The 144,179-nt window shown below is 40.9% G+C and overlaps 1 protein-coding gene and 2 pseudogenes across 6 annotated transcripts; all 3 read left to right on the top strand.

Annotated features, from left to right (window-relative positions):
* Positions 1-28,343: 28,343 nt before the first annotated feature.
* Positions 28,344-117,466, top strand: TAB3 (TGF-beta activated kinase 1 (MAP3K7) binding protein 3). Of its 6 annotated transcripts, XM_045876097.3 has the most exons (11): positions 28,348-28,608; positions 58,896-58,997; positions 64,310-64,386; positions 64,624-64,738; positions 86,906-87,097; positions 91,594-93,055; positions 93,923-94,083; positions 100,428-100,521; positions 103,238-103,321; positions 109,094-109,195; positions 113,276-117,466. In XM_045876097.3, the coding sequence occupies exons 5-11, from the start codon at positions 86,996-86,998 to the stop codon at positions 113,422-113,424; spliced, it is 2,154 nt and encodes a 717-aa protein (XP_045732053.1). In that variant the 5' UTR covers positions 28,348-28,608; positions 58,896-58,997; positions 64,310-64,386; positions 64,624-64,738; positions 86,906-86,995; the 3' UTR covers positions 113,425-117,466. The 6 variants fall into 6 exon arrangements, 4 of the variants coding, with proteins under 4 accessions (XP_064429967.1, XP_045732053.1, XP_045732057.1 ...); XM_064573897.1 differs by lacking the exon at positions 109,094-109,195 and having other exon boundaries at positions 28,345-28,608; XM_045876101.3 differs by lacking the exon at positions 58,896-58,997.
* Positions 61,146-62,804, top strand: LOC123845347 (B-cell CLL/lymphoma 7 protein family member C-like; annotated as a pseudogene).
* A 12,291-nt stretch (positions 117,467-129,757) lies between the features above and the next one.
* Positions 129,758-140,541, top strand: LOC123843541 (small ribosomal subunit protein eS6-like; annotated as a pseudogene).
* Positions 140,542-144,179: the final 3,638 nt, after the last annotated feature.

Here is a 144,179-nt window from a genome sequence, read left to right as displayed (position 1 = left end):
ACAAAAGCTGCCACCTTCCCCCACTCAGGTTCATGCTCATTCTTGTCCCCTTTCTCCCCCTGCTTTATTTTGGAACTCCCAACCTGTGTGTGCCTTTGGCTGACACACGTTCCTGGTTCTGTCTGTTGGCTTCTTCAACTTTGACTACTCCTTAATTTTCAGCTCATTTTCACTTGGTTTCCCTTTCAGGCTTCCATCCCTCAGATACAGTAATGCAGGCTTTGGTCCATTTCCTGGCCTATACCCTGCTACCCTCTGGTCTCTATCCCAGTCATGCGTGTAAAAGGCACCTAACTCCGGGGCACTTGGGTGGCTCAGTGGGTTAAGCCTCTGACTCTTGATTTCGGCTCAAGTCATGATCTCAGGGTCCTGAGATCGAGCCCCATGTCAGGCTCTGCCCTGGGCATGGAGCCTTCTTAAGATTCTCTTTCTTCCTCTCTCCCTCTGCCCCTTCACCCCCATTCTCTCGCTCTCTCCCTTCCTCTCTTAAAAAAGCAAACTAAAAAAAGGCACCCAACTCCATCTTCGGCCTACCCAGGGGTGATCCCCGCTTGGTCTCCATTAGCTGGGGAGTAAGAAAAAAAATTAAATAATCAGGTAAGATAGATATTATCATCCTAATTTTACAGATGAAGAAACTGAGTCCCAAACTGAATTTGGGTAAGTGCTCAAAAGCTAGTATATTGTGCACATAGGTGTCTTAGATATTGTTAAGGTACATTATTTAAAACTTAAGAAATAAGGGGGAAAATTAAGTTGTGTTAGGGAGCAAGAATTCCTGTCCCTTTCAAGGGTCCTTCTAGCTGGACTAAGAATCAAACTGGGGGCGCCTGGGTGGCTCAGTCAGTTAAGTGACTTCGGCTCAAGTCATGATCCCAGGGTCCTGGGACTGAACCCCACGTCGGGCTCCATGCTCAGCGGGGAGTCTGCTTCTCCCTCTCCCTCTCCCCTGCTCGTGCTCTCTCTCTCAAATACACAAAATGTTTTTTAAATATTTTATTTTTATTTATTTATCTGAGCGAGAGAGAGAGAGCACGAGCAGGGGGAGGGGCAGAGGGAGAAACAAGACTCCCCTCTGAGCAGGGAGCCTGATGCGGGGCTCGATCCCAGGACCCTGAGATCATGACCTGAGCCAAAGGCAGATGTTCAACCAACTGAGCCACCCAGGCGCCCAATAAATAAATAAAATCTTAAAAAAAAAAAAAGAAACTGACATAAGACAGATTAACAAAAGAAAATCAAATTTACTAGTATATGTTCAGGGAATCCAACAAACATAGAAATTCCAAAGACAGTCAGGCAAAATAAGGTATATATGTCATCCTAAACTAAGAAAGGGATAGGGGTCTGGGACTTCAGAGGAAAGAAATGCACTTCACAGGGCAATAAGAAGAGCAGATGTTTGGTAATTAGAGGTTTGTCCTACCATACAGATGGGTCACTCAGATAAAGTTTGTCTGATAATAACCCTTATTCGGGGAAAAAATCCCCAATTTAGATTCTTCTATGTGGTTAAGAGAGGAGCAAGTTTCTCTTGAGCTCACAAGGTCTCGATGGCCTTCAGCTCAGAATAATCTTCATGATAAAGTGGCCCATCTTGGGGTGGCCTGCCCTCGGCCCCTACAGTTGTATGTCCTTTCAAAGTCATCTTGGGATGTTGACAGAATACTCAAGGATTATTTAATTATCTAGGGGATATAGATCTGTGTGTAACTGCCATTTACTATTAATTAAGGGCTCAGACTCTGAAGTTCTATGGTAATTCTTCTGTCCAATAGAAAATAGAGCCCCAAAGTTAGTTTCATTGCCCTTTGGACATCAATCAGTTGTCTCTAACTTAGCAAATTTAAACTGCCTTTCCTAGTGGACTATAAATATGCCAGTCCTCAAAATGCTCTTTGAACCAGCATTACCATCTTACTGATCCCCTCATTAATGAGTTGAATAAAATCTTTGACATACATCCATTCTATATTTGTATGAGCACTATTGTTTTTAGCTTTTGAAAATCACTCTTTGATACTACGATGTTTGACTTCAAAGTCCTTGGTCTTTTCAGATACTAGATGACCTTTCAAGATGGGCATGCTGATATTGGAACAGGGATAAAGTTGTCACCCCCTGAGGTTAATTTTCTCTAGAACTGAGATAGCATATGCTACTTATCTCTCCTCATGTCAAAGACAGGGCCCCATCTTGGGCCAATTGTTTGAGAAGAGCTTTCCTCTTGCAGAGACTTCTGGTAAAAAGGATAGCTTGGGTACAGTGACCATGAGATCTATCTCAAAAATTGTTTCTGAAATTTTTGCAATCTTCAAATACAGCCCATGTCATTGAAGCAGAGGCTTAAATTCCTCTTTGAGGGTTCTTTTGCATTTGGAAGTCTCTGGGGGTACCTAAAAGTAAAGCCAAAATCCTATTCCAGAATGGACTTTGAGGAGTGGGGGGAGGGGCAGAGGGAGAGAATCTTCAAGCAGATTCCCCACTGAGTGTGGAGCCAAACGCAGGGACGATAAATCTCATAACCATAACGATAAATCTCATAAGATCACGACCTGAGCTGAAACCAAAAGTTGGATGTTTAACCAACTGAGCCACCCAGGTGCCCCTAAATTATTTTAAGTAAGGATAACAGCTGAAGAAATAGTGGACTATGCCACCCCAAAATATGCCTCTGGCATAAGAACTACTTTGAAGTGGCATATTTTTGAGAAAAAGTAGACATGAAGAAGCTCTAAAATCAAAAGTAGAATACAGCCTTTTGTGAGAAAAATTTACATTTAGAGGTTAATCTCCATTTGCAAGCATGTCTCGCTCTCAGTACCAGGAAGGGAAGGATGACTTCAAATTGCAAGAAACTTATCAATGGAGAAGGCAAGGACTTAAATCTATATAACAATTTGTGTTTTTCCAATAGCCTTCCATACCAGGCCTCCCCCAACCACCAACATCTTTCTTTTGTCTTTAGCTGACATTTCTATTTAAGGTGATATCTTGGGCCATTTCAGAGAGTTTTAGTCAGTTTTCCTGGCCTCTCCCATGTATACAGGAGATATACATGTTATTAAACTTCTGTTTTTCTCCTGTTAATGTGTCTTTTATTGCAGGTGGTATCTCAGCCAAGAGGGAAAATTACTCCCCCTACCTTACATGGGTATTCAAGGTGGGTAGTTACTGAAAGTATGCCTAAGGAGGGTTCTAGGATTCTGGAAATATTCTCTTTTTTGATCTGGATACTACTTACGCATATGTGTACACTTGCTGAAATTTTGTAGAGCACTTAAGATTTGTACATTACATATATGTTGTATTTTAATTAGAAGTTTACAGGTCATGAAATAAAATCTTTAAAAAAAAAAAAAAAGGGTGCCTGGGTGGCTCAGTCGGTTAAGCGGCTGCCTTCGGCTCAGGTCATGATCCTGGAGTCCCGGGATCGAGTCCCGCATCAGGCTCCCTGCTCAGCAAGGAGTCTGCTTCTCCCTCTGACCCTCCTTTCTCTCATGCTCTCTGTCTCTCATTCTCTCTCTCTCAAATAATAAATAAAATCTTAAAAAAAAAAGAAGTTTACAGGTCATGGGGAGTAAGGAGTGCACTTGTCATGATGAGCCCCGGGTGATGTATGGAATTATTGAATCAATATACTGTACACATGAAATTAATAGAATACTGTATGTCAACTATGCTGAAATTAAAATGAAAAAAGGTTTACATTGTTATTCCACTTTCCTTTTGCCCTAGGGACACTTCTCTTCAGTGAACTCAGGGTTTAGGAAAAACTCTAGGTTGGGAAGTGTCTTGTGTATCACTTCTGCCCAGGGTGACCAACTTATCCCAGTTGGCCTGGGACTTTTCTGGGTTGTTTGTTTGTTTTTAAGTAGGCTGCACTGCCAGCATGGAGCCCCATGCGGGGCTTGAACTCATGACCCTGAGATCAACACCTGAGCCGAGATGAAGAGTTGGACACCTAACCGACTGAGCCTCCCAAGCACCCCCTTCCCTGGTTTTTGTACTGAAAGTTCAGTTGGTCACCCTGTTTCTGTCTATAAATATAATAGAATTTGGGGAAGGAATTATTAACTAAACTAAACTAAAAAGAATGGACTTTCTGGAATGGGAGGAAGAAGACCGTACATTATAATCTCCATAAATTATACAATGCTTATTGTTTACTCTTCATCACAATCAATGAAAGATCTCTGGAAAATCAAAGACACACTATTATCACTTTGAAAAGTCTGAATCTACATTAACCTAAAAGCATGAGTCACACATGCACACACACAGAACCATCTGAACCTAGATCCAGAGGGAGCCATTCAACTGAAGTTTACTTTTAAAAAAGGTCAAGTTATTCTCCCTGAAGTTCCTGTAGACAAGTGATTTTAGAGATAGAGGCCCCTTGAGATCTAAAGGAAATGCTATTATAATATAAATAAACCTCATGCAAGCCAGCTGTGACATTTGATACCAGAGAGACTATGACCGAAAATACACAGCACCACTCTGGCTTTTCTCAAACAGAAAGGGAATTGTCAGAGACAACTATAACTTGCAAGGACAAAACCCAAAACATGTTAATTTTTATTTATAGGATGAAGGCTGAAGATGCTGGAGGGTGGATGGTAGGGGTGGGCTGCAGGATAGCTACCCAACAGAAATACTGAATTCAATCTTGGCTGGACATGTCCAAAATGGGAAGCCAGAGAAGAGAAGACCCAGTTTAAACGAACTTCTCAGTCAATAAGTCCCTTAAACAAAATGTTGCTCCTTTAATGTCTTCTATTACATAGTGATTAAATGGGCTCCCACGCAGCTCTGATTAAAAACACTTAATGTTCCCTCCAAAATTGCTTTGGGGAGAGCAATCTCATGTCAGGGAAATGAATTCAAAAGGACTTCCCTACAAGGGCTGAGGGAAATTTGCACCTTCAATCCACAATTTGGAAAATATCAGGCTTTAGATTACTTTTGGAAGTTTACAAATTAAATTCAAAAAGCCTGATACTGAGTGAGGTGATCTTTACACAGTCCACATACACATTTAGTCTTTAAAACTACCTTTTTTTTTTTTAAAGGTAATCTCTACACCCAATGTGGGGCTCAAACTCACGACCCCGAGATCAAGAGTCATGCTCTACTGACTGAGCAAGCCAGGTGGCTCTAGAACTATCCTTTTAATAATTACCAATATTCTTCAGTAGAATGTACTTGTCTACCAGAGTAAACTATTTGAATAGTGTGTTTTATTTTTTTATTATTATTATTTTTAAAGATTTAATTTATTTATTTGACAGAGAGATAGCGAGAGCAGGAACACAAGCAGAGGGATGGGAGAGGGAGAAGCAGGCTTCCCGCCGAGCAAGGAGCCCAATGTGGGGCTCGATCCCAGGACCCTGGGATCAAGACCGCAGCCAAAGGCAGACACCCAACCAACTGAGCCACCCAGGTGCCCCGAGGCAGTATTTTGAACTTTTGCCTTCACGACTTTTGGACACACTATGTATTTAAACTCCGCACATGCACAGCTTTACTATTCAGCTACAGCCCTCAAAGGGACCCCTGTGCAGGTTTTTGGATCTTTTCTCTCTAGTCCCCTCACCCTCCAGTACTTCACCCAGCATACTCATCTCCCTTCACTGGACAATCTTTCTGGACTTCATCGGTGAAAGGGAGCAGAATTTGCCATCCCAAAATAAGCCTCTTTGGCAGGTTGATTATTTCGGGCTGATTATTTTTGAGAGGCTTCAGACATGAGAAATCTCTAAAAACAGAGAAGTTGCCCTTTTGTTTTTTTTGTTTTGTTTTTAAAAGATACTATTTTGAAGTAATCTCTACACCCAACATGAGGCTATCAAACTCACCACCCCTCTATCCACAGTCACATGTTCCACCGATCAGGAGTCACATGTTCGACTGACAGAACCAGCCAGGGGCCCCCAGAAGTCACCCTTTTGTAAGAGACATTTACATTTATAAGGGAAATCTCCATCTGTCAGGGTGTCTCCCTCTCTGGATGGGGGAGGAGGGGAGAATGACTCTAAATCTCTAGAAACATATCAATGAAGAAGGCAAGGACTTAAAATCTGTAGAACAACCATAACCTTGTTTATTGTGCTTTTCTGGTAACCTCCCATAATGGACTCCGTGCCCCAACATGCCCCAACATCTTTTCTTTCTTTCTTTTTTTTTTTTTTTTAAAGATTTTATTTATTTATTTGAGACAGAGAGAATGAGAGACAGAGAGCATGAGAGGGAGGAGGGTCAGAGGGAGAAGCAGACTCCCCGCCGAGCAGGGAGCCAGACGCGGGACTCGATCCTGGGACTCCAGGATCATGACCTGAGCTGAAGGCAGTCGCTTAACCAACTGAGCCACCCAGGCGCCCCAACATCTTTTCTTTTTTAAGTAAACTCTCCCTGGTTAAGCGACTGCCTTCGGCTCAGGTCATGATCCTGGAGTCCCGGGATCGAGTCCCACATTGGGCTCCCTGCTTGGCGGGGAGTCTGCTTCTCCCTCTGCCCCTCCCCCCTCTCATGTGCTTGCTCTCTCTCATTCTCTCTCTCTCAAATAAATAAATAAAATCTTAAAAAAAAAAAAAAAGAGGGCACCTGGGTAGCTCAGTTGGTTAAGTAAACTCTCCCCCCAACGTGGGGCTTGAACTCATGACCCCAAGATCAAAAGTCACATGCTTTACCAACTAAGCCAGCCAGGAATCCCATCTTCTTTTGTCTTCAGCTAGAGACAGTATTTAAGGTGGTAGCTTAGGTCATTTGGGGGAGTTACTCAGTTTTCCTGGGTCTCTCCCATGTATACAGGAGATATACATGTTACTAAACTTCTCTTTTTCTCCCATTAATCTGTCTTTTCTTTTGGGGGGGGCAGGGGCTTCTCAGCCAAGAACATAGAAGGAATGGAGGTAAAAGTATTTTTCCTCACCTACATGGGCAATGACGTACATTAGGACAGTTTGCTTGGCCGTGTGTCCTCTTGGAAAGAGACGCCTCTCAGCCTTTTCCACATGTGACTCTAATTCTTCCCTCTAAACGGATTCTCTGGCAAAAGCCGTAGCTTAACACAACTGTGGGGAGCACCATTCACATACATGATCCAAGGGGAGCCAGTCAACTAGAGTTGCGTGATGTCTAGGCCCTGTCGTTCTCTCCGGTCCTATTTCTGTTCTCGTGTAAAAAGGATTGGTCACTTGGGGCGCCTGGGTGGCTCAGTTGGTTAAGCGACTGCCTTCGGCTCAGGTCATGATCCTGCAGTCCCTGGATCGAGTCCCGCATCAGGCTCCCTGCTCGGCGGGGTGCCTGCTTCTCCCTCTGACCCTCCCCCCTCTCATGTGCTCTCTCTCTCATTCTCTCTGTCTCAAATAAATAAAATCTTTAAAAAAAAAAAAAAAAAGGATTGGTCACTCGTTCACATTGCCCTTCAAGCCACAGTTTCTATGCCTTTTTTGACTGTTTACCCCATCAGTAGTAAGATTTTCGATCACAATCTCCAATATATATACATAACCTTTATTTATGAAATATATACATGTGTCAACACATACACGAATTTCATTAAGTTTAAAATACAAACTAAATATGTACAGAACTTCTCTCTCTCCCTCTCCCTCTGCCCCTACCCCCTCTCTAAAATAAATAAATCTGGGGCGCCTGGGTGGCTCAGTTGGTTAAGCGGCTGCCTTCGGCTCAGGTCATGATCCTGGAGTCCGGGGATCGAGTCCCGGGATCGAGTCCCGCATCGGGCTCCCTGCTCGGCAGGGAGTCTGCTTCTCCCTCTGACCCTCCTCCCTCTCATGCTCTCTGTCTCTCATTCTCTCTGTCTCAAATAAAAATAAATAAATAAATTAAATAAAATAAATAAATCTTTTTTAAAAAAATGCATACAGGTTAAAAGTGAAAGCATGGGAAACTATATACTGTACTAACACTAATCAAAATAAAGCTGGAGTGGTTATATTAATATCAAATTCAAATTAGATTTCAGAGCAAAAAATAATACCAGGGATAAAGAGGATCATTTCCTAATGATAAAGCAGTCAATTCATCATAGTATATAAATCATAAATGTTTATGAACTTATTAACACTACTTTAAAATACCTGAAGCAGGGGCACCTGCGTGGTTCAGTCGGTTGAGCAGCCAACTCTTGATTTCCGCTCAGGTCATGGTCTCAGAGTCGTGGGATGGATCCCCGTGTCCGGCTCCACTCAGCACAAGTCTGCTCAGGATTGTCTCTCTCCCTCTGCCCCTCCATCCACTCCTGCTCTCTCCATCTCTAAAATAAATAAATGAATAAATCTTAAAAAGAAAATAAAATACCTGAAGCAAAAACTGATAGAACTGAAAAGTAGAGAGTACCATAATTAGTCAGATATTTGAATATCCCCCTCTCAATAATTAATAGAACAAGTAAACAGAAAATCAGTAGGTATATGGAGAGGGAAGCACTTATCAATTCACATGACCCAATTAACATCTATTCAATATTCCACCAAGAGCAGAATACGCAATCTTTTCAAATATACGTGGAATATCTACCAAGATAAATCAGTGTGGGCCAGAAAGCAAGTCTCAATAAATTAAAAAGGATTCAAATTATGCAAAGTGTGTTATAGGACCACAATGGGAATTAAATTAGAAATCAAACAGAAAGATCTCTGGAAAATTCCCAAATGACACAACTTTAATTCATGGACAAAGCAGAAATCTAGAAAAATTAGAAGGTATTTTTAACTGTATGAAAATGAAATATGACATATTACAATCTGCAAGATGCACCTAAAACAGTGCTTAGAGGGAAAATTATAGCACTAAAAACCTACATCACAGAAGAAAAGTCTGAATTCAATGACCTGTTTCCAGGATTAGCTGGGAAGTTAGAGGACTATACAAGCCATGTATAGAGATTCTCTGGAATGGATGCTTTTTTGAGATTCTTATTCTTGGCCTCTTTCAGGAACTGATAATGACAAATAGGCCACATCCCTTCTTATTCTCACTGCCCCCTCAGCTAGAAAGAAGCTCCCCATCTCCACTTCCGTCACCTTAGAAGACTGAGCGGAAACTGGATTCAGGCTCAGGAAAAAGAACACAGGAAAGGCCCTTGAGGCCAGTTTCTAGTCTAGGCAAAACCAGTGCTCACCCAACATTAGTGATGTAATTTGCCTCACCTGGGTCAAGATGTCCACACAGAGGCATGGGGGCCAAAGCACCACGGAGTGTATATTAGCCTGCTTGGGCTGCCACAAAAAAATTCGATAGGCTAGGTGAATTAAACAGCAGAAATTTATTTGCTCACAATTTTGGTGATAAGTCCAAGATCAAGGTGCCAGCCAATTCAGTTCCTGGTGAGAGCGCTCTTGTTGGACTGCAGATGGCCAAATTCTATGTCCTCACATGGCCCTTCCTCGGGGCACGTGCATAGAGACCAAAAGGGATCTCTCTTCTTGCCCTGATAAAGCCACTAATCCCATCATGCGGCCCTACTCTCAGGACCTCATCTAACCCAACCTCCTCTCAAAAGCCTCTCCAAATATAGGGCTTCAACATATAAATGGGGGGAGGGCACAAATCTTCAGTCCATAGTAGAGTTCCTACTAAAATAGCTCTCCCAGAAATCTGTAATATGACAAGTTGCTTGTGGAGAATTCTGGGACTTTGGTTCCAGTCATCATTATCTCCTCCTTGAAGACCCAGCAAATATTATGCATTGTTTTGGACACTAGAAAAGAAGCCAATGAAACAAAAGCAGGACTTCTTATCCAAGGTGACCTTGAAGCTGGGGCTCTTCCAATCATCAGCTGTGGGACTTCGGACAGTTTCTATCTTGGAAGCTCAATTTCTACATTTGTAAAATGAGAAGAGTAATAGAAACCACTCTCAAATTTGTTGTGAGACTAGAAGACTACATGAAGAACACTTGAAAATATTTATTTCAATATTATGTTGCCAATCATTTGGGTCAGTGTCTTCTCAGCTATTATCCCCCACCAGAGAGACACATCTGAGACACTGTATCACAGAATCCTGTTCCCACGGGACACGATTTGTGCCCCTCCTCCTCTCTCCTGGTGTGAATATTTAGAGACATCAAATTGAGGTTAAATATCTTCTCACCCAGTCTGAATGCTTTCATGAATTTTAATAGTCTGAATTATATAATCCCACCATGCCTTCTCCTTGTAAGGGATCAAAAAGATCCAATTCTACTCCAATGACTTTGGTTAAAGGTTTCCCAATGTATTTTAGGATGATGAAAAAAAAAATCCATTAATTTATTAACCCAATAAATATTTATTGAGTGTCCATCAAGTACTGGTCTAGGTACCAGCCATATAGCAGTGAACAAAATACATCAAAGTCCCTTACATTTCACAGCAGTATAAATAACTATAATGATATAAACTTCTCAAAGTCTCTTGACTTTGTTCTGGAACTTCTGTTTAGAATAGTCGTCGTCTCCATTCTCAGATAAAATTGGGATTTAATTTGTATTTTGACAGTGCAAACTAACGAAGCTATCTTTAGTGCTAGAGATGGAGGAATCTGGAGTAGATGTATTACATGAAATGAACATCAAGAAAATGACACATAGAGAAAATGAACATGCTGAGAAGAGAAAGAAAAATCTCTTTGTGACAATCATTCATTTTTCATTCTCTGTAAAGGTTTATTTTACATTATAAGAAGGGAGGAAACGTCATGAAGTATTTAGACTATATTACAAGCTACAGATCCACATTCAATGTATCTAAAAGAGAATAAAAGAATTGCAGAAGTAACTTAATCTGACAACCCTATTGAAAAATTCTAACAGTACATGGGTTTTCCCACCTTGAGTTTCTAAAGTCACTGTGTAGCTGTTTTACGAGACTTTGAAAGTCAAGTTTTTGACAGGGCCCAGAAAAATCAGCCTTACTGCTAGTTTTAACATCATCTTTGAGCACTTATATCCATCATATCAAAACTAGCAAAAGTTTAGCTGCAACTTTTGGGGGTGGGGGAGCTGGGGCTGTCTGGGTTTCCTTTTTCATAGTGAGTCCTAGGACACTGCACGATATGGCTATCTGAGGGAGCCAGTTTTCTATTTCACTGGCCCCATGCCTCCTACAAGTTGCTGACTCACTTTATGGAGTGGAATTAAGAACCTGTCTGAATCAATAGGCATTTGTGGCAGAGTGCGCTAGTTGCCCCAACATCCATTTTCGCTTTCTTCTAAGGAAATAGAAATTTCAGCTAGGCACAGCATTAACAAAGGTCAGCCAGATCTTGGAAAGCAGCTCACAGGCTGCAGAAGAATAGCACTGGGGTAAATAAGAAACATTTATAATGTTGAACAGTGTCTGCTCCATCTTGCTGCTTTTAGCAACACCCTACAGAGGGATGGACCCAACCAGAGGTAGTCAGACGTGGGGGGCGGGGGGGGGGGGGTGTGTGTAAATCGCCACCACTAGCTGCCCATCTGCGGAACTAGGGCAGCTGCAGGAGGGCACGCAGGGGTGCAGGGCACGGGACAGAGTCTTGGGCAGTTGCACATCTCGGTCAGATTCCTGGCGTCTGTGATCCCTTCAACCCCTAGGCCCTGCTGCTTCCTGCCTCCTTCCTCCGGAGGAGTTCATGGCCAAGATGGACTCTTACTGCCCTGAGGCTGACCCCCGGGGATGGTTTCCGCTATATGTAATTGACAAGTAGCAAACAGACCAGAAGCTTATTAAATGTTAGAGAGAATCTGAAAACCAAAGAAACCGAAAGGCAGGTTTGCAAATGCCTGTGATGATGAGATCCTGCACGGGAAAGGAAAAATAGTTTTCCCTTTATCCTTTGAGGTTCTTGGCTGAGACCCCCCTCCCCCATAATAAAACCCAGATTAATAGGAGAAAGACAAACAAGTTCAATGACATACATACCTCCTGTATACATGGCAGAGACCCAGGAAAAGTGAGTAACTCCCCGAAACGGCTCCAGCCACCACTTTAAATACCGGCTTCAGCAAAAGACAAAATATGTTGGGGGTGGGGAGTCTGTTTTGGGAGGCTACCGGGCCAGGCACGGTAAACAAGGGTGTAATTGTTATGCAGATTTAAATCCCTGCCTTCTCCCTCCCCGGCAGTTTCTAGAGATTTAGAGTCAACTACCTCTTCCTGGAACCCGGAGGGAACCACCCTTACAAATGCAGATTCCCCTAAGACCTGTAAATGTCTCTCACAGAAGTGCAACTTCTACTCCGTGTTCAGAGCTTCTCCCGAGTCTGCAGTTTCTTAAAAATAACCAGCCCCAAATAATCCTTACGCCGCAGAGGCGTGTTTTGGGGTGGCAAATTCCGCTCCCCTCCACCTTCAGGCCATGTTGAGGCCCCCAAACTGCTCAGCAAAGAAAGGACGGTGAAAGCGGACCCATCCCCAAGAGAGGTCCAGGGCGAATGTGGCCATAAACAATCAATGGAAATGAACCTTCTGGAGGGCCAGAGAGGACAATGGACAAGGGTTTTCTTTAAGGAAGCAGAGCTAAGGGCTATCAGATGGGCTAACTAAGGAATTTGATCCAGTTCGGGGACAAGGAGCTTTTGCATTTCCAAGCCAGTGGGACTCCATAATCGCCAGGAAGTGACCGAGGGTTGTCCCCTTGGTCTGGAATTTCCAGCACCGTGTCCGCGATCACCCCACTCCTACTCTACCGTGAGGTTGTGGAGGGCGCGCATCACTTGTCTTTTTTACAGATTGCAGGGTCACAAGAAGATACATTTGAACCTCACAGAGGGGATATCACACATCCCTCAGAGATCCTGAACTTTGAAATGCATGCAAGTGTAGGGAAGGAAAAATCATTCTCTCTCTACTCCTCGGTTCTTGGCTGAGACCCCCGCTATAATAAAGGAGAGATTAATGGGAGAAAAACAAACAGAAGTTTAATAACATGTATACCTCCTGCACACATGGGAGAGACCCAGGGAGACTGAGTAACTCCCTGAAATGGCCCAAGCCACCCCCTTAAATACCTTCAGATAAAGATAAAAGACGTTGGGGGAGAGGGGATGCCATTTATGGGAGGTGACAGGGAAAACACAGTAAACGAGGGTAAGGTTGTTAGGCAGATTGAAGTCTTTACCTTCTCCATTGATAAGAGTTTCGGTTTTATTTTATATTCCTAAAGATTTTTTCTTTATTTGAGAGAGAGAGAGAGAACGAGCAGAGGGAGAGGTGGAGGGAGAAGCAGGCTCCCCATTGAGCAGGGAGCCCGACACGGGGCTCGATCCCAGGACCCTGGGATCATGACCTGAGTCAAATGAAACACTTAAACATCTGAGCCACTGAGGAACCAAAGAGTTTCTGGTTTTAGTCATCCTCCTCATCCTGGGACAGAAGGAACCATCCTCACAGAGATTTCTTATAAAGGTAAATTTCACTCTCTCTTTTTTCAAAGATTTTATTTGAGAGAGAGCGCGCGCACAAGCTGGGGGGGGGGGCGGTGCAGAGGGAGAGGAAGAAGCAGGCTCTCACTGAGTAGGGAGCCAGATGCAGGGCTCCATCCCAGGACCCTGGGATCACAACCTGAGCCAAAGGCAGACACTTAACCCACTGAGCCGCCCAGGCGCCCCTAAAGGTAAATGTCTCTTACAAAAGGGTAACCTCTACTAGGTTTCAGAGCTTCTCCTGTTATCTGCAGTTTCTTAAAAATAACTAGCTCTCAAGATGATCAATGTGACAAAGAGGCTTATTTTAGGGTGGCATAATCTGCTCCCCTTCGGTAGCAATGGGATTATACTGGGGAGTTCTCTCCCTTAGCAATGGGTATGTTCTGGTGTGTGGGAAGAAGGGTACACAGATGTTTGTGTGTCCAGAAAATCAGAACAACAGGGGCCAAGAGTTCCCGCCCCAAATCTACTTGCCCCTTGTATCATAATAGAATTTTGAGCTGAGTATGTAGCCCCCTAAAATAAGAACTTCATTTCCCAGTCTTCCTTGTAATTAGATGTGGTCATGAAACTAAGTTCTGGCCAATGGGATGTGAGATGGCATGCAGTATGCAACTTTCAGGTGATGCCCTTAAAGGGAAGGCACATGTCTACCCGTCTCCTGCTTCCCGTTAGTTGGAGTATGGAGGTGGTAGAGAGCCCTCTGGGGTCAGGAGGCTGTGGCAGCATTCTGTAGATGGCAGAACAAGATAGAAGGAGTCTGGTTTCTTGGTACTATAAAGCACCATACTAGCCTAGACTTTGACAGAAGAGATTTTATTTATCTGTTACACACAGCCAAACTTATTAACTTATTAATACGCAACTATGTATCATAATCTAGTTCTAGAAACCCAGAATGGAGTATTTTTCAGCTTTGTGTCAGAATGATAACTTTTGTAGCTTCAAGCAATATGAAATGTAAAATGTGACAAAGAATTAATAACTTTACCATGTTAAGAAGGCCATTCAAATTTGTGAGAAAGATGCTTAAACCCTATAGTTAAGAGAATGAACATTTGACTGATACTTGAGGAAATATATATGGTAAAGGAAGATCACTTAGAAAATGTTGACCCTATATAGACATCAAACGAGTGAAAAATTAAACTAACCTAGAGATTTCATGTTGCACCTAGTAATTATATTAGCTAGTGCTTATTGAGGACTTATTTCACACTTGGCACTATGCTAAGTGTTTTAGGTCATTTCATCTTCACAACATTTTATATATGAAGAACTCAGACTTGAAGAGTTTAAGCAACTTAGGAAATGTTTAGAGCAGGATTTCAAACCCAGGCATGTCTGATTTTAGTCAGTACTTCAACTACTCAACAATATTGCCAAAACAACATTTATAATGATGACAACATACAATGCTGGAGACTAATAAGGTTGTTCACTCATTCATTACTGCCCGGTTTGCTCTCAGATACCTCACTGCCCTTCTCTTGCTCTATACTGTATCATAGGAAACCAAATTTCCCAGGTTCCTTTATTCTCTGACTTCTGGGTAGTTTTGCCCAGTGGACGATATCTGCAGAAGATTAGAGAGCAAGAAAAACAAAGTACTTTTCTCCCTCTCTCTTTCTGCTTCTTGTAGCATCTCTTCCATGGATTCAGCTTTGCTAGAACAAACCTCCCTTGATGGCTCAAACTACTACTGGACAGTTCTGGCCACGCCTACCTAGCTGTGGTTCTAGTTCTCTTCAGATGGCCTTGGTTTCTGAGCTTTGGTAACACTATCTTATATCCAAGTGTCCCTCCATCCCTAGGGGTGACGGCATCTTTCTGCTCTTGCCAACCTTTGAGTTAATTCACCATTGGCTTTTCAGCTTCTCCATTATTTATAAAGTCAATCTCCTGTTTTATTTTCCCTCTGTCAAACGTACTAGAGTGGTTTTTGTGGGTTTTTGCTGGAACCTGACTTAATTACAGACAAACACCCCTTTTGGGAATAAGAGCAATCTTCTTTTCTTTTTTTTTTTTTAAGATTTTATTTATTTGTCAGACAGAGAGAGAAAACACAAGCAGGAGGGGCAGCGGGCAGAGGGAGAAGCAGGCTCCCCACTGAGCAAGGAGCCCAATGCGGGGCTCAATCCCAGGACCCCAGGATCATGACCTGAGCTGAAGGCAGACGCTTAACTGACTGAGCCACCCAGGTGTCCTGGGCAGCAAATATTTTTGAACAATAATAAAATCTACTACAATAATAAAGACTATGAAGAAATATGGAAAATGTTTAATATAATAAGCAAAATCTACAAAAAGGTTTTACATACACTCTTGTGGTGGAGTCTGCTAGTTGTCCGCCACAATCCATTCCTTGGGCATATGGAGTTAGATGTAATCATATGATTAAGTTCTAATCAATGATGCTTCCTGCCTGGAAATAGCAGCAGATCCCACAGGTTATGGGCTCAATCCCACAGGACTACCCCTTCCACCCTTGAGACACCAGTCACAGGTCCAGCTTGTCATCTGAGCTTCTGTCCAACCACCTAGAGATCAGAGGCTCCCATCATCCCCTTCTCAGGCTCAATTAATTTGCTAGAGCAGCTCACAGAATTTAGGAAAACAGTTTACTTACTGTATTTACCAGGTTTTTATAAAAGGCTATAACTCAGAAACAGCCAGATGGAAGATATGTGTAGGGCACAGTATGGGGGAAGAAGCATAGAGCTTCTATGCCCTCTCTGGAAGGTAAGCCACATGGCACCTCCACATGTTCACCAACCCAGAAGCTCTCTAAGTCCTGTCCTTTCGGGTCTTTATGGAGGGTTCATTAAATAGGCATGGTTGATTAGATCATTGGCCATTGGTGATTAATTCAACCTCCAGCCCCTCTCCCCTCCCCAGAGGTTTGTGGGTGGGACTGAAAGTTCCAACCCTTTAATTACAAGGTTGGTTCCCTGGGCAACCAGCTCCTATCCTTAGGGGTTTTCCAAAAGTTACCTTGTTGACACAAACTCAGGTGTGGTTGAAAGGAGCTTGTTATAAATAACAAAAGGCACTTTCATAGCTCTTAAGACTTGGGAATTCCAAGGGTTTTAGGATCTTTATACCAGGAATGGGCACACAGACCAAATATGTATTTTTTATCACAAATCACAATATAACAAGGATCTACTCTCGTGCACCCTGATTTATCATCTCCCAGCTATTCCCTCCCATACCTCTGGACTCATGATGGTGGGTCAGAAGATTACAGAATGAGAGATGCGTGGGTGGCTCAGTCAGTTAAGCATCTGCCTTCAGCTCAGGTCATGTTCCCAGGGTCCTGGGATCAAGCCCCGCATCCGGCTCCCTGCTCAGCGGGGAGCCTGCTTCTCCCTTTCCCTCTGCCTGCTGCTCCCCCTGCTTGTACACTCTCTCTTTCTCTCTCTCTCTCTCTGACAAATAAATAAATAAAATCTTAAAAAAAAAAAAAAAAGATTACAGAATGAAAAGTTTAAGAAGAATTCTTGTGACATCACTTCTCTATGATTGGGAGGATGAGATTTGAGAATAAACAAATGACCTTTTTAGATACCAAAAGAAGTTTTAAAAAACTATACATAATTTCTCCCTGGTAAAATTGAAATAATGATAAACTTTAATTTTGAATATTTATTATTTCATTTATAATAACTGAACACATATTTACTCATTTTCATTATGAGTTTTACACATGACCTCTTTGGGGACACTCTCCCCAGACAATTGTCTCCTTCTTGTAACTTTTCCCAGAGTCCACTATGCCAAACACTTCCTCTAGACCATAGTTCTAGAACATCAAAGATATAAACTATAGGTTCATTTGCTTCATTCTATTATGCTTATTTGTTTATGTGACATTTTTCTCAAATAGACTAGAAATACCTTGAAGCCAAGGACTTTGTCTTATTCATCTCTGTATTCTCAGAATCTGACTCAATAAATGTATGTTGAACAATGAATGAATTCCTAAGACATGAGTAAATGGCACTTGCTATTTCTGGCAGATAGGTTATTACATTTGGGAAGAGAGGATCAAAGTCCCATATTGACTGGTCCAGTTACTTATTACCTTGGGCAATTCTCTTAACTTCAATTTTCATCTGTCAAATGTTTCTTTGTACTAGTCCATCTGTGCTACCCAAGTCCACCTGCCCCCAAATGTGCCACTTCGGCATATTGATTATTTTGAATTAAAGTTACTTAAGGGGCGCCTATCCGGCTCAGTCAGTAGAGCATGTGACTCTCAGTCTCGGGGTCCTGAGTTCGAGCCCCTTGTTGGTGTACAGATTACCTAAATTTTTTTTTTTTTTTACTGTATGAATTAAAGTTACTTGAGAAACAGCCAGAGCAAGAAGAACACCCTGACTTTTGTTGTCAGACAGCAGAAAGTAAATTTCTCATGTGAAAGTTCCCCTCCCTGTAACAGGAGGTAAAGCGACATCCTTATCACCAGATCTAGGGAATTCAGAGCCAAGAAGGCTGTCTAAACAAACTTGGTTTCTTTCACTAATTTTCCACCCCAGCCCAAACCTGTTGAAGATTCCTTATTAATTGAAACTCCAAGAGAGACTATAGACTCTGAGAAACAAACTAGGGTTTTAGAGGGGAGGGAGTTGGGGGGATGGGTTAGCTCGGTGATGGGTATTAAAGAGGCCACGTTCTGCATGGAGCACTGGGTGTTATACGCAAACAATGAATCGTGGATCACTGCATCGAAAACTGGTGATGTACTGTATGGTGACTAACAGAACATAATAAAATAAAATTAAAAAAAAAAAACTCCCAAACATAAGTTTTCTTTGTCCCATCAATTTCTCCCAAATTGATAGTTTCTTTGTTTAAAAAGCATAAAAACTGGGGCATCTGGCTGGCTCAGTTAGAAGATTGTGTGACTTGATCTCAGGGTCGTGAGTTCGAGCCCCACCTCGGGTGTAGCAATTACTTAAATAAATAAACCTTAAAAAAAAAGTATGAAAGCTGCCTACCTTGGTCATTCTTTTGAGGTCTCAATTTTATTATTGGTCCTCCACGGACACATAATTAAACTTCATTTTTTTTCTCCTATTAACTCTGTGTTATGTCAATTTAATTCTTAGGCCAGCTAGAAGAAGCTTGAGGAGTAGAATAAAATTATTCCTCCCCTACACATGTTTACTATGAAAAGGAAATTCTGTGGTTCAGAAAGACCTCAAGACCATCCAGGAAAGAAAGTGACTAAAACAGAAGCCATTGTTTATGTCTTGATGGGGCACCTGGGTGGCCCAGTGGGTTAAGCATCTGCCTTGGGCTCAGGTTGTGATCCCAGGGTCCTGGGATGGAGACCCATGTCAGGCTCTCTGCTCAGTGGGGAGTCTGCTTCTCACTCTCCCTCTGCCTTCTACTCCCCCTACTTGTGCTCTCTCTCTTAAGTAAATAAATAAAATCTTTAAAAAATGGGGTGCCTGGGTGACTTAGTTGTTAAGCATCTGCCTTCGGCTCAGGTCATAGTCCCAGGGTCCTGGGATTGAGCCCCACATCGGGCTCCCTGCTCGGTGGGAAGCCTGCTTCTCCCTCTCCAACTCTCCCTGCTTGTGTTCCATCTCTTGCTATGTCTTTATCAAATAAATAAATAAATAAATAAATAAATAAATAAATAAATAAATCTTAAAAAAAAACTGCTTTATATGTCTTGAGGGGTTGGCCCTGTCTTCCCAAGAGCAAAGAAGATTCTCAGTTACCATATTCTGTAAACTGTACTAATCCCTAAATCATTAACATTTGCTGAGGAGGGGTTTAAATCTTGCCTCTGTCCAAACTCACTGTGCCACCTTAGTTCTCCAGGTTTGTTTCCTTTTGTAGAATTACATTTTAACTTAACAGATGCTTCTAGAGCACTTATGTCTTCAGAAGTTATACGCTGAAAGCATTAAGATAGGATTCATTTTATTAATACAGAATATAAATATTTTTGGTTAATTTGCCTTCCCCATCTCAGTCATGGTTTTGAGTGTTCCAACTATTTATTTCTTATTCATTCATGGTGTATCAGCTTAGAATCTTTTGTTTGCAAGCAACAGAAAATCTACCTTAAACAGGCTTATGCAGAAAAGAAAATGTATTAGTTCATGTAACTGAATAGTATAGGAGATAGGGCTGGCTTTTTTTTTTTCTAATTTTTAAAATTATTTTGAAGATTTTATTTATTTATTTAGAGCAAGCAAGCATGAGCAGGGGGAGAGGCAGAGGTAGAGGGAGAGAGAGAATCTCAAGCCAACTCCACACTGAGCACAGAGTCTGATACCATGACTCTGAGTTCACGACCTAAGCCAAAATCAAGAGTTGGATTCTCAACCGAGTGAGCCACCCAGGTGCCCCATCAAGACATATAAGGAGTTCAAATGATATCCCCAAGCCTATTTCAACTTTTTTTTCTCTCTCTCGTTCTTCATCTCTCAATTCATTTCCTTTGGGTTGTTACTATTCTTTTTTTTTTTTTTTTTGAAGATTTTATTTATTTATTTGACAGAGAGAGAGAGAGAACACAGGCAGGGGGAGGGGCAGGGGGAGAAGCAGGTTCCCCACTGAGCAAGAAGTCTGATGCGGGGCTCGATCCCAGGACTCTGGGATCATGACCTGAGCCGAAGGCAGACCCTTAACTACTGAGCCACCCAAGAGCTCCAGGTTGTTACCATTCTTTAGATGAGTTCCCTCTATAGTCATGAGATGCTATTGTAACTCCAGATCTTCCATCCTCTAGAACATCCATCTTCCCTGGATGTCTCACAAAAGTCTTATTGCATCGGAGTTTTTCCTGCCTGAGTCACGTGACCACCCCTGAACCAATTACTGTGGCTTAAGTATTATGAGGCTTGGGGTGCCTGGGTGGCTCAGTCATTAAGCATCTGCCTTCGGCTCAGGTCATGATCCCAGGGTCCTGGAATCGAGCCCCGCATCGGGCTCCCTGCTCAGCCGGAAACCTGCTTCTCCCTCTCCCACTTCCCCTGCTTGTGTTCCCTCTCTCGCTGTCTCTCTCTGTCAAATAAATAAATAAAATCTTTAAAAAAAAAAGAGAGATTTGAGATGAATAACTGAGTGCAGGAAGTTTATTGAGAAATTCTCTTGGGAAATACACCAGTAAGGAAGGAAAACAAAATGGGATAGAGGGAAACACTGACCCATGACGACAATGCAATTAAGACTTCAGGCTATCTCACATGGAGCTCTGAAGCTGGAATGGTCCTTCAGAGTGTCCCAAATTAATTAAAGGATTCCAAGTCTTTGTATTTCCACCTCAGCCCATCACTGGCTGTGGGTCACCCGCTGGGAAAGTGCATAACCTTTGTGAGGCAGATTCCTGAAGCAAAGGCAATTCCCAGTGAGTTTTAGATGTCACCTGTCAGGAATCAATAGCCCCAGTAACTTGGGGATAGGTGCACTGCTCTGAACAGGGGATCTCAGTGGATTACCGCAGTATCCACTACAAATGCTCCCTACCATTGCTGTAATCTTAGTAAGGTCACTCCATAAGAACTACCTAATTCACCTACCCACTCATTCTCTTCTACCTGCTTAGCCGTAAATGGTGCTTACCTCTCCTGTCTTCCCCCGGCACTGTTACCCAACCACTGTATCTGTGCAAATCTACATTGCTGGCTCATTACAGAGAGATTTTTATTTATTTACTTATTTTAAACATTTTTTTAAAGATTTTATTTATTCATTTATTTGACACAGAGAGAGATAGAGAGCACAAGCAGGGGGAATGTCAGGCAGAGGGAGAGGGAGAAGCAGGCTCCCCGCTGAGCAGGGAGCCCGACACAGGGCTCGATCTCAGGACCCTGAGATCATGACTTGAGTCAAAGGCAGACACTTAGCCAACTGAGCCACCCAGGCGCCCCTAAACTCTTTTTTTTAACTAATCTCTCTGCCCAACATAAGGCTCAAACGCACAATCCCTGAGATGAAAAGTTGCATGCTCTACTGACTGAGCCAGCCAGGCAGGCCCAGAGAAGAGATTTTTAAAATAAATCTATTTATGATTCTCTCAACTTGAGAGTTGAGGAAGGTGGGCAACTGGCAGTCTGTACATTACAATTCCCTCAGAGCATTGTTGAGCTTATGTAGCATTAAGGAAAGATACAATGAGAGTTACAGTGAATTTATTTAGAAGTAGATATTGAGCATGTGTTCTATTTGAAATGTACTATTTTGGGGAAAAGGGATTAGAGATTACTTTGTACTGGTCAAGAGAACTGGAACCCTGAATGTTTTTATTCCAATTATTAATTAACCTTTGACTTTAAACAGAAAAAGACATTGAATCAATTTTGATTAAGCTATATTAAGAGAGATAGGTTTCCACTCCTGAGATGACAGCCTTGGTAGAGATGAACCAGCGGGGAGGTGACCACTGGATGGGGGCGCTGGTGGTTAGGAATGAGGACTAGCAAGGAAAGGGAGGGATGTGAAAGGGTTGATCCTGGTCAGCAGCTGGAGTTGCTGAGATTGGTGTACTGTATCCATCCAGTTCAGGTGATGGCCTGAGACCAATCCTATTTCTCTGGCTTGTTCTAAAAAGAGTGCTGGTGAGTATAGATGAGTCATGTTCCAGAAAGAGCACTATCCCATTATCCATCACCAGATCACAACTCCCAAGTCAGAGAATGCTGAAACATGAGACAATGAGTGTGCCCTGCCCTGGAAGGCGGGGTGAAAGGGTGCTGGTGCTGGGCAACTGGCGTCTTTACCTTCTTGGTCCTTTGCACTTAATTCATAATTTTATTTTTCTTCTTTAAACGTCTTGGTATAAGAGGGCTAAATCCCATTGTTCCTTGTGGTTATGATAAGGACGATTAGAATCGGCTGCCTTTACTTCTTCCAGCAAGCTCAGAAGGCACTTTGACACACTCATTATTTAGGGTACTGGCCAGTACGGGGACAAGTGCTAAATGAAGGTTAGGAGGGAAGCAAAATAGGAGGTAGAACACAGGGAACAATTTAGGTTATGAGGAACCTCTTTCCCACTGAGAATCACCAAATCACAAGGTAAAAATCAATCAAGGAGTCTACACAGAAGTGAACATTAACATAATTTAAAGAGAGTATTTTAGTAGAAAGAGTACACTTGTCTGAAAGTGATTCTGAGAAATTATGATGCTGGTTTGCAGGCAAAAAGCTAACTAGAACCAGAGACCTGCCTTTCTCCCAGAGGGAGGGGGTGCAATCCAGCCTAGCCTCCAATGGGACCTCCTCCTCTCACAAGAGGGCTATAATATCCCATCAGCTTCAAGGTCCCCGAAAATGCCTATCAACAGCAGGTATCCCAAATCCAGATTACCTGGCACCAAGCAAGCCAAGTACTCCATCACCAACAAGGTTCCTCATAGGCTTGCTCCATAAGAAGGGATCCTGCCAATGGAAGCCAGGCTCACTCTTCAGGTCCAACAAGGGCTCCCTCTTGCTAAGGCTCAATTAGCTGCTACTGGCCCAACCCACCACCTGCAGAAACCAACACTGAGCCACAGTAAGGCACCATTTCTCAAGGAGACCAGCCAATCACTTGGGCAAAATGATTACTTTGGATCTCTTCCACATGGGGTGGGTGTGACTGTGGGGCAGCAATTCATTCTTTTCAGGACTGATTCATACTCTAGTTGTGAGTTTGCCTTTCCTATCCACAGGTCCCCCCGCAGGACTACCATTCAAGAGTTTACAAAATGGTCATTCATTGACATGGTATCCCATACAGTGTTGACTAAAACCAACAGACTGTGTTACTGCAAAGGAGCTGCACGTGACCATGAGAACTAGTGGTCTCATTATATGCTTTGTCACTTAGAAGCAGACAGCCTAATGAAATTGGCCCATTAAAGGCCCACTAACTTTTTAGCTCTTGGTATATATGCTGCCAAAGTAAGCACAACTTTTTTTTTTTTTTTTTAAAGATTTTATTTATTTATTTGACAGAGAGACACAGCGAGAGAGGGAACAGAAGCAGCGGGAGTGGGAGAGGGAGAAGCAGGCTTCCCGCGGAGCAGGGAGCCCGATGCGGGGCTTGATCCCAGGACCCTGGGATCAGGACCTGAGCCGAAGGCAGACGCTTAACGACTGAGCCACGCAGGCGCCCCTAAGCACAACTTTTTAGCTTTTAGACCATACCGTGTGGAATTGGGGTGACTTGGTGAGAGGGGGCCTTGTTAGTCCCATGAAGAGCCACTATTCTTGTGACCATGAGTAACCCTGGGTGAGATCAGAAGAAGAGCAGCCCAGCTGAGGCCAATCTAAGTTGCTGACCTACAGGGGTACCTGGCTGACTCAGTCGGTGGAATGTGCAACTCTTGATCTCTGGGTTGTAAATTCAAGGCCCACGTTGGGTGTAGAGATTACCAAAAAAGAAAAAGTAAATAAAAATTTAAAAATCCTTAAATTGGGGCACCTGGGTGGCTCTGTCGGTTGAGCGTCTGCCTTCGGTTCAGGTCATGATCCCAGGGTCCTGGGATGAGTCCTGCATCGGGCTCCCTGCTCAGCAGGGAGCCTGCTTCTCCCTTTTGCTCTCTCTCTGTCAAATAAATAAAAATATTTTAAATAAAATCTTTAAAAAAAAATCCTTAGGGGCGCCTGGGTGGCTCAGTCCTTAAGCATCTGCCTTCAGCTCAGGTCATGATCCCAGGGTCATGAACCTGGGATGGAGCCTGCTTCTTCCTCTCCCACTCCCCCTGCTTGTGTTCCCTCTCTCACAGTCTCTCTCTCTCTCTGTCAAATAAATAAATAAAATCTTTAAAAAATTCTTAAATTGCTGACCTACTGTATAACGAACAAATAAAATGGTTATTAGTTTAGACTATTATGTTTCGGAATGCTCTGTTACGTGGCAATAGATTATTGAAACAAATGAGGCCAAAAATATCTGAAATGTACATAGATGGATCTGATGCAGCTGAAGAAAATACATGCTAAGTTCTATCACATTCCAAAGAGAGCTTTAGGCCCTTCCCTAAAGGCTCACCACGAGGCAGCAAAACTGGGTCTAGAACTATAACCTAAACACTTCCTTCAGCTGAAATAAGAGAAGGCTAAAAGGGAGATTTTGATTAGTTATTATCTCTCAGGGATTATTGTTATTACTGATTTTCTCTTCCACTGGCGAAGGCAAAGCCAAAGTGAGGGGACCTCTGAGAGCTGAGTTAGGGGTGTCATAAAGATGCATCACACTCCAGGGGTGCCTGGGTGGCTCAGATGGTTAAGCGTCTGCCTTCAGCTCAGGTCATGATCCCGGGGGGTCCTGGGATCGAGCCCCACATCAGGCTCCTGGCTCAACGGGGAGCCTGCTTCTCCCTCTCCCTCTGCCTCTCTCCCTGCTCATGCTCTCTCTCTCCCTCTCTGTATCTCTGTGTCTCAAGTGAATAAATAAAATCTTAAAAAAAAAAAAAAGATGTATCACACTCCAGCTGCTTGATGAACTGTAGCTACCTGAGAATTTTAGGGGAGACAGAGAATTTTACTTTTTTTTTTTTTTTAAAGATTTTATTTATTTGTTTGTCAGAGAGAGAGAGAGCACAAGCAGGGGGAGCCCCAGGCACAAGGAGAGGAAGAAGCAGGCTTCCTGCTGAGCAGGGAACCCGATGTGGGGCTCCATTCTAGGACCCTGGGATCAGGACCTGAGCCGAAGGCAGACACTTAACTGACAGCCACCCAGGTGCCCCCGGAGCAGAGAATTTTAGGGAGAGCTGGCCACACATATCCTTGGAGTTTGGAGACCAGAATCAGCATAGACAGTGCTGCCTGCCTTTTGCCAGAAGAATTCTGAAGACAGGAAGTTTGCTGGAGCAGCAATGACAGGACAGCCTATCTGTTACTCAGCATAGCAAGGATATGTGTGTTTCCTATGGATCGAGTGATGGTCACAGAAAGCAAAAAAGCTTGAGCCTCTTGCTTGTGCCCTGCCAAAGGCCCTGCCAATGGGTGAGGGGATCCTGGCAGTAAGAAGCTGTGGGTATTCCACAAGGGCAGTCTGTATCCAAGAATTATGCCATGAGGAGGGTCTTGAAGAATCACGCTCACCTCATAGAGAGCCAGCATTTGGATGCCAGTCACACAGAAGACATGGACAACCAAGAGAGGGCTTTCAGCAACATCAGAAAGTAAAAGAGACCAGGGGTTGAGGAGAAGCCTGACAGAGGAAAGAGCATCATATGTGTCCTAGGATGTGTTAACAAATCTTCCCAGTGGGAGCCTAAGAAGAACCTCCAAAAGCAACCAGCAGAGAAAGCCAATTTTAGGTATCTGCTGTGTCCAGAGAGGACAAAACCATCTTAAGACTGTAACCTGTGAAGCAGGAAATTATCTACCTCCATTCCCACCCTCTTCATCCTTGGAGGAGAAGAAACTGTGGTCAGAAAAATGGGGAAGGAGAAATGGGAGTGTAAGGAACAGAAAGAGGATCATACTCGCTTCTTTGACTTTAAGCCCCTTACTTGTGGCGGAACCCAACTGGGAGAGAGGACAAGAAGTTAACTATAAATCGGGGCACCTGGGCAGCTCAGTCGTTAAGCATCTGCCTTCAGCTCAGGTCATGATCCCAGGGTCCTGGGATTCGAGCCCCGCGTTGGGCTCCCTGCTCAGGGGGAAGCCTGCTTCTTCCTCTCCCACTCCCCCTGCTTGTGTTCCCTCTCTCACTGTCTCTCTTTCTGTCAAATAAATAAATAAAATCTTAAAAAAAAAAAGAAATAACTATAAATCAAGTTCTGAGTTTTGATTATTTTATCAGGCTGCAGGTTCCCCACCACCACCTCCCAACAAGCCACCCTTTTCTCTAAAGTCATGGAATTTTTAGCTAGGTACGAGACTGCTGAGAATAAGAATACATTTCTCAGTCTCCATTGCAGGTAAATACGTTAATGTGAATAAGTTCTGGCTAACAGGTTATGAATATAAAGGATGTTAACAACTTCTGGGTTGTACCCTTAAAGGAAATGGGTACATCTTCCCCTTCCTGATGACTGGAATGTGCTGTGCTACTGAGCCATTCTGGACCAAATATGCTAGGACAGTACTCTTGGGATGGTGGAGGAAGAAGACAAACTCCAGCTCACTCTGTGGAGCAGAGCTGCTGTTATTAGTCCACTTTTGCCATCGAATAAGGGAAAGTCTCAGGGGCATACTACAATGCACATTTATTTCTCACTCATGGCTTTGGGAGTGGGCTGGGGCAGCTCTGTTTGGTATGAAACGCTGAACTCAAAACAGGTTGTTCTTTTTTTAACCAGTGTTTTAACATAACAGTGCCCGCTGTGTGGGGTGGGTGACAGGAGTGGAAGGCCCCTTTCTGACCACATCCAGCTTCTAAAATGAGTGGCTCTCCACAGGGGAGCTGCTCTGCTGGTGGATGTGGGTCAAGTTCAGCTCCACTCTAGTGTCTCTTTCTCATTCCCAGGTCAGAGGGAGATTGTAGCTCTCAGGACAGTGCACGTTTCTTCCCATAGCAGCAGGTGGATCCAGTTTGCAGTTTTTCCCACACTTGCAGACACAGCATCTTGAGCCCTGATCCATCAGAGACGGCAGCGCCAGTAGGGGCTGTTCCCTCCTCAGAGGTCTGAGTTTCAGCTCCACACAGCTCCTCTTCCAGATCTCTAAATTTTCATAATCCCAGCCTCTTCCCTTGGTCTCCCTAGCTCCGCCCATGGTAGCTGCTACGCCTCTAGAGCACAGTCGCTATCTCTGCCACATACTGAGTTCTCTTCTTGCATTTTCAGTTATCTAATTATCATTTCTTTGTACTAAATTCTGTTACAATAATCGGGTGGTTTGTTTCCCGACATTCCCCTGATTCAATGGACTAAATCCTATGCCTGAGACTGCCCTCAAGATTTTTCTCTTTGACATATTTCATGATAGCCTGCTCCCAGTACCTGCTACTCCTCTCTGCACTTAGTTTCGTCATAGAATTTACTCTGCTCAACGGTCGTCATTATTTTTTTCTCATTCATCGCCATCCCAGGCCAATAGCTACCTGAGCACAGAGTACACGTCCCTTTCCTCAGTACTGGCACACAGGAAACTATGAACAACACATGTTTGAATGAATGAATAAATTCATTTCATTTTCCCAGGGAGGAAAATAAAACAGGAACGGAAGCAGATAATAGTATGCGATTTGGAAGGCTCACGTAGCGCCAAAATGAAAGAGAAAGTTAGATGGTGATGTGAGAAACAGGAGGGCTGTGGCTCCCAGCAGCGAGCCCAGCTCCGAGCAGCCAGCGAGCTCTCAGTAAAAAACGCGAATCGACAACAGGATGAAAGGGCAGCTGAGACTTCGCAAAGAATACTCGGTGACCGGGAGCGCAGGGAAAAGCAAAGGGCTGGAGGACTCCCGGGGACGCCAAATTAGCCGTTCGGGCTCTAGAGGGATGACCCAAGCCTTAGGGGACGCCCCTCTTTTCTCAACCAGTTCTGCCCAACCCTTTCCCGGGTTTCAGTTCTGGTTCCTCCGCCCACCCCTCCGCCCCGCGCCTCTAGAAGGAAACAGGTAAAACACGGAGAACTGGGTCTTACTTCAGGAGCCGTTCTGGGCATGCGTCGATCCCCGCCACCGCGCAGGCGCAGTAACTTCCGCTGTAACTGGTACCGCCCATTTTCGCTTAGCGGGAGCGTTTGCTCTCAGGCCAGCTCAGGCTGCCCTAATTGACCACTTTTCCTGTCGGCCCCCGCCTTCTAGTTACTGTGGGGGGGTGTGTGTTGGGGAGGGCGGGAGAGGGGAAGTCTCGCGACATCGCCTTCGGTAGTCTCCGGCGGCGCCATCTTTGTGCCTGGCGAGCGACGGCGCCCGACAGGAGTCCTGAAAGCCCACGGTTCGCTTGCCAAGCTCTAGCCGAGACCGGATCCAGGAAATACGAGGCGGGCCTCGGTGGGAGGGACGCACTGAAGGAGGAGGGAGGAAAGGAAAGGGGGCGGCGGCGGCGGCAGCGGCGGTAGCGGCGGCGGCAGAGGCAGCAGCAGCAGCAGCAGCAGCCGCGGCAGTAGCGGCGGCGGCGGCGGCGGCTCCGGCTCCTCTCACCGGATCCGGTCCCCGCGCGGCGCGCACCCGAGGGGGGTCGGGCGGGGAAGCGGCGCCGGCCCGGACCCCCCCGTGGGAGCAAGCGGCGGGCGTGAAGGCAAGGCAGCGGCAGCGGCAGACAGGGAGGAGCGGCTGCCGGGTGAGTGTCCCCGAGGAGGGCCCGGCACCTGCCCGATCCTGGGCGTCGGGGGTGGCCCTGGGGTCGTCTCGGTGACCCAGCGCCCGGGCGGTGGGCGTGCGTGCTACTGCGGGGGTCCTGGGGGCTCGGCTCGGCCTGGGGTTGCGGCGGACACTAGGAACTGCGGGGCTGCCGGAGGTCTGCGCAGGGCCTGACGCGCCCGCCCCAGACGCCCCGGGAGGCCGAGGAGAGAGGGAGTGGCCGGGGGCCTCGGTTGGCCCTCGCCCCTCAAACGGGGGGGATGATGTCTTCCTCGCCGCACCCTAAACATTGCGGAGACTGAACCTCGGTGGACGGGCTTCGAGCCCCCCAGCAAGGCGTTTGGGGGTGAGGACTAATCAGCATCAAGGTTGGGTCTGTGCAGGGTGTTGAGAGATGGGGAAGGTTAGTAGTAATAGTAATTGTTCTATACGGGGTTTGTAAATTGGTGGCAGGTGTGGAGTAAGGCGAAAACATTGTCTCCGTTCTTTTAACAAAGATCACACAAGCAGTCCTCTGAGGTCCAGTGACAGATTAGAGTTATTCCCAGTTGGAGTTGTGTAGTTTAGTACTGTCTGCCAGCTCATTAAAGTGCATAAAAACAGGATTTGGGGGGATGGGAGGGGAGGACACGGTGGGTTATAAAGTAGGCTGCATATAAAGTTGAAAGTTCATAGGGTTGATAAAAAGCATTTTTGTCCTTAGTGAAACGTAATTTATTTAAATTGCTTAAGGACATTTGTCACCTTTGGTCCAGACAGGGCTTGTCAATTCCATGTGTTCTTCAGTGACGTTTGTCAATCCGACAGTAATTTCGGCATCTGATGTATTTATTTCTGGTTTGTAAAAGAACAAGAATGAATGGGAAAGAAGAACAATTTGACAAACGTAGCTTCTTTTGCTCACTTTTTCATTTTGAAAGAATGAGGGGATTTATTTTTTTCTTTGCCTTGTAAATGTTTTCCAGTCGTATATCAAAACATTTGTAAGAAGGAAGAAATATTTCGATTAAGAAAAGGTTTTTGAGATAAGAGTTTAGTTTTTCACGGTGTTTCAAAAGGCATGATCACCCATGGTAAATTTTGTGATGGTGTCAAGAGTGCAAGCAAATACATATACATATTTTAAAGCATTGTGTCATATGAAGTTTTTCAACTTTAGGGGGCCCCCCCCCCGTTTGCCTGTGACTGGTTTAATCAAAGGAAAGATTTTAGTGAAGATAAATATATGACTTTCATCTTTACATTGGACAGGACTTGTGTTCTGTCACTCTGAATTTTCTTCTACGTGTGGATTCGACAATTGTACAGATTTTTCATTAGCAAATTCTGTACAGTTTGTGTTGGAGCAAAGGGAGCTAACGTTGAGTATGTTCAGGCACTGGTTTTGGTGGGTTATGTACCTTTCCATTTAATCCTCATAGTTACCCTGTGCAGGTAGTTTTATTCCTGCTGTACAGATAACCACACTAACCTCCAGTATTCTTAAGTAATTTTCCTGAGGAAGTTATATAGCTGGCAAATTGCAGAGCTAGAACTCAAACTCATGTGTGTCTGATTTTAGAATATGTGCTTTTTCTACTATACTCTGCATGAGTGTGTGTGCTGATAAAAATTTCATGAAAATGGAAATTTTTGTTACAAAGAAACCTTTCAGTTCTTTTGGTAATCTTGAAAGATTTCAGTGTTCTTGGTTGAAGATAATCTTAAGGTTTTTTGTTTTTTTTTTCTTTCTTTCTCATGTGTTCATTTTCTAGCCAGAGGTAACATTTTAACAGAAGTCTGCTGATTAGTAAGGATTCCTAGTAGCCTGTAGTGACCTATGTGAAATTCAGATGTTTTCAGTAACTTTGGCTGCAGTTTCAGCATGTCCAGGGTAATTCAAAGATCAAATATTTTGTTTATTTTGGTCCTGAATAGTTTTTCAAATTATATTACTAAAATAAAATGCCAGCTATTTCTAGGGGTCTTAATTTGCTTTATCGTAGCTAAGAGGTATACACACCCATACCCACCCACCTACTTTCTCCAGCAAGTGGAGTACTTGATAACAGACACTGTTTTTCTTCTTTTTAATTTAGTACAGAGGTTTTGGATCCATTTTGTCGTTTGCAGAAAATACGGCAGCTATTCTGGGATCCAGCATAATCTTCTGTGGGGCTAGGAAGTGAAAGATCTTCCAGGTTCCCAGGCAGTATCGGATATGTCAGTGAAACAGCAGGAACATCTTGCCAGTGCATGGCTGATAGTCACTTTTGTCCCCTAATGGTCTCTGCTCTTGCATCTTTGATGTGCTGCTGAGCGTGCCTCCTGGCCATTATCTCTGCTCAGGAGAGAGTTCAACTGGAAGAGTAGCAGCTTAAATAGGGGGAAAAAACGGATGCTAAGTGTCTGGCACTCATCCTCCAGCTGGTCATTTGGTTAGGTTTACCTGTTGAATTAATTATCCCTGGCTGGGAGTTCTGGAAATGTTATTATGGACTTTGGGATTTACTGCACCGTCTTTTAAGATGTAAATTGTTTGGGGTCCCTCGGTTAAGTAGTAGCCCTGTCTTTTGGAAACATGGGCATTAGAGGCTGGAGGTAAAAGATGTCCTGTGCTCCTCAGGATGCATTTGTGTATGTGTATGAGTTTGGAGCTTTGCTTGAAATACTAACTTGGAGTCCTGACAGGCAGTGTTTGGTCTCAGTGAGCAAGTTCTTCATTATAATTATACTCCCAAGAAAGAGTTAAATACCCTTCCTTATTTGTGAAGGTAATTACTCATGATACTTGGGCTATTGGGGTGAAAAAATTGACAAATGATAATGTAACTGAGTGCTCACTTTGTAAATAAAAAAGCCTTTCTGAAATGGTTTATATTGCCACTGTATAAAGAAAAGGCACCAGGAATTTATCTCACATGTATTTAGATGTATGTTTTCATATCTTCCACATAATAAACCTCAATATATTACCATGGCTACAAATACTCATTTGTTTAAAAGTGAAATGAACCTGAGGAAATACTGGAAACTGTCAAGATGAATTAATCCTAAATATTTAAGAAGAGTTAGTATAGTTTAATTCGTTGGCAGTTCTATTAACTTATTTGTCTGGCCCTCCACCATCCCACTTCCTGCTTCAAATTTCCTTAGGTTCCTTCCTCTCTTTCTCCTACTAGTTGTTCCTGCTAGTACCTGGAGCCCTTACTTCCCTTAGTTCTAACTGACACTGAAGTCTTTGGCAGAGTGGATGCTGATGAGGAGGGGAACAAAACTCCTAAGTCCATTCCCGTTCTCCCAAGTCCCTGTGCTCTAGGAGATCAAGAAGGATCCGGACAAGACCTCTTAACCCACTCCTTTCATTATTGAAAAGGAGAGTGAGAGTAGCCAGAGTGAGAGAGGCAGTGTCAAGATCCTTGCCACGGTTTCTTTTTCTTTTCCTCCCCTTTCCTAAGCATTCAGGAGGAAAGTTTGTAAAAGCTCATCTGCTCCAGGAGCCGACCCTGCGCCCTTGTCCTCTTCTGCAGCCCACCCTGACCCCCACACTTTTCCCTTGCTCTTTCAGCTGCCATCCCGCCCTTCATCCTTCTTTCCCAAGTAGGTCTTGTCTTCCTTATCCCAGGATCGCCTCCCACTGCAGCTCTGCCTTTTTGTCCTTTTAACTCTGAAGCCTCATGCAGTGCCAACTGCCGTCTTTCCTGCCTTTTCTCCTGCTCTGCCTCGATCATGGAAGCCTAGGCCTGTGGTCCTAGGGGAGGAAACAGTTATACTCCAGGACTGAGTGGGGCAGGGATACTTGGTTTTATTCTAAGTTGATTGCTAAATGAGTTTTCCCATAGAAACGTTGCCCATGCAGGTTTGGTATTTTATTATACTTCTGTAACCTTATGGGTGTTTTAGCTTTTGTGGATTCGTTTGGATTCCTGCCACATAGACCTTTGTTTGCTGGGAAGGCAAGTTCTGAGATTCAAATAGATGATTTAAAAAAATCCGCGTGTGCTCCAGAAGTTGTTGGGGGTTGCATGCTTTTTGTTAATTACTCAGTGGGATGGTATGGAACACACCTTTTATTTAGCTGTCCAAAATTAGATATGTGGATCAGGTGGCTCTTCTGGGAGACAAACTGATAGCCTTTTTAGATCGTCAGTGAAGAATTTCTGAATTTAGGCAGATGTTTTGAAATGTAGTTGTTCAGTCCATCCCAGGTTAATATTTGTCCTTAAAGCAGTTGTTACAGTGTTGTGGAAAAAACAGAGTTTTGCTTTGTCATAAAAAGAATATCTTGTTCCCACTATTTCTTGTTGCTGTTTTGAAACTTTTCAAGGGTATTTGAACTCTACCAGTTATTTTATCCTAGTTTACCTAATGGTAAACAGAGACAATGTGTTTGTTTTATGTTGAAGATTTTAAATAAAGTTTTATTAGTCTGTTGTTGAAGCTGCATGCCTTTACCACTGTAGTGTTCAAACAAGTGAGGGATTTCAAGCAAAATACATTTTAAATTTGTTCTCTGTAAATGTGCTCAGTCTTTGCTTGGTGGAAAGAGATTCCTAATAAAAGGCAAGATGGGTCTCTCTATTTTTTTTTTTTTTTGGTCTCCAAACCACTCTTGTTTTAAAAGTGGAGTAAGCACCCTTTATTTATTTTAAGAGTTTGCCAAATTATTTAATAACACACAGAGTGCAGTGGTTAAAAACATTTCTCAGGGAAAAATTCTTAAATGTTCAAATCTTACTTTTGACACTAGCTCTGTGATCTTGGGCAAGTTGCTTAATCACTGACCTGTTTCCTCATTTTTGAAATTGGGGTAGTGTAATACTTACCTCACAGGATTTTTGTGAGGATTAAATGAGCCAGAGGATGTATAGTATATTTTTAGAACATAACTAGTGATGGTAAATACTCAAGAAGAGTTAGTTTTTTTTATTACGTTGTCATCAATATTGTTACTGCTGCTGTTACTACATTCTGAGATGACACCCCTTCTGTTCTGGGTGTGTGTGTGAGTGAGAGAGAACTGTGAGTGAGAGATAACATTTATTCGGTAGTAATTTTTCATGCAAAGCTTATGGGGGGCCAGGGAGAGCAGTATATTAACTGTTGGATATATCCGAAATTGGCTGTAGTGCAGGAAATGCATAAAATATTAAGCTAATTTTTTTCCAGTAACACCATTCCTATTATGTTAAGTATAAGAAACTGTGCCACTTTGGTATATGAGCAAAACTGGATTATGTAACTGCGGTGTCTTTTATTAAAATTTGTTTAATTATCTTGGCGTCTATAAGGCCAAAATCTGTGTAGAGGGAGCCTCAGTTTTTATTTATTTTTTTAAAGATTTTATTTATTTATTTGACAGAGAAAGAGAGCACAAGCAGGGGGAGCAGCAGAGAGAGAGGGAGAAGCAGACTCCCCGCTGAGCAGGGAGCCCGATGTGGGGCTCGATCCCAGGACCCCGGGATCATGACCTGAGCCGAAGGCAGCCGCTTAACCAACTGAGCCACCCAGGCGCCCTGAGCCTCAGTTTTTAAATGGTCCATTTATAAGACTTTCTTTTTGGTATTCACCACCATTTCCCATAGAAATAATGTCACATATGGCCTTTAGATTCCCAGACCAGTCCCACATATCTGAATTTGAAGACTGATAGTGCTATATAAACTAACTTGTATGTGTAACAGTGTCTCAACAAGAATATGCACTGAGTGCCTCAGGTAGCAAGATGATGAACACAATCTTGAAGGTGGGATGGGGAGTCACATTCCTTCACGATCCTAGCAAGGACTCCCAAGTCTTGGGCAGAGGGCTTGTTTCTCTAAGTGGGTGCTGAGGACAGGGTGAGTAGTGGGACCTGGTCTCTAGAAAGCAGAAGTTTTTTCCTGGTGTGGCTCCTCAGAAGGCTGTTTAGTATGGTGGTTGCCCTCAAATCTCTGTTCTATCACTTACAGAACTTATCTGTAAAACATAGATATTAGTACTGTACTGTCTACCTTATAGGTTCTTGGGAGGGTTCAATGTGTTTATATATATATAAAGCGCTTAAAACAGCAGCTAGCCCATAGGCAAGTGCATAAGTAACATTATACACGTATTTATTATTGTTACTGTTTTAGGACTATAGAATACCCCCCTCTCTCTGGGATGCCTGGGTGGCTCATTCGGTTAAGCCCCGTTGGCAGCCTTGCAACGGGCTCCCTGCTCAGTGGGAAGTCTGCTTGTCCCTCTCCCTCTGCTTCTCCCCACTGTTCATGCTCTCTCTCTCTCCCCCTCTCAAATAAATAAAATCTTAAAAAAAAGAGAGTCCTGTGATAGTGGAAAGAATGGGGATGGCATGGAGAGTAGTAAAGCATTTTTATATTAAAAATACGTTTCACAGGACTAAACGGGTTGTTTTATGTACTGAACACTTTTGATGGAGTTAGCTTCAGAATGACAAGTCATTTTTCCTTTTAAAAATGTTAAAGTTGGGGCACCTGGGTGGCTCAGTCGGTTAAGTGTCTGCCTTCAGCTCAAGTCATGATCCCAGGGTCCTGGGATCGAGCTCCATGTCGGGCTCCCTGCTCAGCTGTGAGCTGCTTCTCCCTCTCCGTCTGCCCCTCCTCCCTGCTCATGCTCTCTCTCTTTCTCAAATAAATAAGTAAAACCTTAAAAAAATAAATAAAAATGTTAAAGTTATATAGAAAGCATACTTTCTTCATATTAGATGTAGAAGCTACCTGGAATGATTTGGAGAAATTATTTTTTTGGACTTACTGATTTAATAAGAAATTAGTATTAAGTTAGTACTATAATTTTATTGTCACTAACTGAGCTTTTTTTTTTTTTTTTTTTTTACTACGTACTGATTTCAGGTTGTGGTCATGATTGGTTTTTTGGGTCTTTTTCAGGGGTACCATATGCTATAGGTGCTATTGACATTCTGAATTACCATACATGCTTTAAGTTTGATGTCAGAGTCGTCATTTAGTGTAAACAGAAAGTTATCTGTTAGGTTGTACATCATGAACTTTACTTTTAGAAAGTCTTATCTGATGTGGGACTCGAGGATCATGACCTGAGCCGAAGGCAGTCGCTTAACCAACTGAGCCACCCAGGCGTCCCCAACCTTTTTTTTTTAAATGTTTTATTTATTTATTTGTCAGAGAGAGAGAGCACAAGCAGAGAGAGCTGCAGGCAGAGGCAGAAGCAGGCTCCCCGCTGAGCAGGGAGCCCGATGCAGGGCTCCATCCCAGGACCCTGGGATCATGACCTGAGCCGAAGGCAGTCGCTTAACCGACTGAGCCATCCAGGCGCCCCCCCAATCAAACTTTTTTGCTCTCCTGTCCCTTAACAAATTTTGAAAAATAAGTACTCCTTCATACTTAAAAAAAGAATTTATTAAAAGTGTATAAAATATGCAGAAAGCATACATCAGTAGTAAACAGCTCAGTGAATTTTCACCAACTGAGCACATTTTTATACCAGCACCTAGATCAAGAAAGTGAACATTACCAGTCACTTAGAAGCCCTTTTGTGTGCCCTTCTGATCATTTACTACCCTACCCACCCCCCACCATTTTCCTGACTTTTTTTTTTTTTAATAACTGGAAATTTGTACCTCTTCATCTCCTTCACCATTTTCCTGATATTTAACATCACATGGTTTTGTCTACTTTTGTATTTTATGTAAATGGAGTCCTCTTGTATTCTTGGGCGACATTATGAATGTGAGATTTATTTATATATTGTGTATAGTTGTAGACTGTTTCTTCTCATTAGGGTATATTCCTTTGTGTGGCTATATCACTATTATTTTGTTGTTGATAGATACGTAGGTAGGTCTCAGTTTTTGGAGAATGTCTTTGTGACCTTGGAGTAGGCTAAGATTTCTTTTTTTTTTTTTTTTTTAAAGATTTTATTTATTTGACAGAGAGAGACACAGCGAGAGAGGGAACACAAGCAGGGGGAGTGGGAGAGGGAGAAGCAGGCTTCCCGCTGAGCAGGGAGCCTGATGCGGGGCTCCATCCCAGGACCCCAGGATCGTGACCTGAGCTGAAGGCAGACACTTAACGACTGAGCCACCCAGGTGCCACTAGGCTAAGATTTCTTAAACAAGACTTTTTCAATGATAAGTATTTCTTTAGGAATTGCCACTGGAGAAAGAAGAGAGAATTGGTTTATTTTAATATGGACATCTGAAACATTTTTTTTCAGTGTTAATAAATAGTAAAATCTTTTACTCTAAATCTCAGGGAAAGTGTCAGTATTTACAACTAAATTTTCTAGGTGACTGAGGTTTGTGTTTTTATAACTATTTTGGACTGAATTCCTTCAAGAATGTGTCATGTACTTCATTGACTATTTTGACTTGCTGATTTGTAGAAGTTCTTTGTTATGTGCTAGAAATGAGCCCTTGCTGGTTGCATGAGCATGTTTTTTCATTTTTGATGTGTCTTTTGATAAACCAAAATTCTTTAATGTCATCTGATTTAGAAATATTTTCCTTTGTATTTAAATTAGATACCAGGTTCCGTTTAAAATATCCTTCCCTATCCCAGGGTCTTGAAGATATTCTCTTTCATCTTCCAGAAGCTATATTATTTTGGCTTTTTTTTTAAGATTTTATTTATTTAATAGAGAGAGAGACAGCAAGACAGGGGACACAAGCAGGGGGAGTGGGAGAAGGAGAAGCAGGCTTCCCACGGAGCAGGGAGCCCGATGCGGGGCTCGATCCCAGGACCCTGGGATCATGACCTGAGCTGAAGGCAGACGCTTAACCGGCTGAGCCACCCAGGCAGCCCTATTTTGGCTTTCATGTATAGGTCTAGCATGTACCTGAAATTGATTTTTGTGTATTGTGTGAGAAAGGGGAAAATATCATTTTCTACATGGCTAGTTAATTGTCCCAGCACGGTCTTTTTCCTACTTTTGTCAGGAATCAAATATTCCTATGTTTGTGGTTCTGTTTCACAGCTGTCTATTCTGTTCCATTGTTCACTGCACTGATACCACACTGTGTTCTTCACTAAAACTTTATCATAAGTCTTGATGATCAGTAGAACAGGTTCTTCCACCTGCTTGTCTTTTCAGAGCATCTTGGGTATTCTTGGGTCTTTGCACATGTATAATGCGTTTTTATCATCATGTCACTTTCCACACATCACATCATGTCACTTTCCACACATCACATATACACACACAAAAAATCTGTTGGGATTTTGATTGGATTTCTGTGAAATCTATAGAGCAATTTAGAATTGACATCTTTATCATTTTATTTTCTAATTCATGATCATGATCTCTGTTTATTTAGGTCCTCTTTAATTTCTCTCAATAATGTTTATAATTTTCCTCAGGAGAGACGTTTGCAACATTTAAGATTTTTATTCCTAGATACTTGATATTTTTTGATATTGTAGTTTTTGAAGAGATCATTTTGTTGCTTATCAAAATACAATTGACTTTTATATTGACCTTATATATAACAATTGTGCTAAATGCTTATTACCTTTAGTAATTTATCTTCAGTCTTTTTGTTTCTTCCTTTCGAATTGCTGTACTTTTGTTTCTTAGTGCTGACTAGTATTAAGATTATATTATTGAATAGAAGTGGAAATACAGTGCACCATTGTCTTCCTTTTTGCAAACGGGAAACTTTCAATATTTCTTCATTAAATATGTATTTGCTTTAATTTTTTTCCCAGTTACCCTCTCAAATTAAAGTTTTTAATCTGTTCTTAGTTTGCTAAGGGCTTATCTCATGAGTGATACCGGATTTTTATCAAATATTTATTGTTAAAAAGGAATTATGATTTTGCTCCTTAAATCAGGTTATATCTATTGATTTCCTAATGCTAAATCAACTTTGCATTCCAGGAATAAATCCAGTTAGTTCCAGTTAGTATCACATTTTCCTTAGGAATTTTGGATCTTTGTTCTTGAGTGAGATTGGCATCTAATTGTTTCCTTGCAGTGCCCTTGTCAGGTTTTGGTGGCCTTGTAAAGTGAGTTAAGGAATATACCTGCTCTTTCTATTCTCTGGAAGAGAGTGTGTTAAGATTGGTTTTATTTCTTCTTTAAAGGTATGATAGAACTGAGCCCTGAAGCCATTTAGGCCTAGAGTTTTCTTTGCAGGAAAGCTTTTAATTACAGATTTAAGTTTTAAAGTAGTAGTAGTATATTTCAGGTTTCTTTCTTTTTTTTTTTTTTTTTTCTTTTTCTTTTTTAAAGATTTTATTTATTTGACAGAGAGAGACACAGCGAGAGAGGAAATACAAGCAGGGGGAGTGGGAGAGGGAGAATCAGGCTTTCTGTGGAGCAGGGAGCCTGATGTGGGGCTCGATCCCAGGACCCTGGGATCATGACCTGAGCCGAAGGCAGAGCTTAACGACTGAGCTACCCAGGCACCCCTCTTTTTTTTTTATTGAGGTACAAACATTGTAACATATAACATTGTATCAGGCCTACAACACAATGATTCCATATTTGTATGTATTGCAAAATGATCACCACAATAGGTCTAGCTAACATCTGTCACCATACATAGTTATTACCCCAATTTTTTTTTCTCTGGATGAAGACTTTTAAGATTTACTGTCTTAACAACTTTCAAGTGTGCACTACTGTATTATTAACTGTAGTCACCGTGATGTACATTACATCCCAGGACTTACTTATTTTATAACTGGAAGTTGGTACCGTTTGACCTCTTTCATCCATTTTGCCCAGCCTCACTTGCTGCCTCTGGCAGCCACTAATCTAATCTGTTCTCTGTATCTATGAGCTTGCTTTCTTTTTTTTTTCTTGAAGATTCTACATATAAGTGAGATCATACAGTATTTGTCTTTCTTTTTTATTATAAATAGTGCTGCAATGAATATGGGAGTTAGTGTTTTTGGGGTTTTTGGGTAAATACCCAGAAGTGGAATTGCTGGATCACATGGTAGTTCTATTTTTAACCTGTTGAGAGACCTCCATAGTGTTTTCCATGGAGGTGGCTCCATTTGCATTCCTACCAAGAGTGGACAAGGGTTCCCTCTTCTCCACATCCTCACCAGCACTTGTTATTTTTTGTTTTTTTGATATTAACCATTCTGACAGGTGTGAGATAATACTGGTGTGGGTTTTTTTTCACTTTTTTTTTTTTTTAAAGTAAGCTCTACACCCAATGTGGGGGCTCGAACTCATGACCCTGAGATCAGGAGTTGCATGCTCTACCAACTGAGCTAACCTGGAGCCTCTCATTGTGCTTTTTTCTTTTTTAAGATTTTATTTATTTATTTGATAGAGTGTGTGCACGAGGGCACATACAGGAGGAGAGGGAGAGGGAGAAGCAGGCTCCCCGCTTAGCAGGGAGCCTGACGTGGGGCTTGATCCCAGGACCCTGAGATCATGACCTGAGCCGGAGGCAGATGCCTAACTGCCTGAGCACCCAGGTGCTCCCTCGTGCTTTTGATTTACATTTCCATGATCATTAATGATGTTGAGCATCTTTTCATGTAGCTATTGGCCTTCTTCATGCCTTGTTTAGAGAAATGACTATTCAGAACTTCTGCCCATTTATAAATTGGGTTGTTTGGGTTTTTTTGGCTATTGAGTTGTATGAGTTCTTTATATATTTTGGATATTAACTACTTACCAGAGATATGATTTGCAGATATTTTTTCCCATTCGGTAGGTTGCCTTTTCATTTTTGTTGATGATTTCTTTCGCTGTGCAGAGCCTTTTAGTTTGATGTAGTCCCACTTGTTTGTTTTGCTTTTTGTTGCCTTTGCTTTTGGAGTCAGATGGAGAAAAATCTTCAAGACTGATGTCAAGCTTATTATAGCCCGTGTTCTCTTCTAGGAGTTTTATGGTTTCACGTCTTAAATGTTCAAGTGTTTAATCCATTTTGAGTTAATTTTTGGGTATGGGGTAAGATCGTGATCCAGTTTCATCTTTTCCAAGTAGCTGTCCAATTTTCCTGACAGACTTTATTGAAGAGACTCTTCTTTCCCCACTGTATGTTTTTGGCTCCTTTGTCATAATTGATTGTATATGCTTGAATGTATTTCTGGGCTTTCTGTTCTGTTCTCTTGGTCTGTGTGTTTGTTTCTATGCCAATACCATACTCTTTTGATGACTATAGCTTTGTAAGATAGCTTGAAATCAGCGAGTATGATGCCTCCAGCCTTGTTCTTTTTTTCTCAAGATTGCTTTGACCATTTTTGGGGTCTTTTGGAGGTCAATCCTACACATTTTAGTATTGTTTGTTCAAAATACCAAACTGCCATTGGTATTTTTTTTTTTAAGATTTTATTTATTTATTTGTCAGAGAGAGAGAGAGCACAAGCAGGAAGCCAGGGAGAAGCAGCCTCCCCGCCGAGCAGGGAGCCCGACGTGGGACTCGATCCCAGGACCCTGGGATCATGACCTGAGCTGAAGGCGGATGCCTAACCTACTGAGCCACCCAAGCGCCCCTGCCATTGGTATTTTGATAGGGATTACATTGACTCTGTGGATTGCTTTGGATGATTAGGGACATTTTAACAGTATTAGTTCTTGCAATCCACGAGCACAGAATATCTAGCTATTTATTTGTATCCTCAATTTCTTTCATCACTGTCTTACAATTTTCAGTGCAGACAAATCTTTCACCTCTTTGGTTAAATTTTTTCCTATTTTATTCTTTTTTTTCTTTAATTTTTATTTATTTATTTATTTGACAGAGAGACATAGCAAAAGCAGGAACACAAGCAGGGGAAATGGGAGAGGGAGAAGCAGGCTTCCCGCCGAGCAGGGAGCCTGATGCAGGGCTCCATCCCAGGACCCTGGGATCATGACCTGAGCTGAAGGCAGACGCTTAATGACTGAGCCACCCAGGCGCCCCACCTATTTTATTCTTTTTGCTATAATTGTAAATGGGATTGTTTTCTTATTTCTCTGATAGTTTATTAGTTAATAGAAATGCAACAGATTTCCGTGTTTTGATTTTGTTTTCTGCAACTACTGAATTCATTTATTAGCTCTTAACAGTTTTTTGGTGGAGTCTTTAGGGTTTTCTCTACATAATATCATGTCATCTGCAAATAGTAACCGTTTTATTTTTCCCTTACCAGTTTGAATGCTTCCTTCTTTTTCTTGCCTAATTGGTCTTCTAAGATTTCCAATACTATGTTGAATCAAAGTGGTGAGAGTGGGCATCCTTGTCTTGTTCCTGATCTTAGAGGGAAAGCTTTCAGCTTTTTACTGTTGGAGTATGATGTTATATGAGAGCTTGTTATATATGGCCTTTATTATACTGAGGTATGTTCCCTCTGTATCCACTTTGTTCAGATGTTTTATCATAAAAAGGTGTCAAATTTTTTTGCATCTATTGAGATGATCATAGGATTTTTATTCTTTATTTTGTTAATGTGGTGTGTAACATTGATTTGCATGCTTGTATCCCCGGAGTAAATCTCACTTGATTCTGGTATATGATCCTTTTAATGTATTGTTGAACTTGGTTTGTTAATATTTTGCTCAGCATTTTGCATCTAAGTTCATCAATGATACTGGCCTATAATTTTCTTTGATTGTGGTGCCCTTGTCTAGTTTTGGTATCAGAGAATGCTGGCCTTGTAAAATGAGTTTGGAAGTGTTCCCTTCTCTTCCATTTTTTTGGAAGAGTTTGAGAATGATTGGTATTCTTCTTTGAATGTTTGGTAGAATTCACTAGTGTCACCGTCTGTCCTGGTGTTTTGCTCATTGGGAGGTATTTGATTATTGACGGAATCTTCTTACTAGTATTTATTTATTCATTTTTATTATTTTATTTATTTGTCAGAGAGAGAGCGTGTGCGCATAAGCAGGGGAAGCTGCAGGCAGAGGGAGAAGCAGGCTCCCTGTTGAGCAAGGAGCCCGATGTGGGACTCAATCCCAGGACCCTGGGATCATGACCCAAGCCGAAGGCAGCCGCTTAACTAACTAAGCCACCCAGTCATCCCACTAGTAATTGTTCTGTTCACTTACTCTATTCTGCCATAATTCAGTCTTGGAAGGTTGTATGTTTCTAGGAATTTATCCATTTCTTCCAGGTTTTTCACTTTGTTTGCATATAATTGTTTATTGTGGTTTCTTATGATCCTTTGTATTTATGTGGTATCTGTTGTATCCTCTTTGATTTCTCTTTTTATGTATTTGAGCCCTCTTTTTTTCTTGTTGAGTCTAGCTAAAGGTTTTCAATTTTGTTATTTTTTCAAAGAACTAGCTCTTAGTTTTACTGATCTTTTCTGTTGTCTTTTTCATCTTTATTTCACTTATTTCTGCTCTGTTCTTTGTTATTTCCTTCATTCTGCTAACTCTGGGCTTCCCCGCCTGCCTCCCCTGCCCCCCAGTTCTTTGAGGTGTAATGTTAAGTTGTTTGAGATCTTTCTTATCTTTTGATATAGGTATTTGTTGCTTTGAACTTTTCTGTTAGAACTGCTTTTGCTGCATTGCATAAATCTTGGCATATTGTATTTACGTTTTCATTTGACTCAAGGTATTTCTTTAAAGTTTTAATTTAAATTCCAGTTAGTTAATCTACAGTGTAATATTAGTTTCAGGTGTACAATATAGTGATTCAGCACTTCCATACATCACTTGATGCTCGTCATAAGTGCACTTCTCAATCACCTTCACCTGTTTCACCCCTCCCGCCCCCCCCCCCCCCCACCAACCATCAGTTTGTTCCCTGTAGTTAAGTGTCTGTTTCTTGGTTTGCCTCTCTCTCTCTCTCTGTTTTTTCCTTTGCTCATTTGTTTTCTTAAATTCCACATGAGTGAAATCATACCGTATTTGTCTTTCTCTGACTTGTTTCACTTAGCATAATATTCTCTAGCTTCATCTACATCATTGCATATGGCAATATTTCATTCTTTTTAATGGCTGAGTAATATTTCATTATATATTCCAGGAACCTCCATACTGTTTTCCACAGTGTCTGCACGAGTTTGCATTCCCACCAACAGTGCAAGACTGTTGCCCTTTCTTTTCTTTTTTTTTTTAAAGATTTTATTTATTTATTTATTTGAGAGAGAGAGAGAGAGAGAGAGAGAGAAACAACATAAGAGGGTCAGAGGGAGAAGCAGACTTCCCGCTGAGCCGGAAGCCCAATGTGGGACTCGATCCCAGGACTCCGGGATCATGACCTGAGCCAAAGGCAGTCGCTTAACCAACTGAGCCACCCAGGCACCCTGTTGCCCTTTCTTTACAGCCTCACCAACACCTGTTGTTTCCTATGTTGTTGATCTTAGCTATTTTGACAGGTATGAGGTGATAGCTCATTGTAGTTTTGATTTGCATTTCCCAGATGGTAAGTGATGTTGAGCATCTTTTCATGTGTCTCTTGGCCATCTGGATGTCTTCTTTGGAGAACTGTCTATTCATGTCTTCTGCCCATATTTTAACAGGATTATTAATCTTTTGGGGGTTGAGTTTGATAAGTTCTTTATATATTTTGGATACTAACCCTTTATCAGAGGTCATTTGCAAGTATCTTCTCCCCATTTCATAGGTCGCCTTTTTTTTTTTTTTTAAAGATTTTATTTATTTATTTGACAGAGAGCGCCGAGAGAGGGAACACAAGCAGGGGGAGTGGGAGAAGGAGAAACAGGCTTCCCGCAGAGCAGGGAGCCTGATGTGGGGCATGATCCCAGGACCCTGGGATCATGACCTGAGCCGAAGGTAGATGCTTAACGAACTGAGCCACCCAGGCGCCCCACCATAGGTCGCCTTTTTTTGTTGTTGATTGTTTCCTTTTCTGTGAATAAGCTTTTTATTTTCATGTAGTCCCAGTAGTTTATTTCTGCTTTTGTTTCCCTTGCCTCCAGCGACATACCTATAAAGAAGTTGCTATGGCCTGTATCAAAGAAGTTACTGCCTGTGTTCTCTTCTAGGATTTTTATGGTTTCAGGTCTTACATTTAGGCCTTTCATCCATTTTGAATTTATTTGTGTGTATGGTGTAAGAAAGTGGTCCAGTTTCCTTCTTTTGCATGTTGCCGTCCAATTTTCCCAACACCGTTTATTGAAAAGATGGTCTTTTTCCCATGGGATATTCTTTCTTGCTTTGTCGAAGTTTAATTGACCATGTAATTGGGAGTTCATTTCTGGGTTTTCTTTGCTCTCCCGTGGATCTGTGTGTCTATTTTTGTGCCAGTATCATACTGTTTTGATTGCTGTAGCTTTGTAACATAACTTGAAGTCTGGAATTATGGTGTCTTCAGCTTTGCTTTTCTTTTTCAAGATTGTTTTGGCTATTTGAGGTCCTTCATGGTTCTATACAAATTTTAGGATTGTTCTAGTCTGTGAAAAAACCTGTTGGTACTTTTTTGGTAGGGATTGCATTAAATGTGTAGATTACTGTCTCAATGTATTTTTTTATTTCTCTTTTTGATTTGTCAACCCATTAGTTATTTAGTAGCATGTTGTTTAATCTCCATGTATTTGTGAATTTTCTATTTTTCTTCTTGTAATTGGTTTTAGTTTCATACTATTGTAGTTAGGAAAAAATGCAAAATATGGCTTTATTTTTTCTTATGACCATTTGGTAAATCCTATATTTATAAAAATTTGTTTCATATGAAGTTTCAAATGTATTGGCATTACAGTTTCACTTTTTTGTCATTTAATGTGTGCGGATTCCTTAGTGATAGTCTTCCCTTTTATTCCTTTTTTAAATAGCTTTGAGTGTACAATTTAGTGGTTTTTAATACATTCACAGAGTTGTCCACCATCATCATAATCAACTTTACAACATTTTCATCACTCCAAAAAGAAATCCTGCTCCTATTAGCAGTCACTCCCCATTATCTCCCAACCCCTTCCCCTCTTCATTAGCCCTAAGTAATCACAAGTCTTTTTTTCCCCTTATAGATTTGTTTATTCTGAAATTTTCATATAGAGTCATATGATATTTGGTCTTTTGTGAATGGCTTCTTTCACTTACTGTAATGTTAAGACTTACCTATATTGTAACATTTATTTTATATTTTTATTGCCAGAAAATACTATATTTTATGGATATATCACTTTATTTTTTTATTCATCAGTTGATGGACATTTGGGGTGATTTTTACTTTCTGGCTATCATGAATAATGGTGCCATAAACATTCATATACAAGTTTTCATGCAAATGTATATTTTCATTTCTCTTGGGCCTTTTTCATTCATTACTGGGTATATGTATCTCCCCCCCCTCCCCCCTTTTAAAAATAATTTCCATGGCACCTGGGTGGCTCAGTCAGTTAAGCATCTGCCTTCAGCTCAGGTCATGATCTCGGGGTCCTGGGATCGAGCCCCATGCTCAGGGGGGAGTCTGCATCTCCCTCTGTCCGCCGCCCCCCCCCCCCCCGCCCACCGCTCATGCTTGTGTGCTCTCTCTCAAATAAATAAAATCTTTAAAAAAAAATTTCTGTGGTGGTTTAGCAATTAGAGTAATTTTTCTAAAAAACCATTTTAGGTGTTTTTCTATCTTGTTAATATCTGCTTTTATGTTCATTATTTCCTTTTACTTTATTTAGAGTTTACTTTGCTTTTCTTATTCTAACTTCTTAACAGGGGTAGTTAGGTATAAATTTGCAACCTTATTTCCTTCCTAACACATGGATTTAAAACTATCATTTCAAGGGAGACAAACCATGAGAGACTCTGGACTCTGGGAAACAAACTGAGGGTTACAGAAGGGAGGGGGATGGGGGATGGGGTAACCGGGAGATGGGTATTAAGGAGGGCATGTGTTGTGATGAGCACTGGGTGTTATGTGCAACTAATGAATTGTTGAACCTTACATCAAAAACTAGTGATGTACTATATGCTAACTGAACATAATAAAACTTGAAAAACAAAACAAAAAATTATCATTTCACTTTCAAGTATTGCTTTACCTGAATCCCGTAATTTTGGGGGGGTAATATTTTCATTATTTCACATTTTCTAATTTCCATTGTTATGTCTTCTTTGATCCGTTGGTTATTTAAAATTGTATTTTTTAAGTTCTAGTAATAGAATTTTCTAAGTATGCGTATTTTGTAATTGGTTTCTGTCTTAATCACATTTTCCTTAGAGAACTTCCTTTGAGTGACTTTAAAATTTTTTCAGATTTACTTTAGGGTCAACCTGTTGTCATTTTTCTGCAGTGTAAGTGCTTGACAAATATATATTCTGTAGCTCTTGGATTCAGTGTTCTATGTGTGCCCATTGGTGAAGTTTGTTAATTGTTTTGTATCTGTATCATTACAGATTTTTTGTCTTCTTATTCTTTTAACTACTGAGATTTTTTTTAAAGATGTTATTTATATGACAAAGAGTGAGAGAGAACAAGCAGGGGGAGATGGATAGGGAGCAGCAGGCTTCCTGCTGAGCAGAGAGCCCAACATGGGCTTCATCCCAGGACCCTGGGATCATGATCTGAGCTGAAGGCAGATGCTCAACCAACTGAGCCACCCATGCGCCCAGAGAGAGATCTTTAAATCTGCCACTGTGATACTGACCTATGTCTGTTTCTCCTAGTAATTCTATCCATTTTACCTATGTATATAACTTGAGGCCATGTTACCAATCACATACAAATTTAATTATGTTGTTCTGGTGAATTAAACACTTTGTTTTTGAAGTGACTTAAGTCTAGTGATAATTTCGCATGATGTAATTTTCTATCCTTTTAGTTTTTTTTTTTTTTTTAAGAGATTTATCCATTTTACAGAGAGAGAGAGAGAGTGCACACACAAGCAGGGGGAGTGGGCAGAGGGAGAAGCAGGCTTCCTGCAGAGCAGGGAGCCCAACGCGGGGCTCAATCCCACCTGGGATCATGACCTGAGCTGAAGGCAGTTGCTTAACCAACTGAGCCACCCAGGCGCCCCTGTTTTTTTTTTTTTTAATCCAATTTTATAATCTTTAATTTTTTGGAGAACATTTAATTGATTCACATTTAATATGATTACTGGTATTTTGGGATTACTTCCAGCATCACATTTCTGTTTCACCTGTTAGATATTTTCTTTGTTTCTTCCTTTATTTTGATTATTTTTTATATCAGTTTTTCCATTATTGGTTCACATACCACATATTCACTTTAATACTTTTTGTGATTATCCCAGCACTCACAGCATGTATATTTCACTTATCAAAGTCTAGTGTTAAGTGATACTTTTACTTTCCTCTTGGTTGAAGCAAGAATATTAAAACTCCTTAGTTCCATTTAACTACGTCCTGACATACATGCTGTTGTCCTGTAATTTCATATTCTGTATATATTTTTTTATAAAAGTTATACACATTTAGTATATATAACTTAATGAGGTCAGAGGTAAGTTTCTGTATGTATCTTAAACTCCCCAAGACATTATTTTATACAGTGTTTTGTTAGGTTTTAAACTGCTTACTTAAACTTTCATGGTTCTTCATTCTTTTCTGCATCTCTGACCTTCCAATTTGGATCAGTTTTCTTTTGCTTTGTGATTTTTTGGGTTTGCTGGAAGTTAATTCTGTTGTTATTTGTCTGAAAATATATTTCATTTCCATTCTTTTTTTTTTTTAAGATTTTATTTATTTATTTGACAGAGAGAGACACAGCGAGAGAGGGAACACAAGCAGGGGGAGTGGGAGAGGGAGAAGCAGGCTTCCCACAGAGCGGGGAGCCCGATGTGGGGCTCGATCCCAGGACCCTGGGATCATGACCTGAGCAGAAGGCAGACGCTTAACGACTGAGCCACCCAGGTGCCCCTCATTTCCATTCTTGATGGATATTTTCTCTGCAGTGGAATACTAGGCAGTTGTTTTTCTTTCTGCTTCCTAGAGATTGTTTTAGCTTCCATGTTTGTTGCAAATTAAGCTATCTTTGTGTTGCTTCTTTGAAAGTAATCGCCTCCCCCACCCCCCATGCATTTGAGTTTTTCTTTGTTGATTGTGAGTTTGGAATTCATTGATAATTTTTTTTTTAAGATTTTATTTATTTGAGAGAGAGCTCACGAGTGGGTGGAGGTACAGAGGGAGAGGGAGAAGCAGACTCCCTGCCTAACAGGGAGCTCGACGTGAGGCTTGATCCCAGGACCCTGGGATCATGACCTGAGTGGAAGGCAGATGCTTAACTGACTGAACCACCCAGGTGCTCCCGTTGAGAATCTTAAGTTTGTGGTTTGACTTCATGTATCATTTTTGGAAAATTTCAGCTACTCAAATATTGCTTCTGCCCCATACTGTTTTTTTTCTCCTGGGAGTCCAATTAACTGTGTTATATGGTAGACCTTCTACTTTTTCTTCCTGATCTGTCTTCTGATTTACTGTCTCAACTGTTGGTCTGATTTACTATTTCACTGGCTGTTAAACCTGTATATTGAATTCTTAATTTTGGTTTTTATATTTTTCAGTAACAATTACTTTTTATTTCTTTTAAAACCTGCTATATCACTTTTTATGGTATTTTAGTTCATTGCTGAGATCGAGTTGTAATTTAAAAATCTCTGGTAATTCCAATATTTGTAGTCTCTGTGAGTCACTTTTTGTTGTTTTGTTTGCTATTTCTGTGGCTTTTGATCTTGTTCTCTTGTCTCCTCAAGTGCCCAGTTCTCTTCAGTTGTATGCTGGGCATTGGATTTGGAAAATTATTTTACAGATTATTTGAGACCAAGGATATCTTCCAGAAAGGATTTATTTTTGTGGCATCTGCTTTTTTTTTTTTTTTTTAAAGAGAGAGAGAGAGGAGGGGCAGAGGGAGAGAATCTTAAGCAGGCTCCACGCCCAGTGCAGAGCCCAGTAGAGGGCTCGAACTCACAACCCTGAGATCATGACCTGAACCAAAATCAAGAGTTGGATGCTTAACTGCTTGAGCCACCCAGGTGCGCCATATTTTTGTGGTGTCCGCTTGAGAGAATCCAGGATTACTTAGCCTCATCTCAACTTTCAAGATTTTTCTGGGCCAACCAGATGAATCAAGGCCAAATTGCATTCAGTGTATGGACTGATTCATTTCATTTTTTTTTTTTTTAAAGATTTTATTTATTCATGAGAAACAGAGAGACAGAGGCAGAGGGAGAAGCAGACTCCCCGCGGAGCAGGGAGCCCGATGCAGGACTCGATCCCAGGACCCTGGGATCATGACCTGAGCTGAAGGCAGACGCTTAACCAACTGAGCCACCCAGGCGTCCCTGGACTGATTCATTTCTGATTCACCCTTACTAATAAGGTGCTGCTCCTCAGATTCCTAACCTGAAGGTGGGAGAAGAGGATTTTCTTTTGTTCTTCTCAGCTTGTCAGGCTGTCAGATACAGTTTAACCTCCGTTTCTTCTGGATTGTTGGGGTAACTTCTCAGAATTTTCTGGTCCTCTAATCAGTCCAAAAGCACTATCCTGTCGGTTCTTCAGTCATTTACAAAAGTCATTTCTTATATTTTGTGCAGCTCTATTTACATGTCTTCAGCAGAAAGGTTGGTTCAGATCACCTAATGTGCCATAACCAAGAGAGGAGGTCCTTCTGTTGGCTCTTTATGGCAGAATATGATTTTGTCATGTTTCTCTAAGAGTTCAGACTCAGCCCCTAGTTCGCTTTAAGTTTTATGTAATTGCACATGTAATTGTACTCACTTTGATACTTTTGTACGTTTGTATTAAAAGGTTATATTCTGTGTGTGTGTGTGTAAATATAAAGTTTTACCAGAATACTCAGTGTGTTAAGTCTCTTCAACGTTGGGCAGTTTCTAGACCTTGACAATGGACACATTTGTTATATTTAAGTTTCAGCCAAAAATAGTGTCTGGAATGAGTCTCAGAACGTGGAATCCCTCTTCATTGCTATTGAAATTGGGATGTGCAATATCAACTAATTTTTTTTAATGTCATAGAAAAGAATGCTTTCCTAGCTACACTTTTATCATCATTACATATGTCTCAGTTTATCTGTTTGTAGGTAAGATATATATCTGTCCTTTTGAAATAGAAAGAAAGATGCCGTTGTGCAGAGTTTCCTTTTTGCTGTCCTATGAGAGCTCTCAAACAGCCTCATAAATTAATATAGTCCTTGGGGCGCCTGGGTGGCTCAGTCAGTTGGGCGGCTGCCTTCGGCTCGGGTCGTGATCCCGGGGTCCTGGGATCGAGTTCCGCATCGGGCTCCCTGCTCAGTGGAGAGTCTGCTTCTCCCTCTCTCTCTGCCTACTTGTGCTCTCTATCTCTCTGTCAAATAAATAAATAAAATCTTAAAAAAAAAATTAATATAGTCCTTTACAAGTGAGAACCATTTTCCTTCTTTGTATAGTTTCCATAATAGCCTTGTGAGGTGGTGTGATAGTTATGTGGTATTACACAAAGGATTAGGAAACAGGGCCTAAGAGAAGTTAAGTGACTTGTCTGTGGCTCTACACCTGGTTAAGGACAATGACCACTAGAGCGTTTTTTCATCTCTTGTGACCTGTTAAAGCTTGTCTGTAGATACTCACTGATTGCCCAGTTTTGTCATGTTATGCTTTTTTCTTTCTATAAACTAAATGATAGAATGACTTCATGACTCATGTCCTAAGGATTGACACAGTTGGGAGATAACTCCTTCATATCTGATCCTCACTGACTTCCCCCCGCCCTGGCCATTTCTAGAACATGGTTCCACTAAGCTCTGGAATTTGCCAACTCCGCTGCCCTGTTGGAAAGCTTGCTTTGTTACTAGTCTTTTCTCTTCCCCACATGTACAGTCAGTCCCTTTCCTTCTCTTTAGACATGTTTCAGTTTTTCCAGTTCTGAGACATACCTTTTTCTCTCCTAACATACTTGCCATCCTTGTCATTCTTAGGGTTAAAATCAAACTCTAACTCCTTTACTGGATATCTTCTGTAAGGCTTCTTTTCTTATTCTCTAATCACTCTTGATTAAGATACTAGTCAAAATCTTGTTTGCTCTGATCACGTGAATCTTAGGGGGAACAAAAAGCGTTTCTGCCTTGGACCCTTTTGGCAGCATTAGAGTCAGTGCTTCACCACAAGTACGGTGCTGCCTCTGCTTCTGCATGGTGCTCACATCGTATTTGCAGTGCCCTGGTTATGGTAACCTTGAACAGTTATATTAGGTCTGTGAATGTCCGATGTCCTTGTTTACTTGGAGTATACTCAGTCACATCGTGTTCGTTTACTACATATTAAAGGGTATGCGGATTTGGCCTCAAATTCAATATTACTCCATTTTTTTTTCAAGAACTGTTTTTTTAAATCCCTGTAAGGATTCTTTTCTTGAAAGTTCATTTATTAGTTTTGCCTCCTGTCCCACTGACAAATCTGTCATGCTCTGAAATGTTGATGGAGGGGCGCCTGGGTGGCTCAGTTGGTTAGGCATCAGACTCTTGCTTTCGGCTCAGGTCATGGTCTCAGGGTCATGAGATTTGAGCCCCGTGTGGGGCTCTGCACTCTGTGGGGAGTCTCCTCCTCTCCCTCACCCTCTGCCCTCTGTCCCTGTTCGGGTGCGCGCGCGCGCTCTCTCTCTCTCTCAGATCTTAAAAAAAATAAAAAATAAAATGTTGATAGAACTGTGACTGGTGCCATTATCTTTTGAATATCCTCATCAGAACATTTGCATTTTTTCCCTTCCTTTTTTAAACTCCTCTATTTTGTTGTCCACTTTAATTATTTTTCTTCAGTAAACTTGATTTACCTGAACCCATCTCTCCCTTCTCTGAACTGTGTGTTGCTAGGGTATGCAGTATGTTCTTTTTCACCAGCTCAAGTGGAAGCTTTAAAACAGGGCATGGGCTTCACAGTCTTGCTTTATCACTTATTGCAGAGCGTTGCATATAACAACTTTTCATTAAATATGTAGATTAATATGTGTAATATAATCAGTTATAAATGATAATGTGATAATTATAATTAATAGGATTACTAATTTTAATATTAATATTAAACTGATAGTTAAATTGAACAGTGTTGGCTTTTTAAGGATTTTCTCTCTGGACTGCCTTAAGAAGCCTTGCAGTAGTTTTATATATCTCCAGCTTCTTTTTCTGCAGTCTCTGTACAAAATAATGAAAATGGTCAACTTTTAAATGTTAATTTGAATTCATTGATGTTTTCTCCTAAAAGGACTCCGCAGTGACTCCTAGCTGATTGCTTTTTATTTTTGCCTTTTTACTTGTGAACATTTCGAAATGTACACAAATTAAGTTCAGTGACCCTCTGTGCTGCGGTCATCAACATTTCACCATACTTGTTTCCTCTTCCCCCAGCCCATTGTTCTGCTGAGAATTTATAGCATATCTAAGACATTGTTTTATTCCTAAATAATACGTCTCTAAAACAGCACCTTTTCTTGCATTACTGCAATAATGCATTATCATATACAACACACCTGATAATGATTTCTTAATAGCTGATACGGTATTTTGTCCATGTTCAAGTTTCCCTGGTTCTTTAAAAAAATTTTTTATATAGTTTGATTTGTCAGCAGGCTCAGGTGATAACATCCTGATCCCTTCATGAAGCCCCACTTTTTACCTAATTCTTTTACTATCCATTGATTACCAATGCATGGATTAGTTATTTAATTAAAAATTTAAAAATTGAGGGGCGCCTAGATGGCTGAGTTGGTAGAGCATGTGACTCTTGATCTTGGGGTTATGTGTTCAAGTCCCACATAGGGCGTAGAGTTTACTTATTAATAAATAAATAAAACAAAGTAGTGATTGTTCTGGTTTGGTCACTTCTGCCATTATTAGCTGTAATCTTCCTCTGTAGAATAATTTTTCCTCATTCAGTAGGGCTACTTGGTTAACCTAAAATATCTAGTCAGTTCTTGAGTTGTTAATAATGCCTTTTGGGGAACTGAAGACTGCTTTCTTCTTTTTTAAATTGATGTGTAAGTAGTGTACAGTGTTACATTAGTTTCAGATGTCCAATACACTGATTCAACAATTCTATATATTACTCAGTGCTCACCACAAGTGTAGTTACCATCTGTCACCAAACAACATTATTACAATATTACTGACTACATTCCCTATGTTACTTTTCATTTCAATGACTTATTTTATAACTAGAAGTTTGCACATCTTACTCCCCTTTGTCTGTTTCACCCATTCCCCCACCAATCTCCCCTATGGCAACCATCAGTTTGTTCTCTCCATTTAAGAGTCTGTTTTATTGTTTGTTTTGCTTTTTAGATTCTACATGTAAATGAAATCATATGGTATTTGTCTTTCTCTGATTTATTTCACTTAGCACAATACCTTCTAGGTCCCATCCATGTTGTCTCAAATGACAAGATACCTTTTTTTTTTTTTTTTTTAAGATTTTATTTATTTGACAGAGAGAGACACAGTGAGAGAGGGAACACAAGCAGGGGGAGTGGAAGAGGAAGAAGCAGGCTTCCCGCGGAGCAGGGAGCCCGATGCAGGGCTCGATCCCAGGACCCTGGGATCATGACCTGAGCCGAAGGCAGGCGCTTAACGACTGAGCCACCCAGGCATCCCGGCAAGATAACCATTTTTTATGATTGAGTAATACTCCATCATACACACATGTGCGCGCATACACACACACACACACACATACATGCTGTATCTTCATTCGTTCATTCATCTACAGATGGACACTTGAGTTGCTCCCATATCTTGGCTATTGTAAATAATGCTGCAGTAAACATAAGGGTGCATGTATTTTTTCGAATTAATGTTTTCATTTTCTTTGGGTACGTACCCAGTAGTGGAATTTCTATTTTTAATTTTTTGTGGAACCTCCATACTGTTTTCCACAGTGGCTATACCCATTTACCTTTCCACCAACAGTGAATGAAGATTCCCTTTTCTCTACATCCTTCCCAACACTTGTTATTTCTTGTCTTTTTGATAATAGCTATTCTGACAGGTTTAAGGTGGTATTTCATTGTGATTTGCATTTCCCTGATGACTGAGAATCTTTCATGTGTCGGCCATTTGTATGTCTTTGGAAAAATGTCCATTCAGGTCTTCTCATTTTTTAGTCAGATTATTTTAGGGTTTTTTTGGCCTTGAGTTGTTAGAAGTTCTTTTTATATTTTGGATATTAGCCCCTTATCAGTTAATATCATTTGCAAGTATCTTTTCCCATTCAGTAGGTTGCCTTTTCATTTTGTTAATGCTTTTCTTTGTTGTGTAAAAGCTTTTTATTTTGGTGTAGTTCCAATAGTTTAATTATGCTTTTGTTTCCCTTGCCTGGGGGACATATCTAGAAAAATGTTGCTAAGGCTGATGTCAAAGAAATTACTAGCTATGTTTTCTTCGAGGAGTTTTTGTATTTTCAGGTCTTACATTTAGGTCTTCAATCCATTTTGAGTTTATTTTTGTGTATGGTGTAAGAAAGTGGTCCATTTTCGTTGTTTAGCATGTAGCTGTTCAGTTTCCCAGCACCATTTATTAGAGAGACTCCTTTCCCCATTGTATACTCTTGCCTCCTTTGTCATGGCTTAATTGACTAAGTGTGGGTTTATTTCTGTGCTCTCTATTCTGTTTCTTTGATCTATGTGTCTGTTTTTGTGCCAGTACCATAGTGTTAATTATTACAGCTTTATAGTATGTCTTGATATCTGGGATTGTAATACCTCCAGCTTTGTTCTTTCTCAAGATTGCTTTGGCTATTCAAGGTCTTTTGTGGTTCCATATAGATTTTAGTATTATTTGTTCTAGTTCTGTGAAAAGCATTCCTGGTGTTTCAATGGGGATTACACTGAATGTATAGATTTCTTAGGGTATTAAGGATATTTAAAAAATATTCTAATCCATCAGTACAAAGTATCCTTCCATTTGTGTCTCTTCAGTTTCTTTCATCGGTGTTTTATAGTTTTCAGAGTATAGGTCTTTCACTTTCTTGGTTAAGTTTATTCCTAGGTATTTTATTCTCTTTGGTGCAATTGTAAATGGAATTGTTTTAATTTCTGTTTCTACTACTTCATTATTAGTGTATAGAAATGCAACAGATTTCTGTATATTAATTTTATATCCTGCAATTTACTGAATTCATTTATCAATTCTAATAATTTTTTGGTGGAGCCTTTAGGGTTTTTTCTATATAGTATCATGTCATCTGCAAATAGTGAGTTTTACTTTTTCCCTACCACTTTGGTGCCTTTTTTTTTTTTTCTTTTTCTTGTCTGATTGCTCTGACTAGGACTTCCAGGTCTATGTTGAGCAAAAGTGTTGAGTGTGGACATCCTTGTCTTGTTCCTGATCTTAGAGGAAAAGCTCTCACTTTTTTGTTGTTGAGTATGCTGTTAGCTGTGGGTTTTTATATATGGCTTTTATTGTATTGACGTATGTATGTTCTCTCATCCTACTTTGTTGGGAGTGTTTATTGTGAGTGGATGTTGTACTCTGTCAAGTGCTTTTTCTGCATCTGTTGAGATGATCATAAGGTTTTTATCCTTTCTCTTGATTATTTGATGTATATCATTGATTTGCGAATATTGTAGCACCTTTGCATCCTTGGAATAAATCCTACTGATCACAGTGAGTGATTCTTTTAATGTAATAATGAATTTGGTTTGCTCATATTTTGTTGAGGATTTTTGCATCTGTGTTCATCAGGAATATTGCTCTGTAATTTTCTTTTACTGTAGTATCTTTGTCTGGTTTTGGTATCAGGGTAATGCTGGTGTCATAGAATGATAATGGAAGTTTTCCTTCCTATTTTTTGGAATACTTTGTGCAGGATAGGTATTAACTCTTTATTTTTTTTTTTAAAGATTTTATTTATTTATGTGAGAGAGAGAGAATGAGAGAGAGCACATGAGAGGGGGGAGGGTCAGAGGGAGAAGCAGACTCCCTGCCGAGCAGGGAGCCCGATGCGGGACTCGATCCCGGGACTCCAGGATCATGACCTGAGCCGAAGGCAGTCGCTCAACCAGCTGAGCCACCCAGGCGCCCTTAACTCTTTAAATATTTGGTAGAATTCACCTGTGAAGCTGTCTGGTCCTAGACTTTTGTTTTTTGTAAGTTTTTTGATTACTAATTCAGTTTTATTGCGACTATAGTAATCATTCTGTTCAAATATTCTATTTCTTCCTGATTCAGTTTTGGAAGATTATATGTTTCTAGGAATTTAGCCATCTCTTCTAGGTTGTCCATTTTCATGCTGCATAGTTTTTGGTAGTAGTCTCTTACAGTCCTTCGTGTTTTTGTGGTGTCAGTTGTTACTTCTCTTTCATTTCTGATTTTATTTATTTGAGCTCTCTTTTTTCTTGATGAATCTGGCTAAAGATTTATCGATTTTATCTTTTTCAAGAACAAGCTCCTGGTTTCATTGATCTTTTTTTATTTTATTTTTAGTCTCTATGTATTTATTTTTCCTGTAATCTTTTACTATTTCCTTCTTTCTACTAGTTTTGGGCCTTGTTTTTTCCTAGCTTCCTTAGGAGTAAGGTTAGGTTGTTTACCTGACATTTTTCTCATTTCTTCAGGAAGGCTTGTATTGCTATAAACTTCCCTCTTAGAAGTGCTTTTACTGCATCCCAAAGATTTTGGACCAGCATATTTTCATTTTCATATGTCTCCATGTATTTTTTTGATTTCCCGTTTGATTTCTTGGTTGACCCATTTTTTTAGTAGCATGTTGTTTAGCCTACATGTATTTGTGTTTTCCAGATTTTTTTTCTTGTAATTCATTTGTAGTTTCATACTGTTTTTGTCGGAAAAGATGGTTGATGTGTTTTCAGTTTTCTTAAAATTATTGAGATTTGTTTTGTGGCCTTACATGATATCTTCTGGAGAATATTCCGTGTGCACTTGAAAAGAATGTGTATTCTGTTGTTTTTGGATGGAATGGTCTGTTTATATCTGTTAGGTCCATCTGGTCTAATGTGCCGTTTAAAGCCATTCTTTCCTTTTCATTTTCTGTCTGAATGATCTATCTGTTGATAGAAGTGGGGTGTTAAAGTCCGCTACTGTTATTTCATTACTGTCTGTTTCTCCCTTTCTGTCTGTTAATAATTGTTTTATGTATTTTGGTGCACCTATGTTGGGTGCAAAGATGCGTACAATTATTATATCCTCTTATTGCGTTGTTTCCTTTATCATTGTGTAGTGCCTTTCTTTGTCTTTTGCTCCAGTCTTTGTTTTAAAGTCTATTTTGTCTGATATAGGTGTTGCTACTCTGGCTTTTGTACACAGTAAGCTTTTTTTTTTTTTTTTTTTAAATAGGCTGTGGAGCCCAACATGGGGCCTGAACCCACGGCCCGAGCTCAAGACCTGATCTGAGATCAGGAGTCAGGTGGTTAACCGACTGAGCCACCCAGGTGCCCATGTTACCCTGGCTTTTTTTTTTTCCTCACTTGATTTGTATGATAAATGCTTTCCCATCCCTTCACTTTCAGTCTACATGTGTCTTTAGTTCTAAAGTGACTCTCTTGTAGACCGTGTATAGATGGTTCCTGTTTTTTTAATTCATTGAGTGACCCTGTATCTTTTTTTTTTTTAATTAAGTAGGCCCCACACCCAGTATGAGGCTTGAACTCATGACCCTGAAATCAAGAGTTGCATGCTGTACTGATAGCCAGCCAGGCAACCCTTAACCTTGTATCTTCTTATTGGAGCTTTAGTCCATTTACATTTAAAGTAATTATTGATAGGTAGGTACTTATTTCTGCTTTCCTCTTTATATAAGGCTATTTTTTCACTGAGGCTTATGATCAAGTATTTTTCTTTTTTCATATTTTTGAGTGATAGATGAGTGACTTTGTGAGTTGGGTTATGGGGAGGGCCTCCCAGTCTTTAGTGAGCAGTTGTAATTCTATTGAGAAGGTATAGCAGGTGACAAAGAACCATATACCCTCTTTGCTGTTGGGCTTTGCAGTGAGGGTGTGGTGCTCATTTGGGGTGTGGAAATCTAAAAAATCCTTTACCAGAGAATAACTTAGACTTGGTATGGAGTCATTTAAATTTTAAGACCTATGGCTCTTAAAGAGCCTGAAACCCATTAATTTTAATGGCTAGTATAAATGGGGAGCTGTAGGGACCCCTGATGGTTTGGCAGAGATGCAGTTAAAGTTCCTCTTGCTAGCTTTCTGTGAAGATGAAACCTCAGAAAAGCTTTGCCCTAACCCTAACCCTCTGCTGTTGCCGGCTCTCCCTTAGGTACTGGAAGTGACTTAGTGGGAAGGGGAACAAGGTGACTGATACAGTCAGGTGAACTTTCTATTAGTATTGATAGAACATCAACTTTATTCTCTGGAATTTCATGTAGTAAAGCGGTACAAACAGCTGCTTTCTCTTTCATGACCATTTATTTGCTGTATAACTTGCTCATGCTCTTTTCTTTAAACCTTTCATAGTTGAAATCTTACCTGTTGGGTCTTTAATTTTTTTAGGATAGTGTCTGCAGCCTTTTCTCAAGTTTTTCACCGTGAATTGTTGTGTGTCAAACTGGACAAGGTATCTTATTTGAAGCTTCATCATTTGAAAAATTGGAGGTAAGGAGTGTATATCTATATATATGTCTTTATTTCTGTAGTTATTAGAACAACCACCTTTTTTGAAATCTAATCTGTATTGCTGTTAACATGTTTATCTTATCCCCTCACTCCCATCCCTTTTGTGCATTGAATAGCAAGGATGAGAAAATAAAAGATGTCCAGGTAACCTCAGATGTCCAGGCCCTTAATTCAGGACCCTAAGGAGGTCTTTGTAGATTTCATTGTTTTAATTAGAAACCTCACCAGCCAACGGAAGGGTAATTTAGCAGTTGATTTTGAATTAAAGGGGCAAATCCTACCCAGGTTCCAGACACCCAGTGGTTGTGGCTCGAGCTGGTAGAGCTTCAAAGACCTGCCCTCAGGAGTAACTGAGTGTGGTGTGTGCATGTGCTGATCTTCCAACTTCCTAGTTTTTGTTGTAATTTTTCTTACAGGTCCGTGTTCAACAACCGAATTGTATAGATGATAAATCTAGTATTATAAACAAATACAGGTATAATTTTTTAAATGGTAGCATCATTCTTGCTTTGAGCCATTGATAGATCTGTTTCAAGAAAGACGGTATAATAATATCACCTTTGATTTCTATCTAGTTTGTTTTTCCACCTTATACAAACGTTCCCACTCTTTTAAAACATCTGTTTCCTAGTATAATAACATGTGTGGGTGTGTGTTGTGAATTAAACACTGGACAAGATGTTATGAGGCCTGTTTTATAAACTTAGCTCTTTTAGCAAATTTTAAAATCCCTGTGGCCTTCAGTTACCTTCTTGTGTAAAACAAGGGGATTGTACTGAGGTTGGATTCAGGGTTTCTCAACCTTGGCACTATTGACATTTGGGGCCAGATAATTCTTTGGTGTCAGGGGCTGTCCTATGCCTGTAGGATGTTGAGCAGTGTCCTTGGCCTCTGCCTACCAAATGCCAGTAGCATCTCTCTTCACTATGACAACTAAAATTGTCTCCAGACATTTCCAAATGTGCCTTTTTGGGCAAAATCATCCCCAGTTGGGAGCCACTTGGTTACATGATGCGTAGAGTTCCTTCCAACTTTCTATTTCTATTGTTTTTATTTCAAAAAAATCCTATTCTTTGCAACCTAGCTTAAATATCATCTCTTCGATGAAGCTTTCCTTCATGCTCTTTTTCCTTGTCTTATTTTAATTGTTTCTGTATCTGACAACTTATTATAAAACTTAATCCCACTCTGTCATTGTGTTTCTTTGAGGGCATGGGTCTTCTCTACCTCTAAGCTGCGTGCTCAGATTTTGTTAAATGAATGAACAGTGGATTTGGGAGGATTATCAGGTTTGTCATTGTTAAATAAATGATTATAAATGATATTTTTGTTCATCTTTCTTACCTTGGAAATTCCCACAGTTTGTGATCTTGAATTTCTGGGTTTAGGAAACTGATTACTTAAAAAAATCTTTTTAGAAGGCAGGAACCTCCAGTAGTATGTGAGGAAGCCACACAAAACACATTGAGGCTGCATTTGAGAAAGATAAAGTCACATAAAAATTCATAACATAAAGAGATGTTTTGGCTTTTATATCCAGATGTTTCTCAACTCCATTTGGTTAATTAGAAAGCTTCCATCTATTCAGATAAAAGTAAAATGGAAAGGTAGTAAATATTCTTTCTTACATAACCTATAATACCTTGCTATATTGTAAGTCAGTATTTCTCATAGCAACCCACAGTAAAACAAAAAAATAAAAAACAACACATTTAAATCATGATTTAATACATATCCACACTCAAACAAGTTTTTTGAACCACTGTTGACCATTACTGTGTATAAAGCACTCTGATACTTTCTATGACATTACTTTTTTTTCCTTAAATACTTGTCATCACCCAATAAATTTGTTACACAATTCACTAATAGGCCACAACTTACCATTTGAAAAACACTGTTATAAGTAATCTCTTTAATAAAATGTGGATATGATCTGCCTCTAGCATGTGTTACCAGTCAGTTGTCCTGTCTTTCTTTTTAAATAATGCCATTAAGAATTGACCTAATGAAGACCTTGGAGGGAGGGACGGCAGGCCAAGAGAGCGGCACCCGGGTCCGGTGCCGAGCCTAAGCCAGCCGGACGAGAGGCAGCCCACCCGCAGCCTCGACCTTGGCCCTGCCAGCATGGCTGGCTGGACCATATGGACTGAGACCCAGAGCTGGGGTAAGGATGACATCAGGAAAGTGATGGCAACCATCGAGAAGGTCTGGAGATGGGAGATGTCCTGGGTGACTGTGGGCAACACTTCCCTTCATATCTTCAAGTGGGTGCTAGTGGTGGATCCCCAGGAGGAAGAGTGACAGAGGGCAGGTGGGGGTGCAGAGAAATCCTCAGGCCTAGAGTAGCAGGGCAGGGACACCAGTCCCCGGGCGCAGGGTCGCCCTCCTCATCCTGCTGGATCTCCCTGAGAACCATAATCAGTTTCCATTCGGGAGGCTCCCTGCAAAAGGGCACCGAGCCCAGCCCTGGGGGCATCTGCCAGCCCAGCTGCCCTGTCACTTGCCAGACCACCAGAAGGGGTCGCAGAGGATGCTCGGGCCCCCATGGCTGGGCTAAAGAGAGCAATCCCGGGAGCATTACTGCAGGCAGCACCGATGAACCCCAGTGCTGACCAAGGAGGATTCTGTTCCAGAATTGCTGGAGGCTGAGGCCTTTGGAGTTTACCCTGTCTTTGAGCTAGTGCCGCCTGTCCCCAGGGCAGACCAGGGTGACACAGAGGACTCAGAGGGCACCCCCTCCCCCTACTCAAGCACATCTGCCCAAATGCCCCCGACCCCTGAGAAGCCGGCCTGTCTGTCCTGTTGCCTAAGGAGCCCCTTTGGCTTTTTACAAATAAACACCCTTTTGTTTAAGAAAAAAAAAAAAAGACCTTGAAACACCTTGATTCCCAATTAATGTAAAATCCTGTATTTTGTCATTTATACTAAGTATTTAGTGTGCACAAGGCACTGTTGGTTTTTTGTTCTCAAGATTTACAGTGATAATACCTAGAGGAGAATAAAAAGTTAAAAAACATTATTTCAGGTGTTCATAGTGGTAATAAACGCATGACTTTTTGGGCATTTAGGAAGGGGAGAAAGCTGTGGTGATTTAGGTCACTGGGAGAAAGTTAGCATGAATGTGGGGTGGATTTCTCATTGTCATATCAGAGATCTGAAAAAGCTATTACATGTGGTAGAAAACAGCATTCATGTAGGTGCCCAGGACTTTTGCTCATTTTTTGGGTAATGTTTAAGATAAAGTAATTGAGAAATTAAAAAGTAAGAAAAAATATGGTAAAGTGCTGAAAATATACAGATAAACAGGGTATGTTAACTCCTGTGGTTATAAAATGAGGTTCAGTCAGAAGATTAATTAGAGGGGCACCTGGGTGGCTCAGTCGTTAAGCGTCTGCCTTCAGCTCGGGTCATGATCCCAGGGTCCTGGGTTCAAGCCCCGCATCGGGCTCCCTGCTCAGTGGGAAGCCTGCTTCTCCTTCTCCCTCTTCCACTCCCCTTGCTTGTGTTCCCTCTCTCGCTCTCTCTCTCTCTCTGTCAAATAAATAAACAAAAAAAATCTTTAAAAAAAAAAAAAAAAGATTAATTAGAGACTTGTATCTGTGGTCCCTCTGATATAAGGCATTATTTGCCCCCAAATGATAAAGTTAACATTGGATTATTAGGTTTACTGGATGAAGGTATGGTAGTTCCCCCCCCCCTTTATCCACAGGGAATATGTTTGAAGATACCCAGTGGATCCCCCAAACTGCAGATAGTACCAAACCCCATAATACTATGTTTTGTTTTGTTTTGAAGATTTTATTTATTTATTTGACAGAGACAGCGAGAGAGGGAACACAATCGGGGGAGCCGGAGAGGGAGAAGCAGACTGCCCGCTGAGCAGGGAGTCCCAACGCGAGGCTCGATCCCAGGACACCGGGATCATGACCTGAGCCGAAGGCACACGTTTAATGCCTGAGCCACCCAGGCGTCCCTACTCTGTTTTTTTCTGTGTATAACCTGTGATAAAGTTTGTAAAGTAGGGACAGGAAGAGATTAATAGTCATAAAATAGAATATTTATGACCGTATACTGTAATGAAAGTTATGTGAATGTGGTGTCTCTCTTAAAACAGCTTATTTTGGGGCACCTGGGTGTGGCTCAGTTGGTTAAGCAACTGCCTTCAGCTCAGGTCGTGATCCTGGAGTCCCAGGATCGAGTCCCACGTCAGGCTCCCTGCTTAGCGGGGAGTATGCTTCTCCCTCTGACCTCTCCCCTCTCGGGCTCTCTCTCATTCTCTCTCTCTCTCAAATAAATAAATAAAATCTTGAAAAGAAATAGCTTATTTTAGGGGCACCTGGGTGGCTCAGTCAGTGAAGCATCTGCCTTCGGCTCAGGTCATGGTCCTGGGGTCCTGGGATTGAGCCCCACGTTGGGCTCCCTGCCCAGCCGGGAGCCTGCTTCTCTCTCTTCCCCTCTCCCTCGCTTGTGCTCTCTCTCTCTGTCTGAAATAAATAAATAAAATATTTTTTTAAAAAAAGCTTATTGTACTGTACTCACCCTTCTTATGATGATGATGTGAGATGATAAAATGCCTGCCTGATCTACAGTGGGATGAATGGCATAGGCACTGTGACATAGCGTTAGGCCACTATTGACCTTCTGATGCTATGTTGGAAGGTGGATCCTCTGCTTCTGGACTGCAGTTGACCACGGGTAACTGAAACTGCAGGAGGCAAAACCACATGTGAGAGGGGACTATCGTAGTTTCTGAATGATGGGGAGAGAGAATACTCGTGTCAAAATAAGCCAGTAAGGTTACTGTTCTTTATATAAATTGCTCTTCATGGAACAGAAATGGATTGTATTATAGTCAGCATTTTTTTAAAAAGATACTTCCTATTTGGGCCGTACAATTTAAAGTTTCCTACGTGCTTGCAGGGCCTGGGCTTCATCCTTTCTTCTATAAATAGATGGGGGCTCAGGATGCAACCTCACAACCAGGTGTGCTTCAGAAGCCTTAAGAAAACAAATGGTGGGTTATGTTTTTATTTTTCTGGACTGCTGCTCTCTTCTTGGGATAATGTCGAATTTAGTTACTGTAGAAAATACTTGTGACCTAAAAGAAAAGATGATGATTCAGCTTGTGATGGTACTTGGGAAGGAACCACCTGCCCTAAAAGTGTGGGCTAGCCTCCTGTGTGCTGTTACCTATAAGCACCAGAAGGCTTGAGTTTTTGTCATGCTTCCATACTGAGTTAGGAAGTTAGCAAAAGGATAACTAATTCCTCATTTTGTCACTTTTCTAGACTACTGAAAAGAAGGTGCTTTTAGAGCTGGAGATGTGAATAAGACTCCTGTGCCAGAGATCATAAATCATCTTGAGGTAAATTTTTTAAAATTAAGTAGATTGTTTTGTACAGCTTTAATTTTACAGAAAAACTGAGAGGATAATACAGAGAGTTCCCATATGCCCAGTACCCAGTTTCTTCTATTATTAATAGATGACCTTGGCATGGTACGTTTGTTACAGTTAATTAACCAATATTGAAACACTGTTATTAACTAAAGTCCATAGTTCACTCCCTTTTCCTTTTTAACTAATGTATTTTTTCTGTTTTAGGATCCCACCGGGATGACGTTTAGTTGTCATGTCTCCTTAGGCTCCTCTTGCTGTGACAATTTCTCAGACTTTCATTGGTTTGATGACCTTGTCAGTTGTGAGGAGAACTGATCAGGTATTTTGTAGAATGTCCCTCAATCTGGATTTGTCTGATGTTTTTCTCATTGTTAGACTGGTGTTCTGGGTTTTGGGGAGGAAGACCACAGAGGTAAAGTGCCATTCTTATATTCTTGTCACATCACGTCAAGAGTACGTACTGTCATCATGATTTATCACTGTTAATGTTGGCTTTGGTCACCTGGCTGAGAAGGTTTATGTCTGCTTTCTCCATTCTTCACTCTAATGTTACTTTTTTTTTTTTTTTAATTCTCTTTTGTACTGTGTTGTTTGGAATGAAGGCACTGTGTAGTCGCCACTTAAGGAGTCGGAAGTTATACTGCATCTCCTTTTGGATGTTCTACATAAATTATTGGGAATTCTTCTGAATGGGAGATTGTGTCTTCTCCCCTATTTGCTTATTTATTTAGTCATTTCTTTGTATCATTAGAGGTTCATGGATAATTATTTTAGACTTTGGGTCATATTCCTTTACTACTTTATTTTGTTGCTTAAATTTTTCTAGCCTTGGCCATTGATGAGCTCTTTTGGTTGGCCCATGTGTTACCTTAACATGCCCCCATTGTCATGGGGTGGGGTTCCTTTTGAGCACTTCCTTACTTTCGGGCATTGTAAGATACTCCAGACTTATCCTGTGTATCCCCTGTTTTAGTTCTAGAATCAGCCATTTCTCCTGAAAGCCCTGGTTCCTTTTATTAGAGAATGCTAATGTTATTAGAAATCAAGATCTGAGTACTAGGTAGGCTCACTGCTACTTTGGGGGGGTGATGTTTCTAGGTTCTGTTAGCTGAAATCCCACGTATACACTATCTGTATATTTATGCATGTCTGTACATGTTTCTCTGTATCTGTTTTTATATATTTATATCAATATTAAGCTAAGCATGAGTTTTTACTGATGTCCTCAACCTAATCCATTACCACATGGATCATTCTAGCCTTCTCTCCTTGCTTGTCTGTAACCTGTCCCAAACAGTGAGAAACCTGGCTTTCACCATTCACCATCAATGTACTTAATTGTTCACTCCTGGTGTGTGTGTGTGTGTGTGTGTGTGTGTGTATATAATATAGATGTATATCAGTTTTGTTAACTTTTACCCCTATGGGAAACAGCTTTATCAACTAGAGTGCGTTGCTTATGTATATTTCCTTTTACCTTTACTTTAGTCTTACAAATGCCACTCATTTCCAAAATTATGTAGGTCAGCACCTTTCCCCCCCAACCCTCTGGAATGACATTGTTTCACGCATTTGTAATACAGTTAGATTACGTCATATGGTGTCTGTTCCTTCCTGGGATCCCCTGACCTACTAAATGATCTTAAATTTGCATACTTTAAGGCTCACTCTTGGGGCGCCTAGGTGGCTCAGTTGGTTAAGCATCTGACTCTTGATTTTGGCTCAGGTCATGATCTCAGGGTCATGAGACTGAGCCCTGCATCAGGCTCCGGGCTGGGCATGGAGGCTTCTTAAGATTCTTTCTCTCCCTTTCCCTTGTTCCTCGCCTCCTCAAAAAGAAAAAGGGTTCACTCTTTGTATTATAAAGTTCTGTGGGTTTTGACAAGTGCATGATGTCATGTATCTACTATTAGAGTATTATACAGAATAATTTCACCCCCTTAAAATTGCCTATGCTTCATCTATGAACCCTCCCCACAAACCCCTGGCAACCACTGATCTTTTTGCTGTCTCTATAATTTTGCCTTTTCCAGAATGTTCTTGAGATATTTTTATAGTAGGAAACCTTTGATTTTTCTAACCTAGATACCATTTTTTCCTACCACCAATCAGTATTCCTAAATGAACAAAATATTTCTAGTAAGAATCAAGGCTTTCCCATTTCTTTTTTCATAGACCACTCTATAAGGGCATTTTGCTTTATTTTTTAATATCCTACTTCTTTGGGGCACGTGGGTAGTTCAGTCGATGGAAGATGCGGCTCCTGATTTCGGGGTCATGAGTTTGAGCCCCATGTTGGGCGTAGACCTGACTTAAAAACTAATAATTGGGGCACCTGGGTGGCTCAGTCAGTTGGGCATCTGGCTCTTAGTTTTGGCTCGGGTCATGATCTCCTAGGTTGTGGGATCAAGCCCTGTGTCAGGCTCCCCACTGGGCTGGGAGTCTGCTTCAGGATTCTCTCCGTCTGCCCCTCCCCACTGCTGGCTCGAGCTCCCTCCCCGCCCCCCTTCTCTCCAAAAAATAATTAAAAAAAAAAAATAATAAAGAGTAAAAAAACTAATACTCATATCCTGCTTTTTTGTTACCATACTCAGAATTGGGAAAAGATCCCAAGTACCTTTATTTTTTATTTATTTATTTATTTTTAAAGATTTTTTTTTTTAAATTTATTTATTTGAGACAGAGAGAATGAGAGAGAGAGAGCACATGAGAGGGGGGAGGGTCAGAGGCAGAAGCAGGCTCCCTGCCGAGCAGGGAGCCCGATGCGGGACTCGATCCAGGGACTCCAGGATCATGACCTGAGCTGAAGGCAGTCGCTTAACCAACTGAGCCACCCAGGCGCCCCCCAAGTACCTTTATTTTTATTTTTGTTGGGGAGGTCGTGGGGGGCAGCAGGAGGGGCACATATCATGGGTTCTGTAGAGGTGGCAGCTAGCAAGCAGATACTCACTTGGGAGGATGGGTGCTCATTTTAAATTTAAACTGAATATGGGGGCGCTTGGGTGGCTCAGTCGGTTAAGTATCTGCCTTTGGCTCAGGTCATGATCCCAGGAGGGCTCCCTGCTCAGCCCGGAGCCTCCTTCTCTCTCTGCCCCTTCCCCTGCTCGTGCGCTCGCTCGTGCTCTCTCTCTCTCTGTCTGAAATACATGAATAAAATCTTTTAAAAAAAACAAAGACAAAAAATAAACTGAATATGCTTCTATCTGTTTCTGGGGGACTATATTTAACATGAAGATACTTTTGATTCTTTTAATATAAATATTGATCCCTAGTATATCTCCTTTGAGAATATAGTAGAATGTAAGATAGATGCAACAAATATGTGACTGTTTCAGAATGGTTTCCATTATAATCAAAATCCTGTGGGACGATTGTCTTAGAAATCATTTGGAAGGCTCATTTAGGGGAAATAACAATATCGTATTCCTATCCCTTCCTTGTTATTTAGTTGCACCTTTACATATGCATGAAAGATCTTGAAATTGGAACCCTTACCTGTACCAGTAAAAGATCATTAGTTATGCTCCACTACTGGCCACTTCTTGTTGCTGCTTACCTAGAAGAATTTACTATCTAGTACAAAAACCCCTTCTATTTTATAATCAGGTTTTGATTTAAACTGTCTTTAAGAGTTTTGACATCATCAGAGTCTTACGATGTAGCCAGAAGTATAGGAGAATAATGTTTGTTTCCTAGCTTTGCTGCTTGTTGACTCTGTGACTACAGGCAAATTATTTACCCTCTCTGAGCCTCACATTTCCTCATTTGTAAAATGTAGATGATATTATTTGCCTCTCCTGTGGGATAAGGGGGGTTAAATGAGACAAAGCACTTAGCCCAGTGCCTGGTACGTACATATGGCTCAATAAATATCATCTAAAACCAAAACTTCCAAAGCAACAAGAATATGGGTGAAAATTCCAAAGGTTTATATGAGTATACATTTTTTTTTTTAAGATTTTATTTATTTATTTGAGACAGAGAGAATGAGAGACAGAGAGCATGAGAGGGAGGAGGGTCAGAGGGAGAAGCAGACTCCCTGCCGAGCAGGGAGCCCGATGCGGGACTCGATCCCGGGACTCCAGGATCATGACCTGAGCCGAAGGCAGTCGCTTAACCAACTGAGCCACCCAGGCGCCCCGAGTATACATGTTTTTTTTTTAAGATTTTATTTATTTATTTGAGACAGAGAGAATGAGAGACAGAGAGCATGAGAGGGAGAAGCAGACTCCCCGCCGAGCAGGGAGCCCGATGCGGGACTCGATCCCGGGACTCCAGGATCATGACCTGAGCCGAAGGCAGTCGCTCAACCAACTGAGCCACCCAGGCGCCCTCGAGTATACATGTTTTTTTTTTAAGATTTTATTTATTTATTTGAGACAGAGAGAATGAGAGACAGAGAGCATGAGAGGGAGAAGCAGACTCCCCGCCGAGCAGGGAGCCCGATGCGGGACTCGATCCCGGGACTCCAGGATCATGACCTGAGCCGAAGGCAGTCGCTTAACCAACTGAGCCACCCAGGCGCCCCGAGTATACATGTTTTTTTTTTAAGATTTTATTTATTTATTTGAGACAGAGAGAATGAGAGACAGAGAGCATGAGAGGGAGAAGCAGACTCCCCGCCGAGCAGGGAGCCCGATGCGGGACTCGATCCCGGGACTCCAGGATCATGACCTGAGCCGAAGGCAGTCGCTCAACCAACTGAGCCACCCAGGCGCCCCGAGTATACATGTTTTTTTTTTAAGATTTTATTTATTTATTTGAGACAGAGAGAATGAGAGACAGAGAGCATGAGAGGGAGAAGCAGACTCCCCGCCGAGCAGGGAGCCCGATGCGGGACTCGATCCCGGGACTCCAGGATCATGACCTGAGCCGAAGGCAGTCGCTCAACCAACTGAGCCACCCAGGCGCCCTCGAGTATACATGTTTTTGTTCAGTGGTTATTGGCTGGGCCAGACTAATCAGAAAAATGAATGATTCCTTTCCTTAAAAGTTCTCTCAAGGCCAGGCTAACTTTTCCTCAAACCTCAGCAGTGTTCACCTCACCAAACTTAAGATGCTAGCAGTGGCTGTCAGCCTGAGATACTGTTGTCTCTCTAGGGACCACCTGGGGGCGCTTCTAGCATTTTACAGGCCAGGATGCTAACCACCTTGTGACACATGGGGCAAGCTTGCATGATGAAGCATTATTGTACCCCAAATTACCGGATCAGTAGCCGGCTGTGGAGACACACTAGACTAGACTGATACAGTACTGGCTTTAAACCTTTTATGGAACATATTGCAGGTGGCACAGACCCTGCTGGTATGCCAGTGGGTGAGGCAACCTCAGGCCTCTGTGTCTGGGACGGCCTAGGGAGTGTGGACAGTAGGCAGGCTGGAAAGTACGTGTCCCTTCTACAGGGCGCAGCCGTGCCTCAGCTGTAGCCACTTGCCTGCTATTGCTGTAGCTTCTGATTTTTTCAGCGAGAAGTTGGGTATCCAGGTGGTTAGGTAAAATTTCTCTATTTTAAAGTGTGGCTCCGGGCACCTGGCTGGCTCAGTCAGTGGAGCACGTGACTCTTGATCTCCGGGTGTGAGTTTGAGCCTCACTTTGGGTGTAGAGATGACTTAAAGAAATAAAGAATCTTCAAAAAAAAAAAAAAATGTGGCTCAGCTTTTTTCTTTAACACTATTGAGGTCAAACCAAGCAGATCAGTGGGCTGGATTTGGCCTATAGACCATTGGTTTGTAACCTCTGCTATAATTATTTTAGGTAGTGAGCTAAAATGTGGCAGAAGTAAACACTCAGGCCTATAACCGCACAACCCTGCATGTTTGCTGATCTCAGAAAATATTTGCTGTGGAAACAAAGCACTAGGTGTGAGGTCATTTTCTAGAGTGCGGAGAACGGCAGCATCAGAACAGAGCTTTGGGGGAGCTTTCTCTCTGTTTGGGAGGAGGAATTCTGTTGGAGAAATCCCGGTAGCTGCTTTCTGAGGATCAGAACCCACTGCGCCTTGTGGTGCTGGCACTCCTGAATGGGGGTGGGGGTAGCTGCACCCCTGGAAGAAGGCTCAGAGTGATTCCACCGCTGAGCCTAGCGTCTGGGCCCCCTACTCTCCATGCTGCCCTCAGAAATTGGGAGTTGCCCGCAAAGCTGACAGACCACAAAGGCTCCACCCTGTAGAACTTCTTGGTTATGTGGCTTTAGAACCCTATTGCGATCGTGGGGTTTATGCCTTTAGTATTTCTTCTTATTTTTGATCTAGGGTTACCGCCTACACAGCTCCACAAGCCACAGCTGTGGCCATCTGTGCTTTAGTGGGGGTGTTTCAAGGGTGTCCCAGGAGTTAGGTCGCAGCCCAGCCTAGCCAGCACAGTTCAGATACTGCTTGAGTCCTCTGATTGGTTTCAGATCATGACTCATCACTTTAGAATTGTATAAAAAGAAGCAGCCTATTAAAAGGTTAAGAAACAAAGTCCATATCTATTAAGCATAGTTGTTGCATACACTGATAATATCTGGACAGGAATAGATGGTGTGTTTTGATGTGCATCACATCGAAATCTATAATATAAGATACTATAGGCCAATGTTTCATCTTAGTTGTATTCTGTGGGATTACATGCAAAAACGTGTAGTACTTTATTTTAAAACTTGTTTTTTAGGGAAACAGGCTCATCTTACTGGCTAGAACACTTTCTATTTGTAAACTATCTGTTTTAACCTCTCAGCAGAAAGGAAATTGCTTTTTTTAAAGAAGAATTTTAACATGTTTTTAATCATCAGGAAATTATTCAGAGTGTTGTATATTGCGAAATACTTAATGATTATCCATGTCAGTTAGTGCTTATGAAAATGACTGTATAGGGCAGAGTGCTAACCACTGTTCAGATTACGTACATAATCCTTTAAAGAGAAGACATTTTCATATTTGCTGTGAAAAGTAGGTCTGCTGTTAATCATCTTTTCAGGGGACGCCTGGGTGGCTCAGTTGGTTAAGCGTCTGCCTTCGGCTCAGGTCATAGTCCCAGGGTCCTGGGATTGAGCCCCACGTCGGGCTCCCTGCTCAGCGGGGAGCCTGCTTCTCACTCTCCCTCTGCTGCTCCCCTTGCTTGTGCTCTCTCTCTCTCTGTCAAATAAATAAATAAAATTTAAATAAATTTTAAAAAATCATCTTTTCAGATGGTAGCCATCTTTGTGGGTAAGTTGTTGGCTTTGATTTTATTTTATTTTATTTTATTTTTTTTAAGATTTTATTTATTTATTTGAGAGAGAGAATGAGAGATAGAGAGCACGAGAGGGAAGAGGGTCAGAGGGAGAAGCAGACTCCCTGCTGAGCAGGGAGCCCGATGCGGGACTCGATCCCGGGACTCCAGGATCATGACCTGAGCCGAAGGCAGTCGCTTAACCGACTGAACCACCCAGGCGCCCGGCTTTGATTTTAAAGATGATTTTTTAATATGTTTTTTTCAAAGGCAAGTATTTGTAACTCTTAAGGGTGATTTTTTTCCTTTTAGCTCTGCCTCTTATATGTCCTACAACAGCTTATTTATACAAGGGTTCTTTGCACCCCTCTGAGCCCTTCACTTCCCACCCCTGTAACCCCCTTTTTGGATGATAAGTTGATGGGGGTTTCTTGTCTTTTTTTCCCCAAAGAAAGGCGCTCATTCTCACCCTACTGGCAGTGTCCTTGATACCTACCAGTGACATAGTGGAAAGAACACAGCCTTTGGAGAAGGCAGGCTTGGATTTGAGTCGTGATTCTGCCATATGCCCATTCTGTGAGGTGGTTTTCTTATTTTTTAAAATTTTTTATTTTTTTAAAGATTTTTATTTATTTATTTGACAGAGAGAGACACGGCGAGAGCGGGAACACAAGCAGGGGAGTGGGGGAGGGAGAAACAGACTTCCCGCCGAGCAGGGAGCCCGATGTGGGGCTCGATCCCAGGACTCTGGGATCATGACCTGAGCTGAAGGCAGACGCTTAACCGACTGAGCCCCCCAGGCGCCCGGAGGTTGTTTTCTTTTGTAAGCTAGAGATAATCACAGCTACCTTGGAGGGCACAGTTGTTCAGTAAATGGTATCGGATAGCAGTAGTGGTGAAATTAATGGTAACTTCGGCGTCGGTGGCTCCTGAGGTTTTAAAGGTGGACAGAGCTGGCGGAGAGCTAGCAGCTCCCAAGAGCTCAGAACTGGACAGAACCCAAGCTCTTGCTTGACGCCTGAAGCGTCTTTGTTTTTGTTTACCCTTGTCGCCTTTTCTTTTTCGTAAGGAGGCAGTTGTATTATCCTTATATTGTAAAGGCTTGAACTTAGGGTTGAGAAATGAATAAAACCGTTCTTTGGAGCCCCTAGAGAAGCTTGAGTTAAGCTTTTGGGTGCTTCAGAAACTCTTTTTTGACCACAGTTAGCTAGCTAGCAAGTGTTCTGAATATGGTTAGCCCCTCAAGTATTGAAGTATCATTTCCTAGTGGGAAAGCTGTCATCATTTCTGTAAATACAAGCAGATTTGATGACTAAGGTCATCCTTACCATTAAATTCAGTGAATTCCATTTTTCTTTTCTATTTCACCTAACAAATGTTCATTGAATACCTAGTCTGTGCCAGACCCTGTGCCTAATCAATTGTATACCCTCAAAGGAGATACTGAATTATAGAATCTAAGAGTTGTAGGTCTTAGCCTTTTAATTGAATGCAAATCCTAAAGCCTTAGAGCTGCCTGCAGGTAGCTGCTGACTACTTGAAACGTGGCCAGTCTGAATTGTGATGTGCTGTTCGTATAAAATGCACACTGGATCTCAAGGACCTCGTTGCAGAGAAATATGTAAAATAGCTCATCCGTGATTTTTATATTGATCATATAGTAAAACAATACTATTTTTGATAGATTAAATAAAATATATTGAAATTTCACCTTTGCTTTTTCCTTCAGGTGACTACTAGAACATTTAAAGGGACTTGCATTATATTTTTATTAGACAGTGCTATCTTAGACCTTCAGTGACTTGGCAGGGTTACTCATCTAGGACTCCTTTGGCTAGTGCAAATTATAGATCACCTTACTGTGAAAATGGCAGATGATGGTTGTTTTGATGAAAATGGTGGGTAATTTAAACAGGTTTAAAGATTTTATTTATTTGAGAGAGAGAACACGCAAGCTAGAGGGAGAGGGAGAGAGAATCTGAAGCAGATTACTCGCTGAGCGCAGAGTCTGACACGGGTCCCTATCTCACGACCATGAGATCATGACCTGAGTTGAAACCCAGAGTTGGCCATTTAACCGACAGAGCCACCCAGGTGCCCTCGAACAGGTTTGAATTGACCCTAAGGACTAAAGTTAACACTAAGGACTTTGAAATAATGTACATTTTAAATTAAGCCTGGATTGTTAATCTGGTAGAATTTAGCTTTTCAGATATCAGGGATATTTTAAGAGTAGAAAACTGGAAAAACATACTCAAAGATTGAGTAGCTTAAATCTATTTTCCCTTTTTCCTAAGCATTCACAAATTGTTCTACAGGGGTGATCCCTGATCCCCCAATATTTTATTGGGGGTGTGTATAGGATGTAGGGGACAAGGTTTGTCTATATATAATTATTTTATTAGGTAGATTGGTTTGGTATAGTAAAAGTGACTCTTCATTATTTAATTATTTAACAGACATTTGAGGAAGTGTGAGCTCAGGCTCTGGAAATGCAGGGGTGAACAAAGCATAGCCCTTGAATAGAACTACAGCCTTTTTGTTTTGTTTTGACTTTTTATTTGGAAATAATTCCAGAAGTACAGAGTCGCAAGAGTAAAAATTTTTACAAAGAGCACCTTATATCCTTGATCCATATTCACCTATTAACATTTCCCCTGTTGGCTTTATTTGTTCCCTCTTTCTGTGCATGTACATGTGTGTGTGTTTGTGTACAGGGACACGTGTACACATACATGGTATATATTTTTTTCCTGAATCATTTTGAGAGTAAGTTGTCATACTGTTTACCCCTAAATATTTCACTACCTAATTTCCTAAAACTAATGTAGTCTCACATAGAACCATAGCACAGTTATCAATTCAGTAAACTTAGTAAGTTCAATAAATTAAACATAATGGAATACTTTTCATAATCTACCATCTTTCAATTTTGTCAGTTGATCCATTTTTTTGTAACATTTTCCCCACTTAGTATAGGACCCAGTCTAGGATTAGTTATTAGATTTAGTTGTTATGTACTCTCTTTCCTTTAATCTGTGATATTTTTCTTTTATGACATTGGCATTTTTAAGATGACATTCTCACCCTGTCTCCACCCCTCTTTTTTTTTTTTTAAATAGAACATTTATCATTTTAGCTTTGTCTCTTTCCTCATAAGTTTCGGGTTCTGCATTCCTTTTTTTTTTTTTTTTTTTAAGATTTTATTTATTTGAGAGAGAGAGCACAAGCAGGGGGAATAGAAGGCAGAGGGGGAGGGAGAAGCAGGTTCCCCACTGAGCAGGGAGCGTGATGCGGGACTCGATCCCAGAACCCTGGGAACATGACCTGAGCCACCCGGGCGCCCCTCAGGTTCTGCATTCCTGACTGGAATACTGTAAAGTAATATGTTTTGTCAGGGTGTCCCATCTAGAGGTGTACGTTGTCCATCTTTCCCTCATTGATGTTAATTTTGATTAGCTAATCGTGATACTGTTTGATTTATCTACTGTGTAATTCCCCCTCCGCCCCACAATTAATAAGCAGTACTTTGGGGAGATACTTGAGGGCCATTCATACATACTACTCTTCGTCCAAATCTACTCCTAGCTTTAGCATCCACTGATGATTTTTTTCTTGAAGCAGTCTGTACTGTGATATCGGCAAAATGGTGATTTTTTAAGGCTTCAGCGCTCCTTGCATGTTTACCAGTTGCATTCTACTATAAATAAAAGTCCTCCCTTCTCCATTTATGTACGTGTGTATTTAATACTGATAGCGACTCATGGGTTCCTGTTTTCTACAGGCCTGTAATTCATTACTGTCCTTAATTATTTTGGTACTCAAATTGTCACAGGTTTGGCCAGTGGGAGCCTTTTCACACTGGCTCCCAGGTCCTTAGGACAAGCTCCCGTCATTTTTGAGTACTTCCCCCGCTCTGGTGTAACAGCATGTTCTAGGTAGAGCTACAATTTATATGAGAGACCTTCAGATACACTGGTGGCTTCGGTGTTGTGTGTTCAGTGCGCCTGTGAGGATAAGCACAACCTGCAGTGAAAGCACAGTGGAGGGTCCTCTAGCACGGTGTGGGTAGAGGAGAGGCATGGCGGTAGGACTCGGGGAAGGGGGTTGTCAGTGGAAGCCCCCTTAGAGGAGGTGCCATCAGTACCAACGTGTGCAGGATCGATGTGGCTTCGAGAAGCAGTGGGGAGGGAGGAAGAAAAGCATCTCAGGCAGATGGATGATCATGGTCTCATGCCCTAGGAGGAGGTAGCACAGGACAGCCATGCACAGGATCACACCTGGCTCTGTTCCTTTGGGATGCAGAGTGGAGGGGGCATGATCAGATCTGCATCTTAGAACACAAATACTCTGGCTGTGATGTGGGAGGAAGGCAAGACCAGAGGTGAGAGAGCAGCACGAAGTTGGAGCCATAATGTTGATGACAGTATTCAAAAATGCCCCGAATAATAGTAACTAATGCTGACTTACTAACGTTTGACATTTAATTTTTACTACAGCCCTACTATTATTTCCATTTTATAGGTGAAATTTCAAAGACGTAAGGATTGAGTATTTTCTTAGACACTAACAAATGGCAGAACTGGGGTGGCAACCATGACCACTTCGTTTCACCCTGTAGTTGGTTGTGCAAGAATGGGAAGTCAGGGATCACACCCTGGTTTCTCGTAGTGTTACTGAGTGAATAGTGGTAACGTTCGTGGAGAGAACAGAGAGCATTTGGGGAAGGGTTGTGGTGAGGATTTCCTTTTTGAACATATTGACAATTATCTTTGGGCATATCCAGATGGTGCTCTGTAGTAGGCAGGTGGCTATATGTGTCTGGAGTCTTGGAGAGAGCATGATGTTCAAGATACCAATTTGGGAATCCTCAGCCTTTAAATGTTACTGAATGCCTACTAGTGGATATGATCACTGGTTAAAAGGATGTAGAATGAAAAGAGGAAGCAACTTAGGGCAAAAACCAGACAGACGTTAATGGGACAAAAGAGGTAGGAAGAAACCAGGCTACTGTGTTGTCAAAGAGGCTAAAAAAGGGAGCGATCAGTATTGTCAGATGCTGCAGAGATAAGGGGGCATAGGGACCAGAAAATATATCTGGATTTAGCAGCAGAGAGATTGTGGTATTTCAGTGGAATGTTGATAAGAGCCAGATTAAAGCAGACTAAATGAATTGTAGGGAGAAGAGTACAGGGTGGACAGAAAGCCCATGTATGTGCCAGTCATATTCCCCCACATTTTAATTTTTCTTCATGTTCATTAGATAGCTTTCGTGTTGTGGCTGGAAGTCATTAAAACAGTCACTGATGGCTTTTTTTTTTAACCTGTGGTTAGGCAGAGTCTCATAGGTATGGGCTTTGTGGCCACTTGGTAGACAAAAAGAGTGTACATAACTCTTGACAGTCTTATCTTGGAAGGAAGAGGAGAGCAAGCCAGACGCCCAGTGAAAGCTAGCAGTTTGTATGCAAAATGAAATCAAGTTTGAGATTACATAATGATTGTTTTTTAAGTATCTATTTAATTATAAACGAGCAAAAGTAATTCAGTATTTTCCTTAAATACCTTTATTTCTTCATTTGTTTTTCAAGGATTCATTCAGTTTTTATTTTTTATTTATTTTTATTATTATTATTTTTAAAGATTTTATTTATTTGAGAGAGAGAGAATGAGAGAGAGCAAGCTCATGAGAGGGGGGAGGGTCAGAGGGAGAAGCAGACTCCCTGCCGAGCAGGGAGCCCGATGCGGGACTCGATCCAGGGACTCCAGGATCATGACCTGAGCCGAAGGCAGTCGCTTAACCATCTGAGCCACCCAGGCGCCCCGATTCATTCAGTTTTTAAAAAAAATTTTTTTTATTCAAGGGTAGTGGACTTACAGTGTCATATTAGAGGTATACAACAGAGTGATTCAACAATTCTATACATTAGGAATGCTCAGTACAGTAAGTGTAGCTACCATTTTTCATGATATATCATTATTACAATATTATTGACTGTATTTCCTACTCTTTTTATCCCTGTGACCTATTTATTTTATAACTAGATGTTGGTACCTCTTAATCCCCTTCATGTATTTTGCCCATCCCTCCTCCCCTCTGGCAACCACCAGTTTCTTCTCTGTGTTTATGAGTCTGTTTCTGTTTTCTTGCTTGCTTGTTCTTTTTTTTTTGTTTTTTTAGATTCCGCATGTAAGTGAAATCATATAGTATAGGTCTTTCTGTGATTGGTTTATTTCACTTAGCATAATACCCTGTAGTTTAATGTTGTTGTGAGTGACAAGATGTTGTTATTTTTTATGCTGGGTAATACTCCATTGTGTATATATTCCACATGTTCCTTACCATTCAGCTATCAGTGGACACTTGGGATGTTTCTGTAACTTGGCTATTGTAAATAATGCTGCAGTAAAATGGGGGTGCATGTATCCTTTCAAATTAGGGTTTTTATTTTCTTCAGGTAAATACCCAGCAGTGGAATCACTGGGATTGTATGATAGTTCTATTTTTAATTTTTCGGGAAACCTCCATACTGTTTTCCATAGTGGCTGCACCAATTTACATTCTCATCATTAGTGCATGAGGGGTTTTTTCCTCCACATCCTCGCCAACAGTTACTTTTGTCTTTTTGATGTTAGACATTTTGACAAGAGTGAAGTGCTAATTCATTTTGATTTTGATTTGCATTTTCCTGATGAGTGGTGTTGAGTGACTTTTCATGTGTCTCTTGGTCATCTGGATGTCTTCTTTGGAAAAAATGCCTATTCAGGTTCTTCTGCCCATGTTTTAATTGGAATGTTTGGTGGTTTGGTTTGGTTTGGTTTTGGTGTTGTATGCATTCTTTATATATTTTCTCCCCTTCAATAGGAAGTATCTTCTCCCCGTCAATAGGTTGTCTTCTTTGTTGATGGTTTCTTTTGCCATGTAAAAGCTTTTTAGTTTGATGTAGTCCCCATAGTTTTTCTTGTTTCCCTAAGGAGACATCAAGAAAAATGTTGCTGGGGCGCCTGGGTGGCTCAGTCGTTGGGCGTCTGCCTTCGGCTCAGGTCATGATCCCAGTGTCCTGGAATCGAGCCCCGCAGTGGGCTCCCTGCTCTGCGGGAAGCCTGCTTCTCCCTCTCCCACTACCCCTGCTTATGTTCCTGCTCTCTCTCTCTCTCTCTCTATTTATTTATTTAAAAGTTTTTTTTTTAAGATTTTATTTATTTATTTGACAGAGAGATAGTGAGAAAGCACAAGTAGACACAGTGGCAGGGAGAGGGAGAAGCAGGCTCCCCGCCGAGCAGGGAGCTGGACATGGGGCTCGATCCCAGGACCCTGGGATCACAACCTGAGCCGAAGGCAGACGCCCAACGACTGAGCCACCCAGGTGCCCCATATAATCTTTTAAAAAAAAAATGTTGCTAAGGCCGATGTCTAAGACATGACTGACTATGTTTTCTTTTAGGATTTTTATGCTTTCAGGTCTCACATTTAGGTCTTTAATCCATTTTGAGTTTATTTTTGTGTATGGTGTAAGAAAGTAGCACAGTTTCATTCTTTGGCATTAGCTCTCCAGTTTTTTTAGCACCATTTATTGAAGAAACTGTTTTTTCCCCATTGTATATGCTTGTTTCCTTTATTGTAGATTAATTGACCGTGTATGCCTGGGTTTCTTTCTGGGCTCTGTGTTCTGTTTCATTCATCTTATGTGTCTATTTTTGTACATTACCATACTGTTTTGAATACTATACCTTTGTAGTATAGCTTGAAATCTGGGATTGTGACACCTACAGCTTTGTTCTTCTTTCTCAAGAGTGCTTTGGCTATTTGGGGTCTTTTGTGGTTCCATACAAATTTTGGGATTATTTGTTCTGGTTCTCTGAAAAATGCTGTGGGTATTTTGATAGGGATTGCATTGAATCTGTAGATTACTTTGGGTAGTATGGACATTTTAACAATAATAATTATACCACTCCATGAGCCTGATGTATCTTTCCATTTGTTTGTGTCATCTTCGGTTTCTTTCATCAGTGTCTTATAGTTTGCAGAGTACAGGTCTTTCATCTCCTTAGTTAAGTTTATTTCTACATTATTCTGTTTTGATGCACTTGTAAATGGGATTTTCTCATTTTGTCGTTAGTGTATAGAAATGCAACAGACTTCTGTATATTTTGTATCCTGTAACTTTACTGAAATCATTTATTCTAATAGTTTTTTGGTGGTATCTTTGGGGGTTTTTTTTATATATAGTGTCTTGTCATCTCTGAATAGTGAGTTTTATTTCTTCCTCACCACTTTGGATGCCTTTTATTTCTAGCATATGATTGCTGTGACTAGGACTTCCAGTACTGTGTTGAATAAAACTGGTGAGAGTGGACATCCTTGTCTTGTTCCTGACCTTAGGGGGAAAACTCTCACTTATTCTCCATTCAGTGTACTGTTTTTCATCTATGGCCTATGTTATGTTGAGTTATCTTCCTTCTGAACCCACTTTGTTGAGGGTTTTTATCATGGATGCATGTTGAATTTCGTCAAAATATTTTTTCTCCATCTATTGAGATGATTATATACTTTTTATCCTTTTGTTAATGTGGTGTATCATGTTCATTGATTCTTAGATATTGAACCATCCTCACATCCCTGGAATAAACCCCATTTGGTTGTGGTGAATGTCTTTGTCAGTGTGTAGAATTTGGTTTGCTCATATTTTGTTGATGATTTCTGCATCTTTGTTTACCAGGAATAGTACTCTGTCATTTTTTTAATTAATTTTTTTTAAGAGAGTGCGTGAGCAGGGGTGGGAGGGGTAGAGGAAGAGGGAGAGAATCTTAAGCGGACTCCTCGTGGAACCCGATGTGGGGCTCGATCTCATGAACCTGAGATCATGACCTGAGTTGAAATCAAGAATCGGACGCTTAACCAATTCAGCCATCCAGGCACCCCTGTAATTTCCTTTTATTGTAGTGTCTTTACCTAGTTTTGATATCAGGGTAATGCTCATCTTATAAAATGGATGTGGAAGTTTTCCTTCTATTTTTTTAAATACTTTGAGAAGGTTAGGTGTTAGCTCTTTAAATGTTTGGTAGAATTTACCTGTGTAGCCATATGGTCCTGGACTTTGGAGGGGGGGGGGGCGGTAGTTTTTTGATTATCGATTCAGTTTTGTTACTAGAACTAATCACTGTTCAGATATTCTCCTCTTTCTGATCCAGTCTTGGAAGATTGTTTATTTCTAGGAATTACCCATCTTTTCTGCAGTGTCCAGTGTCTTGGTATATAATTCTTTGTGGTTTTGTGGCGTCAGTTGTTATTTCTCCTCTTTCATTTTTCTCTTCTTTTTTTTTTTTTTTTTTTTGAGAGAGCACATAAGGAGAAGGGGGTGGGGAGGGAGAGGGAGAGAGAGAATCTTAAGCAGACTCTGTGCCCAGTGTGTGCTTGATCCCACAGCCCTGAGATCAAGACTTGGATGCTTAACCGACTGAGCCACCCAGGCGCCCTCTCCTCTTTCATTTCTGATTTTATTTGATTCTTCTCTTTGTCTTGATGAGTTTGGCTAAAGGTCTGTCAGGGTTCTTTTTTATCTTTTCAAAGAACCAGCTCTTGGTTCACTGATCTTTTCTATTGTGTTTCAGTCTCTATTTCATTTATTTCCACTCTAATTTTTATTCTTTTCTTCCTCCTGGTAACCCTGGGCTTTGTTTGTCCTTACTTTTTCTGGTCCCTTCAGGCGTAGAGATTTTTCTTGTTTTTTTGAGATTGGCCTGTATCACTATAAACGTCCCTCTTAGAAGTGCTTCTGCTGTGTCACAAAGATTTTGAACTGTTGTGTTTTCATTTTCATTAGTCTCCAGGTATTTTTAAATCTCCTCTTTCATGTCCTTGTTGACACATTGGTTGGTTAGTAGCATATTTGTTAGCTTCTGCATGGTAGTGTTTTTCCAGTTTTTGTTGTTGCTGTGGTTACTGATGTCTAGTTCCATATTGTCATTAGAAAACATGCTTGATATGATTTCAGTCTTCTTAAATTAATTGCGACTTGATTTGTGGCCTAACATGTGATTTCTCTTGGAGAATGTTCCATGTGCACTTGAAATGAATTATGTATTCTTCTGTTTTGGGATGGAATGTTCTGTATATATTTGGTCCCTCTGGTCTAATGTGTCATTCAAAGCCAGTGTATCTTGATGGATTTTCTGTGTCAGTGATCTATCTATTGATGTAAGTGGAATGTTAAAGTGTCTTGCAATTATTGTATTACTCTGAAACCCTTTTGTTTGTTAACATTTTTTTTTTTTTTTTAGATTTTATTTATTTATTTGACAGAGAGAGAGGGACAGCGAGAGAGGGAACACAAGCAGGGGGAGTGGGAGAGGGAGAAGCAGACTTCCCGCGGAGCAGGGAGCCCAATGTGGGGCTTGATCCCAGGACTCTGGGATCATGACCCGAGCTGAAGGCAGACTATTAATGACTGAGCCACCCAGGCGCCCCTGTTAACATTTATGTATTTAGGTGTCCTATTGTTGGGTGTGTATTTACAACTGTAATATTCTCTTGTTGGATTGATCCTTTTATCATTACATAATGCCTTTCTTTGTCTTCTGTTGCAGTCTTTGTTGTATTTTATTTTTTAAAATATTTTATTTATTTTAGAGAGAGCCCAAGAGAGAGCGGAGAGCACAAGCAGGGAGGTGAGGAGAGGGGCAAAGGGAGGGGCAGAAGTGAACTCCCCGCAGAGCAGGGAGCCCGATGTGGAGCTCTATCCCAGGACCCTGGGATCATGACCTGAGCCGCTTAACTAACTCAGCCACCCAGGTGCCTCACAGTCTTTGTTTTAAAGTTTATTTTGTCTGATAGAAGTATTGCTACCCAAGTTGTTTGTTTGGTTTTTTTTTGGCTTTCATTTGCATGGAATGTTTTTCCATCTCTTCATTTTCAGTCTATATGTCTTTTTGCCTGAAGTTAAGTCTCTCCTAGGCAGCATGTAGATGGGTCTTGTTTGTTTTTTTTTATGCATACCCTGTGGCTTTTGATCAGAATATTTAGACCATTCACATTTAAAGTAATTATTGATAGGTATGTACTTATTGCCATTTGTTAATTTTTTCTGATAGCTTTTGTAGTTGTCTGTTTCTTTATTCTCTTGCTCTTCCCTCATGATTGGTGACTTTTAGTTTTATGCTTGGATTCCTTTCTTTTTATTTTTGGTGTGTTTCTTACAGGTTTTTGTGTTGTAGTTACCTTGAGATTCATATATAACATCCTAAGTATATAGCAGTTTATATTAAGTTGCTGATTGCTAAAGTTCTATCACATGTTCTAAAAGAACTATATTTTTACTTTCCCATCCATCTTTTATATGTTTTACATCTTTTTGTGACTTCCTTAATTTTTTAAGTACAAATGATTTTACTCCTGTTGCCTTTTAACCTTCATGCTAGCAGTGTAAGTGATTGATGTACTGTGTGTTTGCCTTTACCCTTGAAATTTTTTCCTTTCATTGTTTTCTTACCCTCTCATCATGGCTTTTTCTTTTGCACTTAAAGAAGTCTCTTTAGCATTTCTTGTAAGGCTGGTTCAGTGGTGATGAACTCCTTTAACTTGTTTGTCTGGGAAACTCTGTCTCTCTGATTTTATGTGATAACCTTGTAGTGCAGAGGATTGTTGTTTGTCAGTTTTTTTCCTTTTGGCACTTTGAGTACATCTTGCCACTCTCTTTTGGCCTGCAATGTTTCTGCTGAAAAATCAGCTGATATCCTCATAGGTTTTTTTGTTGTGCATAACTGTTTGGTTTCCTCTTGCTGCTTGTTAAGATCTTCTCATTATCTTTGATCTTTGACATTTTAATTATTACGTGTTTTGGTATGGCCCTCTTTGGGGCTCTCTGCTTCTTGAACCTGGATGTCTTTTGTTCTCTAGGTTAGGGAAGTTTTCAGCTGTTATTTCTTTCTTTTTTTTTAAATTTAATTTATTCATTTGAGACACAGAGATAAGAGAGAGAGAGAAAGCATGAGCAGGGATAGAGACAGAGGGAGAAGGAGAAGCAGGCTCCCCGCTGAGCCAGGAGCCCAATGTGGGGCTCGATCCCAGGACCCTGGGATCATGATCTGAGCCGAAGGCAGATGCCCAACCATCTGAGTCACCCAGGTGCCGCTGTTATTTCTTCATATAAATTTTCTGCCCCTTTCTCTCTCAATCTCCTTCTGAGATCCATATCATGAGAATGTTAATTTGCTTGATGTTATCATTTTTTAAAATTCCATTTCTTTTTGGTGTCCAGCTTGAATGTTTTTTGTTCCCCTGTTTTCGGGATTGCTCATCTGTTCTTCTGCCATCTTCTGCATCATCTAATCTCCTGTTGATTACCTCTAGTATATTTTTTATTTTAGTCTTTACCGCAGACTTTTTTTTAAAAAAAAACAGTGTCTTTTTGGGCGCCTGGGTGGCTCAGTTGGTTAAGCGACTGCCTTCAGCTCAGGTCATGATCCCAGGGTCCTGGGATCGAGTCCCGCATCGGGCTCCCTGCTCTGCGGGGAGCCTGCTTCTCCCTCTCCCACTCCCCCGCTTGTGTTCCCTCTCTCGCTGTGTCTCTCTCTGTCAAATAAATAAATAAAATCTTAAAAAAAAAAAAAAAAAGAATTTAAAATAAATAAATAAAAAATAAAAAAACAGTGTCTTTTTGTGGAAGTTCTTAGTGAATTCATCCTCTCTTCTCTCCAGTCTGTTGAGCAACTTTATGATCGTTACTTTGAAATCTTTGTTAGGTAGATGGCTTATCTCATTTTGGTTTAGTTATTTCCTTGAAATTTTGTCTTACTAGCATATTCCTCTGCTCCTTTTTTAAATGATTTTCTGTGTTTGTTTCTATGAATGAGGTGAAAGAGCCGCCTCTCCCAGTCTTAGAGGAGTGGCCTTGTGTAGACATATCCCCCATGCAGACTGTGTGTTCCTCGCACGTTTGGGTAGCTGGCTGTCTGGAGCTGCGATCCGTGTGGTCCCCGGGTCCCGGGGCACTCTGCAGCGGGGCTACCCTAATGGAAAACTGGAGCAGCACCTGGCGTGGATGGAGGTATCTCAGGGGGCTTTGCACTGTGCCCCCTTGGTGAGATTATTGGAGCCGTATTGGATATAGGTGAGGTGTGCCCTGGTGTGTGCCTCACTGGGGCTCCCCTGCTTAGATGGCTGGGGCTGGTGTGTGCTTGGGGCCCAGCATTAGCCGAAGAGACAGGCTGTCTAGAACATCCAGTCCCTGCTCCTGCGTGGACTGTCACGGTGGGAGTGGGCAGGTCACCAGTGGCACTCACCAGCACCTCTGACCCCAGGGAGACTTCCAGTCATTACCCCACTGTTTGGTGGATGTTCTGGGGTTAATAAATGGTTTTCCTTCACTTATAGTCTAGTTACCCTTTAAACTGCAGCTTTTTTTCGGTGCACTGGGCAGTGATACCTTCCATTATTGCAGTTTGTGGCATCAAGCAGGGGGGGTTGCCATTCTGATTGAGGTCCCTCTAACCTTGTATTGTGTGGAAGTTGTCCCGTCAGCCCCTCGTTCTTTGGGAGGAATTGATGTATATATAGGTGTAAATGTGGTGTGTCCCTGGGAGGATATGAGTTCAGGGTCTTCCTATGCTGCCTTCTTACACCCATCCGAACATTTTTATTTTTGAAGTATTGATTGTAGTTCTCTACACTGTAATGGCATGATTTAAAGTTTCAGGACTTATTTGCAAGGTAAAGAAGATTTGGTGTGGAATGACCCTTCCTTATGAGTGTGGTTTAGACCATGTAGCTTACATCATGGTTTCCATGCCTCTTAAGATGATGCAGGTGTTTACTTCACATACTTAAAAATATTTGACCATCTAGTGAGTGAACACAGCAGAAATTATGAGATTGTATGGTATACACTACGTTTTTCCCCTTTAAAAAAATGGGAAATATGTGCAGTTGAACCCTTGAACAACATATGTTGGAACTGTGTGAGTCCACTTATATGCAGATTTTAAAAAATAAGTACAGTACAGTGCTATAGATGTTTTTTCTTACGATTTTCGTAATGTTTTTTTCTCTAGTTTACTCTATTGTAAGAGTACATTATATAATACATCATTTAACATACAAAATACTTATTAATCGACTGTTTATGTTATCAGTAAGGTCAACAGTATACTGTTAGTAGCTAAGTTTTGGGGGAGTCAGAACTTAAATATGGATTTTCGACTGCACTGGGGTTAGTGCCCATAACCCTTATGCCATTCAAAAGTCAGCTGTGTTAAAACATGTATCAGTTCATTGACCCTTGATGCTGCCAGTGAATTTATGAATTCATTATTTCACTAGTTGCCTTATTTATATGTGGGTGCTCAACTTGAGTAGTGCTGGTGAGATTGGATGTTAATTTTCTCCACTCAAACTGTACCCTTAAATCCTGCCATCTTAGCACCTCTGTCAGTGGCATCAGAAATAAGTGAAAGCCTAGCTATTTAGGTCTGGCTAATGGTGGGCCAGCAGCATGATCTTTTTAATTAATAAATTTCTTTGTCTTCCAAGATTTTATTTAAATTCAAGTTAGTTAACATGTGGTGTAGTATTGGTTTCAGGAGTAGAATTTAGTTATCCATCACTTATATACAACATCCGGTGCTCATCACAAGTGCCATCCTTAATTACCATTTCTCATTTAGCCCATCCCCCCCACCTCACCTCCAGCAAAGCATCATGGTTAAAAACAAAGGATTCTAAGTTTCCGTTTTTGTTTGCTAAGTTATTTCCTTTAGACTTTGGGTTTCCTTTACTCATACTTCAAATCTTTTAGCCTCAGAGTACAAGTAGGATGTAAGACAGGACAGGTAATGCTTTCTGGTGTTATCATCAAGTCCTTGTTTTCTTATTATTTCGGACATCAAAATGATTACTGTGCTTTAGGGGAGTGATGTCATAGACCTTGGGAAAATATGAGTGATTATACATAAGTAGCATTTCTCAAGGCTAGCAAAATATGGTTGCCAAAAGGTAATACTCTAGTTTTAATCTAGCTGCTGCTTTATTTTTTTAAGCATTAAAATGAAACAGGTTTTCAGATGTTTTTTGGCTTTTTTTGTTTCTAAACCAGTGATTGGCTATATTATATCAGAAAAGTCTGGCTAAGTTGAATCTGTCAATTTTACAACTCTCCATTTTAACATAGTGATCATTTCTATTTGAATAAAGTGAAATATGTAAGTAAATTCAGCCGTACCTTATTGAAGTATTGTTGACACACAATGTTACATGAGTTTTAGGTGTGCAAACACAGTGATTAATTTTGATTTCTTTTAATAGAAAATGAATGCGGTGTTGGAAGATCATTACTATTGGAAGGCCGGTTAGCATCAATTTCCCAACAGATACTTGACCACCATTTGTTCTGGCATGGCGCAGAGCACTCCACAGCTTGATATGCAGGTTCTCCATGACCTCCGACAACGTTTCCCGGAGATTCCAGAGGGTGTTGTATCTCAGTGCATGTTACAGGTAGATTACCCAGCAATGATAGTGATATTAAGCTACAGTTCTCCTTAAGTTTTCTTGTCTATGTGGAGGGCAGTAGGAGATATTTAGAGCAGGATTTCACAACCGTGGTGCTATTGACATTTTGGGCTGGGTAATCTTTGTTGTGGGGCCCTGCCTTGTACATTGTAGGCTGTTTAGCAGCATTCCTGGTCTCTACCACTAGATGCCAATAGCACTCTTGCAGTTGTGACAACCAAAAATGTCTGCACACATTGCTAAATATCTTATGGGAGGCAAAACCTCTACCCCATTGAGAACCACTGATTTTGGGGGGAAAAAAAAGGCATGTAGCAAAACAAAAACTGATTATGTTCATATTTCACTTTTCACATTTTTAGAGTTGATCAGTCCCCAAATCCTTGGATTTGAATTTTGAATCTCAGATTTATCATTATAACTTTTTAGGCTATATACTTTTGAGGCTATTTTTTATTTTTATTTTTTTTTAATATTTTTTTTATTTATTTGACAAAGAGAGAGACAGCGAGAGAGGGAACACAAGCAGGGGGAATGGCAGAGGGAGAAGCAGGCTTCCCGCTGAGCAGGGAGCCTGATGCAGGGCTTGATCCCAGGACCCTGGGATCATGACCTGAGCCAAAGGCAGATGCTTAATGACTGAGCCACCCAGGCACCCCAAGCCTATTTTTTAAAGTCTATAGAGAGTCCAGTCCCTTTCTTACTGTTTTTCTGGTTGATAAATGCTTACCAATAGGTAATTTTAAGTATAAGGCCACTTTCTCTAAGTTTAATCATATTCCTTTGGTTTGGTTGTCTTGTAGTGAAATGTATCTTTAATATTGGGTAGAATGTGTTTTCCCATTCAAGGGACAAGAGAGAAACTGGCCTAATGCTTCCCTTACTGAATTTTGCATCATCCTCCACAGGATCTCAGTGTGTTTTGGGTTATAGCATTTCCCTCTTTGGTTCACTTTTGGGTACAGCACCTTTGTCTTGCCCACTGGACTTCCTCACACTACAGTCAGTTCAAATTCTACCTTACTGCAGTGTGAGCGGCTCAGGTTATCACCTAAGCCTATATACAGTGGAGGTTAATTACAAATAGAACAGAACAATTATGGTAAAAGAGGTGCTTCCTAGCCCTTCTGCTAGGTCTAGACCTTTGGGCTTACGGTTTTTGTATTATAGCTTGCTTTTTGTTTTTTCCAACACACATTCCCAGTCTGAATTTCCGTTCTTTACTTCAGTCACATTTTGGTCTCTGGTAGAGCAAAGGTGCTTCCCACTGGAGTAAAACCAAGCATGAGTGAGGCTTTTAGCTAAAACCATTTTCTAGCAGTCACCTTCCTTACCACCTATCCCCCATCTCTGACTTTGTTTTTTTCAAATTTAATTTATCCCTTTATCACCTGTATTTTTTCATGGCTTAGTGTCTTTATCACACTAAACTGAAGGAATGAACTTTAAATTGAGCTTAATGAACATTTGTTGCTAATTTACATTGACCCAAGTCTTTCTCTTCTTTGTTCCTTTGGGATTAATAGAGTTTATTGGTATGGAGACTTACTACCACTGAGTGGCTCTGAAAAGTTTTTCTGTTTGCATTTAAAGACTCAGCAGTTTACATTTAATATACAGTCTTAAAGCCTCTCTCTCTGGAGCTATCATCTCTCAATTTAGGGTCACTTTTTAGGAGTATGATTTTTTTTTTTGCCTTGATCTTTTCAAGAGTTTATATATGGTTTTTGTTTGTTTAATTCTCACCTCTTGGGGTACCTGGCTGGCTCAGTCAGTAGAACATCCAACTCTTGATCTCAGGGTCGTGAGTTCAAGGCCCACATTGGACGTGGAGTCTACTTAAAAAAAAGAAAAAGAAAGAGAAAAGAATTCTGACCTCTTTATCCAACTAAGTAATTTTGATTTCTTTATTTATATTTACTATTTGGTAAATTTTGTATCCATTTTTTTTCTTTTGAAGGCATTCTGCAGGTTAAAGATAACATTTGAATCTATTTTGGTGGTATTCTTTTAAAAATGATTTTGTAAAAATAATACTTAAATACTTTGTATTGCTGGTTTAAATTTTTTCTTCATGTGAAAATTTACTTACCTTGTTACTATAGACATGCATTTGAATAGGCTGACAAACCAACTTTGTACCATTGTGAATTTGGGTCCTCGTGTGAGGATACTGTTCAGGCTCCCTAATTCACTGTAGAAAACATGAAATTTCAGCAGCGTTGATACAAATGTCAAATAGTGAAGTATCCACGAGTGCTTTAGATTTCATATAAAACTGGCTAATTTTTGTTCTCCTTTTAGTCCAATTGCAGAGATACCTTATTTTCACTTTTCATACATATTCTTTTCTTTCAGATATCTGTCAGTGACATTTTCTAGTTGGCAATCAGTTTAAATCCTTTGGATCCAAATTTGCTTAATACCTAGCTTCTCTTCCTTGATCACAGTGATTTTTAAGCAGGACTTTTAAAAAGGCCAAACTTTGAGTTTTAATAATTTTCTTCTTAAATTTCAGCAATTACTTTTCTCTATGGCTCAGAATTTTAGTATCAAAGTTTTATATAAGGAAACAGATACAGGTTATGTATGGAGTTTTGATGAAGCCAATTCTTTAAATTTCTGAGAATTCATTTTGCAAAGGTTTCCTTAACTGAATCTTTGTTTACTTTTTTTTTTTAAAGATTATTTATTTATTTATTTATTTGAGAGAGAGAGAGAGAGAGAGAGCATGAGAGGGGGGAGGGTCAGAGGGAGAAGCAGACTCCCTGCCGAGCAGGGAACCCGATGTGGGACTCGATCCTGGGACTCCAGGATCCTGACCTGAGCTGAAGGCAGTCGCTCAACCAAATGAGCCACCCAGGCACCCTCTTTGTTTACTTCTTAAAGCTTTAGTATAGTAATTTACTTTTGGCTTAACATCCTCTCCCTTGAAATTACTGTGTTATAGTCGAAACAGCAGTGGGAGTAGGAGATGGAGAATCTAGAACTGGCTCTCCTGTTAACTAGTTCAGTGCTAGTTCTCAAGCCATGTAACTCTTTGAGCATCTCTTTCCTCATCTGTAAATTAGTTGAGTTGGAATAGATGAACCCTAAAAGTTCTTCCAGCTCTAAAATTACAGCATTGTACGTTCTGTTTTAGGTTTAACCTTATTTGCTTCCCAGCAGAAGTAAAAGTGTTTCCTTTTATTTTTATATAAAATGTGCTTTTTACTAAAATCAGTATGCAGTAGTAGGTATGTATGTGCTTATTTGTGTATTTATGAACTACAGAGAAAGTCACAGAAATTGAGAAATTTTATTCCAAGGGCAATGGATAATAGTGCTTTAGGCTAATAAAATAGTTCAGAATTTTGTATTTTAATGGAAAACTACCTTATAATTTTCAAATTAAAAAAAGAGGAACCTCCTTCATTAGTTGATTGTTGTTGGAGTATCTAAAATGTCACTTTGGTATTACCATCTTTGAGTGTATGTGTAGTGACTCAAAAAATTCAAATCCTACAATGATTTGAAAGTTCAAGCTACTTTTCAGTGGGTAAAAAATGTTGAGACTGTGGGAGTGTGAATGAATTTCATTAAGGCAGTCGAGACCTGGTTTTCTGTTACATAGCCTTAACTTTGGCCAAGTTGTGGAACCATAGTTCAAAAAGTGTGCTTGTTTTTACTGATTTCTTTGTTTAGCTTAATCTCTCCTAATGATAGTTGAAATTATATAGGGATAAATTTGGTTAAAAGAAAAGGCTGCTTTAGAATTTTTATTGTTTTGACTCTAGGAATTCTATTATAATTTTTCTCCTTTTGTGGTTTCAGTGCCTTTCGAAAACTAAAGCATGGTTATTTTCATGTTTTTCAGTTTGTTTATTCATGTATTTATTTTAAAGATTTTATTTATATATTTGACAGAGAGAGATAGCGAGAGCAGGAACACAAGCAGGGGGAGTGGGAGAAGGAGAAGCAGGCCTCCTGCCGAGCGGGGAGCCCGACGCGGGCCTCGATCCCAGGACCCTGGGATCATGACCTGAGCTGAAGGCAGATGGTTAACCAACTGAGCCACCCAGTCGCCCCCACGTTTTTCAGATTAAATATTAATGATGAATATTGCTTTAACTTATATGTTAAGAGCATTGTGGTGAATCCAAGATTGGCCCAACATGTTAATTTGTGGAGATGCATCAGACCTAAAATGAGTCCTGGATTTGAACTCAGAAGACTTGGAGTTGAGTCACACTGTTCATTAGTGGGTGCTTTCCATTTGTGTAGCAGTAGCGGGAGTACCAGTCATAGGAACTAAATGTCTGTGAAACAATATGAATTGTTTGGGATCTCCTTGTCAGGGTAGGGGACTATGAAGCTGTTAGTGCTTAAAATGCTGTCTCTACTTATTTTATGATAGTTGTCTTTGTGTAACCTGCAAAGCTTGACTTCTATTAGGATTTGTTCAGTTTGTCAGTGTTAATTTTACCATTTTTCTCCCTTAGAACAACAACAATCTTGAAGCCTGTTGCCGAGCCCTTTCCCAGGAGAGTAGCAAATACTTATATATGGAATACCATAGTCCAGATGACAACAGAATGAATAGAAATCGCCTTTTGCATATTAATCTGGGTATCCATTCTCCTAGTAGCTACCACCCAGGAGATGGAACACAACTTAATGGGGGTCGAACACTGGTACATAGCTCAAGTGATGGACATATTGATCCACAGCATGCAGCAAGTAAACAGCTGATATGTTTAGTTCAGGAACCACACTCCGCTCCAGCTGTTGTGGCTGCTACTCCAAACTACAATCCATTTTTTATGAATGAACAGAATAGAAGTGCAGCCACTCCTCCTTCACAGCCACCTCAGCAACCATCTTCCATGCCAACAGGAATGAATCCGTCTGCTATGCAAGGGCCTTCGCCGCCACCGCCGCCACCTCCTTCATACATGCACATACCTCGGTATAGTACAAATCCGATTACTGTTACAGTATCCCAGAACCTCCCTTCTGGACAGACTGTACCAAGAGCTTTACAAATTCTTCCACAAATTCCAAGCAATCTCTATGGGTCTCCCGGTTCTATTTATATTAGACAGACATCTCAGAGTTCATCAGGAAGACAAACTCCTCAGACTACACCATGGCAGTCCTCACCACAGGGCCCAGTGCCTCATTATAGCCAGCGTCCTTTACCTGTTTATGCACATCAACAGAACTATCAACCTTCTCAGTATTCTCCCAAACAACAGCAGATTCCTCAACCTGCTTACCATTCACCACCTCCTTCTCAATGTCCTTCACCCTTCAGCTCTCCACAGCATCAAGTGCAACCTTCCCAGCTGGGCCACCCAAGTTCCCACGTCTTTATGCCACCTAGTCCTTCAACTACTCCACCGCATCCATATCAACAAGGACCTCCTAGCTATCAGAAACAGGGAAGTCATTCAGTATCTTATCTCCCATACACAACATCTAGCTTACCCAAAGGATCCATGAAGAAGATAGAAATTACAGTTGAACCCTCTCAAAGACCTGGGACAGCAATGAACAGGAGCCCTTCACCTATCAGTAATCAGCCGTCTCCACGGAATCAGCACTCCCTGTACACAGCCACCACACCACCTTCAAGTTCTCCTTCGAGAGGAATATCCAGTCAACCAAAACCTCCATTTAGTGTTAATCCTGTGTACATTACATATACGCAGCCAACCGGACCTTCATGTGCTCCATCACCATCTCCTCGAGTGATACCAAACCCAACAACAGTTTTTAAAATTACTGTAGGTCGAGCAACGACTGAAAATCTTTTAAATTTAGTGGACCAAGAAGAACGTTCTGCTGCGCCAGAACCTATTCAGCCCATTTCAGTGGTACCAGGCTCTGGGGGAGAAAAGGGAAGCCATAAATACCAGAGGAGTTCTAGTTCTGGATCAGATGACTATGCCTATACGCAAGGTAATTTGAGCCCTTTTATGAAATTTCATCTTCGTGGTGAGGTGGCTTTTTCAAAATAAATTTATATTAGCTGTTTTAATTAAATGGTTAGTATTTATTAAATATTGGGCAATAGCATCGCTACCAAGAATAGGGTTAGAAAAAAATAGGGTCAGTGCTTCAGAGTTCTCTACAGGCTCTGTTTTAAAATATGAAAATACAGGCATGATAATCGTGACCTAAGAAGGCTGTTTTTAGGAATAACATTCATTGGGACAAAAGCATAGACAAGTGAAATTGATACTGTCAAAAAACAAACCACAGAGTGGGAAAAGGAGATTTATAGTGGATGGGCTAAAGTTTATCAAGGTTAAGGAATTAGAATCTTTTCTAATGAGATTGGCCTGGAGGGTGTAATATTTATAAGTGATACATATTTACAAGTGGGATTGGTGATGAAGACTAATGTTGGATTAGTTAATAGTGGACCTAACTAAAAGGAGGACAGAATTTTTTAAAAGTCTATTCAGATTTCAAGGTATCTGAGAATTTAATATTCTTTCATTATATAAGAATAGTAATTATGACTGTAGTTCGACATGCCTGGTATTAAACCTGTTTAAAACCCACACAGGTACAGTTAAAAAGACAATCAGGGAAACGAAGGTCAACAGAGCAAGAGGGACGTACAGATGATGTCATTTTGGCAGCAGTTACAAGAGCCAGATTAAAGCAAAATAGCATTAGCAAGACACAAGAGTAAATGCCAGCTCAAAATGGAGGACAGGGTTTCTTTTGAGTATTTTATGCATTAGCAGTGCATATAGAAATTTCCCAGTCACTTGTTCAATGTTACCCTCTGCAATGACTCTATCTGTAACACTATAGCTTTGCTGTTACATCAGCGAGCAAGGATGGAGAGGTTAGCAAAGCAGTTGAAACTTGAGAAAGAGGAGCTAGAGCGGTTGAAGGCTGAAGTTAACAGTATGGAGCATGACCTGATGCAGAGACGGCTCAGAAGGGTCAGCTGCACCACTGCGGTCCCCACGGTAAGTCCTCTGTTGGCCTGCGTGGACAGGAAGCTGGGGAGGATGGCTGTCCAGGGCATGTGTTTTTCTTTTAGGTTCTGTTCCTGGCAGGGCCTTTTCGTTTTTTCCACAATGGATGAGAGACTTTCACCTTCGGTTGTTCTCATCACAATAATTCAATGCTTTTATGTCTTCTCACATGTATGAATTCCATAGGTTCATCAGTATTGTCAAATAACTGACAGTTATAACGAAGGTATGGCATCTCATTTACTGTGAATTGCGTTCTGTCAAAATAGAAAAGTGCACCCTGCCCAAGCATTTTATATTTTTTTCTCGTGTGTTCATTTTTTCTTTTAAGCATATAATACGCTTAAAAATTCCAAAGATTTAAAAGTTGTTTTCTTAAGTACGTTGATTCAGAGGAGTTAGAACAGTATCAGTATGAATCTGGGCAAGTGTGCCCTGTAGAGCATTTTAAGGCAGAGCAATTTTGTTAAGTATAAATAATTGTAGGAACGAAGGGAACAGTATTGACAGCGGTCCTAATCGAAACTGCCCTAACGAAAAGATTTGGATAATATATTCTTAACATATTAAGTACTATTTGCGTTCTAAAAAATGTTAAGCTATTCAGAACGTTTTGAAACCAGTCTCCTAACATCTTGTGACAATACAAGCTTTCTGTGATCCGACCTGTCGCTTCACTTTTGACATTTATTGGTGCAGCAGTCCTTGTTGAGTTTATGAATGTGGTCCTGCGCTGGGTGCCTAGTGCATACCTGCTAGCGAGAGAAATAGACCCATGGACAGATAATTAGAATTCAGTGTGGTAAGTGCTGGTGATGCTCACGGGTAATGAGAGAACTCGTACATCAACTAGTCTGTGTATGTACTCAATGCATTTCTTCTGCTGGAATGCCCTCCTGAAGCTCTTCATGGGTAAGTCCTGTGTATTCTTCAGGGCTTCACCTTACCCTTTACTTTGTCTCTGGAGCCATTCCTTATTTTCCTGACCTCTCTCAACGGAGGGTAATTTCTCCGCATTTACAGGTTTGGAGAGGTGAGCATGTATGTCAGGCCTCTTGCAGACAGCATGTCTGCAGCTCCGCCTTCGTATATAAGTTTTTAATGGAGGGTCATGGCTTCAAAGGCAGTCTGTGAACTTCTGAAATTATTTGCAGTATGGACGCATGTCTACAGTTTTCATCTGATTTTCGTAAGGTTAATAGAGTGAAGGGGAAAAGGGTGAGGACCCACTGCTCTAAACAGCATAGTGTTGCTGTATAGGCATAGAGGAAAGGGGGAAAGAAAAGAGAAAAGGAGGGAAAAGGACATGGAGATACGATGTGAAGTTAAGACAGGAACAGACTTTCAGGAGGCAGCAAATACAGGTCTTACACTTAAGCTGAGATTTCTGATGTCTTAACAGGTTAGTGTGCATCTGCCGATTGGGGTTTAGACCTTGAGGGTGAGGTGTTTTTTTTGTTTTGTTTTGTTTTTGTCTTTTTTTTTTATTCTTATGTTAATCCCCATACATTACATCATTAGTTTTAGATGAAGTGTTCCATGATTCATTGTTTGTGCATAACACCCAGTGCTCCGTGCAGAATGTGCCCTCCTCAATACCCACCACTAGGCTAACCCATCCTCCCACCCCCCTCCCCTCTAGAACCCCCAATTTGTTTTTCAGAGTCCATCGTCTCTCATGGTTCGTCTACCCCTCCGATTTCCCCCGCTTCATTCTTCCCCTCCCGCTACCTTCTTCTTCTTTTTTTTCTTAACGTATATTGCATTATTTGTTTCAGAGGTACAGATCTGAGATTCAACAGTCTTGCACAATTCACAGCGCTTACCAGAGCACATACCCTCCCCAGTATCACCCAGTCACCCCATCCCTCCCACCCCACCCCCTACTCCAGCAACCCTCAGTTGGTTTCCTGCAATTAAGAATTCCTCATATCAGTGAGATCATATGATACATGTCTTTCTCTGTTTGACTTATTTCACTCAACATAATACCCTCCAGTTCCATCCACGTCGTTGCAAATGGCAAGATCTCATTCCTTTTGATGGCTGCGTAATATTCCATTGTATATATATGTAAGAGGGTGAGGTGTTTGAACGTCATTCTGCTGGTAATGGGGAACCAGTGGAATTTTTCAGAAGGAAATTATTGAAAACAGGCATACTTAGTAACCTAATGAAATTTTTTCTAATGTTGACGAAATTCCTAAATATAGTCAGTATTAGAAGTAAGAAGGGAGGGTTTTACTTAAAACACTTAGAAAATTACAAAGCTATCTTTAACTGAAAGGTAGTAAGTTTCTCATTGTTTTCTTCACTTGAAATCTTAATTGAATTCTCTGATTGGGGGAGGTATTGAAGAACATAACCCACATAGGAATCTACCCTGGTGGTTGGGCACTTTAGAATCTTTTAGGTACTTACGGAGCATAAACAGATTTTCTTAGCGTAAAAGTCATTTACCCTAACTTAACCAAGTAAGTTTTGTTTAGTAACCTCTTGCTGTGTGGTAATTCCTGCTAAAATGAGCCCTATTGATTTTTTTGTTGTGTTAGAAAGTAGAGAACTGTCAAAGGTAACACAGGTTAGTGCTTCAAAAAAACTCCAGATTTTAGATGAGCACTTTTATTGATGAGTTACTTAAGAAAAGCGGAAGAGTGGAGTGAACCCCCTGTGTAGCCATCACACAGCTTCAGAAATTGGTAGCCCATATGGGTGACAATTTTGGGAGAGAAGAAATTTGTTTGATTCCCTTGTGTTTCTGCTGCCAGGCCTAGAGTAAAATGAAGGACTATTAGCAATGCATGGCTGAGGGACGGACAGTTCTACGTGGAGGTTCAGACAGTGCCTCTATTGAGATGTGAATTTGAATCCTCCTGCTACTTACCTGTCACTCATATATCCTTGGAGAAGTAACTTTCTCTGCTTGTTTTCTTAGCTATACTATCTGTGAGTACCTATCGCATGGGATTAAATAAGATAATAGACATAATTTATGCAGTCCCCAATAAATAGTAAGTATTCTTACTAATGTTGGTTGGACAACACTGGAAAAACCTGCTTGAGATACACACCCACACCCACACACCCACGAACTGTTTTTGCAAAATTTAGATTTAGCCTTAGGTGTATGCATAACATAAGGTATATTATGTAGGAAATTAATCCAGAAGTAAAGCATTTTGTCAGAATTCCCTTTTGTTGATAGAGGCTCATTCGAGGTGCCATGACATAGTTGTAAAGAATGCCCACATAAGGGGTGCCTGGGTAGCTCAGTCAGTTAAGCAGCCGACTCTTCATTTCTGCTCATGTCATGGGATCGAGCCGCACATCGGACTCCATGCTCAGCGAGGAGTCTGCTGGAGATTCTTGCTCTTCCTCTCCCTCTGTCCCTCTCCCCCAAGCTCTCCCACTTGCTGTCTCTAATATAAATCTTAAAAAAAAAAAAAGTGCCCACATAGGCTCTGGAGGCAGAATAGTTCTGGCAATCACTGGCTGTATCTAACTTATCTGCATTTGATTTTCCCTATCTATAATGGGAATTCTAATAAGTGTATTTTAATATTGTCAAGATAAAAATATATGTAAAGTGCCTGGCATGGAGTTAGGTGCTCAGTAAAATGGCTGTCTATCTTTGTCCCACTCGCATGTAGGATTACATGATAGAGAATGGACTGTTTTTTGCTATTAAGCACATATTTCTACCTTCAAGTTTTCACATTTTTCATCAGGCAGTGTATTAAAAAAACGTGTGTGCCTCATGAGACTGAAATGCACATTTGTTACCAGCTGTAGAAGCTTAGAGCACCAGTGAAATAATCTAAGGAGGGCGGAAGTGCAAGATGGCCGTAATCTGCTGTTCCCAAAGCCCTGTGTTAAGTGCTGTCGAAGAGGTCGTCACATAAAGAGATCTGTATGTGAAAGGATAGATGTGTGTCTGTGAACCTGTATGTATTTGTGAGAGGGAGAGAGAGAGAGAGAAAAGTTCATGTAAATTGACATTAAATCAGCAGTGTTGGCCAGTTAAATGGTAAGGATATTAAGTACTTTCAGGGTTTTGAGATAGAAATGTTAGCTTTTTGCCAGTAGGGTTCAAAGATGAGACAGTTTCATGGCAGAGGGGGACATTTAAGTTAAACCTTGAAAAATAAATAAGGTTGGGTTAAGCTGAGAGATGCCTGTTTTTCCTGTCATTTGTCTTGTTCTAAGTGGGTTTTTGGAATAACCCACGTTTGTTAGTCTCAGATGCATAATTAGGGCCAAGCCACTGAACAACAGTGGTCTTCGACTGGGTCTCTGTGATACAACTTCTTAAAGTGCTCAGTTGACTTAAGGTAGTTTTGCCACCTTTTGAAAAAGCTTAGAATTTTTCACTTTGAAATGTCAGATCTTTTACAAACAGCTCTAAATTACACACAGCTGATCTTGAAACGCCTCTTCCCTGAAAAGACAGTGTACTTTTTGGCAAATGGTACGGACTTTTCAGAATTTTTTTTTTTTACATTGCTTTAGTCAGAAACTATGAAAAAGGACATATGAATCTTACAGATAAACTATTCTTTTAGTAAATTCCAGTGGTTCTCCTGTCTTTGGAAATGATTTTGTTGACTAGATCTCTTGTTATAAGCAAATGTGCTGTAGCTTCTAAAGTGTATTACAGTCCTTGCATACTTAGTTCTAGAGCTTCACTATTTAGGACCATTGTGACTAAACCCCCCCCCCCCCCCCGCTGCCACCCCAATACATAGGAAGAATCAACTCCTTTAGGTACTTAATTTTCCTGTTATGATTCTACGGAGAATGGGTTCTTTTACATATTCCTACGAAGAGAGTATCTTTGAAACCCCTGGACAAGTGCTTTATTTTTAGTATAAATGCTCAGGTATATTTTAAACCCTTTTACTATTGCCTGGTAGACAAGGTGTAAGCATTTTACATGGTAATGTCCCATATCAGATAGGAAAAAAGGAAAGCAATCCCAAATAAATATTTCTGAATGACCATTCTGAGGGACTGTAGTTCTTACTGTATTCTGTCACTTATTTTATGTTATGGTAATCACCATACATTACATCATCCCTTATTTTAAATGTTTCATACTTGCTAATGTAAGGGGCGGTGCCAGTTATTCTGATAGCTTGCATTATTGTGATTTAAGAACCTTTTTGCTCCTTTGTAGAAAAATACAGGCTTTTTTTTTTTTTTTTAATTTGTCAGAGAGAGAGAGACAGAACACAAGCAGGGGGAGAGGCAGGCAGAGGGAGAAGCAGGCTCCCCGCCGAGCAAGGAGCCCGATGTGGGGCTCGATCCCAGGACCCTGGGATCATGACCTGAGCCGAAGGCAGCCGCTTAACCGACTGAGCCACCCAGGCGTCCCAAAAATACAGGTTTTTAACAGAAGAGGATTTTATTCTGTCATAGCAGATATTTGTCTTTTACTTCGTATATTTGAAAACACATCAGTAACTGAGTTAATATCTGGGCTGTGCTGAAAGCTTCAGTATCCATGCCTCTGGAATTCAAACTCTTAATTTTGTTACCGTGTATGTATATATATAGTAAAGAAATCTAGAAGGTCAGGGGATGTAAAGGCTTCCAAAAAACTTTGAAGAATGGGGCATTCTGTACATTTCAGTGTCTCATGTATGCCTCTGAAAGGCCTAAGGATAGGTAGACTGGGCTTGAAATCAAGGAAGAAGGAAACAAAGTTGGAGGAAGAATGGGATCCATTTGTTTGTGAAACTTTCATGTAATAGATTGCTTCCTTTGATCTAAATCCTCATTCTACCAATCACTATGTTTTATAACCTTGGGAAAATTACATGCACTCTGGGTGCATCAGCTTCTTCATGTATAAATTAGCGATATTACTACTACTTGCCTTGAAAGATGTTTTGAGGAAAGAATGAGACCTCTGGTAAACACAGTGCCTGACACTTAGTATTGTTATTTTTTTCAAGCCTGGACAACACTAAAATCATGGACATTGCTTGTTTTACAGATTGATTCTCATAGATTCCCTTACCATGAAAACATAGAAGTAAAATATTTTTAGTGCTCTGTGATTAAAATGGTATTTTGTATGATAAGACATAGTCTAGTACTGTAGCTTGCCACGTTTTATGCAGATTTTGTGTTTATGTGGCCATACTGATATGTCCCCATTTAACTTGACTGTTCCTTTAAACGTTTAGGACTTCTTATACATGCCCTCTTATAGACTAAGGCCATATTGTTGGTAATAACCAATCAGAACTATTAACATGAATAGCAGTTCTTAAATGTTGGGCTTGATAATGACTTTCCCACAATTGCTATTTTGGGTCCTTTCTTACTAGCCTGAGGAAATGACAAGATTGAGAAGCATGAACAGACAACTCCAGATAAATGTTGACTGTACACTGAAAGAAGTTGACCTCCTTCAATCTAGAGGTATAGACTTGATTATTTGGTAAACCATAAGTAATAGTGTGGGGTTTTAAGCTGCTTAAATAGCAATCATTTTTGGTTTTACAGATTTAAGAGATAGTTTTTATCCATTATGATCCTATTCAAGAGATCCCTCCACCCCATGGTCATAGATTTGGGGGATCAAAAATAGTTTTACTTTGGCAATTCCATCATTAAATTTGTCATTTAGACTGCTCTATGTTGTTACTCTGCATTTATAAAACTTCCTAGATTGATGTTGTGATAATCATCAAAAGTATCTGTAAAAATAGGGAATCACGTATCAGAGTAATAGATTTATCACTTTTAAAATAAATTCTATATGCCATTTTTATATATCATATGAAAACATATCTCAGACTTTCTGGAGAATGGGGTTTTGTTTTGTTTTTAACGTTCTTATAGAATTGTACTACAGTAGAAGCTCTCTTAACTTTCATTTACCCAGCTCACCAGGTTAGAGCTGTTCTTCATTTCCCCTGTAAAATACTCTGACCCTGTCCACAGCCGCTGGCCACATACTGGCATGTTCAAGTACTGTTGCTCCTAGCAATTGAATTGTCTGCTCAGTGAGTTAGTTGTACCTGTTCCCTAACCTGTATAGGCCAGTTACTCTATTTCTGTAATGTTTATTAAGCTGACAAGAATGCAGGAGGAGCTGTTCTTCCTATGAAAAAAACCAAAGGCAAATTACTTAAAAAAACAAGAAGGTGCGGGGGGGGGGGGGCGGGGGAGGCGTGGTCTGTGAATTAGATGCGGGTGAAAACTGGAAAGGGTTAAGGGGAGAAATCACAAAAATCTACACAAAAATCTAAGAGGATTCTGTTCTCTTATTCAAAATTGTAGAACTTAGGGTTCAGGGAACTAGCCTGCTGGCTCCTTTTGTGCTTCACCAGCACCCTTGAGGGCTTGCAACAGACTATTACAGGTCCACAAAGCGTAAAATTGTTGATTTTCTGGACTTTTACATAAGAAAAAGTTTGGGGCAGAAAAAAAAGTTTGCCCACTCCCCCTGTAGCTCATCACAGGTGTAGTTTATGTAAGAAAGACAGTATAGAACTTCAGTGGACACATGTTTAAAAAAAAAAGTCTTGGTCCAACATTGAAGTTGACGAGTCATTTTTCTTAAAAGGTCTGTTTCAGTCAGCCTCTCCCATTACCACCACTTACCGTTTTCAATTATGGCAGCTAAGAGAGCGTCTACTCTGAGAGTATATAATCAATCTTGACTAAAGATGGCAATGAGCTAACTTTAACAGTAGAAGCAGGGGAACCTAAAAGATGCCCACCAGTCTGAATGTGAAAGTTGAGCAGTCTGGCCAGGTCGGAAGGTGATCCCTGTAGAGACTCGTAGCTTGAAGCAGCGGAGCTCTGCATCATGGAGCGGTGATACAGATCATTGTTAGTGTATTGGAAGACTGCATCAGTTTTTGCTTGGGTGTTTTTTAAAGCAAAACACACAAACATTTGGTTAGGGTATTGATAGTAAGCCTTAGGAGATCTCGAAATTAAAACATCAGCTGTAACTTAAGTAATTGAAGAAATACATATGCAACACCTTATAGCACTGTGGCTTTCATTATCTTCCAAATGGATAAAAGCATCTGTAATAGGACCTGCAAGGGAAACCACTATTAAAGTTTTATAAGCAAAGAGCTGTGTTTTTGGTCTCCATTGGGCAACAAAGAGCTCTTTTTGGTGCTTAAGTATTTCTAAATCTCCTTTCATAAGGGGTCCAAATAGGTCCATTTTATACTGAATTCTACTCTTCCACACTCTGGAAAAATTTTATACTGAATTCCAATGTAAACTTTGAAGTGAGAGAATGGATCTTACATGCAGATCATTATTTGGTTTGCTGAAAAGCAGGTTTAGTGTTGGTTTCGGTGAGGAAAACTTTGTGGGGGGAGAAATAATGTCTAGAAATCAAGACATCTAATATATTTGAACTCTTAGTACCTGATAGCATGCGTAGTTACAATGCTTAATTGGAATTGGGCAGAACAAGCTGATTACAGTGATTGATAGGTTCACAGAAGTGAAGGTAGGACCTAAGGCTACCACTGTCTCAGAACCCACCTTGGAGGAGTCATGGCAGGAATTGGGACTGAAATCAACACGAGGCCAAGGAGTGAACTTTGTAAGAGAGTTGAAAATTTTGTGGCAAGACAAAATTCTCAGGGATCATTTATCATTCTGAAATTGGCACCTTACCATCTTTGTTAAATCTGTAGACAACATTCAGTATTCTCCAGTTCTTGAAGATAGGAATCTGTGAGCTGCTGCTGTTATAACTGGATTCATCTTTGTATGTTTGACTTCTTCCACTGTTGAATTTAGAATGGATAACTTTTTAAGGTAAATTATGAATGACATGAAATAGTTCAGCCATCCTTTAATTTCTCTTCCTCATTTACCTCCGTAAGTGTGCCACGTACATAATCCTGCTGAAAGAGACTAGCTTTGCAGTTAGAAAAATATTCCTTCAAGTGATAGTTTATAGGCCAACACTGATGTGGTAGTTTGCTTGCGTCTTTTCTCACAGTGATCAAGAAGAACATTTTCAGTGGGAAGGTGATAGGAGTTTTGAAACCCTGGAAAGCAGTTTCCCTTTTTAGATATTTCTGTATATTCTTTAACAAAAAAGTCAAATAGGAGAAAGAGCCTTAAATGCATGGTGATTTTATTTTCTTTATAGGAAACTTTGATCCAAAAGCCATGAATAATTTTTATGACAACATAGAACCTGGCCCAGTTGTACCACCCAAGCCATCTAAAAAAGGTGAGTAGGGAAATGCCATAAACATCATAGAAATAAATACCAGAATTCTTTGAGAGTTCACCTCTTCAGCTGAAGAAATTTGCATTAGAGATATTAACTTGTTCAGCATAAAAAAAGTTAACCAAACTTTGAAAAGCACTAAAATTAGTAACTCATGGAATTATGGTCAAAGGTAATTAAGTGGGATATACAATTTAATTTTTTAAAAAGAACTTAAAGAATATATTATATAGCTAACATAAATTTACTTACCTCTGTAATAACTATAATCCTAAAAGATAATTCTTACAAAATAATGAGAACTTGAGAGGTCTTAACTTAGAATGTTAAATTGGCAGGTCGCAGAAGCAGCCTTGTGTGCCCAACAGGTGAACATAATAATAATTAGATAGGGACTAGGTGTTTTTTCATAAAAGACAAAAATAAATCTTCTGTAACCAAGATTTGGAGGCATCACTTTTGGCTTTGTTCTATTTTTAGGTTAGCACTGTTTAATTGGCATTTCAGTGTCTTAACCTAATTTGAATTAAATTTGAGTCATTGAATTTATCTAAATTTTTTCTGTCCCATTCTTACTCAAGGCTCATGTTCTTTTATATAGTTCTCAAGACTGAGCTGAAGTATGCATTTCATGTCTTAATCCATTTTGCTTTAAGCAACTTAGGGGTGAAACATGTTAAAATGTTGTCAGAGTTACTACTCCTTAGGTAATATATAAATTCTGTCACCTAAATTTTAGTTGAACAGTTTTCTATGTATTTAAGTATTTGCTTTATAGGTTGCAGTGCACTACTACTACTACCATAGGTGTTTCATCTGATCTGCCTTTAAAATAGTATGATTCCTAAGAGTAATACACATAAGTATCTTAGTGGATGACTTCCAAGTATTAGATTTGGCCGTTTCAAGCTGAAAGTCAGAGTTACGTATCACTGATCACTGTAACCATTTGGATTAATAATACATGAGTCTTTAAACTTGATGTTGCCTGGGTGTCTACTAAAGAAGCACTACCTATTACTAATCCAACAGATAACTGATTCAAGGGCTGTTATAAAAGAATCACTCTACTTAAGGGAGTATGTTGAAAAGTTGTTAACCTGAGCCTAGAGGACCCAGTTGATGAGCAGACAGTGTGTCCACCATGAGCCATCTCATTAGCATAAACTCTCAGGTATGGTCCAAAGGGCCCACTGTAAATAACAAAGACCCTCTGATCACTTGGGAAATTTCAAGATTTTGGTGGTTATCTCCCAGGAGCTAGGGATTAAAGCTAGACCCATCTTTAGGCAAGGTCAGATTCTTTACTTACACAGAATTTATGCAGTGGTTACAAAGAAATTTGTAAATACACAAAGCCTGAAGATTAATAATCAGTGACCTAAAATTCCACCTTAAGCTAGGAAAGAAGAACAAAGTCAAGGAGATGTAAAGATAAGTAAAACGTAACACAAATTATCGAAATCAGAAACAAAAGATGGGTTACCCATTAAAATAAAATGTGATGAACATCTTTATGCCAGTAAACTCGGCACTTTATGTGAAATGGACGCATCTACTCAAACTGAAAATGAGATGATATAGGACCTAATAATAGCTGTATATCTATTAAAGAAATTGAATCCATTATCTTAAAAATTTTCCCACAAAGAAAACTCCAAATCCAGATGATTGCACTGGTTGGTGAATACTATAACACATTGAAGGAAGAGATCCTACCAATCTTACACAAATTCTTTGAGGAAACAGGAGAAGAAGGAAAGCTTCCCCCCACCTCTTTTTTTGGGGGGGGGGGGCTCTTATGGAGTCAGCAGAGCCCTGATTTCAAAACCTGATAAAGGATTACCTACTCACCCCCGCCAAAAAAAAAGAAAACAATTACAGATCAGTAACCCTCCTGCACTTAAAGCAAAAAAAATCCTTAATATTCACAATAAATAGGATAATATATGATGACCAAGTTTGTTTTAGCTTAGGAATGTACTATCAAAGGAGAAAAAGCTCATTATCATTTTACTAGATGCAGGGAAAGCATCTGACTTAAGTCAACAGCCATTCCAATTAACATGGTTATTTGCAAAGACAACCTAAGGTAAAAAAAAAAACCAAAAAACTGTTAGAACTAATTAGTGAATTTAACAAGGTCTTGGGATGGAAGGTCAGTATACAAGAACCATATTTCTATATACTAAGCAAACACCTTAACGAAATTAAAAAGAATTACAAAACCATCAAAAGACACATTACACTTATGAATAAATCTAACCAGCATTATAGGCTGAGAACTACAAAACGTTGCCAAAAGGAATGAGAGTAATACACCATGTTTATAATTAAATAAAAATTGGGAAACTTACTATGCAAAATCATCTGTAAAAAGAATGAAGTTGGAAGTCTTAGCCCTAACTAACCTTAGGACTTACTATAAAGCTACAGTCCTCACGGTGTGTTATTGGCATAGGGATAAAAAGTAGATAGAGAAATGACTGTAGCTTTATAAATAGCCCGGATATAGACCCTCACTTAACACTGCCAAATTCTTGACCAAAGCAACCAATGGAGAAGGGAAAGTTGCTGGAGCAATCAGTGCTGGAAGAACTAGATAACCATATGGAAAAATTACCAGTTTTGATTCTTACCTCCTATACACAAAAGTCACACACACTTAAGTGTCGAGCTAAATTATAGAGCTTCCAGAGCGAAACACAAAATATCCTTGCAACTTGGGTTTAGCTTAGAATTTTTAGGACCCACAGCAGTTGGTACTTGAGCCTTCATTAAAATTCAACACTTCTACTCATCAAGAGATACTATTAAGAAAGTGAAAAGGCAAGCCAGGCGGCTGGGAGAAAATATTTGAAAACGTATCTGGTAAAAAACAAAAACAAAAAAACAAAAACCAACCTGGTATCTAGAATATATAAAGAACTTTTATAACACAGTAATAAAAGGACAGTCCAATTTTTAAAAGGTCAAAACATTTGAGTTGACACTTGACAAAAAAATATATATAAATGGCCAGTAAGTACATTAAGAAAATGCAAATTAAAATCCTGAGATTCCTGAATAATGATGGTATGAAACATTAAGGAGGATGTAGAACAAACAGAATTCTTACACATTTCTGGTAAAAGTTTAAGATGGGGTGACCATTTCTTATGAAACCGAACATTCATTCACCTGCCTGGTAGCTTATCAGTTCGCCTTCTGAAGACTTATCCAAAAGAATTTAAAGCCTATATCCACAAAATGATTTGTATTAGAAGATTCATAGCATTTTTACTCAAAATAACCAAAAACTTGGGAACATAACAAGAGGCCATCAACAGATGAATGGATAAACAAACTGATATATTCAAATCATGAAATACTACTGAGCAGTACAAATCAACTACTGTTAAACATAACATGGACCAACCTCAAGGACATAATGCTGTAAGAAATAAAACACAGAAGAATGCATTCTGTATGATTGTTTATATGCATCTCATAAGCTATATATTTATGCCAAAAAACAGAACAGCTGTTATCTCTGGGATAACAGCTCTAGAGGTCGGGGATTAACTGGGAAAAGGCATGGGAGGATTTTATGGGCTAATGAGAATGTCTTGATCGGGATTTGGGTTATTAACAGCTGTATATGCATTTGTCAAAACTCCTCAAATGGCAACACATGTGGTTTGTGTATTTCATTGTGTAAATTTTACCTTGAAAACTCAGAAGAAAATAAAAGGACACTTTCTTGAGGTAATGGGATAGTTCAGCTGCCAGGAGCCCATACACTCCGTGTTCTAGCAGTGGTGATATTGGTGTGGCAGACAGTCACTCTGCCTGCTGTCTTTGAGACCAACACTATGTATTTGAGGTGGGGAGCTGGTGTTTGGCTCAGCTAGGAAAGGTGCAGGGCTTGCATTATTAGGATGCTGTAATATCAAGCTTCAGCGGGCTCTCTAGAAGTACTTTCATACAAAAAAAGCTCTATTTTATGGCACTTTGAATTCAAACAAATTTTGCTAAAGCTGATAATTGGATAGTCCCTTGGAGTTAGCTGTAATTAAATTACAGTTACAATCAACTTTTAAATTATGTAGCAAATGCTCAGTATGTAGATGGATTATGTAGATAGACGCTTGATGCTACAAAGACGGGACTCCTCCCCCAGGCAGCTTATCGTCTACCTCTACAGTTTTGAGTAGACTAGAGAACTAACATCTTCACTATAAATGAATCTCTACTATAGAAATCCAGTTGAGCTTTCATTATATATACTGTTGGTGAGAGCATAAAATAGTATTATTATGTAACCCTTACACTTTTTAAACCTTTCACCTCTTAAAATTTATGAATAGACCTTAATGCTACAATTCCTTAAGAGGGCTTTTCATTACATTTCTAAAAGCTATTTGATTTTCTCTATGAAGTCAAATTTGTTTTCTAAGCATTTGCAGATTTTTTAACTAAATTGGCTTCTTCTAAAAAGTAGCTTAATGTAGGTTTTCTTGCAGTATCACTTAATTTAAGGTCAAGTATAAATAACTGGTAGAATTGATTTATTGGTTAGAATAAATGCCTTGGAGTTATTACAGACATATATGGTAAATCCAAGTGGAATAAGGATGTTTGTCTGAAGTATGGTGATAAAAAGGAGAGAGTAAGAAAAAGAAACAGAAGGAAAAAGAGACCTGGAAACCTTTTGAACTGAACTTTGTATTGAAGCAGTGCAGTGTGCATGTAAGCTCCTCGGCGGACTCAGCAAGTCCTCCCCAAGCTATCATTGGTGAGAGCATTGACCTTGGTGTCCCACTACTGGAGCGTGTGTCTGGGTGGTTTTGGCCACCTGACCTTGTTCAGACCTAGTCTGTGCACCAGAAAGGCGATCAGTCCAAATACTTAATAGTTTGTGTATTTTACAGGGCTGTTGTTAAGAGTCTGTGAGAGTAAGTATGTGACACTAAAGAAGTGCTTTACAAATTTAAGAAATAGAACTTACTCTTTGGAGCCTAAGGAGACCATTTACTCTGCTTTTGTTTACTCTCATAACGGAGTGTTTAAGTGCCGAGGCACCACGCTTAGAATTCTGGAGAAGTGATTTCCAAAGGTGGATTGTCCTAGGGGATTGCTTATGTGGGCTCAGAACAGATCAGAAAATACAAGATCTTTCTTTGTTCTTAAGGGCAAATGATACCAAGTCTTAATAGAAAGAAAGGACTACTTACTAATAATGTATAAATTAATAGAAACAAAATTCTAGCAAAAAATTGGGATACCTGCAGTCCATATTATTTTGAGTTCTGATTTTTTCAGTTACTGCTACTCCTACTCTTTAATTATGATGTACTATAGTTTTATCTTATTTTAATGGATTCTTTGGCTAGCCTTACACATCATGTACTTTCAACCTGTGGTTTTCTAATAACTGTTGCTTACTAAGGCAGTTGCTAGAGTATCATCTTCCACAGTTTGCCCTTACATTGACATTTAATTACCATCACTGAATTTGCACTAGGAAGGGGGGCAACTGGTGAAATTAGGCATTGATTCCAAGTAATTGTAGAGGATGGAAAAAGTTCTAAGAGCACTGTTCTGTATAGGTTGTAAAAGCAATATTAAAAATGGCACTTACCCTCACAGGAGAACTAAAGGGAACATGAAGCAACAGAAAGGGTAAACAGGCAACTGTCCATGTCCCATGGGAGATCCTTGGGAGCCTGTCCACTCTTCTCATGGATGGCTTTAATCCCTTTTCTCCTGGCTTTGCTTCTTTTCATGCAGATTCGTCAGACCCTTGCACAATTGAGAGGAAAGCCCGAAGAATTAGCGTGACCTCCAAAGTACAGGCAGACGTCCACGACACCCAGGCAGCAGCTGCTGAGGGTTTGTACTTGTGTGTCCGGATTTTGTGCACAAAGTCCAAAGACACGTGTTCGCCCGTGTAGAGTTACCACAAGTAAAGGCTGCCTTTTTTGGTCCCCCTTTAAAAAAATAACTCTCTCCAAGCGACTGGCTGGCTCAGTTGGTGGAGCATGCGACTCTTGATCTTGGGATTTTGAGTTCGAGCCCCTTGTTGGGTGTAGAGAGTACTTTGAAAATTATTCTCTTAGCCGAGTTTCTAAGGCTGTGCTGTCCAATAGAAATATAATACAGGCAGATACATAAAATATTTCACCTAGTATATTGCAAAGTATTATCGTTTCAGTATGAAGTCGATATAAACTAGCGAGATATTTTACATTCTTGATTTCATACAACATCTTTGAAATCTGGTGTACATTTTACACTTAGAGCACATCTCCGTTCACACTGGTCACATTTCAAGTGGCCAATAGTCACCATATTGGACAGATTGCTCTTAATAGCTTCGAGAAAGCAAGGCCAAGTAATTAAAGAAATAACTTGAAAGTTCGGGATTTTATAACTTCTCACTGCAATTTTCTAATGCTTCTTGAATTTTACCCTGGGATTCAGTTGAAATAAGGGTTCTAAAAATACTGTTTATGTTTGAGTTTATGTAAGTATGACTGTATAATATAAACAATATTGGTGAAACTGTTGATTTGTGATGTTTTCGAGGATTATTTTTATGGAAATCTGGCCTATTAACCCATTTAAAAATAGTTTTTTTAAGTTCTTTTTTTTTTTTTTTAGGAATCTCTACACCCAACGTGGGGCTTTTAACTCATGACCCCAAGATCAAGAGTGGCATGCTCTTCTGAGTCAGCCAGGCGCCCCTAAAAATAGTCTTAAAGGAAAAACATATTGACTTCACTTTTCCTTTGTGTATAAATATGCATATTTTAAGGTTTTTTTTTTTCTATGAGGCCTGAAATATTTTGTTAAACAGTCCATAAAAAGACAAGATTTTACAACTGTCGATCAAATGAAAACGGACATCTAAAATGTCTTTTGGGGGCGCCTGGGTGGCTCAGTTGGTTGGGCGACTGCCTTCGGCTCAGGTCATGATCCTGGAGTCCCGGGATCGAGTCCCGCATCGGGCTCCCTGCTCGGCGGGGAGTCTGCTTCTCCCTCTGACCCTCCTCCCTCTCATGCTCTCTGTCTCTCATTCTCTCTCTCTCAAATAAATAAATAAAATCTTTAAAAAAAAATAAAAATAAAATAAAAATGTCTTTTGGGTTTTAGAGGCTTCTATTTATTTGAGAGAGGGAACACAAGCAGGGGGAGTGGGAGAGGGAGAAGCAGGCTTCCTGCAGAGCAGGGAGCCCGATGCGGGGCTCGATCCCAAGACCCTGGGATCATGACCTGAGCCGAAGGCAGAGGCCCAACGACTGAGCCACTCAGGCGCCCCTGGAGGCTTCTATTTAAACAGTACTTCCCTGTGATGAAATGAGCAGTGTCTTACCAACAATAATTGTAAATTAGGTGCCTTGAAAACTTCTGATAAGTTACTTCAGAGTGACTTGATTCCAAGTTAAATCATCCGGGTCCTGAAGTAGAAAACGTGCCCCCACCAAACACGCCTCTTTGGCACAAGGAAGGGTTACTCTGAGGGACTGTGAAGGCTGGAGCAGCCCTGACAACAGAGTACAAGTTACCCTTGAGTAAGGAACATCTACATTGATAAAGGCAGTCTCCACCTAGAAGTGTTTCCCTGCCCCTCCCAGAGAGCCTTGTGACTAAATCCAAAGAGAATTGGATCAGTGGAGAAGGGAACTGACTTAAATCTAGGTAGATCTTCCCTAACTGGCTTCCCCTGCCCTGCCTCCAGCATCTTTCTTTTGTCTTTAGCTGTAGATGGTATGTTAAGTGGCAGCTTGGCCCCCTTTGGGGAGTTATTTTTCCTAGGTCTCTGCCCTGTGTGTGTGAGGTACACATGTTAATGAACTTGGTTTCTTCTCTTGTCTTTTATTATAGGGTGGGTCTCAGGCAAGAACTCAGGAGGATAGAGGGGAAATTATTTTTACTTTGCGTACAGTATTAGACAATGAAGAGGAGCCCCAAGTATCCTGTATTAGTTACGTTAAAATAGGTTGTGCAGGTATTTATGGAGTTTAGAAAATAAAATTTAAGGCTAGGTTTGGAGTTAGACTTCATGAAGTAAAAAGTTGCCTGCTCTAGAAAAGTATGAAAGTGAGTTTTCAGAGCCTGTTTATTAAAAACCAACAGCAATACGGTTTAAGTGTTTACCTTTTAGGAGAACAAAATGCCCTGAAAACCAGAGTATTGTATGAGAGAGGACCTTTTCTGGAAGTGGCGTGGAGAACATTTTTCCTCTAACAGAAGGCTGTAACAGTTAAATGTGCTTTTTATTCTTCCATATTGTACAAAAAAGAAAACTATCAAGTCTCTGTGTTTTGGAGTCATGAGCCAAAAGATACAAGGTGGGTGATAATGGCCACTCAGATCGCCAGTGGAGGCCAGAGAAACAAACCCATTCTCCTTTTTATAGTTCTAGGAATTGGTTGATGAACCCAGTGGTTGTCTATTCTGTTGTAAAGCTAACATCTCCCTCCTGTTTCAACCTGAGCCGCCTTATTGCCTGTTGTAAGGTTTGAGGTCTAAAACTTAGGCCTCTTTTCACACCAGCCATTTGTCATGAAATACGAATTGCTAACCACAAGTGAGTTCATTAATTTCCACTGGAAGATAAACTTAACCCCAGTGGTAACTGATTAAAGCCTTCCATCTTAGTTTCTTCTGTGACAGGCTTAGGTAGGCTGCCTACCTTAGATCTTAATCTCATTTGTGTCCACAGTGATGATTTCCAGTGTTTTACAGGTAGATTTTCCCAGCCTCCTGGCCATGCTCCGGATTCCAGGGGGAATTCCACCCAGATATCTTTAGCCTCCTACTCACTGCTGCCACTTTCAGTAGGGACTGTTCTTAAAAAGAAAGATTTACAAATTAACTTCCAAAGCAAAGAGCCTTTTTTTGAGCTCAAGGCCAGAGAGATGAGGATCTAAGTTTCAAGTATTTTTTTTAAGATTTTATTTATTTGACAGAGAGAGAGTACATGAGCAGGGACAGAGGAAGAGGGAGAAGCGGACCTCCCTGCTGAGCAGAGAGCCCAACGTGGGGCTCGATCCCAGGACCCTGGGTTCTGGATCTGACCACAGGCAGACACTTAACTGAGCCACCTAGGCACCCTAAGTTTCAAGTATTTTTAAAGAAAATCCTGAGGACTGGGGCTATTGGGTGGCTCAGCCGGTTAACCTTTGGCTCAGGTCATGATCCCATGGTCCTGGGGTCTTGTGGAGCTCAAGCTCCCTGCTCATCCCTCTGTGCCTCCCCCCACCACACCCCAGCTCGTGTTCTCATTCTCTAATAAATAAAATCTTAAAAAAAAAAATCCTGAGGACCCACCTAAGGTTGCGAGCATTTTACATTGCCAGATACAGACATTTTTTAAAAACTATCTGAAGGACCTTATAATGCCAAAAAGGAAAAAATATGAGAATAAAAAGCAGTCTTTCACATTGAATGAATTTAGCTTTTATGAAAAACTAGAGAGTCTCTTTTAACCATTCTGGGAGCAACTCCGTGAGGAACCATCGCAGTCACTGTGAACCATTATAATTAACTAACACATACATACTGTGAAGCTGCAGGTCTCCCAGCGGATATTGAATACAGTATAGCCACTACTATGAGGGGGCGTGTCCTGGGGGGCTGAAGTTTGGGGGGGGTAGTAGGGAGGGCGCTGAATTTCACATGCTGCCTGATATTTCTCCTTCTGTTCATTTGGCTACAATACAGTATAACCACTATCTCTGGATAATGAATGAGGAAGGTAGTCTATCCTGGACTTCAATTTATCTTCTTAAACCAAGTACAATTTGTATCATAAACCTCCTGTTCTAGTAGCTGTGGACATTCACTGGCTTTCACCTTAGGCCAAGTAGAAACTATTTCTTTTTGTGTGTGTGTGTGATTTTTTCAGTTTGGATTATATTTGGAAAAATTCAATCTCTTTTCTCTCTTGATCCTAACTTCCCTCAGAGCATCTAACTGGCTCCAAACAGAGTCCCCGGACACAGCCCCGTGATGAAGACTATGAGGGGGCCCCATGGAATTGTGATAGCTGCACCTTCCTGAACCACCCCGCACTGAACCGCTGTGAGCAGTGCGAGATGCCACGGTACACTTGAACTCCCAAGAGTCTGCGTCGACTTGAGAGAGAAACTGGGAGCACGCACTAGAAGAAAAGGAACCTTGGGAGTCTGTGCATCTGCCTGGCCTTTTCATTTCTGATTCCACCGGGGGAGGAGCAGCGCCCCTGTAGGGCTCGTGCTCACTCAAGAAAAATGGGGCGTTCTCTTTATTTTGTGTTTTTGTTTTTTTCCTTTCTTGACTCATTGCAGAGTGAGATAGAAAGGGATACTTGAAACTGGGAAAGGATTCACTCCTGAAAGAATGTCCACAGAGAAGTCAAGAACTCTTCTGTGGACTCCCAGTTAAAGTTACTGCTGAGCGGCCCTCACTTTATAAACTAGAACTTTCAATCATGCTGTGACATGTTACATACAGTTCATGCAGACCGACTGTGACTTCCCGGAGCAGACTGCCCTGGTCACAGCTCTCTAGAAAACCAAGGTTCCCCAGGCTTCTTCCCGTTGTTGCCTACTGAGGAGAAGGACAGGAAAAAGCACCCAGAATATGACCTTTTTTGTGTGGGGGGCGGGGGGGAGAGCAAAATAATAAGGGTATTTGTAATTGCTGCTTTTTTCAGAGGTAATTTCAAACACAAACACAGTGGCTTAAAATGTGATTTGTAGCAGTCAGGAATGAGGCATAGCGTGCCCTTCCTTCAAAACTACAATCAGAGGTGATAAGATCCCTTTTACTTGTACAATAATTCATTGAGCTCAATCAACACTGGTAACTAAGACCTAATGATGCCACATAGTAGATATAATTTTTAAGTTACTGCATGCTTTTATTAGGCCATTGGCTTTAAAAATAACAAGTCCTTACCAAGTACGATTTTATGAATGACCTTCTCGTAAAACTCTGCTTTGCCAATAACACAGTGAATGTACGCCAAATGTAAATCCATTCCAAAATCCATTTGGAAATCTTGAGCTCAGCTGTGGTTCTGTAAGAAATGTTTGCAGTCCATAGGGCCTTTTTTTTTCTCCTCCTTCCAGTTTTGTGACGAATTCACGATGTTTACAGCACAGTGTTTTGTGCCAGAATCCTTACATAGCTGAAAAAAAAAAAAAAAAAGAGCTGTTCAATACAGATTGATTTGCACATGTTAATAAACCAGTGTGAGGGAAATTACAGTTGGCCAAGATCATAAAGTTGTACACTGCATTACTTAGGAGGAAGAGAAGGCTAGTCAAGGAACAGGATTAAGAGAAAGGTGAATACAAAGGACTTTAAAACTAAGAACTGTTTCAATTTAACATACTCTATTCAGAGGTAATACTGAGTTTGTTCAAGTAGTTCAGGTGATACTAAAGCACTCCTTGTTTATGAAACCCCAACTTTAGGGTATGAATAACTGAAGAGCTATAAGATCATGTGATTCACTAGGGTGTACCACTGGAAAATTATGAATAGGACATTTAATTAAGGTCTCTATCACTGTTGAATTTCCTTCCTAGCTCAGAATTGGATTTTGGAATCTTCTTGTTATTTGGGTGACTATAAATAGCAATAAAGTCAGTAGGGTTTCTAATCCTAAAGGATTTTACCAGAGGTAAAACACCATACTGTGTGTCCCGCTACACACACGCACACACACGCACACGCACGCTCTTTAAGCTCTTATTGTATTCTACTTTAGAAGTGATATCTGGCAGACCTGGAAAAACAAGCTGCACTTAGTAGTATAATGAAACCAAAGGCTTAATAACCCATCATCATTTTCCATCAAAATCATCTAATTTCACACTCGGCCTACAGCTTTGAAAACGTTTTTTTCCTATGTGGGAAATCCCCGCCCCCCCCCCCCCCCCCGAAATATCCACTCGTCTCACAAGAGTATGCGTGGCTCTGTGATGACGCTGATAAACCATCTCTCATGAAACTGTGGCCAAACTGTGAAAATAATGGTGAGAAAACAGGTGGGCTTAAAAGCGACCTGAAAACGGCTTTCTTTAAGGTTTCTGTGACACTGGGATCGGTCCGTCTCCAGTAGCCATCTTTCAGTCCTACTATTCTCTAATACGCCAAGGCCTTCGCCTTTGTATGGTTTCGTATCTCTTTAGGGATGATCAACCCCACTTGGTATTAAATAACAATTTAGGGAAAAATATATATCCTGCTTGGTGTTCTAGCTAAAGGTTTACCAGTATTCTTCGATCTGCTGAAGGGGCAGCAGGTAACTTGGCACTTGTCGGTTGAGAATGAAAGTAGCATGTATGCAAACAGTCGGATGCTATATTAAAACCCTGTAGATGACTTTACAACTATTGCATGAACACACATCCAGGTTAATAAGCTATTCTCATACCCTAGATGCATGGTTCCAGTCCTTTGGTGATCTATCTAGTAAATCATCCTTTTCACCTGCCAGGAAAAAGAAGCAACCAGTGTCTGTGATAGGTGTAGAGGGTGGGGTAGGAGACATCAGAGCTGGATTTTAAAGACGTTTCGTCTGTGTTCAGTTCTGGTTGTGCCCAAGTTTCATAGGCCAGCGTAGGCTGTATTCAGTTTTTCAAGTAAGCAAAACTGTCTTACACGGACACATTTGGGAGGTTTACCTGTGTTCCCTGTATATACTTGCCTGTGACCGCTTTAAGCAAGAATTCAGTCCACTCTCCCGGTGCCTTTGCAAAAGGTCTCCCGGTCAGATGGACGTGCAGGCACGGTCGGCATCGGAGTGGGAGGAGAGAAGGTGCACGGTGCCCATCCGCCGCCCTACTTCGGCTCTCTGGTTCCGTGGGTGCACTTTGTGTTTCTAGTAAAAAGTATTGTTTCTGAAAACATGACTAGTTTGATGTACCTGGTAACACATAGGCCTGACGATACATGTCACACTATTTCATGGCTTTGTAAACTGGGTTTTTAGAAAGCACATGGCCCCTTAACTTTTGGAGTAGGTCTGCAGAGTTTAAAGTGGGAATGGAGGAGCCAGAAACTTTCTACGCATTGTCAAATGTTTGGAATTCATAATGACCTTGTATGCGAGAGCAAAGAGGCAGGAGGTTTTAAAGAAATAAAAGAACTGCATTGTAGAAAAGGTAGTTTTAGAGAAGATAAGGGATGGTGGGGAAAGTGTTGCTAATTTGTTTATTTCCCTGAACGAAAGGGGAAGTGTGATGAGCAGTTTAATTTTTAAGGAGCTGGTCTCGATTTTAGTACTTTTTAATTATTAAAAAAAAATTATCGTTTCCGTAAATTTTGTCATTGGTTTGTCCCGGTTATTGAGGGTTCATATCCAGCTTTCTGTGGCAACTCCGTTTTAAATAGTATTTTAAAAGGTGACTGTAATAATGTCTTTGACAGTATAAACAAAAAGTAAGGATATAAGGCATAGAAAATTTGTCCTTTGAAAATATCGGTGATGTATCCTGGAATGTGAAGATGTCCCTTCATAGTTAAATTTGATTTATTTTACTATTGTAACCACTGTTCAGACTTTGAATGAATCCATGTTACAGTGTGTGTCTGTATATTGGTCGAGCAAGAAAAATGACCATTGAAATATTACTATAAAAAATCAGAATAAATTGGGCACTGTCTGTTGCACCACTACTGTATCTCTTTGAAAGAATTAACAGTATTTTCTTATTGTAAAAGTTAATTCTGATGATGTTTTCACATTCACTAGACCTGCATTTTTTTTTTTTTATCATTTGCATCCCCAAATATTTAATACAAGTAGATTTTGCATGGCTTGGGCATTCAGAGATTAATAGAATGATGACTCAGTCTTAGTTTCTAAAGCCATGAAAAGTTGCTTTGAGACTGAACAATTCTGAATTCTTATTTATAATGACACCCAATGTCCATGTTTCCCTACTGTAAAAGAATTGATCAGTTTCTTCATTAAAACAGCAAGAACTTCTTAAATCTTGTAAATACCATGTTTCTTTTAGATTTCTGTGTATGCTGTGAATCATTTTGAGGTGAAATTGTACAAAGGCATCTTAAAAGGCTATGCATGCATTGTACTTCCAAACAGTACATATTCGGAAAGTCAAAGATTCCTGCAAAATAAATTAATAAACTAAAAGCAAACACTACATTCTGCATCTTTTCTGTGTAGTTAGAAATCATCTACAGTATCAAACTAGTCCAACACATTTTCTAGACTGAAATACGCGGTCTCAAAATGTAATGTTCCAGCATATTTCTGTTCCTATATTAGAACACGTCGTAATGTTAGATTTGGGCATTAAGTGTACATTAACTTTAAAAATTGGGTAGAAGGATATATAAGCAAATTTTATGAAAACGGTGGAATATGTTAAGAAATTAAATAATGAGTAATTTTCTTCTCAATTTTTTTGTCATTTGTAGCTAGCTACAAGTTGACCCTTGAACAATATGGGTTTGAACTGCATAGGTCCACTTATGTGTGGACTGTGATAAAGACAGTACAGGACTACAAATGTGTTTTGTCTTGTGATTTTTCTCCATACTTCCTTTCCTGTGTGTTTTATTGTAGCAATATAGTCTATGATACATAGAACATACAACATATGTGGTGAAGGACTATGGTATCTATAAGGTTTCCAGTCCACATTAGACTATAATGTTTCTGGGGACCCAGAAGTTACATGCGGATTTACCACGGTGCAGGGGGCCAGTGCCCCCGAACCCCCATGTTGTTCAAGGGTCACCTGTCATTTGTCCAAGGCAAATTGTCGAGGCCTTGACCCACTTGCTAGAGTCTATAGTCCACGTTCCAACATTTGCACAGCAATCAGCACAGATGAATTCTAGGAGTTAGCCTTTTCAGCGAGTAAGCATATTTGAAGTCAAAACATTTCTATTACTTTTTAAAAATATATTAAAATTTATATACACACCCAAATACAGAATTGTAGAATGATCCCTCCTTTGCTCATTACCCAGCTTCCAAAAGGACCCTTATGTAAGCAAATGAATTTCATCTGTATTCTCATTTCCCCCTAATTATTTTGAAACAGAACAAATCCTAGGCATCATAGCAATTCATCTATCAACTTTTTTTTTAAACATAAGCACCATATACTCCAATCGCACCTTGCAAAATAACAGATACCCTATGTTAACTTTTCCAAGTAGCTTTTTTTTTTTTTTTTTACAAGCACTTCTCAATTAGGGTCTGAGTAGAATACCTGAAATTGTTGTCCCTTACATCTTGAAACTACACAAGTGTTTTCTCTCCATATCTGAAATCAGACTTTCCCTCATTACTATTTGGTTACCTCCCCACTGTATCTTACAGTAAGTAAAGTAATGCATAGACAGAAAATCCAAGACAATTTTAACAATGGTAGGTGGACTACTTTTCTAATTCCCCTGCTCCCTTATTTTCCACATCCTAGGTTGTCCCTTTTTTTTTTTTTTTTTTTTAAGATTTTATTTATTTGACAGAGACACAGCGAGAGAGGGAACACAAGCAGGGGGGAGTGGGAGAGGGAGAAGCAGGCTTCTGCCCAAGCAGGGAGCCCGATGCGGGGCTCAATCCCAGGACCCTGGGATCATGACCTAAGCCGAAGGCAGACACAACGACTGAGTCACCCAGGCGCCCCTAGGTTGTCCCTTTTCAGTAATGGATTTTGAAGTAGAAAATGACTTCAAATCTGTTAACACAATACTGAGTCGTCATGGTACTCATTTTTTGTAATTAAGAGAGGCATCTGTGAGAACTACATGATCTCCCTATTACAATCCCACGATCTTTATCATAATTTCTCTCTAGGTATTGAGTAGCTCAGTTTTCCACACAGAAGTCTGGGGCACTGTTGGGTACAGGGTGTTTGTCTCCCACCTGCATTCCTCCAAAGACTCCCTACTTAACTTTGGTCTGTTGGCCTTTTCCTATGATGGTGCTCTGGCCATGTTTTATGATAGGGGTTTCAAAGGTTTTAACAGGATACAGATTATGTGGGTGATACTATGGTTCACCACTTCCAGGTTCTCCTATCAGGCAAACCACCGCACTTTTCCTGCCTCTTGGAATTTGATGAGTATGCTTCTGACCGCCCTTTCTTGACATTCTGGTCGTTAAGAAATACAGAGCGCAGGGTGCCTGGGTGGCTCAGTCGTTAGACGTCTGCCTTCGGCTCAGGTCATGATCCCAGGGTCCTGGGATCGAGCCCCGCATCGGGCTCCCTGCTCGGCGGGAAGCCTGCTTCTCCCTCTCCCACTCCCCCTACTTGTGTTCCTGCTCTCGCTGTGTCTCTGTCAAATAAATAAATAAATAATCTTAAAAAAAAAAAAGTGGAGGGAAAATCAGGTGCTTCTCACACAGCCGGGCTTCCTCAAGTTTTGCACTGTGGTTTGGGAACATAGTGCTCATTATATTACTTTGCTTGGTTTGGACTTATTTGTGCCTTTATTCTCTTGGGGACCAAGGTGGTTTTCAGGGAGTACTGTTGCAGTGGTCAAGAACCACTAACATTTATAGCCGTTTTAAAATCCCATCCTCCAATTTTGATTTCTTCTACATCACTAAGAATAGTCTGCCCTGGGCAGGTTAGGTTTAATTCAAAAAAAGATCTTTGGGTTAAGCATAATTGAAGTCGCTTGCATTCCCTATACACTTTGGCAAGGAATCAAACGGTCACACGTGGCAAGGGAACTCCTATTTTAAGATTTGGATTTGAGTTTCTCTTCCCAAGTTCTAAAATAACTAATGAAAACATCTTTAATGGTTGGAGAACAGGAAATGATGTTCTGGGGGTCAGAAATGACAAGGTACAGATGGGGACATACCGAAGGCAGCGGCAACCAGGATCAGCCAGTCCACAATTCCAGTCACCAATGAAGGTCATCAAGGAAAACCTGCAGAGCACGTCTATGGGACTCCCCGAGAGAGCCCATGGTAACCCCCAAGCTCTATGCAAGGATAAGTGTGCTGGACAGGAAGCACTGAGACTGCGGCTTTTGTCTTTGTCTTACTTGCACCATGGGTTTCACTAAATAAGCAAGGCCTTTAAGGGAGTAGTTTGGCCACTGAGATAAGGGGCGTGATGCACCAAGTAACTTCCAGCTACCACAACGAACATGGAGGAAAAATTTGCTTGGCCTAGCTGAGGATTCCAAGGAACAATTTTCAACTCCCCAGGAAATACCTAAAGCAGTACCCACAGGTGCTTGGCTAAAAACAAAGGCTTAGCAGAACATGCACTTCCCTGTCTTTCCCATGCTCTGTTATCAAGCATTTTCTCATCGAGGAAAATCCATAGAAAGGAAGTACAAAGCTTGAGCTTTCTTTTTATTTTTTATTTTTTTATTTATTTGACAGAGACAGTGAGAGAGGGAACACAAGCAGGGGGAGTGGGAGAGGGAGAAGCAGGCCTCCCGCCGAGCAGGGAGCCCGATGTGGGGCTCGATCCCAGGACCCTGGGATCATGACCTGAGCGGAAGGCAGACGCTTAACGACTGAGCCACCCAGGCGCCCCCTTGAGCTTTCTTTTTCATTAAGGATTAAAAGATCTGAGCATTGGGATCCACATAATCTTTTTAAAGATTCCTTAAAAATCAGTAAATGCTTGGAAAGACTTAGCATTCTAAAAGAAGGACCTCATCCTACAGAATCAGAGCAGAAAACTTTAATTTCTAATTTTAATTCCAAACAAAATGTACAGTGATGAGATATCTCTCAGAAAGGATCAATCAATCAAAATGGTTTCCGTCAAATGAAAACTGGTTTTTCCCAAATCCTAAACTACAAATACAGGTAGTGAAACTTAAGAAACCTGAGTCAATAGAAAATTATTCTAGAATTCAGAAGAAAGATGAAGAGCTGACACAACAAATGTGAAATCTAGATCTAGGAGAAGCAATAATTAAAAATACAAAAAGAAATGACACAGCAAATAGAGAAGCAACAAATAAAATAGACTCATGGTGGGAGGGTTAAAAAAAAAATAGTACCTACAAAGATAAAAGTGACATCAGAATTCTCCTGCATTTCTGGTAAGCTTGAACAGAACTCTGAGTGTGAAATGCAGAACAGACAAATAGTACTAGAATCAGCTTAGTGAAACCTCCATGTAATAAAATTATATATCTCACATGGACTAAATGTTCTTTCAAATGTTTACCAAACATTTACAAAAAAAAAAAATCCAGAAAACTGAAATTTTTAAAGCAATTATACAGGCCACATTTTTCTGACTGTGAGACATTAAATATAAAAACAAATCAAGCCACCAGAAAGAAAACTAAAAAACTCTTCTAAAAACTTGATTAAAAACTGGAATTAAGAATAAAATCAGATTTAGTTCAGGCAAATCCTTAACAAGGGGCATTAGCAAAGATGTTATCTGACACTAAAAAGAAGGCTTTCAACTCCCAGAAAACGGGGCAGAATAGAACAGTACAGTATCTCCGTGTTTTAGAGAATGCATCCGTTGAAAAATTTCTACATGCAAATACATTGTCTACACCTGTGAGAGAACAAGTTGCACAAAGAAATGATAATTCAGAACTCAATGAAATACATTTCCAGCACAGGAAGTCTTTGTGCCAACTCAAACAGTGAAAGAGAAATGTGGAAAATCACAGCTCAACTATACTCTGAAAGAACACGCTGTATCTAATATGGCCAATGTCAAGAATCCTGATGAGGTGGAGAGCTCCAGGGAAAAACTGGATCAGAGATCGAGGTTTCCCAGCTAACCAGAAGTAGAGCATTCCTATAAAAGCTTCTGTAAGCTGAAATGGCATAAAGGAAAGAAGCAGTCACCATTAATTTATAGGAGATATTTTTTGAGCACTCCCAGACCCCAAAAATAACCTCTTTAAATTTAAGGTTCTTCTGATACCTTAGGACACATCTTGCTAATAGATACACACACACACACAAATCAGGATCAAGCACAGATGCTCACAGAGTTTAAAGTGATGGCAGCTTGATGCTGAGATGCTCAGTGCAGTTCCCAGCGAGGGTGCTTGGTGGGGCCACTCTCACCGCTCGGGTCACATGCTGCTGAACACCTTTCATTTTCTGCCTTTTTCAGTAAAAATTAGTCCTCTTCCAATTTCTTTTGGCTAGCAAAAACATGTATGAATGTAGGTCTTTTGTAAAAGCAAAGTGGTGTATCACAAACTTTTGAAAGGCCAGAGATACCCATATTCCAAGGCCAGGCTGATGAGTAACATATATGGCAAAGTGTTTATCCAAGCCAAGAGCTTGAGAAGGTATGTGAGACTATATAAAGGGGTCAAACTCTACGGCTGCCATATGTGTGGAAAGATACCCATGTAACCAGCTGAAAACTCATGTAATGAGTCATCCAGGTGAGAAGCCATACCAAAGTGAATTGTGTGATAAAGTCTGCGCAAAAATGCTGGTTATATATCCATAATCACAAGCATTCTGGTGAGAAAACCACCATCAATATGACGTATGTGATTTACAATTTACAACTTATTGTAATCTCGAAATTCATGCAGGGACACAAAGCAGAAAGAAGCCAGCATACTGACCGATCCAGGTCATAGGAATACTGGAGGAAAGTCCTACATGTGTCATATCTTTGAACAGGCATTTGCTGTCTCTTGTTTTCCTGTCACACACACTTAAGGAAACATACAGGAGAAAACCATACATAGGTGGTTATCTGTAGAAGAACTTCAGCTCAACAGAAACTGATTTCATCAATAAGAAAGGCTAGACTGAGGGGGAAGATGGCAGAATAGGAGGATCCTAAGCTCATCTCATCCCACGGACACCGTGAGGCAAACAGATACATCTATGCCACTAACTCTGAAAATTACCTGAAGACTGGCAGAACAGATCTTCCAGTTAACTGCAGAGAAGAGGCCACATCAGCAAAACGGGAAGGCGGAGATGCAGCTGGGAACCAAATCCCAGGTAAGACTAACCACAGACAGGAGAAACACTGCATGCCCACAGAAACAGGACGATGAGACCTCACACCAGGCACCCCTGGCACTGGGGACCCACACGGGGAAGATGAGTCCCTCGCTTTGAAAACCTGTTGGGTGTAATTTGGGGAGCTTTGAACACCAGCGGGCTCACCTCTAGGAGGGCAGGAAGGCAAAAGGAAATGGAGTCCCTGCCCTTCAGGAGTCAGAATAAATAACTCCATCCAAGACACAGCACATACAGTGGTTTGAAACTGCCTGGGGTACTGTGAAGACTTTTTTTTTTAAAGATTTTATTTATTTATTTGACAGAGACAGAGACAGCGAGAGAGGGAACACAAGCAGGGGAGTGGGAGAGGGAGAAGCAGGCTCCCCACTGAGCAGGGAGCCCGATGTGGGGCTCGATCCCAGGACCCTGGGATCATGACCTGAGCCGAAGGCAGACGCTTAATGACTGAGCCACCCAGGTGCCCCAGTACTTGTGAAGATCTATTGACTAATCTTAGAACATGTGCTAGAGGGGCAGGGATCTTCAAATGTCTCCGGGAAGAAAAAAGCTGGTGGGCACCATTTCTCCTCCACTCCCCCAGCCTAGAAAGCTCTCCCATCTATCTTGCCAGCAGCACATGCCCTGCCCCAGGATTCCCCTGCAGACCCACCCATCCAACCCACCTGCCAGAGCAACTGTCCCCCCAGAGCAGCTCCTGCCCTGCCACACCCCACTGGCAGCCCCAGCAGGGACCAGGGCCACTCCGAAGTGACTCCTGCCCTGGGGAGAGGTGGGGATAACTCCACACACAAGTTTCAGCCACGTTGCCTCTTAGCTGGCTACACAGGAAGCAAACCCTGACCTTGGGTGTACCTGCAGTGATGGCCCAGAGGCTAATGACAGACATCTTGGCTGACTGTCAGCCCTGCCCACCAAAGAACTCACAGGGGCCTCAAACCTCTCAATGCAGAGACCGAACCCTGCCCTGTGGACCCAAAGCAGGCAAAGGAGCTCATTGCAGCTGGCTCAGCTAAAGATAACCCATGGCTCAGCTCCAGTGGTAGTGCTCAGGTAGCCCCAGAGTGAAAACCTGGTAACTGGGGGGTGGGGTGAGTGGGGGCGGGACTGCGCTACAGGGCGCCACGGGACCTCCACTCATGAGGCCACTACTTTTAAGAAACCAACACCGAAACTAAGACAAAATAGAGGAATCTCTGCAAAATGAAAGAACAAGACAAAATCAGTAGAAGAGCCAAATAAAATGGAGATAAACAATATGCTCGATAAAATTCAGAATAATGGTCATCAAGATACTCAGCCTCACTAATCCAGCCTTACAAGAAATATTAAAGGAGATTCTTTAAGTGGAAAGAAAAGTCAGTAACAAGAAGAAAATTGTGAAAGGAAAGAATTCCACAGGTAAAAGCAAAGATACAGTAAAAGTAGTAGATTAATCACTTACAAAGCTAATGTGGAGGATAAAACACCCAAATAGCAAAATCAATGATATCTACAAAATATAGTCAAGGAATACACAAAAGAAAAAGATATAAGATATGACACCATCTATATAAAATGAGGAGGGAGGAGTAAAAATGTAATGTTTTTAGACCATGTTCAAACTTAAGCAACCATCCACTTAGTATAGGGTGCTATGCATATAATATATATGTGAACCTATTGGTAAGCACAATCAAAACCTGCAATACATACAAAAAAAGAGAAAGGAATCCAAACGTAACAATAAAGAAAGCTATCAAACTACAAGGGAAGAGAGAAAGAGAAGAAAAAAACTAACAAAGAAGAACTACAAAAACAACCAGAAAGGGGCACCTGGCTGGCTCAGTCAGTAGAGCGTATGACTCTGGATCTTGGGGTCCTGAGTTCAAGCCCCACATTGGGTGTGGAGCTTGCGCGCGCGCTCTCTCTCTCTCTCACACACACACACACACACCAGAAAAAATTAACAAAATGGCAATCAGTAAAACCTATCAATAATTATTTTTTTAAGTGTACATTATTTATTTTTTTGAGACACAAAGAGACCAAATGAATTGGGGGGGGCAGAGGGAGAGGGAGAGAAAGAATCTTAGGCAGGCACCACTCCTGACACAGGGCTCCATCTCATGACCCTGAGATCATGACCTGAGCTGAAATCAAGAGCTGGGTGCTTAACTGACTGAGCCACCCAGGCACCCCAATAATTACTTTAAATGTAAAGGGACTAAATGCTCCAATCAAAAAACTGAATAGATAAAAAAGCAAAACCTATGTACATGCTGTCTACAAGAGACTCACTACATATGTAAAGACACAGACTGCAAAGTTGGAAAACCACGTACCATACAAATGGAAGTGGAAAAAAAAGTAGGGGTAACAATACTTACTTCAGATTAAAAAAAGGCTTTAAAACAAAGACTAGGGGTGGCTGGGTGCCTCAGTCGGTTGAGCAGTGGACTCTTGCTTTCAGCTCAGGCCATGATCTCAGGGTTGTGAGATCGAGCCCCACACTGGGCTCCATGCTTAGTGGGGAGTCAGCTTCAGGATTCTCTCTCTCTGTCTACCCCTCCCCCCGCTTGCCCTCTCTCTAAAATAAATACTTTTTTTTTTTTTTTAGAAAAGATTTTATTTATTTATTTGACAGAGAGAGAGAGAGAGTACAAGCAGGGGGAGCAGCAGAGGGAGAGGGAGAAGCAGACTCCCCGCTGAGCAGGGAGCCCGATGCAGGGCTCGATCCCAGGACCCCGGATCATGACCTGAGCCGAAGGCAGATGCTTAACCGACTGAGCCACCCAGGCACCCCTAAAATAAATAATCTTTTAAAAAAATAAAACAAAGACTAATAGCAGAAAAAAGAAGGGCATTATGTAATGACAGAAATATTGATCCATATACCCAACACAGGAGCATCTATAAACATACAGCAACTTTTAACAGACATAAAAGGACAAAGTGAAATTAATAGAAGTAACAGTAGGGGCCTTTAGTACCCCACTTACATCAGTGGACAGATCATCCCAACAGAACATCAAGGAAACAGTGGCTTTGAATGACACATTAGACCAGATGGATCTAACAGATATATACAGATATTCCATCCTAAAACAACAGAATACAAATTTTTTTTCAAGTGCACACAGAACATCCTCCAGGGTGGATGCTAGGACACAAAACAAGACTCAATAAATTTAATAAGCCTGCAATTGTATGAAGCATCTTTGGCAACCACAAAAGTCTTAAACTAGAAATCAGTTACAGTGACAATCAATTTCTACAGTATGAAACTGGAAATCAAATCTGGAGAAAACACAAATACATGCAAGCTGAACAACATGCTGCTCAACAACAAGTGGGCCAAACATGAAATCAAAAAGGAAATTTAAAAAATACATGCAGACAAATGATAACGAAAACACAACTGTCCAAAATCTGTGGGATTCAGCAAAAGCTGTTTTAAGAGGAAATTTTATAGCAATACAGGTCTATCTTAAGGAACAAGAAGAATCTCAAACAACCTAACCTTACACCTAAAAGACCTAGAAAAAGAAGAACTAATAAAACCCAGAGCTAGTAAAAGGAAGGTAATAATAAAAATTGAGTGGAAGTAAATGCAATACAGACCAAAAAACAAAAGAAAAGATCAATGAAGCCAAGAGCTGCATCTTTGAATGGATCAACAACTGATAAACCTTTAGCCAGGCTCATCAAGAAAAAAAAGAGGACTGAAATCAGAAGTAAAGGTGAAGAAATAACAATGGACACCAAGAAATACAAAGGATCGTAAGAGAATGTTATGAAAAATTTTATGCCATCAAATTGGACAACCTAGAAGAAATGGATAAATTCCTAGATACATCCTATCTTTCCAAAGTGAATCAGGGAGAAATAGACAATTTGAACAGACCAATTACTAGTAATGAAATTCAATCAGCAATCCAAACACTCCCAACAAATGAAAGCTCAGGACCAGATGGCCTCACAGGTGAATTCTAGCAAACACGTAAAAAAGAATACCTGTTCTTCTCAAACTATTCCAAAAAATAAAAGAGGAAGGAAAACTTCCATATTCACTCTACAAGGCCATCATTACTCTGATACTGAAACGAGAGACATTACAAAAGGAAAACTACAGACCAGTATCTCAGGTAAATGCAGATGCAAAAATCCTCAATGAGGTATTAGCAAACTGAATTCAACAATACATTAAAAAATCATTCACCAAGATCGGGTATGATTGATTCCAGGGATATGACGGTGGTTCAAAATTTATACATCAATGAATGTGATACATCACATTAACAAGAGGAAAGATAAACGGCATATAACCAAACTCAACAGATGCAGAAAAAGCGTTTGACAAAATACAACATGTTTTCATGACAAAAACTCTCAAGAAAATGGGTTGAGAGAGAACATGCCTTAATAATGATAAAGTCCATATTGGAATTGTTGTTTATAATGGGCATGTAATAATTTCATAATCATAACTGTCAAGAAGTCTAAGGAAGAATAAAGAGGTGATGCAAGATGGGAATATCTTGATATAAAATCTGTGAGACACAATTACATGCTCTACTCCGAGAATCAAGAAAATTGTACCTTTCCTAACCTGCCAAGTCTTGTTGATTTTATTCATTTTTTAAAATGTGATAAAGATGGGGCGCCTGGGTGGCTCAGTCGTTAAGCATCTGCCTTCGGCTCAGGTCATGATCCCAGGGTCCTGGGATCGAGTCCCACATCGGGCTCCCTGCTCGGCAGGAAGCCTGCTTCTCGCTCTCCCGCTCCCCCTGCTTGTGTTCCTGCTCTCGCTATCTCTCTCTCTGTCAAATAAATAAATAAAATCTTAAAAAAAAATAAAAATAAAAATAAAAAAAATAAAAAAAAATGTGATAAAGAAGTTATTTGGGGACCAAAAACTTAGAATCCCTGACATTGTATCTAAGAACATTTTCATTTTAGAAGGAGAATTTGCACCAAGGAGTAAAAAAAATTCTTTAAGGACTAAAAAATTTAATAAATAAAATAAATCTGTCTTCCTATCCCATCAATACGCTAGTTTCCAAGAGCAAATACGAATTAGTCGTAGGATCGATGTTTAGGTACAAAGAACACCAGTTTAACTTCCAAGAGCCACAATGGATGAAGCACTATATTCAGTCCTCCATTTGTGTTTATTCTCTTAAATAACCATATGCCTGGAGCATTAATGGTTAAGGATTCTGTCAGTGGAGGTAAACTACCTACTTGCTGTGTGATCTTCTACAAATTGCTTAATTTCATTCAAACTCAATCACCTCCTCTATGAAATGTGGACATTAACAGCACTCGACCTTGTGGGGTTGTTGTGAAGATTAAATGAATTACTCTATTTGAGGCACATAGAAGAGTTCCTAGTATAATCTAAATGCTCAAAAGCTGTTAGCTATTATTATTATGTTATTTTTACTTTTAAAAATTATTAACATTGGGGTGCCTGGGTGGCTCAGTCGTTAAGCGCCTGCCTTCGGCTCAGGTCATGATCCCAGGGTCCTGGGATCGAGCCCCACGTCTGGCTCCCTGCTCAGCAGGGAGCCTGCTTCTCCTTCTCCCACTCCCCCTCCTTGTGTTCCCTCTCTCGCTGTGTCTCTGTCAAATAAATAAATAAAATCTTTAAAAAACATAAAAATTATTAACATTGCAAAACATAGGAAGAAGCTTTCGTAACTGAAGGGAGAAATAGTTCTGCAAACGGTTGGAGACTTCAATATAACACTTTAAGTTACGGATAAAACATCTAGACAGAAAATCAATAAAGAAGCAGAGAACTGGAACAACACTATAAACCATCTATACTTAACAGACACAAAGAACACTCCGTCCAACCATGCTGGAAAACACAGTCTTCACAAGTGCACACAGAACCTTCTCCCGGAGAGATGCTAGGCCAAACAGGTCTCAATAAATTTTAAAAGATTGAAATCTTACAAAGTATCTTCTCCAACCATAAGGGAATAAAATTAGAAATCACCTTAAAAAATGGAAAACTGGGAAATTCACAAGTATGTGGAAATGAAACAACATACTCTTAAACAACCAGTGCATCAAAGAAGAAATTGCAAAGGAAAACAGAAAATATTTAGAGTAAAAAAAAAAAAAAATACAACTACCAAAGTTTTTGGGATGTAGTGAGAGCAGGACTTAGAGGCAAAGTTCTAAGTATAAATGCCTGTGTTAAAAAAAAAAAAAAAAACAACAAAACCCACAAAGATCTCAAATCAGTAACCTAAATTTACACTTTGAGGAACTAGAAAAAGAAGAGCAGACTAAACTAAGAGCTAGAAGAGGGAAGGAAACAGTAAAGACTAGAGCAGAGAGAAATAAAATAGAGAAAAAATAAGAGAACCTATGAAACCAAAATTTGGCTCTCTGGAAAGAAAAAAACCTTTAGGTATAATGACAAAGGAAAAAAAAAAAAAGAGAGAGATAAAATTACCTAAAAGAAGAAATCGAAGATGACACAAACAAATGAAAAGATATTCAATGCTTATGGGCTGCAAGCATTAGTATCATTAAAATGTTCGGGTATTCTTGGGAAAACACTACCCAAAGAATTGAAGAGAGACTCAAACAGTTACGTGCACACCAATGTTCACTGCAGCATTATTCACAGAGGCCAAAAGATGGCAACAACGCAAATGTCCAGCGGCAGAGGAAGAGATAAATAAAATGTGGTCTATGCATACATAATGGACACTTCCGCCATTAAAAAAAAAAAAAAGGAATCAAGTCCTGACACCTGCTGCAACACTGATGAAGCTTGAAAACATTATGCTAATTGAAAGAAGCCCGACAAAAGGACAAATACTGTATGGTCCCACTTACATAACATATCTAGAATAGGCCAATTAATAGAGACAGAAAGTAGATTACAGGTTACAGGGGCCTAGGGGAAAGGGGGAAATGGGAACTATTGCTTAATAATTGCAGAGTCTCTGTTGTTTATTATTATTATTACTATTATTATTAAGTAGGCTCCATGCCCAACATGGGGCTTGAATTCACGACCCTGAGATCAAGAGTCACGTGCTCTACCGACTGAGCCCACCGGGCGCCCCCCAGAGTCTTTGTTTCAAGTGATGAAAAGCTTTGGAAACAGTGGTGACTGGTGCACAGCACTGTCAATGTGATTAATGCCACTTAATTGTACACTTAAAAATGGTTAAGGCACATTTTGTTGTATCTATTTTATCACACTAAGAAAGTGAAAAAAACTAAACTTATGGGACATCTGTTTAAAAAATGCAAATAATCACGTCCCAACCTCAGGAATTCTGATAGAGTAGATCTCAAGAGGGGCCCAGAATTTTCATTTTAGTCCGTAAGCCACTCTTCCCCCCAAGTGATCCTGATACAGGGAGCCCTAAGATCTCACACTGAAAACCACTGGTATTGTTCCTCGGCTGTAAATAACACGGGGGCCTCTTCCTCCAGGGGATTCATGCCTTCAGCTCCTACATCTCAACTTCTTATTTGAATCTTAGAAAGAAGGAAAACAAACTTTATTTTTATAAAAGATAAGAATTTCTTAACATTCTATCAAGTTCTGTTTGTTCAAAACAGTAGAGAGTGGCAAGGAACGGTCTTTTGAGGCCCTTTTCCACTTCCCAGAGATCACCACTGTGACCGAATGATGTGCACTCTCCAGAAGAGAAAAGGCGGCTTCTCCGAGTCTTTAATGTGCTAATTTGCACCAGGACTTTGCAAAAGGTGGGGATGCAGGGATCTCTAAACACTTTGGAGCATGAGTCCCATCTCTCCCTGATAAGTATCTGCAGAATCAGTGTTCCATGAATTACTCTCCGGGCCATGCTGAACCATGTAACATACACACATATGGGATTTCCAAGTGCATAGAGATTACTTCTATCCCAGATCTTGTCAAATAGCACTTGGCATCTTTTCAATCCCTTCTCTGTTCCTTCTTCTATTACAATAACTTGAAAATTTTATTTCACAGATAGCTTTCCATTAAGGCACTGGATGCAATTCAACTTTAGTCAATTCATGTGAGATTTGGATGGCTGAGAAGAGAAAAATCTTGCAGGATGGTGGCTGATAGTTTCTAACGTTCGCGAATTCTTGCAGTGGCCATGTTCCACCCATCACCATTTATATACCAGCTGTGTGGGGAGAAGGGTATGAAATCTAGATGCTTATTTCAAAGTGTGCTGGCCTTCCTAATTTCTGGATCTCAGTTAATCTGGAAGATTATGGCAGACTCCCCAGACTTCTACTCCTCTGGCCCTTCCAATGATGGTGTGAGCATCTAATTCCCTATACAAAATAACTTCGTTGGCCTAACTCCAGTGGTTGCCATTTCTCAAATACCCATTTCAGATGATTTCAACTTTTATTATCTAGTCCTTCTTTCTTTCCTGGCAAATTCAAGTTACTGTGTCTAGCAATAAATACTTCAGGGGACACATTTCAAATTGCTAAGAAAAGCAAAATATAACTATAATCAAGCTTTGGTATAGTCCAAAATCAGCTGATATCGTGATTTCTGTACATCATGAAAATATTTCTTCTGTCCTTTAAAACTATTTTTGTCCTGATCCAGATGATGTTCCAAAGTACCAGGCAGATGAGCTGGCATACCACCACCCATAAAAGGCTGAGATCAGCTCAGTGAAAATCCCCAATGTAAAGCATAGTTCTTTAAAATATGGTTGGGGGGCACCTGGCTGGCTCAGCGGGTAGGACGTGTGACTCTCAACCTCAGGGTCTGGAGTTCAAGCCCTGTTGGGCATGGAGCCTACTTAAAAAAAAATAAGAAAATATGGTTGGAATTACATCTAACCTTGTCTGTTACATCAAAAGGTAAAGCAAATGATGCGTTCTAAATTGGCAAACTTTTTTCTGCGAATTATTAGGTTTTTCTTCCTCCCCTTGAAAAATAAATGCACAGATAATACCAACATGTTTAAAGCTTCCATCATAGGGGTGCCTGGGTGGTTCAGTTGGTTAAGTGTCTGCCTTCGGCTCAGGTCATGATCCCAGGATCCTGGGATCGAGTCCACGTGCATCTAAAGTAGACCATGTTTCTAATTCAGGGCAAACTGTTAGCCTCATGGAAATAAGTAAATAGAAAAACCACTAATTAAAAAATTAACCTAACATTTGCCTGGGCTTTCTTAGAGCTAGAAAGAATCCCCTACGATGAACAGCGATCCAATCAATTTGGAGTATGTTGAAGTTCCCACATCCTTCTGAAGAAAATATAGTAACACATGCTCATACTAAAGAGATTGAAGATTGTTCTCCTACAGTATCTATCATTCAATAAATATGTCCCGCATCAGGCTCCCTGCTCAGCGGGGAGCCTGCTTCTCCCTCCCCCTCTGCTGCTCCCCCTGTCTGTGCACTCTCTCTCTCTCTCATTCTCACTCTCTCAAATAAAGAAGTGAAATCTTGAAAAAAAAAAAAGCTCCCATCATAGAAAACATTCTGTTTAAAAATGAAAATATGCGGGGCGCCTGGGTGGCTCAGTCATTAGGCGCCTGCCTTCAGTTCAGGTCATGATCCCAGGGTCCTGGAATCGAGCCCCGCATCGGGCTCCCTGCTCAGCGGAGAGCCTGCTTCTCCCTCTCCCACTCCCCCTGCTTGTGTTCCCTCTCTCACTGTGTCTCTGTTAAATAAATAAAATCTTTTAAAAAAAATGAAAATATGCTTCCCTAGGATCAGGTGTACAATCAAATTAGTGCTGTCGGTCTTGGCCTTGATGGTTCTCAACTTCTCTTGACTTTGCTGGCCTCTATCACTTAGGTCTCAGCATGCCTACAAGGCAAATTTAAGATGTCTACAGAATAAATTATGAACTTAAAGTAAGATACTGGAAATCTTAGCTCTTTTCACCCATCCATGTGGATGGGCTGCTTTGCCAAAATATTTATATATACTTCAATTAAGCAGATATCAAGTAGTGAATATAATGATTATTTATATTGAAATACTAATCTGTAGGTGTATCATTAGGTTTTCAACTGCCACATCATTTCTTAGAATAGCACAATTTACTCTACGGAATTGAATGTCTTATGATGTGACTTAAGGATTGTCACATTAATTATAGGCAACTGAATACAGAAGACATTCAACTAAAATTTTGAGGATATAGGAGTTTAGAAAGAATCAAAGTTTGCTCGACTAATAATGATACACTTTGTTAAATTTAAAGCAGATGAAGCTTTAGCAAAACATGTTCTAACTACAGAAGGATTCCCCTGCACAAAAGAATTACCACCTTGTATATGATTAAAGGTTATCTGTCTGAAAAGAGGAGGCCAGGACTCTTGTTCTACACAATCTTCTTCAGTAGAATCAGAAGACATTATGTCAAAGACACAATTATTTGAACAGCTGGTTTGCTTTACTGCAAATCGTGACTGAACTTAATACCATTATCAATATAAAATGTTATTGTGGCATTAAACTACAGTTATATAGGATGGGCCCATTGTGGGGAGAAGTTGGGTGAGGGGACCCTACAGGATTTCATGGGACTCTATGTACTATTTTGCTACTTCCTGTGACTCTACGGTTATTCCAAAATAAAAGCATTTGAAAAATGGTCCCAGGGGTGCCTGGGTGGCTCAGTCGTTAAGCGTCTGCCTTCGGCTCAGGTCATGGTCCCAGGGTCCTGGGATCGAGCCCTGCATCAGGCTCCCTGCTCGGCGGAAAGCCTGCTTCTCCCTCTCCCATTCCCCCTGCTTGTGTTCCCTCTCTCGCTGTGTCTCTCTGTCAAATAAATAAAATCTTAAAAACTAAATAAATAAAAAATGGTCCCAATGGTTTGCAAAGACATCAGTTTATGTTAGGTACCCAGACTGTAACCCTGCTCTCCAAAGTGATTCACTGAATGCTGCATGCAGACTGGATCTTCAAGTTTTCACAATGTGGCTACAAACCCTCATTTTGAAAAGAATGCTCTGTAATGCTGACTTTTGAAAATCTGAATTAGACCCAAGTGAACTTCATGTTTTTGTTTTTAAAGATTTTATTTATTTATTTGACAGAGAGAGAGAGACACACACACAGCAAGAGAGGGAACACAAGCAGGGGGAGTAGGAGAGGGAGAAGCAGGCTTCCCGCGGAGCAGGGAGCCCGATGCGGGGCTCGATCCCAGGACCCTGGGATCATGACCTGAGCCGAAGGCAGATGCTTAACGACTGAGCCACCCAGGTGCCCCATGTCTTCTGCCCATTTCTTAACTAGATTTTTTTTGGGGTGGTATTGAGTTTGATAAGTTATTTTAAAAACACTTTTAATTTACTTGACAGAGACACAGCGAGAGAGGGAACACAAGCAGGGGAGTGGGAGAGGGAGAAGCAGGCTTCCCGTGGAGCAGGGAGCCCGATGCAGGGCTCGATCCCAGGACCCCGGGATCATGACCTGAGCCGAAGGCAGATGCTTAACGACTGAGCCACCCAGGCGCCCCTGAACTTCATGTTAATACAATGGAATCATAAAAATTTTCACTCCAATTTTTAGATCTAATTATGGAAATTTCCTCAGCAACATACCAAAAGTAACTATTTCATTCCTCCTTTGTCATTCCTAAGAGTTTTTTTAAAACTCTGCTCCCAATCCAACCGCTAACAGTATCGTCACTACGACGGCACTCCTCTTACCATAGAGAAGTGTATCAGGGTAACATGCTGTACACCTTCAATTTACTTTCATATTTCAAATATATTCCATTTAAAAATAAATTAATTTAAAAACAGTTTACTTTTATTTTTATTATTATTATTTTTTAAAGATTTTATTTATTTATTTGACAGAGAGAGAGAGAGCAAGAGCAGGAACACAAGCAGGGGGAGTAGGAGAGGGAGAAGCAGGCTCCTGGCCGAGCAGGGAGCCCGATGTGGGACTCAATCCCAGGACCCTGAGATCATGACCTGAGCCGAAGGCAGTCGCTTAACCAACTGAGCCACCCAGGCGCCCCAACAGTTTACTTTTAAAAAAATATTTTATTTATTTACTTGACAGAGAGAGAGAGAGAGAGAGAGAGAGAGAGAGACTGAGAGAGCACAAGCAGGGGGAGCAGCAGAGGGAGAGGGAGAAGCAAACTCCCCGCTGAGCCAGGAGCCCGATGTGGGGCTTGATCCCAGGACCCCGAGACAGTGACCTGAACCGAAGGCAGATGCTTAACCGACTGAGCCACTCAGGCACCCCCAAAACAGTTTAGTTCTTTAAAAAATTATGGCATTAAAATTTGCATGTATTTGTGCTGGTGGGGATGTGAATCTTTGTCACAGCCTCATTTCAAACTAAAGCCTGTAGTAATCACAACAGTATGGTATTGGCATAAATACAGACACACAGATCAAGGTAACTGAACAGAGCACCCAGAAATAAACCCATGCACATATGGTCAATTAACACATGACAAGTGAGCCAATAATCAACAATGGGAAAAGGACAATCTCTTTAATAAATGGTATTGGGAAAACTGGACAGCTACATGCAAAAGAATGAAACTGGACCACCATCTTACACCATACACAAAAATTAACTGATAATGAATCAAAGACATGAATGTAAGATCTTTAACCAGAAAACTACTAGATGAAAATAGGGGTAAGCTCCTTAACGTTGGTCTTGGAGAGGATTTTTTGGATCTGACACCAAAAGCAGAGATAACAACAACAAAAATAAAACACGTGGGACTACATTAGAAAAGGGAACCATTGGGGCGCCTGGGTGGCTCCGTTGTTAAGCGTCTGCCTTCGGCTCAGGTCATGATCCCAGGGTCCTGGGATCGAACCCCGCATCAGGCTCCCTGCTCCGTGGGAAGCCTGCTTCTCCCTCTCCCACTCCCCCTGCTTGTGTTCTCTCTCTCGTTGTCTCTCTGTCAAATAAATAAATAAAATCTTTAAAAAAAAAAAAAAAAGAAAAGGGAACCATTGAGTCACCTGGGTGGCTCATTCAGCTAAGCATCTGACTTTTTTTTTCTTTAAAGATTTTATTTTATTTATTTGACAGAGAGAGACACAGCGAGAGAGGGAACACAAGCAGGGGGAGTGGGAGAGGGAAAAGCAGGCTTCCCACGGAGCAGGGAGCCCGATGTGGGGCTCAATCCCAGCACCCTGGGATCATGACCTGAGCTGAAGGCAGACGCTTAACAACTGAGCCACCCAGGCACCCCAGCATCTGATTCTTGATTTTGGCTCAGGTCATAATCTCAGGGTCCTGAGATCAAGCCCCATGTTAGGACCCCACAGTGGGCGTGGGGCCTGCTTAAAATTCTCTCCCTCTCCCTTCCGCGCCCCTCCTCCATCTCAAAAAAAAAAAGGGGGAACCATCAACAAAATGAAAAGGCAAGAAAACATTTGTAAATCATATTTGATAAGCGGTTAATAACCAAAATATATAAAGAATTCCTACAACTCAATAGCAAATAAACAATCCAACTTAAAAATGGGCAGAAGATCTGAAGAGACGTTTTACCAAAAAATACATACAAATGACCTCAGTACATGAAAAGATGCTCACCACCACTTATTATCAGGGAAATGCAAATCAAAACCACAAGGAGACATCACCTTACACCTGTCAGAATGGCTAGACTCAAAAAGACAAGAAATAGCAGGTGTTGGCGAGGATGTGGAGAAAAGGGAGCCCTCGTGTGCTGTTGGTGGGAATGTAAATGGGTATAAGCACTGTGGACAACAGTATGGAGCTTGCTCAAAAGTTACTAAAATAGAACTACCATATATGTTTCAGCAACTCCACTTCTGGGCATTTATGCCAAGAAAATGAAAACACTAATTCTAAGAGCTATCTACACCTGCACGTTCATTGCAGCATTATTTACAAGAGCCAAGACATGGAAATAATCTTAGCATCCATCAACAGATGGATAAGGAAAATGTGATGTATATGTACAATGAAATATTATTCAGCCATAAAAAGGAGGAAATCTTCCCATTTGTAACAGCATGTATGAACCTTGAAGGCATTATACTAAAATGAAGTCAGAGAAAGACAAATACTATATGATCGCACTTGTATGTGGAATCATAAAAAAAAAAGGAAAAAAAGCTCACATACAGAGATCCTATTGGTGGTTGTCCCAGGGGAAGGGAGCAAATGGGTGAGGGCAGGGAAACAGTACAAACTCCCACTTATAAAGTAAGTCATGAGGATGTCATGTACAGAATGGTGAGTACAGTTAACACTGTGTTGCATGTTTGAACATTGCTAAGAGCAGATCTTAGTAACTGTCCTCACAAGGAAAAAAAAAAAAAAAACCTCTGTAATTACATATGGTGATGTATGTTCACTAGACTTACTATAGTGATTATTTCACAGTGTATACAAATATCGAACCATTATGCTATATACCTGAAATATAATGTATGTCAATTACACCTCAAGAAAAACATCACATGTATTTGTGCTTTTGGAGACAGAAATATTTGTTCATTCGTAGAGAAATATAGGCTTGATCTCTGTCTGCTTAGAGATCTGTTTTCCCAGAATCATTGCGTGTGCCCTGATAAAAATTCTTATAGACGATGCCTTACTTCCCCAATTGGAAAGTATTTCTTCCATACACTTGCATACACTCCCTCTCAGGGCGGTGAAATCAAAAGAACAAAGCAATGTGTGTGGCAGGTGCCAAGCATGTATTTGTGTGGATCTCAAATGCTAGCCTCATTGAAAGTGTGTCTAATTTTTAGGGTCTTTTGAATTGTTTCACCCCCCAAAAAGTTTAGAATTCTAAACCATGGCTGAAGTCTATGGTTTTCAAAAACAGGCTAAAAAGGATTCTAATTATTTACAGAAGGAGGACTGGGGAAGCTTTGGCAGCAGATGACTTCACAACTGTGTTAAGACTATCCAGTGGACTGCTTTTTCATGTTCCTAAGTTCGAGCTAACTCTCACGCGTGGGTATTTTGACAAAAGCATCTGATGACTTCATCTCTGATCTCTAGGTCTCCTCGGAGGGAGCCCCATATCTCACCCCCAGCAGTGGGATGGGGCTGGCTCATCTATGCTCTAGAAACTTGATGAGAGTCCGTTTTTGCCCCATCTGCTTTGAGCAGATGACCTTTGTCCTTGGTGTCGTCTGTAGGGATGTTGGCCCGGAGCATGATACCTAATGACTGGGTCTCCTAAGATTGCTGCACTTACGGAATTTCAGTTGATGGATGGATTGTTGTTTTATTCCTTTTATTGGCTTTTGAGACCAATGTGGACAACAGAGATTTACTCCCCAATCTTCGAAGGCACAGTGCTGTTCTACAGGATCGCCCCAGGCTGCAGGAGTCAGAATTTATGGCTGGGAGAACCCAGCAGTCAGCATTTTAACAAAGCCCCATAGGTACTTCTGATTTCCAGCCGAGGGTTAGAACCACTAGACCAGGCTAGCCCGTTTACTTTAAAATGTCCGAGCACTAGGATTTGGTCCTCCTGGCACATCACCTCTTTCAGTTAAAGACCCGCCAGCTACTGAAGTGCCCACGGTCCTGTGCGCATAAAGCAACTGCCTCAACGATGTGGCTGTACCAATTCTGTGGGAGTGGGGCTTATTCCTTGTGAGACTTTTAAGGGTATCGTCACTGGAACTGAGTCATAGATGTGCTTGAATCACATGCTCATCAAGACGTATTTGGTCTGAAGTACCCTTAAATTATTAGCTCTTTTCCAACTCGGACAAATTTTGTGTTTTTAGCACAAGAAGAATTCCAGTGAAGAGTACCCCTCTTTCTCCCCTTCGTCTCGTGTATACACGTGCACACACACACATGCTTCTTAATTTTAGCCTCAGAATTCGGGCTGACTTTTTGCTCACCAGATATTGGGGCTGCCATACACACACTATCTTTGGGCAATGAACAAGCTTTCCATGTGGAACAGTCTAGGTTTTCCCTCTCTTACAAGAAAACATAACTGAGTGTTTTGGCTAACTTGGGGCTGGGACTTCAGTCTTCTGGTAGGTAGATTTAAGCAACTTTTTTTTTTTTTTGAAGATTTATTTACTTGAGAGGGAGCACACGTGAGAGCAGGGGAGAGGGGCAGAGAGAGTCCTAAGCATACTCCGTGCTGAGCATGGAGCCCAGTGTGGGGCTTGATGTCACGACCCTGAGATCAGGGTCTGAGCTGGAACCAAGAGTCGGACGCCTCACGGACTGTGCCACCCAGGCGCCCCTATGTGACATCTCTTTACTCCCTAGTTTCATCCCCTGAAGTATATACCACAGACGGAGCAACTTCGGACTAAAGAAAAACTCAACCCGTGTCCCCAGAGGTGTTTTATATACACAAAGACACAGTGCACATTGCCTGGCAAATAAGAGATGCTTAATGAAGACCTGGTTGAATCAATGTCTACTATACTTGAGTTAACGAGTGTAGTGGGTTAATGAGTGTTAATGGGAGGGGCGACAGGGTGCTGACAAAAATCATATTTTATGAATGCACATTAAGACCACTGAGAGAGATTTTGTCCTAAGGGAAACAGAAGCTTGGTATACCAAGCCAGCTGCAGGTGGCTACTGGCCGCCAGAAACTCATTGAAGTGGACGATGAACGCAAACTTCATACCTTTTATGAGAAGCGTATTGGCTACAGAAGTTGCTGCTGATGCTCTGGGTGAAGAATGAAAGGGTTATGTGGGACAAATCAGTGGTGGCAATGACAAAGAAGGCTTCCCCATGAAGCAGGGTGTCTTGACCCATGGCCGTGTCCACCTGCTGCTGATTAAGGGGCATTCCTGCTATAGACCAAGGAGGATGGGAGAGAGAAAGCGCAAATCTGTTCAGGGTTGCACTGTGGATGCCAATCTCAGTGTTCTCAACTTGGTCATTGTAGAAAAAGGGGAGAAGGATATTCCTGGACTCACTGTGCCTCGTCTCCTGGGGCCCAAAAGAGCCAGCAAAATCCGCAAACTTTTCATCTCTCTAAAGAAGATCATGTCCACCAGTATGCTGTGAGAAAGCCCCTGAACAAAGAAGGTAAGAAACCTAGAACCAAAGCGCCTGCGATTCAGCGTCTTGTCACTCCACGTGTCCTCTAGCCCAAACATCAGCGTATTGCTTTGAAGAAGCAGCGCACTCGGAAAAATAAGGAAGACGCTGCAGAATATGCTAAACTTTTGGCCAAGAGAATGAAGGAGGCCAAAGAAAAACGCCAGGAACAGATTGCCAAGAGACGGAGGCTGTCCTCTCTGAGAGCTTCTACCTCTAAGTCTGAGTCCAGTCAAAAATGAGATTTTCTAAGAGTGACAAATAAGATCAGACATAAAAAAAAAAAAAAGACCATGGAGAGTGGTCTGGAACCCAGGCCATCCGCACAAACGGAACCACGCACAGTGTTTAACAGTTGCCAGCGCCCTTGTAGAAGATCACTCCTTCACGGAGAAAAACACGGAGGGAAAGAGTGTCCTGTGCCTCTTTGTTTTCTTTCTGGAGCATAAATGGCGGGAGAAATTTTTAAGTTATCAGAAATGGACATGAAGACACAGCTGAGAACTTGAGCTCCAGTGGGCGTTCAGCAGTGGGCTCTCCACCTCCCTCGCCCTGACAGCCTCCTCTGCCACAAGTGGACACTTGTGAAGGGTCTGGAGGGTTCCCAAGAACATGTGGTCTGATAGAGCCTCCTAAGCGTCCCACAGGACTCAATTTCTACCTCTTCCGTAGTTCTACAACCCCCTGAGTTCAAGTTTATGGCAAAAAAGTCTATGGCTGGTGTGCCTGGGTGGCTCAGTCGTTAAGCGTCTGCCTTCGGCTCAGATCGTGGTCCCAGGGATCGAGCCCCGCGTTGGGCTCCTTGCTCAGCGGGAAGCCTGCTTCTCCCTCTCCCACTCCCCCTGCTTGTGTTCCGTCTCTCACTGTCTCTGTCAAATAAATAAAATCTTAAAAAAAAAGTCTATGGCTTCTGTTTGTGTTATATATGAGGGTTTCTGTGATTTAACAGAGAACTTTTATTCTCCACGCAATTCTAACCTACTCCAGAATGCCTACCATATTACCATACCAGGGATTTTACTAATATTCTAGAATGCAAAGCTAAAGGAAGAGGGTTTTTTTTTTTAATTAATTTATTTATTTGAAAGAGAGAGAGAGATTGCACAAGCAGTGTGAGGGGCCAAGGGAGAGGGAGAAAGAGTCTCCAGCAGATTCAGCACCAAGCGCAGAGCCCTATGTGGGGCTTGATCCCAGGACGCTGAGATCATGACGTGAGCTGAAACTAAGAGTCGGAGGCTTAACGAACTGAGCCACCCAGGCGCCCCTAAACAGTTTTGACAGAGCTCTTGAACTGAAAATTGAAAATAAACTTAGACATGTAAATAAATGTAAGATTAAGTGGAACTACTCTACAGAGATAAACCTGTGTGTGTGTGAAATCCAATTCTCAGCAGACAGTAACCAGGTGTCTTACAATTCAACTCAATTCTGACACTATCTACCCAAAGATAGTATCAGATCCAAGAGGTTAAGAACTCAGTCCTAAAAGAATGCCTGTCCTTTCAGACACCAATCACAAGTCCAGTTGGTCACCTACGCTTCTGTCTGACTGGCTATACATCAGAGGTTCCCACTACCCGCTTCTTAGGTTCCATTAATTTGCTAGAACAGCTCACAGAACTCAGAGAAACATTTGCCTTCCCAGATTCCTAGTGTATTATATCAGGATAGAAGTCAGGAACAGCCAGATGGAAGAGATGCACAGAGCAAGGGAAGAGGAAAGGAGCAGAGCTGCTGGGCTCTCTCTAGCACATGACTTTCCCTGAATCTCCAGGCGGTCACCAATTCAGAATCTCTTTGAACCCCACCCCTTTTGGGGTCTTTATGGAAGCTTCATTACATAGGCATGAATGATTCATTCATTGGCCCCTAGGGATTGAACTTCATCTCCAGCCCTTCTCGTCTCCCCAGAGGTCAGGCAGCAGGAGGGAACAGTTCAACTGTCTAAGCATGTGGTCGGTGCCCCTGGCAATCAGCCCCCATCCTTAGGTGCTTTCCCAAAATCACTTATTAACGTAACAAACACACCTTTACCACTCTCATCACAGGAAATGCTAATGCTTTTAGGAGCTCCGTACCAGGGAAGGGACAAAGAACAAATATGTATTTCTCATTATAAATCATAGTAACACAAATAGTAAGACAAGATTTTAATGAGAGAGGATAATAAGGGTCTGTTTGCTGATTTATGTAAATGAGGATATATAAAAGTACATAAATCTTAAAGGTACAAGCTGAAAAATTCTACATATATAGACATACATATAAATCACCAACCACATCAAGATATGGAATATTTCCAGCACCTCAAAGGCTCCTTTGCAGCTTCTTTATGTTGGTTTTCCCCAAAGGATAACCATTATTTTAATTTATTATCATAAATCAGTTTTGCCCGCTTTGAACTTTATATAAAGAAATGATACAGACTGTGTGTTTTGTTATATTCTTAGTTTTTAACTAAGAATGCTGTAGCCCAGAGGACATGTGATGGTGGGATTCAGTCAACAAACCAATGTAGAATATAAGGAATGTCTCTTTTCCAGTCGTATGTACTCTGGAGGTGTTCTCATCCTAACAAAAAAGCCTGGGTGAAATAGAAAACCCTTCTCATAGCAGGAAAGAAAACACTCTGCCTATTTGAAAAGAGGGATTTAGTGATGACTACAGTCTCAATGGCAGAAAGTGAATGCTTAGTATTTCAGTGTGATATGGATATATCTGCAGAAACAAACACGATTGCTAAAAGCTAGAATAATTACAACAGTTGTTATGATTTGTGAGTAGAGACCGGGACCTTTTATAAGCAGGATGTCCAGTGTGCACTGCTGAGTCCCAAGGGCTTAAAACACTTCTTGGTGATCAAAGGGAGGAAAATAGCAGAAAAGAAGGATCCTGAGTGCAGCTTGTCCCACGGACACAAGGTAATAGTTACATCTGTGTAACTACCTCTAAAAATGACCTGAGGACTAGCAAAACACACCTTCCACACTTAATCATAGAAAGGAGGCCACATCAAAAAAGACAGCAGAAGCAGAGATAATGATGGGAACCAAAACCCCAAGGAGACTCACCACCAATGGGAGGGATGCCACAAGCACTAAGAAGCAAGAGGGTCAACTTCCACACCAGACACCCCAGAGATGGGGGACATGCACTGGGAACACAAGTCCCCATGGCATTTGTCTTTGAAAACCAGTGGGGCGGGCGCCTGGGTGGCTCAGTTGGTTAAGCGACTGCCTTCGGCTCAGGTCATGATCCTGGAGTCCTGGGATCGAGTCCCACATCGGGCTCCCTGCTCGGCAGGGAGTCTGCTTCTCCCTCTGACCCTCCTCCCTCTCGTGCTCTCTGTCTCTCATTCTCTCTCTCGCAAATAAATAAAATCTTAAAAAAAAAAAATTAAAAAAAAAAAAAGAAAACCAGTGGGGCTTAACTTGGAGACCTTTTAAAATCAGAGGGGCTTAACTCCAGGGACTTGAAAAATCAGGAAGCTTAACTCCAGGAGAGCCAGAGGGCAACAGGAAATGGCGCCCCCACCCGTCAAGAGCCCGGATAATAAATAAGCCGGCAGAGACACAGGGTAGAAGCAGCAGTTTAAAAAGCACCTGGGGTACACGTAGAGGACATGTATTTACTTAGAACATGCACTGGAGGGGCAGGGATTTTTCAGGAGACATCTCTGGGAACGAGTGCTGGCAGATGCCATTTTTCTTCCCCTCTCCCAGCCCAAATAGCTGGATACTGGCAGGAGCCAGCGCTAACACTTCCCACCTATCTTGCTAGCACCAGGTGACCACCCCTACGTTCCCCTGTGGAGATCCCCCATCCCATCCGCCCACATGGGCAGGTGTCCCTCCAAAGTAGCTCCTGCCCAGCCACACCCTGCAGGCGGCACGGGCA

Source organism: Mirounga angustirostris, unplaced genomic scaffold (genome assembly GCF_029215605.1).
Source record: "Mirounga angustirostris isolate CCGP_5_RB_7025 unplaced genomic scaffold, mMirAng1.0.hap1 SCAF_11, whole genome shotgun sequence".
In the NCBI taxonomy this organism is placed as follows: domain Eukaryota; kingdom Metazoa; phylum Chordata; class Mammalia; order Carnivora; family Phocidae; genus Mirounga; species Mirounga angustirostris.
Note: the sequence above shows the minus strand (reverse complement) of the source record. Positions and strands in the feature narration are given on the sequence as shown.

Excerpts from the sequence above, each read along its gene's own strand:
- TAB3 (XM_064573896.1), top strand. The coding sequence starts at position 86,996 with ATGGCGCAGAGCACTCCACAGCTTGATATGCAGGTTCTCCATGACCTC. Across the intron at positions 94,084-100,427 it reads GCACCACTGCGGTCCCCACG|CCTGAGGAAATGACAAGATT; the intron begins GTAAGTCCTCTG and ends CTTTCTTACTAG. Across the intron at positions 109,196-113,275 it reads CCAGGCAGCAGCTGCTGAGG|AGCATCTAACTGGCTCCAAA; the intron begins GTTTGTACTTGT and ends AACTTCCCTCAG.